Here is a 133806-nt window from a genome sequence, read left to right on the forward strand (position 1 = left end):
TGTTCCTGTTAACCCATATTAAAGTACTGCCATTCACTGTGTGCAGCCCCACTAATTCTGGTGATACAGAAGGAGCAGAAATTACTTCTGTGAGTAAAGCTGGAGTTGGGCACAAGAATTGCTTTTAGAGGAGGCTGAAGGTGTGTCTGATGCAGCTGCAGAGGGTCACAGTGCGGATCACAATGAGCTAATAGGAAGCTCTGTAGTTTCTCTTGGTCCACATGAGAAGTGTTTTTTTAGGAGTGTCCTCTCCAGAGCTGAGGAGCTGTGGAGGCAGAACGCTTAACTTGCATTTTGAGATAGAGCTACAGCTCTCCTGGGGTAGGGGTGGGAGCACTGCAATCAAGACTCCTGCCCTCAGCATGATAGGAGAGGTGGAGGGGAAATGATTTTCCAAGTCACTCCTAGGAGCTCTGTATTTCCATGTGAGAAAGGCAGGCTTGGCAGGTCATGCTGCCAGAACATGGGCTGGAATAGAAACCCCTCCTTAGCCTGTTTTGCAGACAGGAGGTACTAGGTGGCTGCAGGAGTTGCTTCGGGTATGACTTTTTCTGCTTTATAAACCAGTGTTCTGAGGCTGCATTTGTGTATCAGGACACTTCAGTGGAGCCCCACAGAAGCAGTTACAGTCCAGAGATGGAGCAGCACAAGAACCCAGCCAACACAGTGAGCAATACCCTGGTAAATGTGAGCATGAACGTCCTCTTGTTCACGGAGCTCACAGGAAAGGTTGGAAAGGTTGGGGAGGAGGTTTTACTGTCACGAATATACTCATGTAAAAACAGGACTGAGAGACTGAACAACTTACTGGGATCAAAGGAAATTATGGCAAAGTGGTGGTTTCCATGTCACCTGAGTCCCAGCCCAGCACCGTGGCCATGAGGCAGCAGTAGAAGAGAGCAAAGCTCTGCCACCTCCCTTCCGCTCCCTGAACGCTGCCAGAATCACGTCCTAAACCCCGAGGGGTGGCTGCAAGCCCCGGACAGTGTTTGTTGTGGGGTTGCTACTGGAGTCTGTGGTCTAAGGGAGTTTCTCAGGCATGTTGGTGAGTCATCTGATACAGGAGGAGCCTGAGACAGGAGCTCCACGTTGCCCCCTTGCCCAGCAGCCGATCCTGGCCAGTGGCTGCTATTTAAATCTACAGCAGAAGTGTCAATGTATCTGTGACATTTTTTTCAAGATGGCTGAGGAGACCAGGAGCTGACAAATGATTCTTCCACTTCTCTTGGCTAATTTTGGATTAGCTGCACTTACAAACAGGTGTGGACACATCCACAGGTCCCGAAATTCCTCAGTGTGTCTCTTTAGCGTTGCCAACACCCAAACCTGGGGAGGACAGAGCACTGAGCTCAGGTGTGTTGGTGTTCCATCCTTTGCACACCTATCATTGGGTGTGGTTTTAAATGCCACCTTGGCTGATCTTTAGAAGGAAGCACCTCTGCCCTTTGTTGCTGGTGTGAACTGTGGATTTTGCTTAGTTTTGGCCTGGTGCTTTATGTGGAGGTGCCAAATCTACCCTGGGTTTGACCCAGCAGGGAATTGTGATGGCCACAGCAACACAGCTCCCAGGAGAGCCTGTGGGAACAGAGGAAATGATCATTGATACAGCCTGTGTCGAGTTAGGGGGAAGCTTGGTATGGTGAAATGAATTTTACCATGATGAGGTATGTCCAGGAGCAGGGAATCTTCTGGTACAGACTCACAAGAGCCTGTTGCTCCCTATTTGCTGCCAGGAGAGAGGAGGCCAGCACCCACTGAGAGGTTGGATGCCCCATCAGATGAAGACTGAGAGGCTTTGCCCCAGGATGGAGCAGAACAGTGCTTAGGGACATTTAGCTGCTCCCTCAGCCCTCTGCTGAGGTGTGTGTGTGTGGAAGATGCCATATCTGCAGCACTTTCTGAGAGCCAGTTTATCTCTGAGGCACTTCCAAAGAAAATAACTTGATTTCCCCAGCTTTGTGCTGGCACAACTTCTGTGGAAAGGAAAATTAAAAACAAACAGAGCTCCTTTTCAGAGGGCTTGGTGCAGACCACAGCACTGTCCTATGCTGCTCACATGGCTGTCACTGCTGATAGGGACCAGGCAGCACTTACTGAATGGTTGCAATTTAACTTGGTTTTTTTGCCCCACTAACTCTCTGCTAGTCCTTTCAGTCCCTACCTACTTGAGGGAAGAGGCAGTCAGGCTTCTTGGATATCCCTGAACCTCATCTCAAATCACTGAGAAGAAACATCATTTCCTCAGGGCCAAGCAGTCTGATAATGTTTCATCTTTTATCATGATTCCCATGGACCCACTTTCTTCCCTATTTTTCAAGATTTTAATTTTAAGTCCCTATGGATCCACAGCACCTGCAGCCTCTGCAGGTTTGTGAGCCCTTTCTCATCAGGGTAGGAGATGGCATCTCTCCCCCAGCATCCTCGCTGGGCTCCTGGTGCTCTTCTGTCCCTCAGCACACAGCATGAATTCAGTCCCTGAGTGAATGTCACCAATGTAAATGGCAGGGAAATGATTTGTCAGTGGTTTTTCTAAAGAAATGTAATCTGCAAAATGAGACACTGTGAGGATGCTAATAGAGGGTTTATGCTCGACAGCACGTGGTGCTGAAGAATGGCTGTTAGTCTGACTTCCAGCAGTTTTACCTCAGCTGTACAGATGTGTTTGGTGTAAGGCAAAAAGTACAAAATACTTTGCAATCAACTCTATCCTCAAGTACAGATTTAAAGGTGAGGATGTCAACAAGAATTCAGAATTTTGGGGAGAATACAATGCCTTTGACTAGCTTGTTTTCTATTCTCCTTTACTGGGTATTGATTGAAGGAGTCTGAAGAAAAGCAGTGCCTTAAATCAACATGCTGTCAAGTAACAACACCATGAGAACAGAGCTCCTCAGAGCTGCTGCAGGCCTGAGCTGCCCTGGGAACTGTACAAGCCTAAGAAGTCAAAAGTATTGACCTGAATAAGAATGAGACCATTTTTGGCAGCTGAAATTTAATGTGGAGCCTGGATAAAAGACCTTCCAGTTCACTGGGCGTAAATGTGAATAACTTGCTGTTTCTTGGCTGAAATCACGGTGTTAAGAGCAGGCAGCAGCATTACACAGCACACTTTACAGTGCTGATTTCAATTTTGATACAGTCCCAGTGGGACTATAGAAAACTCTGCCCCATTATGTTTCAGAACAATGGGATCACTGCAAAAGAAAGACACCAAGGGTGAACGTGCCAAACTGATTGCTTTCCAACCTCAGCTTGAGCAAAAACATTCAGGAGCAAACATCCACAGAACTTGAGGTGGGCAGAACCAATATTCAGATCTGTGTGGTGTTACTTTTTTTTTGGCCTTTCTCTATGTTTGTAACCTAATTTTTGCAAGGATGACACATCACTTTCTGGTCTTCTGAAATGCCACATCTGCCAGAGCCCTGAGCTGCTGTGTGAGCACTGAGTATCTGCAGCACACTGGGGAGGTGTTGTGGGCTGGAATACTGATCCATCAGGTCCTGTCTGCAGTGACCATCAGGTCACTGCTGTGAAGGTAGAAATTGGCTTTTAATGATATTTGGATGAAGATGTGCATTTATACGCCAATCTCCATGGACTCTTTCTGTGCCCTGACTTCCAATAGCTGAAGAGTCACTAAATAGTAGCCTTGTGATTAAAAGTCAGATTCCTCTTCCTGTATCCATTTTCCAAGAAGTTAACAGGGAACAAACAGGACATTATAGGAAGATGTTCAAGAACTCTTTGTAATCTGTGAGTTAATCCAGTTGTTGCCACACTGTCACCTTGGGGTGAGTCACCAGGGGCAGTGGCCCCTGGGACAGGTACTTACAGTCTCTGACAGCAAGAGAGAAACCAATGGGAAAGATTTAAAAGCTTTCTGAGTACATGCCATCCTCACTGGACTATATCAGGAAGGTTATAAATGCTTTGGAGGGGTAAAGCACCAGGGAGGAAGAACTATTTAAACAGGGCAACATTGGCACAAGAACAAATGAGTGTAGACTGGCCATAAATAATCTTGGTGGAATATTCTTGGAAGAAGGTCTGTCTAGCCATCAGAGAGTATTCTTTCATTCAAGGACTGTGGGAAAGAAAATGTTGGTTGTGGTTTTTGCCTCCCCAAGATGAAGTTTACTAGGTTTATATGAACAATTACATGTCTGCAGTGCTGAGGACCCCTTCCTGAGCTGTGCTCCTATTTCAAAGGATAAAGGCAGATTTTTGCCAGTTAATTTTTGTGAAGAACCCCCTGTGCAGTTCCTTGAAAACTCAAGTGATAGTAATTCCAGCTTTGGACAAAGGTCTTTAGATTTCCAAAGACTTTTTGAGTCTATTCAGAAGAACTGAGAGCAGCAGCCAGAGAGTGATGTACAGCACATCTAGCAGAGCTCACTGGCACTGTTCTGCGCTTTGCTTTTCCAGTGCTAAAACCAGCAAGTCATTGGAAACTGGAATTTGCAAAGAAAACCATGTCAATAGATAATAAATTGTGGAGAGAAGGTAGTAAATCTATCATGTCTCATCTTTATAAACCAAATTATTAAATCCTCATCAGAGGGCAGCATGGGTGGTTAATGCTCAGAGCTTGTATGGCTCTTGGTTTTTTGAAATGTGAAATTTCATCCTGCAACAAGACACAACTCACAGGTGTGTCCGTGTACTCCTGATGTACTGGAATGACTCCAAGGAGGCACACAAGAAACAGCTGTCTCTGCTTGCTGTTCTCTTCTCCTCAGTGCTTGCAGTAGCTTCTTCCCTCAGCATCATCCAGGAGCTCCTTTCCTCACAGGAAAACCAAACTCAGCAGACACATCTCAGAAGTTCATTACTCTATCTCTAGGTCACCCTGTGCTTCACATCCTCCTAGTTCAGGTGCAGGGACATGTCCACATCTCCCTGTGGACTAGCCACTTTCTTTCCTGGCTCTTTGTAACCCACAATTAACTTCCAGGTTTTTGGCAGAGTAGTTGCTAAAGGTTCCCTCTGTGCCTTGCCCTGACTGCCCAGATAACAGTCCAAACATGGCTTGCACTTGTTTTTTCCTCAAAAGATTCCTTTGGACTTAGGCTAGAACAGGCCAGGACTTTGACAAAACTAGCCTTTCATGAGGAGAGGAAAAGTTTTCCACTTGCTGTAGCTGAACTTCTGTGCAGGAAAATGCTGTTTCCAACTAAACTTTCACTGTAGCTCTTTGATCCAGAGTGGAATTTCTGGACAAAATTAAAGTTCACGTGAGGCCAGTTCTTTTGTTTCCTTTCCTCAAGATGTTTGGCTCCTTTGAACCCTTTGTTGCTTCGTAGAGGCACAACTGTGCCTGTGGATCTCCCCCTCAGCTGCTTTTTCCCTTTCTTTGGCTGGCAGCTCTCACTCCTCTCATTGGGATGAGCTTCCCTTCATCTTAAATTTTCTTCATACTCTAATTCTTCTAATCTCAGCTTTAGGAAGTACCTGCTTTAAGACAGGGTGAACAAATGGTGTGGAACAGAGGATGTGGAAACTAAAAGGTCGTGAGGTGTCTCGGTTTGAAAGACAGGTGTCTGCCAAGGAAGGCAGGAGCCTCCCTTGAAATGAAAAATGCAACCCCCCTTCCCTCCGAATTATTGTAATTTTGAGATTAAGGGGCTTCCAGGCAAAGATATGGGAAATAGGAATAACAGTTCTTTGCTATTATATACCTGTAGGTGTATAACAAGGCAAACAAACAACAACAACTATGGCAGTAACAGCAATCAATCCCAAACCCAGTCCCAGCCTTCTCGGCTGTCAGGCCCTTTCCCCTCGGGTGCAGTTCCGCTCGCAGCCAGCAGGGGCGCTGGCGGCTCCCGGTGAGCAGGGCAGGTGCGATGGCTCCCCCGCGGCTGCAGGGGGCGCTCCGGAGCGAGCTCGGGGAGCACGCGGCTCTGGTGCCCTGGGATCCCGGGGAGGGATGGGACAAAGGAGCTTCACAAAGCCCTGGGCAGCCGATCCTGGTGTCCGGCCGGACCCTCGGGAACAGCAGGCTGGAACGGCAGGGGCAAGCACAAATCTCGGGTGGCAGACGAGATGTATCGAACTCCAGAGCTGCAGCGGGAACCCCGGGAGGTCTCGGCAGGCAGGGCGTGGCAGGGCTACAGAGCAGTGAAGGCTCGAAGCAGCAACAGGGGCAGGGCAGCCACAGCCCAGCTCCCAGCAGGGCAGGGAAAGGCGGGCTTGGGAATCCTGGGGTTTCTCCCTGAGGCACCCGAGCTGATGGTGAACAGGGCCCTCTTTTAGTAAGGTGGGGTGTTAGGGTCCTGGTGGAACAGCCTCTCCAGTGAGCAGGCTCCACTCACTGTAGAAGGAAGGCAGTCGAAAGCAGAAGCCCACAGCAGACGAAATCCCTCCACAACGATGGCAGCCTCTCTCTCTGTCCCAACACCGAGAACAACAGCCCACAAGCCCAGGTGAAAGAGAGTAGCCCACTGGACCCCTCGCTCTGTGGCCAGGTCTTTTGTTTCTCCCAAGCACCCAGCAACTTGTTGCCCCAGCAACATATATGGGAAAAATTCCTCAAGAGAAAAAAGGAAACAGAAGGGGAACTCCCAAAACCCCAACTTAGGTAAAATCATTGATTGCAGACTTCCACCCCAAATACCTCTCTGCTCCATCCTAAATAACTGAGGTTCAGTAGGTTTTCTTTCTCTTTATTTCAGTAACATATTTGAAATTCCTATTAAAGTTTATAATTTCTCTGAATGTACTCTAGCAGCATAACTATATCAATGTCACACAACTGTCTAAACAAATAATATCAGAAGTACACAAAGAATTGTAAACGGGCAGGTTTAAATTAATTTAAGCAGTCTCTGCTCCAGAGAACTGAACGTACAAGCCATTGCAAGCATTTAGGAAGGCTAATACATTGGAAGATATTTTGGTGTGCCTTTGCAATCAGATTTCTTCCCACAATGTAACCGATTTTACTTCAACTCCTGCCTCTTTGTATAATTTCTTGTAATGATAAATGACCCAGCCTTGGAGATGTTTATAGTTCTCAGTTCACTGAGGGTGGAACAGATGGCAGTGCTCACATCTTCCAGTTGTTCTGAAAATGCTGTTACTGCCCATGGGGATACATTGTCAGGAGGTGATCTGTGCTAATAAATATTTGTAGGAGCCCCTGAGATGGATTTTAACAAATTTTTGTAGCCAGGTTCCCTCTCCCTCTCTCCTTTTATTTTCTTGTTTCTTTTTAAAGTTTTTTTTCCAAACATGCTGAAAGAATAGACAAAAAAGCACTATATGAGCTATAAGCACACAAGGAAATGAGCCAGAAAGTGATAGGGTAAGTCTGAGTTATTAAAATCAGATCATACCCTGAAGGAGATTACAGCAAGATGAGCCAACATAAATATATGCTATTCTTCTGTCATATGTCTTTGTTACCCTGGGTGGCCTGCAGTCAACTAACGGGGCAAGAGGAGAGAAGTAGAATACATGAGTGTTACAGGATCCTAATCCAGCTGGTTGGAATTCAGTTCTTATTAACCAACTAATTTATATTCCTTCTCTGAACCAGAGGTTGATGTTAGTCTGCTGTAAATCTGGAGGAACAACTATAATTCTGTGTTCCACTGAATTCAAGTCCCACTGCTATCAGCCCCTTCTCCTCCTCTCTTGTTGAATGGTCCTAATCCCCTAAATAACAAATGGAGTCTTTCAGTGAAACAAGACTGCCTAGTGATAAGAAAAGCGATGCTAAATTAAATGCAAATCTTGCACAGCCAGTATATTTTATGGATTTTCAGACCTTGATCCCTGGATAACCTATAAAGGAAGGCTTACAAGGGTTTTGGAGGAAGACACACAATGCTGGAAGACATTAATATATTGGCCATGAGTACAGAGAGTGTTATCTCTTAAGATGTAGAGCCAAATTCTGGTTTTCATTAAACTGGTGAAAATACGGAAAACACTGCTTGCAGGGCCATCACTCAAGATTTGCTCTTGATGTAATAAGAAACAGAATTGGTTCAAACATTAAACTGTCAGCCCACACAGAGTTAAGCTCTATTGTCAGAGTTTAGGAAGTTGATTTTTGCTTGGGGCAAAAATAAGGGCTGAACATGAGCTCCTCTGTGTTAAAAACCCCAAAGACATTGCCTCTAATGTGACACCTTTTAGCATCCTGTGGGAAGCATGGCCCCAGGAAGTTTGCTACAGCACAGGAATAAACCAGGGATGCATCATCCTCTGCAAGGTTGTGTTCCAGCAGCAGCTCAGGGCCAGGCTCTGTGGAATGGCACCACTCACCTGGGGATGGCTGCCAGACCTTCTCTGGGAGGGACACTTTGCTTGTCCCAGGGCAGCTCAAATTCAGGAGGGACTTCTCAGTTCAGGGAATTTAAGAGTTTGATGCCAGAGAGCAGCCTGGGGTGAGCGTCCTGCAAGGGGGTTTGGATGCTGACACAAACCAGGGCTAAAAGGGAGCAAAGTCTGGCTTCCCAGAGGGGGGAAAATGCCCTGCAAATGGGGGCATTTTATCTCAGCTTGTAAGTGCTGTGTGGGATGGGGCTGGGAGCTGCAGCATGCAGGGCACTTGAAAGTACAGGAAATTACAGCTGCGATAAGAGGTGAACACTTCTTTTATCCTCTGTTGCAAATGCCCACATGTTGGCACCACAGTCTCCTGTTTGAATCCTGGCAGATCTGGGAAAAGCTGTTTTAATGAGCCCAGTGAAGGCTGGGAGTTTGGGGCCACAACAAGCCTCATGCACAAGGTGCAGCTCTGTTCTCCCAGGGAATTTTCCCTGCTGATTCCAGCACTGAGGGCAGGCTCTGGATAGCAGCAGGATAGTGGGCAAATGGAGGCTCTGCACTCATCCTGTGGCTGTAAAAATAAACAAACACATAGGGTTGGGGGAGAAGCCTCCAAAAACATCACTCCCTTGTTTTGCTTTGCCTATTGCAAATCTAAACACAATATTTTCTCATTCTTGGGCCCATATGAATTTCTGACAGTACAATTGGGGGCCGGAGCACATTGTCTGGAGGAGCTTACCAAGGAAATCGAGAGTTTGGTCAGCAATTGTAAATATCCTCCCCTAATCGAGTTTGTTTGTTCTGCAGCGCCCGCCGGCGTCATGCACTGTGGGACACCCTGGCACCAGGTTACTGGTGGGAAAGATCCGCTGCTCAGATAAGGATGGGAATAAACTCCACCCACAGAAATGCCACAGAAAAATCCCTGATTTATCCATTAATTGCTTTAGGGGGTGGTGAGTTTGAGTACAACAATGGGGTATTGACAATAATGTGCCTCGTTGGCAGGAAAAGGGCTTTCCCCTTGCTCTGAGGCTTTAATATGCTCGTTCTTGGAATTATGAAATGTTTGCAAATCCTGCCCTGGCTCAGGGATGCAGAATGAAAGACAAGTACCCAGCAAAGAAAGCAAATGTTGGAATGACTGTTTCCTGCTTGGAATGAAGCAAAAGGCTTTTCTTGCCATGAAATGCACCCAGCACCACAGGCTGGGAGTCTGTTTGTCATGGAGTCAGTCACCAGGGATTATTTAGGGGGTTTTAACATTCTTTTTGTGTCTTGCTTCTTATTTGTGATTCACAGTGCGGATAGCACCCTGGATACTCAGCATATGGAAAGAAATCAGTTTGTGGGAGAAGAATCGTTTTCAAAACCCAGACATTTTCTAAAAGATTGTACATAAAGAGTAGCAGAAACTGAGTTTCAGACAGCAAGGGCTGTGGGGAGAGTGGGTCTGGCTGCTCCCCCTTGGGGTGCCAAGGGAACGGAGAAACAGTTGGGAATACCTGAGACACAGTGGCTGCTGGGGCTCAAACAAAAACAAGTGCTAAAAAAATTGCCTGAGCCTCTTTTAAGTCTTTTGAGACATGTTCCTCAGTCACAGGGCTTTCACTCCATTCTGTGCTCACACACTGACAGAGGCTGGGAAATTGAGGTATGGTTCAAGATGACAAAGATCCCAAAGGATCAAAATCCTCAGCAATGGCCAGGTCTTGGGATATAAGTGATTGTGGGCCAGTTAGTGATGTGTTGCTGAAATCCAGGCTGAGTGCCCCTCCCTGGACATTCCCAGCAGCACCTCCCGCTTGTGCTGGCAACATGGGATTGCTTTGCCTGTGGGAGAAAAGGAGCTTTTTTCTGTGCTCTTTGTCTTCAGGTGCTTGTGAAAAATGTGGGTGCTGCAAGGCAGGGCATGCCAGGGGACACTGGCAGCCAGCAAGGAGCCACTTGGCCCCACACATGGCCAACCCATGGTAGCAAACCCCTCTGTGAAGGGTTTTCTTCCCAAAATCCTGTATCAACAGTGTCCACTCTAATGAATACATAAACAAATCAAACCCAGCTTCAGTGGAGTTACTAGGGAGGAACCAGATACGATGCACCACAAGAAATATCCCTGGGGCTCTTGGAGCTAATGCTGTGCCATCCCTTTGGGCCCATCTGGGTGCTCGTGCTTCCAGGGGAAGGATCTCAGGGCTTTGCATTAAGTCTGAAATGGCTTTTAAAGAGACTTTCTCTGTTTCACTGTCAAGCAGAAGACAAACTTTTCAGTGCTACAGAAGTTGCCCTTTGCATGCAGTGGGTATCAGGCTGAAGTTCAGTGCTAAGTCACACTGTTTCCACAACCAGGCCAAGAAAAAACTGTGCTCAAGAGATGTTTACATATTGGGAGCTTAATTTCAATATATGTTTCCTTGCTAATGAGTCAGAGTTTCAAGTCTGTTCCCTATTACATGGCATGAACCTAGAAAGCACACCAGATGCTGCTCTCCATTAAATCAGGTTATGCTGTGAAAGTGAAGTTGTTCCAAATGGGCCAAATTTATATAATTGAGAGCAAAATAGGGCCTGGCAGCTGAGCTGGCAGCAACTGGCTGCCAGGAGCAAGGAGACTGTGAGCAACTGGCTGGGTGTTTTACAACCAGCCTGGACCACTGGAAATGTTCTCCACCTGGTGCACAAGGGGACTGGAAGATGCTTCAGTCCTCAGGTTTATTTAAAGCCCTCGTGTGAGACTTTGGTATGATGTTATGTACATGCGCTTGATCCCAAAACAGGGATGGGAACCTATGGAAGTGGAGTTGCAGAAGGTCCTGTAGCCATTGCCATGGGTAGGACTGGCTGGTGGGTTTGCTGTGCCATTGAGCACTGGGAGCTCAGAGAGCAAACATGGAGATACCTGAGCTCTCAAAACCTGCAGCATCCACAGGGTGGGCAGAGATGCAGGACAGAGCCTGCTCTACTCCCTGTAGCACTGGTGGGACTCTCTCACAAACAGCAGGAAATAGATGCTGATGTAGATCTGATACCGTGGTGCTGTGCTGAGAGCAGATAGCTGAGGGCTGGGGGAGAAGAGGCTGGGCACGTTGTGTATCCACGGTTCCAAAGACAGGGCTCTATTGTTCTGTGCTGTGCAGAGGCTGTTCCCTGGAGGATATCCTGTCTGGACGACCCAGTGCCAGTGTGCTCTATGGCTGTGGAGGGGCTGGATGGTCAGCATGCAAAGAATTCAGTAATGCCTTGTAAAAGCAGTGATTGATCTGCAGGGCTGCAGTGAGTGAGCAATGTCTGAGATTTTGCCCCTCTTACTGGGTTTTTATCAGTGTGCCCATTATCCCTCTCATTGGGACATCCCTACAGGCTGCCAGGCACTCATGGTGCCAGTGTCAGTGTTTATCCCCACTGTCTCCTGTGGGGAATGCAGCCACAGAGGGAAGCACCCAGCTGCAGCAGCATGAGGAACCCCAGCCCAGGGTCTCCCTGTGTTCTGGTGCAATTTGGAAAATGCTCTGGGAAGAGCTGTTTATTCCAATGGACTGACTTGTGAATACCCTAGCTCTGACTTACCTAGTCTGCCTTGCTGGATATGAAAACAACCGAGAACATTTAATCTGTCATTTCAGCTAAATAACACACCCAGTTGTTTTGGACATGGAATTCACTGAAGACAGGAGGGCTTTGCTTCTGCTGGCTGCTTCCAACAGTGGTTTCAAGGATGTGCTCTGCTGTGAGCCAACACTGCCCTCAGAGAGAGCAGCTGGTGAGACTCTGGGCAATTTGAGCTCCTTGCTCATCCTCTAACTCATCCCTTTGATTCTGGTGCTGCCATTTGCACCAGCAGAGCTGTGCATGAAAGGATCTGGGTGTTCCCAGTTTGGAGGGGATGGTTGGGAGGGGATGGGACAGGAACAGGCCCTTGTGGAGTAGCAGCAACCAGTGTCTTCCCATCAGCTCTTTGTAAACACAGACAAAAGTTTCTCATGCATCTTTTTCCAGTGAAAAGTACAGATTTGCAGACATCAGGATGTTTTCTGAGCCCATGTTGTGTTTTGCTGAAGCTTTTGTTTAGATTTTTAGGTTTTCCTCTAAAAATAACTTCAATGTCCTCTTCTAACATTCTCAAAATTAGGGTGGTGCCCCATCTTAGAACAGAGGTGGAAATAGTTTCAGCATTTCCTCCAAATGAGAAATAAACTAAAAAAAAAGGAAAAATTGAGACCTCAAAAATGTGAAAAAAAAAATCGGATTTTTGAGCTATGCTTTCAGTCAATCAAAAATAAAATTTCAATCTTGCCTTCTCAAGTGGAGGTGCTGAAACTGCCAGGATGGAGCTGCTGTGGCTGTTGGTCCCAGCAATGCCTCTGGGATGGGGAGGAGAGGGATGAGCCCTCCCATTTGCAGTTTAAGCCTCATCTTATGAGTCAGGTCATCAGGACAGGGCACAGTCCATCACTCCATCCCAACTGGCAGCTGTAGAGCTGCAGCCTGCAGGGATTTAGCTTGGACAAAGGGCAGCAATTTATCTGCCTTTCCTCACCTTCCCAGGTCAGTTGTCATTAAACCCAAGTGACCTGAGCCTGCTCTGTGAGCTGGACTCTGGTTCCTGAGCACCGCCAGGGCAGTTGGAGAGGATCTGTTGTATTTACAGTTATAAATCACAGCCCAGAGCTGAGCTGCCCCACCAGAACTTTCCCTGTGGCTCCTTCCCTCTCCCATCCAGAAAAACAGATGGTCACGGTCCTCCCCTGCGCCTGCAGAGCAGCCTCACAAATTACACAGGGGTGTGAGTGGGGAAGTCAGGCTTGTTCAGCTTTTATGAGAATCATCAAGAATTCAGCTTAGACTTTCCACAGAAGGGGAAAAAAATCTGTTATTTGCTGCAGTTTGGCAAAAGTGAGAGGGGAATGGGCACACAGGCCAGAGCTGTGATCCTCCCCTGGGGCTGCAGCAGCAAGGATGTTGCTCCCACAGTAGTTTTAAAAGAAATGGCTTGTTTCAACACTTCATTTGGCTTCAAGTTCCTTTGGAATTGGCTTCTCTGGCTTTTAATGCGCTGAGAAGACTTGAGGTCTTCTTCACCCAGGCTTGATATTCACCAGAAACTCAGCTCTTATTTGTTATAAGCGTCCGTGAACAAACTAAAGACATGAATGAGGCAAGAATTTAAGTTCCCTGCTGGGGAGTTTGATGGTGCAGAGCTGGAGGTGCCACAGGGGACACAGTGCTTGGGATGGGCTGCTGCTATGGTCTGAGGAGCAAGGGGACATGTGGAGCTCACCTCCTTCCACCTGGCATGGACAGGGTACCACAGGTCTCAGGACTGTGATGAGGTTGCTGCAAGTGCTGACTCATTTGGCAGCTGGACACAGCCCATGAGTCACCGTGAGTCACATCCGCTGCATCTTGGGGTGCATCACTGCTCGTGGAGTCTTTGATGTGAGCTATGATTCCTTGGAAACAGCTTCCCCTAATTAAATCAAAGGAAAAGCATCACTGCACTTCAGAGCCTCAGTTAGCAGGAAAAGCAGACTCCAAGCGTAAGAACATCAATGCATTTCTGGAGGGACACAGCGAGCTCCACTTCATGAAACCAGACCTTTCCAAAGGTGTGGGAAGGTGACAGGAGAAAAGGTGAGTGTGGGAAGTGACAGGAGAAAACCAATCCCAAAAATTACCTCAGTATAGCTTAGAGATGACCAGAGAGGAGCAGCCAAGCTCAGCTTCTTCTTATGCAGCAGCTCCTCAGGGCAGGACTGCCACAGCCAGAGGTGTGATCAGGGAGGGTAACCTGGGACCTGTGCTGTGTCCCAGGGGCCATGGAAGGCATTCATCAAAATGCCAGGGCTTCCAATTGGCAGACAAGTAAATATGCTAATTCACTAATTCAGCACTTAAGCACATACTTGAAGCTAGACAGCTTTTTAAGTGCCTTTATGAGTGGGAGCCAAGACAATGAGGGAACACAGTAGATCAGATCATTCTTCCCTGGCCTAAAATCAGCAGTGACTTCAGCACATCCAAGACAACAGCCATCTTCAAATTCCTGCTCTTCCTTCTCCTCCCATGTGAGCCCGGGAGCCAGAGCCACCAAATTCGCTGCACTTGTCACTTCCATGCTGGTGCTGGTGGCACCTTCCTGCCAGCCTGACCCTGTCACCCTACTTTTATCCATGCTATTGAATGAATGCATTCATGAATACAAAAAGGAGGGAGTGCCACATCTCAGTGAGAAGATGAAAAGAACATTTTCCTTTTGGATATTTAATTAGCAATTATTAATTTCATTAAGAAGATCCTGCACTTCTTCTCTCTCAGGCTCTTGACTCGGTGATTTTTTGTTTTGGGTGATGGTTTATTTTGCACAGCAGCTGCTCGGAAGCAGCAAAGCTGTAAACTCTGCCATAAATCCAGACTGTCAGTCCATGGTGTCCAGTTGTGAAAACGGGAAAAAAACCCAATTCATATGCTGTCTGCTTCATTGGCTCCACTTTCCTTCACTTGAGACAATTTCCTTTTGCAGTTGAGTGAAACCTTCCAGGGAGATGGTTGCTGCAAAAGGAGCTGTGCATTAACTGAGATCAGCTCAGATCCTGACACTTTGTGTATTACAGGGTATTGCTTTTAGTACCTTTTTAATCAGGGAGGAAAAGTACATTTTACTGGGAAAGGCTAATTGGTCTCTAAAAAACGCACAGCAGGTGATAGTGAATTATCTCCTCCAGCCCATGTGTCAGACCATGCCACAGCTGATTTCTAAAGAGGAGTTTCTTAGGGATGGAGGTCTTGATAAGGGATTTTCTTCAGAAAGGGAATCGAGAATTCCCTTTTAGCTTCTTGTCCTTAGGTCATGTGTTGATTTTGCACGGCCTGGTTTTTGGTAGTGGGAGGCCACAGAGGAGGCTTCTGTGAGAAGCTGCTGGAAGTTTCCACCATGTCCAGCAGAGCCAATCTCTGATGGCTCTGAAAGATAGGCATGATGCTGGCCAAACCTGGGCCAGTGAGAGAGGTTGGTAACACCTCTGTGATGACATGTTCAAGAAGAAAATCAAAACAAAGTGGGCACAGTTTTTTTCCTAGCCAGAGAAGAGGAGGAGGTGAGAACATGTGAGGGAAAACACCATGGTGACACCAAGGTCAGTGAAGAAGGAGGGGGAGGAGGTGCTCCAGGCGCCGGAGCCGAGATTCCTCTGCGGGCCGTGGTGAGACCATGGTGGAGCAGCTGTGCCCCTGCAGCCCCTGGGGATCCCCGGGGGATACAGAGATCCACCCACAGCCCTGGGGATCCCTGGGGGATGCAGAGATCCACCCGCAGCCCCTGGGGATCCAGGGGGGATGCAGAGATCTACCCGCAGCCCCTGGGGATCCACAGGGATGCAGAGATCCACCCGCAGCCCCTGGGGATCCCCGGGGGATGCAGAGATCCACCCACAGCCCTGGGGATCCAGGGGGATGCAGAGATCCACCCGCAGCCCCTGGGGATCCAGGGGGGATGCAGAGATCTACCCGCAGCCCCTGGGGATCCACAGGGATGCAGAGATCCACCCGCAGCCCCTGGGGATCCCCGGCGGATGCAGAGATCCACCCACAGCCCCTGGGGATCCAGGGGGATGCAGAGATCCACCCGCAGCCCCTGGGGATCCCCGGGGGATGCAGAGATCCACCCGCAGCCCCTGGGGATCCAGGGGGATGCAGAGATCCACCCACAGCCCCTGGGGATCCCCGGGGGATGCAGAGATCCACTCACAGCCCTGGGGATCCCCGGGGGATGCAGAGATCCACCCACAGCCCTGGGGATCCAGGGGGGATGCAGAGATCCACCCACAGCCCCTGGGGATCCCCGGGGGATGCAGAGATCCACCCACAGCCCCTGGGGATCGCCGGGGGATGCAGAGATCCACCCGCAGCCCTGGGGATCCCCGAGGGATGCAGAGATCCACCCGCAGCCCTGGGGATCCCCGGGGGATGCAGAGATCCACCCGCAGCCCTGGGGATCCATGGGATGCAGAGATCCACCCGCAGCCCTGGGGATCCCCGGGGGATGCAGAGATCCACCCACAGCCCTGGGGATCCAGGGGGGATGCAGAGATCCACCCGCAGCCCTGGGGATCCCCGGGGGATGCAGAGATCCACCCACAGCCCTGGGGATCCCTGGGGGATGCAGAGATCCACCCGCAGCCCCTGAGGATCCCCGGGGGATGCAGAGATCCACCTGCAGCCCTGGGGATCCCCGGGGGATGCAGAGATCCACCCGCAGCCCTGGGGATCCACAGGGATGCAGAGATCCACCCGCAGCCCTGGGGATCCCCGAGGGATGCAGAGATCCACCCGCAGCCCTGGGGATCCCCGGGGGATGCAGAGATCCACCCGCAGCCCTGGGGATCCACAGGGATGCAGAGATCCACCCGCAGCCCTGGGGATCCCCGGGGGATGCAGAGATCCACTCACAGCCCTGGGGATCCATGGGATGCAGAGATCCACCCACAGCCCTGGGGATCCCTGGGGGATGCAGAGATCCACCCGCAGCCCTGGGGATCCATGGGATGCAGAGATCCACCCGCAGCCCTGGGGATCCCCGGGGGATGCAGAGATCCACCCGCAGCCCTGGGGATCCCCGGGGATGCAGAGATCCACCCGCAGCCCCTGGGGATCCATGGGATGCAGAGATCCACCCGCAGCCCTGGGGATCCCTGGGGATGCAGAGATCCACCCGCAGCCCTGGGGATCCATGGGGATGCAGAGATCCACCCGCAGCCCCTGGGGATCCATGGGATGCAGAGATCCACCCGCAGCCCTGGGGATCCATGGGATGCAGAGATCCACCCGCAGCCCCTGGGGATCCCTGGGGATGCAGAGATCCACCCGCAGCCCCTGGGGATCCATGGGATGCAGAGATCCACCCGCAGCCCCTGGGGAGGTGCCCGTGCCGGAGCGGGTGGATGCCTGCAGGAGGCCGGGATCCAGGGGCAGCCCCGGAGCAGAGAGGGCCCTGCTCCCCGGCTGGAGCAGCCTGGCCTTGGAGCCCTGCACCCTGTGGCAGACAGACCCCGGGGCAGCAGTTTCGGGGGGCTGTGCCCGTGGGAGGGGCTCAGGCTGCAGCAGGGGCGCTCTGGCTGCTGCTCCTGAGAGCGGCCCCGCGGCGGGGAAGTTCAGGAGAGCTCTCCCGTGGGAGGGACCCCACGGCCTCACAGGGGAAGATTCCTCTCCCAGAGCAGCGAAGGAAATCTCGGGGATGGACTGAGCAAACCCCCGTGCCCCGTCTCCCTGCGCTGTCGGTGGGAAGGAGGGAGGGGCTGGGGGAAAAGGTGTTTTTGAGGGGTTATTTTATTTCTCATTATCTTCCTCTGATTCTGTTAGCACTAAATTCACTTTGTACCTCTAAGCTGAACCTGTTTTGCCCTTGGAGTGTTTTCTCCCGGTCCTTATCTCAACTCATGAAGCCTTTGTTAATTTTTTCTCTCCTCTGCCCAGCTGTGGCAGGGGAGGGCAAGTGAGTGACTTTCGTGGGTGCCTGGCATTTGTCCAGTGTCAAACCACGACAAATCCATACACAGCAAGTACTGACAAGATGCATCAGTCCTGGTGGTGCTGGTGGAAAAGTCATGTGTAGGCAGGCAGGAGGTAGGAAAGCCTGGACAGTTCAGGGTCCAGGCATCTTCCAAGCATGGTTGTAACCCTCAGGGGTGGACTGGAATGTGGGGCTGAAAGTGGGGTTGAAGAAGTGTCTCTAAAAAGCCGCTTGCCCCGTGTCAGCTTTGGTGTGTGCTCCCAAGAGCCCAGACAGTCTTTTGCCACCCCCGTTGCAACAGATGAGCAAACAAAAAAACCCACAACATAAAGTGTTTGGTGAGCAAGAGAAGTAGAACAATTCATTTCCAGTAAGTAAAGGAAAATAAAATTAAATGGGCTTAAGGAGAAAAACAACCCTCCACATGCTTCTTCCAGAGAGACAGAGACGTCGTAGGACACTGTGGCATGTGAGTCCTGCCAGAGCTGCTGTGGGTTGTGTGGCTGTCTCCTGGCTGGCTGTAAAAGTCACTTCCAATATGTCTGTCTGTGAGGATGGGTATATTAAAGCAGGGAAGACAGCCTCGTCCCATTCTCAGCCCTGATTCAAATGAAAATGATGTTATTTCCTACTCTGCTGGAATCCCTCTCATTGCCACTGGTAAAATACTCTTAACTGTTGGTGCTCAGGCTGTATCTTGTGTGTGAATCTGGGAACTCAGAGGAGCCCCTCCATCTACCTTGGGGCTGAGAGGGGCCCTACCTGCTTTTTTTATCAGATTGCAATTACATGAACATCCTGATGGCTGGATTTAGGAATTCCTGCTAATAAAAGTGTTGTGATGTTAATGGGCTGGTGACTGGGAGATGGGACCTGATTTACTGTATATTTCCCACTTCTTTTTGCATGTTCTGGGAAAACAACCCCAGGCTGGTGGTGCTGTGGGGCAGTCACTGCTGACATGGGCAGTGCTGCAGGGATATCATGTTTTGTCCTGTGTCCCTTGAAGGGGAGGGCTCATCCTTCATGAGCATCTCTTCATCCTCTGGCCACGCCAGGCAGGAGGAAGATTTCCTTTGCAATGAGATGGTCTGAGAAGCAGATGTGACTTTCAAGAACATAATCAACACCTGAGACTCAACCTACACATGGATATGGTTTGGGATTACAGCAAGGTCTGTGCTTGAGGCAGGGCAGCTGGACTGGATTTTGTCCTGGGTTCAGGAGAACCCTGGACCCACTTTGATTAAATCCGCTGAACCTTGTTGCAGGATCAATGTCAAAGGGGAACACGAGCAGGTCTGAGGTTGCCATGCTAACAGCCACTGTCATCTGCTCAGGGACAAATGTTTGGCCACAGAATATATAATTTTTATGTGTGTGCATGGAATTACTGAAAACAAACCATTCATTTTTCTTTTTTAACATTTCCAAATGTTTTTGCTGCCTAATCTGCTGCAAAGTGCTGGTGCTGCAAGTTTGATCTCTCCTGGGTTAAAAGGAATGAGGGCCTTGCACAGGCTTTCGTACTCTCCTTCACTCAGTTTTTGGTTGTTGAGTTCAGCATTTTTGGTGTATGCGTTTTAAAGGGTGATTCACTCATTTTTGCTCAGGGCAAGCTCAGTTTCAGCCAGGAGCAGGCCAAGGAGGATATGAGTTTGGTTTTGCAAAACCTCTTCTGTGACTTGTAATTTGCTAATCCAAACCCAGAACTAAAGGGTGGCTGGGGTCCAGCTTCCAGTTTATCTAAAATGATTGAAAAACAAAGCTGAGGTTTGGGAATGTGGATTTTCTTTTAACCCCTTCTTGCTCCAGCATTTTATCTTCTCTTTGCAAAAAGAATGAGCAGGAGACTTTCTAAATGAGCATCAAACACCAAAAAACTTTTGATGGCATCTTTTTGATGACATGCCCGTTTCCTGATGACTTATTCCAGCTGGCTTCACTCTTGCAGAGCTCAGGGAGATTTAGCTTCTGAGGGGTCTCAGCCTAGAGCAGATTTGCATCCAGAGCAACACAGGGTTGCTGGGTCTGTGGTGCTGGTACTGCTTTTTCTAGCCCAAGGAAGAGCCTGGGCTGTCTCAGGGGACAGGAGGGAGCACTGCTAATCCAAGCCCTGCAGCCTCTCCCCAGCCCAGCCCAGCCCAGCCCTGCCCCTGATAAACACAGGATGTAATTGGGCAAAGGCACATTGTCCTGTTTTATGCCTGGGAAACAAGGCTGAGAGGCAGGAACAGAGTGCCCAAGGGGACAAGGCAGAGCCAAATCCCCAATTCAGGCTTTCTGGCTCTTTTTTTGGTCTCAGAGCCGCAGTTTGGAGGGGTTGGAAGGGAAGACTGTGATTTCATCCCTGTCCATTGGTAGGGGAGCAGCACTGTATCCTTCACACTCCCACACAGGCGGCAAAGCACAATATTATCCTTCTGGCTGTTTTCCCCTTCTCTCCTGGGCACACTCCTGCTGAGCAGAGCCCTCCGTGAGCCCGTCCCTGTGGTGGGGAGCAGCTCAAACAAAAGGGTTCGTGTCAGAGGGTTTTATTTCAACTTCAGCATTTCAGCTTTCTGAGAGCCTCCCAAACACAGAGCTGCAGTGTCTGCGAGGGAGCAGGAATTGAACATCTGGTAAAGGTTAGGGTCAAACGTATAAATGGGGGAAGCACAGAACATTTCATTAAAATACCCAATCTGTGACGTCAATTAAACTGATCAAGCCCTTCTGCCTTGCAGTTAGGGAACCATTAACTTTATCCAGTGGAGAGTGTTTATATGGAAAATATGAGGCCAGGAAGTCTCTCCTGATTGTGATATTGAGGCTATCAAAGGAGCTCGCTCTCCCTTTTTTATTTTTAATCTCTACATGTTGCTTTTCCACCCTGTTACGGTAAGAGCAGCCTCTTGCCTGGCCCCTGTGGAGTGACATTCACCATCTCCTCACCAGCCAAGCTGCTGTTGTTGCCTTCAGCTTCTCCTGGGCTTAGATGTCACAGGAGCCTGTGGAGCCACTCTCCGTTGTCCCGTTTTGCACAGAGCTGTGCGAAGCAGCTTCCTACCACACGTGAACAGCTTGGCCACTGTCCAAAGTACACTTGGAAGTATTAAGATTAGGTTTAGGAGTGTAATAAAAAAATAGCTTCCATGGGAACAAAATTTCTGTTCTAGCAGTTGTTTAAAATGCAGTACACTATGTCTGCATGGGCATAAAATGTCAGGGATCGATGTATGACACCCCAATGTGCTCACACGACACTTGGAGTTGTGGGGTTTGTGGTATAAAATGAAAGAGGTGTGATTTTTTTTTCCAGTAATTCTGGTTCATTCAAAGCCTGTTCAGTTCCTGTCAGGCAAGTGGAAATCTTGATTTCTGTGCTCCAGGAATGAAAAGCAGCTGCCATTGAATTACTTCATGACAGTGTCTGGTTCTTGGAAATCTGACCAAGTAAAACTGGCAGCATTTGTTATGTGCCCAGGGAAACCTGCCCCTCTCAGCTCCTAAACATTGCCCTGCAGCCCTGCTGTGCTGTGGATTGGGCTGTCCTGGTACCCTGCAGCCAGGCTGGGATTTAACCCTCACAGGGACTGAGTTCAGTCACCCATCCAATTCATGGCTGTGGTAGGAACTGAGCTTCTCTGTTCTGGATCCATCCATTTGAGTTTTTGATCTTCTTTTAGCCAGTCTCTTATGTCCTCCTTGTTTCTTCTGATGGCTGCCAATCAGGAAGGAGATTTTATCCCTTGTCTTAAATCCTGGGTATTTATTTCCATTGCTGAAGTCTGTTCCTGAAATTCTCTTTCCTTACAGAGATAGTCAGATCTCACCCACCTCACACACCTTGGCAGTGCTAGCAATGGGTCTAGTCAGCCTTGGATTTCTTGCAGAAAAGCCTCCAAATCAAACTCTTCCTCATTGGAGAAGGGGTCTCCCTGCAAGTGTTTTGTTTTTTTTTTTTCTTTCCTCTTTTTAAGCTTGAAAGAGCTTTTGTATAACTTCTGAGCAAGCCCTTTGCTTTCTCTGACCTGATCTCAGGAAAACCAGCTGGGAAAACACAAGGGCTGTAAAAGCTGCAAAACAGCAAAAGTATGGACAAAGCCATGAGAAAAAAATGGGTTTCTTGCCATGCAGCTGGGTGGTCCACTTGGAGCCTGGGGATTGCACTGAGTCTTGTGAAACATAACACACCTCTGAGCACAAATATCTTCTCTGCAGGATCAGGTACCTAATTTACCTCCTGTTACACCTCAAGATTTTTCTAAAGCCATATGGTGCTGCTTTAAAACTCTGCCCTTTGTGAAGATGAAAGACAAATACTGGAGGATGGATACCAGTGTCCACCTGAGCCATGACAATTGGTGTCTTCTTAGGAAATTTGAGCGCTGGATCTGAAAAACACACTTTGGTGTGAATCCAGCCCAAAAGGATGGCTTTGTTCTGTCAATCCCTGATGGCAGCACCTGTGAACATAGCCATGGAAGACTCAGGGATGCAACACCCTTTAAATCCTTGCACTTCCAGACACACTCACACAAGTGAGCCATTCCTTCCTCCCTGAGGAACTGTCTGTGTCTGCGGTGGAGTTTCTTGTACACACCTTTGTGCTCCAGGGCCAGGGAGTCAGGACTGCTGTTAGGCCTGGAATAACACACATGGGTCACTCTAGACCTCTGTGTGTCTTCCTTGAAACATCATCAAGGGCAGATGGGAAGCTCCTCTCCCATCACTGCAGCATGAATATCCGCTTGACAGGGCAAGACACAAACCTCATTTTCAAAAACAAGAATGTGAAGTTCTTGAGGTTGTGATCTGGGATGGGTCAGCCAATGTGCTGTTTAAAAAGCATTACGGTATTCAAAATTAAATCATTTTTCTCCTTTGAATCACAGCAGTCAACTGAAGTGCTTCCAGACCAGAGCCAACTGTTTGTAATTGGATATTTAATTTGTTTTATGTAGTTTAGCACTGAGTCTCCATGTTGTCTGAGAAAGAAAAACCAAAATAAATTTTAAAATCTTTCAAAGTCAAAAGGATTTGCCAAGCCTGAGAATATTATTTTGTACTCTAATTAGCTGATTTGTCAGAATAAGAATGAAAACAACTCATGGCTGCACTCGGTTTATTGGGGTGCTGCCCAAAGCAGGACAGTGCTGATGCTGGGCTTCACACTGGTGACTGTCAGGAGGCTCAGCCATCACTGCCCAGATGTAGCCCTCCTGTGAACTGAAGTGTGGGCAGTGAAGAGGAGGTTGGCATGGCCCAGTCTCATATGACAGAAAGCTTTCCTTTTTTTGTGGGTTGCAGCTGCTGGGCTGCTGGAAAATGTCACTGGCTCACAGCCAGAGATGGCACAGTGCTGACAGTCTGACCAGAACACCTCTGTCCCAAGGGATTATCAATCATCTGAGCATAACTGTGACCAAGGACTGCTGAACATTTGACAAAAGACAGGTTTGTTATATTAAACTGAAAATATATGTCCCTGGACAGTGAGGCACTCAGCCCAAGAGCATAAATTCTTGTATCACCCTCCCTCTTCACAGGGTGACACAAATGGTGGATTAAAGCTTAAACTTCTAAAATTTTCTCTTTGGCCACTTTTGCTGCATGAAGGTTGCTGAGCAACTTCTAAAAGTGTTGGAACTGTTCTCAGAATATCATGTATTTGTGTCAATTTTGCTTCTGATTTGTCTCCAATGAATGACCCAAGGTACAGTTAAATGCTTACCAGATAGGTAATTACTTACCTGAAAGCATATGAAGTAATTTTATTCCCATGTGCATCAAGTTGGACATCTGCTTGGAGACTGGCAAACCAGGACCTCAGCAATCACGTGGAGACAGGAAACCTGTGGTTTTTCAGTAAATCGTTTAAAACTCTAAGCAGTGCCTGCTTTCATAACAGAACTGTATTTTGGCAAGAGTTCACACAGATCTGCAGAGCATCTTAGGGGTTTTGGCCAGCTGGGCTTAGCTCAGTTCACCTTGTGCTTGTGAACATTTTCATGGGCACCTTCACACCATCCTGCCTTCCCCTTCAGCTCCGGGATTTTTGGATACACTGGACTTGAGTTCAGCTGAGATTTTGCTCAGAGGGGTTGAAATACATGGAATGCATTGACAAGAATAGAGAGAAACCAGAATGCTGAGACAAGTAATAACGAGATGTCTAATGAATGACATCAAAACTTGACTGAAGCTAAGCCTGCAGTGATACACACAGAGCCAGCAGACAGATGGGAACCACAGAGGAAGCCAAGAGGCAACAATGAAGAGATGATAAGACAGTGGCCAGGAAAGAACAATGCAAAAATGATTTAGACTAAGTTTGCATCAGAAAACTCTGTCTGGTGCCAGGAGAGAAACCTGAGGAACACGGCAGGACTGACTGCAGTGCAACTGCTGGGTCTAGACAAGAGGGAGAGCCCAAGTGTCAGAAGGAGGAGATCAGAGGCCTAAATGTCTCAGCAGCAGGGGAACATAGTTCCTTCCTTGTCAGAGAGGAAAAGCTCCCAGGAAAGCCCCTTGCTGCAGACTGGAGTCCTGCTGCTGTCTGAGGGAATACAAAGCAACCAGCAGGTGTGGAAGAAGCAGAGACAAAACAAAAAATCCTGGTGGTAAACAGAGTGGAAGTGGGTGAGGCAGGATTCAGTTTGGAGTGACATCAATTATTTATGACTGTTTGTACCCCATATCTTATATCTCAAAAGGAAGGCAGAGGCTTGGTCCTCAGGGGCCGGTTATCCACACCCGAGAGCGGCAGGGCTTCCGTGACAGGGACCACGTCCCTGGGATGGAGCTGGAGCCAGGATGACCCTGTGCAGGGACAGGGACGGCAGCTCGGGGTGCTGGGATGGGGACAGTCTGCTGTCACATCCAACCTTTCCCTGTGGGCAAATGAACCAACTCTCAGAAATGCGTGTTGCTGTGAAGGAGGGAGAACAGAGGTGACAGTGAGGATTAGGTTTGAGCTTAGTGGGGATGGAGCAGTTCAAGGAGTCCATGTCCATTCAACAAAACACTTTGGGATGTGCCCACTTTGGCATCAAACAAGTCCTACTGCCTTCACTGAGGGTTAGGTATAAGCTTTTTCTGTTTTTCTGAATTAAGCCAATGCTGTAAAAACTTTGTGAACTTGAAATCAGGGAGAGCAAAGCCAGTCTTGCTCTATTTTTCGTATTTGTTCTGAGGGGCTTGTTGGCAAAATTGTGCTCTGTACTCTTACAAAAGAAATCTGGGACAGAATTATTTGAATAGAGAGCTATAAGTGATAAAAATCTGTTTACACCACAACATCTCCAGCCAAATGATTGACGTATATATTTCTGTCCTTCCATTGATGTAACTTTTCAATTTCCTGTTGATGTCTAAGCTTGATTTATTTTTCCATTTATTTGGGTTTTACAAAGAGCACTAAAGAGCTTGGCACTTGGGGCTCTTTTTTTTTTCAGTTCAACTCTCTTAGTCCTCGATCCCTTCATTGTTTCTGCAAACAATGAAAAAGAGAGATGGAAAGAACAGCTGTGAACAGCTGGTTTGCTCACCAGGTGTCTGACTGGTATTCAAGTATCCTCTTTTGAGGGAGGCCTGTATTCCCTGAAAACAAAACAAAAAAATTAATTCAGAGTTCACTTTATTTGCTGCCTTCACACATGATGTGACACAGATTTGCAGATCTGAAAGAAGCCTGAAAAAGCAAAACAAACAAGAAAATCTGCTCCAGGAAATCTCAGGGTTTTTTCTCTCTGGTTGCACCCCAGATGAATCAAGCAAAGAACTCTGCAGGGCCTCTTTAGGCAGTTCCTGCCAAGTTAATTTTAGAGACTCCTTTCTCTTCTCATCATCTAACTCCCCTCTGCCTCCCTCACCCAACATCATATTCAAAGCAGTGGTCAGGAGCCATGCCTGGAGACCTTTGGTTTTGAGGAAATGACTCCTATGATTTATTCTGCCAGCAAACCTGCTCACTTGGGCAAAGACCCACTACCCATTCCCAGCTCACAGAAGTCCTCTGGTTCCTAGAAAAGCAGCTACATGTTGCCAGTCATCCCAAGGTAGCAGAGTCTTGAATGCAAATCAAGAAAAAGCAGACTGAATTCAGGAGCAAAACTGATTTATTGTCCACAGATTGGTAACACGATCACAGCAGCACTCCAACATGCCCCAGGAATAGTGATGTAGTCCTGACATCCTGCCCCATGGAGGTTTATTCAAGGCAAACAGAGAGAGACAAACACACACATATCACCCTGAGGGAGGACACACAGATTTACTGGCAAACAGAACCAGGAACTGTTCAGCAGCTCTGTCTGCAATGGCAGAAATTGGTGAGCAGTACTGCCCAAAACAGGAGTCTTCAGTTCTCCTCTTGCTCCTGGGTACAGCAGCTTCTCCTGGATGTCTGTAGCCCCTGACTTTTTGGGAGGGTGCCAGCACCTATTTTCCTCTTACAGGCCACAGCTGTGTTGGTGGGGAGGTCACCAAACCCAGCAACACCCCCGGATCTGGGCACACCAAGTGCTTCTTGCTACCACACCAGCTGAGCCAGACCAGAAAAATCTTCATTTACTAGGAATGAGGAGAGAAAGAGTCTAACTCTTAATCTTCACAAGCAATAAAACAAGAAGCTGTAGTCTTGCTTTGTGATTTCTCAGATTAAATGCTTTGCTACCTACAATAATAATTTGATTTCTGGCAGTGACAATTAGTTCATAGCCCCCATTCAGCTAAACACACACACCTGAGCAGAACACTGTGTGCACCTAAACCCATCCCAGCTCAGCAAAGTACTGTCAGCATGGACTTCAGGGCCAGGGAAAGAAGGGAAGTGAATCCTTAAAGTTATTTGTGCAGCACCAAGCCAGAGCAATAGAAAGGATAGGATAGTTTATATGGAGCAATTGTGAATTTGATAGAAAACTCAGATCGGGTAAGCAAAAGGAGTTTCACTGAATTTGGTGCAAGTATACCTACATCACTAATTTTATGTCTGCATCATCTTGATTAGCTCTTGAGTTATGGGGCAGAAGACAAACCAGGTGAGCAGCCGAGGTACAGCAAAACTGAAACCCACTTTGAGTCAGCTTTACCCATTCCAGGACACCTGCATTCAATATCAAGAATTTAATGTTTTTTCCTCCTGTTTTTAAGTTATTTCACCATTAATAATGAGAAAGAATTCACAATTTCATGGACAAGGACAAGCAGACTGACTAAATATCTCACAGCACATTAAAATAGATTTGCCACAGTTTGGGGTAATTGAGCTTTCATTGGAAAGTTACTTAGAGATGAAAAATAAGGATATTTCCTTCTTCCAGGTATTAATCTTCTATTGCTTTTCACCCTGCAGAGTAGCACTGACTAAAGTTCACCCATGATCTGTTGATATCAGCCCCATACTGTTGATAAAGTTATAAGGATTTATCTGACATGAAGATTCAGATCACTGTTCTGAATCAAGTAATGAGTTTTATCTTTCACATCAAATCTGGCTTTCTGGTTAACAAAAAAAAAAGTCAGTTAAATGTTAAGCTATTTTATATGAGCATTCAACATCATTTCAGTTACATCCTACTGGAGATCATGGAAAGGATTCCTGCCTGCCTGTCACACCTTGTGACCCTACTGGTGTGGGTCAAACCTCTAATCCATCCTAAGTCATGCAGCATCCTAGACTCATGCACACTCTCCAAATTAAAATTGTTTTTTATTTGCCTGCAAAGTCTCTATCCAGAGCAAAAATGTCATGGCCCAAAATCAGCTCCTTTAGGGGTTTGCTCCTTGTAGTATCAAACAGAGCCAGTTCTGGTGGCAGCAGAGCCCTCCAGAAGGGAGCTGGGATAGAAGCAAACACCAGCACCCCATTCGGCTTGATACATCTCAGCTGGGCAGGAGTTTGAGGGACACATCTCACCTGGAGCCTGAGACAAAGAAAAAGCAATCAGGGAAATAGCTGATCAGTGTCTGCCACCTCATGGCAACTGCTTTAATTTTCTTGAGGACCAGATCCTCTCCAGCTGAGACTTTTCTAGTAAGCTGATGTGTGATAAAGGAAATTGGATATAAGTTCCTATGTTTCCCTGCTGAGTATTAGGGATTATAGGTGGGAAGTGTTTTCATGGATGTGGTAGCAATGGTGTCTGGAGCTTTTGGGGAGAGGAGTAGAGATCTGCAGGCAAGGTTTGTGAGCTTAATCTGATAAGACCTTAGTCTTTGTTTTGAGCTTCTTTTATTCAGGATACGGTTAACCTCGAGTGCCAGCTGTCTCTCTCACCTCTGTAGGACTCTTCATAGTCTCAGAGTCAGACACTTCCCTGACTGATGTGTGTGTGGGGTTGGGGTTCCAGGAGGGCACCGAGTACAAGTAACCAATCAAACCCATTCTGTATCCTAAGAGCTGCTTTCTATTTTACCTTTTAATTTTCCTCTTGAATTTCTATTCCTTTATCAAAAGCAGCATTTTCACAGCTATTTTCTGCTGCTGTAGAGACGAAACTCAGAACAAATGCACCTGTAAAGCAGGAAAGCGTTTAACCGCTGTGGTAACACTTTCCGAGAGCGAGCATCGTGCGAGCCATGAGCAGCGACCGCGGGAACTCCTGCCGCTCCCTCCGGGTGCTGGCAAAGGCTTGACACCATTGACCAGAAGAGGTTAAAAAGCAGAGGTTTCCTTTTTGACAGGCGCTGCTGGATCTCGCAGCGGGGTCAGCCCGCGGCTCCCCGGTGCCGCCTGCCGGGCCCGGCTCCCTCCGGGATGCTCCATAAGGAAAGCAATAGCTCCTACGTGTGGCCGGCCGGGATCAGACCTGGGAAACGCTATGGTAGCTTAAAAAACACGAGCTGGAAGAGGCCTGCAGGGAAAAACACCAAACCCAGACGTAAGTCAACGCTGTCACCTTGTACGTTTTGGGTTCTGTGAGTTCAGGTCTCTGGTGCTGCCGGCTTCTGTCTGTGCCTCACCTCCCGTTATTTTTTGTGGTGCTGGTGAATTCCAGCTCCCGCTCACCAAAGTTCTCAGATTTATTACATTGTTCTTGCACTTAGGAAATACATAGGCAATAGGAGACCAGGCGGAGTAGGGGAAGGGGTCAGGCCCTTCCATACCCTGGCAGAACTCGTGCTAAGGGAAGGCACGACCTCAAAAGCCGTAAGCTACGTACACACTCGTGTATGGCCCCTCTCAAACACCATGCACTGTTCAAACAGGCATTTGGGCACCCCAGAGGGGCTCCGTGGCTGTGGTTCTGCCCTTGCTGTCTGCACATGAGCGTGTAACACATGTGCTTTCCCTGGATTTGCTCTGGGCACTTGGTTTGGACTGTAGGTACTGGAGTAACTGTGGCTCCTGATCATACCAGGTTTCTCCCTGTGGTCCCAAAATATCTGCAATTTCCTTCTTAAATTATGACTTGTATGAGGAAGGCAATGGTCTGAGGCAGTTGCCTGCAACTTCTAAGTGTTCGCCTTCCCTGCCCTGGGCAGCAGGGACATGGCAGGATAAGGTGTTATGCTGGTGTTGTCCTTTCTGACACCCCATCTCAGCCCGTTCCCTCTCCTGTTGGAATATGCTGGTATTGCTGTGGTCCCTATTCCCCTCTTTCTCACTGCAGCTGCATTGAAATGATTTATTTCTGTGGAGCTGTTTTTAGAGATGGCACCATGGTTAAGCCAATCAGGCCTGGCAGCGATGGCTGTCCCTCGGTTCAGCTCCAAGGTGCAGCCGGCTGGAATGGGGTCAACCATGCCAGCGCTTCCCACAGCACACGAGGCTCTGCTGACACCTCAGGATTCAGCTGGGGAGCACCAGGAAGGGAAATGATCTTGGCTTCCATGTGTCTGAGTCCAGTAGAGCCTGAATATTTTGCTCTGTGCATCTGTCTGATGCCTCATTTGCTGGGTCACCCTTCAGAGCTGCTGCCTTGGGTCTGCCAGACAGTAAGGTGCTGTGAGCAGCCCTAACCTGCTCTGAAGGAGGTGGCACAGCAGGGACTTCGTGTGAACTCCTTTATGGGGTGAGACAATGTAGTTTCTTGCAGACTGATTTCTTTGGCAACTGCCTTCAATTCCTTTGCAGCTTGTGCTGTTGCTGCTCTCAAAACAGACCTTTTATAGTTCCCTCCTACCAGAACCCTTTTTTTTAAATCTTTTTAATTCATTCTGATTGTAGGGAGGTTCTTTGCTGTTTCACTAACATCTGAACTTTTATACTGAGAAATTCACTGTGCAATGTCTTCAAGCAAAAATACAGAAAATACCTAGTTCTCTGTTACATCTTTTTCCCTTGTCTCTCATCCCAGCTGAGCTGGGTATTTGCAGAAGAAAAGGTGCATTCTGTCCAGAAGTGTCTATAAACTGAGGTGGACAAAATAAGAGGAAAAAACTGAAGGAAGGACTGACTGCACCAATGGCAGGTGCTGGCCTTGGGTCTCCAGCCAGGGGCTCTTGCCCTTAGAAGGCTTTTTGTCAAACATTAAACAATGTTTTACAAACATTACTTTTGTATACTGGAAAAAATAAATAAATAAGGTGGTGCAGCTGCACCTTTGAGATTTTATAGGGAGGTTTTGTGCAACCCACCATCCCTGCAGCCTGGCACAGCTGGTGACAGAGCTGGTCTGGCCTTTGAAGCAACTGTAGCACAGATGATTTTTGGAGATCCAAGGAAAATGTGTCCTCCAGGTGCTGTCTCACCAGTCACTGCAGAGCCTGCTTGAGGCAGTGCTTTGCCCTGACCATCTCTTGCCTCTGGTTGCCTGGGGAAGCACGCACACAATATCCTGAGCTTTTTCCCAATCCTACAAAGCTCCCAACACTCTGTGTCTTGGGAAATGTGTTCCTGCTCCCTGCAGAGCCAGGGCAGCTCTCAGTACTCCATCAGTGCATGTGCAAACAGGAATTTGAGCGACTTTTCTATAGAAAAGGGTGCAGGCACAAACAGCCTGAGGAGGGTGAGATGCCAAAGGCTGGTGAGGGATGGTTGGTGATGGAGTTGAGGTCGCAGGATGGGTAGGAGGGAGCAGTGTTGGGCAGGGGAGGACTCCAGGACACTGATCCTGGGAGCAGGGCCAGCTTGTTGGAGTGAGGCTCCTCTATAAAAAGCTCCAGTGTGTGTTCCTGTAGTGCTCTTTCTCCTGCAACAGGGCTTCTGGCAGATGGGATTAGGCCCTGGCAATCCTTGGGCACAGGTGAACATCTGTGATTTGCCCTGGACATGGGCTGGGAGGAAGAAATAAATGGTATTGCAGCAAAACCCCTTCCAGGACTTCAGTTTTCAGCACACTGACTTGGACTAAGGCTGCTGGGAGCTGCTCAGGCTGAAGGACAGGAATCCTGGTATACAAGTGTGAGATTTTGCTGCAAACTAGGCCCTGGGAGGAGGGTTCTTGAAAGTATAATCTATTTTCACCCTTAAGAGAATGTTTTGAGATACTGTGGAGATGTAAAAACAATGAGTCTTTTTTCTCTCCAGGAGACCATGTCTGCAGCAACACGGGAGGTGCTGTGGCAATGTAGTACCAGATTTTACATTTTGAAAAGTCCCTCTAAAAGCTGGCATGATGCCTATCTAAATTAAACACTTTATGGCATGTATCTCCCTGCTGCAATGTTAGACTAATCTGAAACAAAGCTATTCATGTGGAGGACCTTGGAGGAGACAATTCAGGTTTGGAAATCCCATAAACTATTTTTTTTTTTCTTAGCACAGTGCTAAGTTCAGAACCAAGGCTGCCATTTTAGGAGCAGTTTAAAAGACTTAATGTAAAATCCCATCTCTGTCTCAGCATGGAAACTATATAATATTTATTACTCTGGTATTGATCTTTTGTAGCACAACATGATTGAAATTTAAGGCCATGAACCCTATTGCCCTTCCAATGTGCTGGTGCTTCTGAGAATTTTGGAGGGATTTCCAAAAGACTTTCAGTTTCCCAACAAGCACTGAAACTAAATCCCAGCTCCCATCACCCCATTGCTTTGGAAGGGAAGTGCATAATTAAGAGCTTGTCTTGAAAAAAGAATCTCAGCCTCATCTAAACCACATTTAACGGCCAAATGCTGTGCTTCAGACAGAGCACGTGGTGTGTGACAGGCACAGAAGAGCAGGGACACACAAATGTGCATTCCAGGTGCCGTGGGGCTCCCTCCTGCTGCCGAATGTGCCACTGGCAGTGCCAGCCTTAGGATTACTCCTGACACAAACTTCTCCTCAGCTAAAGAGCTGTGAGGGCAGCTGGTGGGTGGGGGACGCAGCTGATGTTGACCTTAAAACGAGTGGCATGTGTTGAGGTCGAGGTGGCAGGATGCCCCCATGACATATTTCTTACAGCTTAGACGCGCCAGATCGGATTCCTGCTGACACGTAAAGCCCTTTTCCGCAGCTCTGGCAGTGCTAAGAGCTGGGACAGCCTAATCTCTTCCTAAGAGCCTCCTGTGCTGTAACCAAAACCCTGGGGTTTTGCATGGAGAGGTGAGCATGCTGATGTAGGGTCTGTGGTGCTCCTTGGCACCATCCCCTGCGCTTTGTGTCTGCCTCCCTGGTGTCCTGGACACCTCTGTCTTCAAGCAACCGGGGTGCTCTCTCTCCAAGCACTGTGTGGGTGACACGTGGCAGCTCTGTGTGTCCCTACTCTCTCATCAGCTTCAGAGACATAGGTCTGGAAGGTGCAAAAGGCACTTGAAGAGTGTGTGCTCAGGAGCCTGGCCCTGCTGCCAGGCAGGACACAGCAAACGTCACCCTCTTTTCAGCAAACAGAGGCTCCACTCAGGAAAAAGAAATTAGCAGTGCCCAGGCTACAGAAGCGCTGCAGTTTTGTTGTACCTTCTCACACGTGGGAGACTCAAATAAGACAGAGCAGCCTGTGGGAAGCAGGATCCTACAGAGGAATTTGTGCAAGGACTTGCTGGGCAGTGTGTGACAGCAGTGTGATGTGTCCTTGTAATCCTGATAGGGACCTGGGTAATAAACATCCTTAATTCACTTTAAAACACTTCTATAGCACTGGCCCAGGGCAGAAGGGTCTTAACCAAAATCAGGATCAGGGTTGTGAGATTTTGAGAAAAGTTACCTTGCAAATTACTTTCTAATTATTTCTGTATTCGTTTACTAATTACACAGCTCAGGTTTTTTCAGCCCACGAGTCCAAATCCACCTGAGGAAGGGAGGCTCTGCAAAATGCCCTTAGAGAAAACCCAGTTTGGTACCTGCCCACCAAGGAAAGAGATGGTCCCTGGGCAAGGGGGATGTTTTCCTGTCAATATAGCAATCAAATTTAGCTTCTGCCACTGTAGGCAATGCGGCATTAAAAGAAAGAGCTTAAGTTATTAAACTGAGCTGCTTTAATCGTCCCGTTCGGGGAAATCCATTGCTACAGGAGACCTGGGGATTAGTGTATTTTTACCACAAAGCCAATACATCTATTCTGATCAGTTAGCACTTGCTCATTCGTGCATATGAAACTTCATTCTCTGGGTTTGCACTCACTAGTATGGGACCAAATGGAGTTTTACTTGGAGATTGACCCTGTTACCTTGAATCTCATCATTCTGGTAGCTAGCTATGTTATTTTGCTTCTGGTTTTCCTGATCTCCTGCGTGCTCTATGACTGCAGAGGGAAGGATCCCAGCAAGGAATATGCTCCTGAGGTCCCTGCAGACACCCAGCCCCCGATCCGGCTGGTGGTGATGCAGCAGAGCTCTCCTGGCACTCGCTGGGCAAAGGGGCTCATCTCTGCCTACGAGAACCCTGCTGATCTGCCTGGGAAAAGGACTACAGTTGTGTGAGGGACCCTGTCTGGAGCTCCAGTTCCTGCCTCTGCTATGTTTACTTCCCGTTTGCAGAAGGATAATGTGATCCCCAGGTAAGTGTAGATGCCGATTTATTTGATGTGGTGCCATCGTTCAGGGGGTCATTTGATGTTGAGCTGTGCTCTGCATTGATATGAGCTCGCAGTTCTGCCTGCCAGCCATAAAGAGACTAATTTCCATTTCTGCTGCTGCCTCGCAGCCCACTGGCAGCCGGCAGCAGTGACGCTGTTCTCCACTCAGGCACTGATGAGGGGCCTTGGTTTAATCTCGAGTTGTGCCTGGTGCAGTTATTTTGTCAGGGACACAGTGTTGTCCAGGGCATCCTACCCCAATGGGCTGAGCTATGCTGCCCCACAGCCTTGGCACATCTTCCTCAGTCATGCAAATGACCTTGGGAGGCTGTTCCCACCTCCCCAGGGAGAAAAGAAACACTAAAGATTTTCAAAGGATAGATAGTGCCTTTCAGATAGAAGCCAGCTGCTGCTCCCATCAGAATTTAATACTTTCCATGTTGTCTGCGAGCTCCCCTGAGGGCAGTGCCAAGCCTGTCTTGGCACTTATCTTCTGTAGGTAGAATGCAAGCTCTGCTCTTATGGGGCAGAGCACCCCTTTCCCTGCACAGATCCCCTGACAGGATACAATATGCTTCCTGGGAAAGCTGGGTACAATGCCTCCTGCCCAAGGGAAAGCAGGAACTGAGGTGATTTTGCCAGTAATGTGAAACATGTGAGTCACCACCATCCACTAGAACAGGAATTTCTGACCCCACGTCCTGGATTTCAGCGTCCATCTCCACGTGTCTGACCCTGCCTCTCACCCTGAGCCTTCCTTCAGCTGTATCATGTTCCTGCTGGGCCACAGGAAGGCTGTTATTGTATCTCCAGTAAATTTAATGCTATCTGCATCAGGTCCTGCTGTTCCCATAATTTCAGAACTATAAAGCTATAGGCCTTTTTGGTTAACAAGTTTCTTCTGCATCTTGCTGGTTTTCTTCCTCTGAGTGCTCAATGGGATGTTTAACACCAGGTTATTTTGTCTCTCTAAATAGTGCTCAAGTTCCTATATGTGATATTATTTAAGTTGCATTTTAGCTGGTTATTAAGGGAAAATTAGCACTGGACCCAGACTGTTGCAGGTGCCTGTCCCATAGGCTATTTTACATCATGGTCATGTGAAGTTCCACAGAGTCCTACAGTAAGCTTTAGTAAATACTGTGAGATTTATTACCTGTGTCAGGATGACTCATTGGATGCAGTGGTCCTAATGCCTTCAGGACAGGCATTTTAAATACTTCCAGAAATAAACTGCAGTGAATTCAAACCACAGTTGAACAAAGCTGTTGGCTGGATTGCATGGTTTGTACTCCAGCTGGGTAGGAACAGTCTGCCTGTGCTACAGCCCCAGATGTGCTGGTTTATGAATCAGCCACAGAGCATCCTGGCACTGGCAAAGAAATCTTGAGAGTAACTTTTTATTTAACTGTATTTTAAGAAAAGGAGCCAAAATGGTTAGTGGTTTTTCTTTTGGTTTGTAAACTCTTGTGGGTGAACCCAGGGGTTTTTTTCCGAGCTATCCTTTGCACCCTGGGAGTTATGGATATGCCTGGTTTGGGAAGGAAGCCTGAATTGGAAGGAAGGTTCCTGATGGGTGGGTGCCGGAGTAAAACCTTTGATGTTATGAAACTGGTAAATCAGAAGTTGGCACCATGATCCTCTTCCATGTATCATGCTGAAATAACTATGTTGAATGTCTTCTTTTGGTTATTTAACACTGAAAAAGTGCAGTTAGTTGTAGCTGCTCTGGCAAAATGTAGCAGTGACTGAGCTGCTCATATGTTATGGCTGCTGTCACTCACTCAGGCTGGGTTATCTCTCCTTGGTCTCTCCCATCTGTGTTCTCTTCAGCCTGTAAGGTCTTTAAAGTTTTTTGTGTGTTCATGTATCATTTAATATCCTAGGAGCCTTCTTGGTGGTACGGGATCCCTGGCATTAAAGAACAGGAATAATAACCTTTGTTAATAAGGCCTTGGGGGGGGACTAAAAAGAGCTCAAAAATATCACAAAGAGCATGGCACAGCTTGTGTCACACTAAATGACACAGTGCCAGCAGAGAAGCTGTGGTTCTTTGCTGAAGGTCATGCAAATAATGTAATGACACCATGTCACGTCACCATATCATTGCCACTGTGTTTGTTTCTGTATGTAAAACAGACTTGCAAGGCTGTGTTAATAAATACTTTTAGATAGCTGAAATTCTCCAGATACGTAGTTTTGTGTGCATGAACCACAGATCCCTGGCTCCTTGAAGGTCAATGGCAAAGCTGCTGATTTTGGCAGGGTAAGTTTTCTTGCTTAAGCTTTAGAAGTTGTGCCTGGGGAGGCTGCAGGCACAGGAGCAGTTTCCCCTGTTCACTCATGAAGAAGTTTATCAGCTGTGATAGTTGGTGGACTCTGCTCCAAAATGTGGAGGTAAAAGCAGCAAATGATACTTTCCTTCTGATAGCGGGAAGGTAAATGGAGGTTAAATCCTTTCTGGAAAATGAGAAACTGAAGTGCATGGGGACTTTTCGTTCCCAAGAGGAATTAAATGGCTTTCTCAGTTTTGTCTGTACTAAACTAGTATTGGAATATTGTTTATACTAGACCAGGTTTGGTCTGGTATATTATTGGAGAGAGCCCTTGAGTATGTACTGAGAATTCCAAGTAATCAAGTACCTGTGAGTGAAATGACTGCTTTGGGGAGGTCTCTGCTGCCGCAACTTACCTAATGGCTGTGTCAAGATTAATGCATGCAAATGGGCTTTTATCAGGCCAGGCTTGCCAGAAATCAGCCTTGAAGCTGTGTTCCTTTGAGTGCTTGCAGTCCTCTGCCACCCCATTTGCATCGTTGTGAGAAAACAGGGAAGAATACTCCCACAGCAGCTTTGTTGTTTCCATAAGCTGTGTGTAAGATGTGAATCCCTTGCTGGATTCATACGGTACAAAACATCCTGAACCAGGCTTTGTTGCTCTCTATCCCAAACTGAACCATGCAGAGGAGCTCCACAGAGACTGAGCTATCCCTTTGGGACACCTGCAGCATCTCCCAAGCTCCATCCCACATGGGGAAGCACCAGGATGTGGCTGTGGGGATCCATGGATTCCAGGGAAAGAACTGTCATGCAGCTCTTTGCACATCCTCTGAATGTGACTCTTCCATCCCTGTTCAGTCGAGGATGGGTTTGTGTAATCCTACCTGTGCCTATGGAGACATGGGCTTTGCCCAGAGGATTAGGCAGGATTTTCAGGCCAGGATATCCAGCACAGAAATACTGTCCTGCAGCAGGTGCCCTTTGAAAATGAGTGAGATGTGGGTAAAATTGTATTATCGTTTATCCAGAAACAATATGAGTTAAAGGACATTGGATGGACTGACAGAGATTTAGGAAATATGCTCTGTTCCCAGTTCTGCCCTTGGCTTACAGGGCATCCTTGGACAGCTCCTGTCCCCTCTGTGCTTTGCTCCACGTGTCTCTGGTTAATTTTCTCTGCTCTTCTGCTCCCTGCACTGAGATTTCTCTCTTATTCATTTATGCCATTCACAAGGGGGTTATTATTACAAAACTGGCACATAGGGGCTGCACTTGAATTTCAGTCCATAGACTAACCCCAGTAGGATCAAAGAGAACAAAATAAAATATTCTCCTGCAAACAACGCCTGGAGCAGGTGGATAAGAGAAGTCGATGAACAAGCCACAATAAATCTGGGCAAAGCCTGGGTACAGCCTTGCAACACCTGCTTTGGGTGAGCTGTGGTCACCATGGAACTCTGGGGTGCTGGGAGGATTTATTGCTGTTCTGCAGGAAGCAGGAATTCAGTCTGCACTGGCTCGCTTACAGTTGGCTTAGTGCCCTTTTAAAGTCACAAATTACTGCTTCTGTAAAGGCTTTATTAAAGAGTTTTACAGAAACAACAGGAAAAAAGATTTCTAGATTTCTCCAATATTAATTCAAGTCAAGCATGTCATTAAATTCACTGAAAATCCATCTTTCATGTGAGGCTGTTCCACTGTAAACATACTGTCTAAGCCTTCAGATTTCTTTTTCAAATCCCTAATAAGCCACTACATATGAGTAGAGGATTAGTCCAGACAGACTAACCAATATTTGCCAGGGAGAATTCCTTCCCCATGCAGTGATTGTTTTGAATTTGAAAAGGGGTTAATCTTGTCTCATTTTTTTTATCAGCACATTATTTCATCCTCTGATGAGGATGTGCCGAGTATAGAAGCACAGTGACATGTCCAAGTCAAAACCCTTGGCTGTAAGAAGAACTTAATGATTTTTGCTGCCTAGAACTGTATCAGCTTGAGTTATCAGTCATTCAGCTTGTGTGATGTTGGTGCTTTGGCAGGAATGCCAAGAAGTAAGAATTGGTATTGGGAGTTTAGTTGGAAATAATTCTTCCAGCCATGAGCCAATGCTGCTTTGGGGAGCCCTACAGCCCATTTGTCGTCTTTTAGACAGATCAAACCCCACAAGCCCAAGTCTCTTGAGCTACCTGTGTACCTTTTATATGGCAAAGCACTGGCCTGGGTCTCCTGGCCCTGCTCCAGCCCAAATGACTTTGTGGCTCTCCCAGGTGCTTGACTCCCTGTGTGGGATCTGTTCTGGCAGGTGGGCTCCAGGGGTTGAAACTGAATCCATGTGTCCTGCTGGGGTCCCTGAGTGGCTCCTGGATGAAATGACAGCTGGAGCCTCAGCAAGGATATGCATGTGGGGAGGATGGGGGGCATGGGGGTACGTGTGCTGGAGTCTCCTGGTGACTGCTGCCCAGGAGGAAAGCAGGTGGACTCCCCAGGCAGCTGTCAGGGCTCTGAGGTGAAGGTCTGGCTCTTCATGCTTGAGTGATTGAAGCTAAATTAATTGTTTATAAATAAACTGCTCTGACATCCACAGCAGAAAGCTATCTGACTTAACAAGAGAAAATCATAGCAGAATGATAAAAAACAGGAAATTGGAACAGCTGCCTTCTCAAGCTTCTGTTCTGCTCCTGCTTTAGTTTCCTTACTTCCTCCTCCTCATGTATGCTGGTTTCCTTGGAGACACAGCTCCTTGGTTTTCCTGTCTAACACTGACATTGTTTGACATTAATGTTTCAAAGAGGCATTTCCACCCTAATGTGACAAATCAGGAGCAGTTTTTGGAGGCAGATCCTTGTCACAAGGCATCCAAATCCAGCATCTGATGGTTCAGCCCCGGCTGTGGATGGGTCAGTCTCATCCCAGATCTGCAGCAGATGCTCTGTGTGGGCAATGAAGTTGTGCCCTAGTTTCTCCATCTGTTAATGTCAGTAATAATTGTTACACAAGTAGGGTGTAGGGTTGATTTAATTAGTATTTATGAAGGAACATGAGATCCTTTCACGGGTGGTGCTATGGAGAAATTGTTAATGATGAATGATTGTATATTTGTGTCTCTTCCTGAATGCCTAGAAGACTTGGACATATTGTTTAAGCACTCTCATTTTGCACTCCTTCAGTACTGAAGCTGATTGCACCCATGGTATAGCTCTTTACTACTCTAAAAATACCCTGAATTTAACTGCTATTGACTTCTGTATGAGCAAGGAATATAGGCTTAGCATCCACCTTTATTTGTAAAAATTATATTGCCTAAATAATCAATATGTTATCACTTCATTAGGTAATATTTTTCATGTTCTATTTTTATCTCAGCCACTTCTTTCATGTAAAATAAATGTACAAATTCAGGCCAATTTTAGGGCTAAACCTTTCAAGAAAGAGGAGGGGAGGCAGGGATTGGGCATATCCACCTTTGCCTTTTTCAAATGACAAACCCTCTGAAATTCTGAGGGATTAATGGGAGTTGCCTTAAGTTTATTGCTGGAAACTGGACACACATAAAAGGAACATAGTGAGCATAAAAGGTGTATTGAAAAAATCCATGAGTAGCAGCAGATGATTAAATGTCTGCAGGTGCCCTGTCCACTGGGTACAGCCACTGCACCTCATACCCTTCCCAACAACACCCACAAAAAGACAATACTTGATGGAGGCATATTAGCAGTGCTTATTACAGGTGATTTCTTTCCCATTCTCTGCATTTCTCCTTTCTCAGGAGCAAATTAAGCACAGATTTGACATAAGTCATGCACTTATTTCCTCAAAAAGAGGAAACCTACTTGTTTTCCTTCCAAAAGAAGAGCAGACAGCAGCAGCCTGGGCTTGCTGGAGGACAAACACTCCACCTGTCCTGAGCTTGAAGGACATGTCCCTTAGTGAGACAGAATCTACCCAGATTTCAGCTGTCCCCTGCGGGGAGCAGTGCAGGGCTGTGGTTTGCTCTCTGCAGGGCTCACTGCAACGCTTCCTTTAAAAGATTTCTCATCAGCCACCAGCAGCTCTGCAATTTCCAGCCCTCCAGGCAAAGCAGGCAGGTCACCAGGGCAGGGAAGGTGTTATGAGCCCAGGGACACTGGAGGGAAAGAAAAGCTTTTTACTGAGATGGGAATGGTATTTTATCACTTTTCAGGGTGTTAGTTTTAGACCAGGTTTACACTGGAACCAGAGTGGTTTGATAATGGGTGGGTGTTTTTATTTCTAGCAAAAATTCTGATGCTGACATGATTACACCAGCAAAAAGTAATTTGACAATAAGCCTTATTTTCCTTGCTGAAGTGATGTGTACTAACTTGGCAGATAATCTCATTAATTAATTGAAGCTTTATTTACAGTTGATGGAGAGAGACAGCTTGTTAGGGACACGCCATCCAGTCTTTTCTAGTGCAGACAAGGCTCTGTAAAGCTGCATTTTTATTTATATACATATGCTGAATCGAAAATTGGAGCATTGCTTGTAAAGCCAAGTGTTCTATCCCTGGAGAAATGAATAGAAGGCAAATCTTTGGCATCAGGAGGCTCTGTGTTTGTTTTGGGAAGGAGAGCTGGCAGGGATCCCGATGCTAACTCTGAACATCTGAGGAAAAGGCTGCTGGAAAGAATTATGTTGTGACGCAGACAGAGGAAAGCCAGGAAATTTGAAGCCAGGACAGAGACTCCTACCTTAACTCATTCTGGCATGGAAAGAATCATTATGAAGTATTAACACCCCATCCTTGGGATGCGTATTTACAAAACGTGCTGGTGTTTGAGTTCCCTAGGAGGAGGGAGGTTTTCACCAATTCTTGGTGGTAGAGATTAGAGAACTGCTGGGACAGGTGGGAGTGTTAAGCCATGGCTGGAGGAGAAGATAGGGCTCATCATTGCCACATCGTGTGTTTTTGTAACTGCCTTGGCAGGGTTATTTGGCCTGGGAGGGGACATGCTGCTCCCCCATTATTGCCTCTGGAGAGCTGAAGGGACAAAGGACCCTTTTTTTTTTATTCCCCTCCAACCAACTCTGTATGCCATCAGATCCCGAGGCTCCCTTCCTCTTGTGAATTTGTCTTCTCGGTATTACAAAAGTCCATCTGTTTGTTGGGGTGACAGTTAAACTGCCATTGGGAGAGTGTGAGATATTATCATGGGCTGGTAATGGGAAACTGGTTTGCAGATGGACTTGCTGCTCTTCCCCTTTTGCAAAAAGAAAATGCTTTGCCTTCTTCAGCTGCTGAAGGTGAATGTGTGGTTTTATTTCATTGTCTGTTTGCTCTTCATGTGCAGTGAAAGAGAGGATGCCTCAACCTGGGGTGGAGCTCCCAGAGGAGAGGGCAGTCATGTTTGAGGCAAGAAGGCAAAGAAAGGTCCGCTCACCAGCAGGGAGGTGGGTGAATGGTGCTGTTAAAACTTCCCCAAGGGTGGCCAAAGCCTGGCCCACAGGGCAGAACTTCAAAGCACGGTCATACTGTAGGGCCGCCTTTTCCTGTTTCATTTAACAGCTGCTAGGGAGGAGATGACCATGTTTTCTATGTGCCCTCTCTGCTGGGAAGCATTCAGGGTGATCTGGAGTCATAGATGTTACAGAAGCTGGATCATTTCCTTTTTTGTTTTTTCAGCAGAAGAAGCCAAGGCATACTTATTGGATGAAATGGATGAAGGCACAAGGCTTAAGCCCAGGCTGTGCTCTCATCACACGAGGGTGAAGCACCTCTCTTTGTTTCTACATATAGCAAAATCTTGCCCTTACCTGGACTGGAGCAGGTCCAGCCTTTTGCTATGAGTTCTTTCCAGGCAGGTGTGCAGCAGCACTCACCTGCCTGCAGTGCGCAGGGCACCCTTGGATGTCCAGGTACTTCCCATCCTGTGCAGACAGCTGGAAGTGAAGGCCAGGTCTCAGCAGCCACCTGCCCATCCTCAGAGGCCAGTTCCCCCAGGATGAGCACCAGGACCTGGCTGGATGGCAGGAATGTGTGTCCTGAGCGGGACCAGGCGGGATGTGTGTTACCAGTGTGTAACAGTGCTGTGAGTGTGGGCAGCTCCTGTCACTGCATCTTGTCAGTGCAGAGCTTGAGAGCATCCTCTTGGAACAGAAGCATCTTGCCACTCTCATTGGATTGAAGTACCACCCTGCCAGATTAGCTCTGCTCCTGCAAGGCACCAACTTTTCTGTCCTAGCAGATAAACCTCTGCTGGCCAGATCACGGCATCGCACACTCACAGTATAACCTGCCAGCAGGCACCAAGGGCTCAGATCAGCTCTGAGTTCAAAGGGGCACTTTGGGCTTAGCACTCACAGTGAGCCTGATCATCACTTCAGCCTGGGAGATGGGGAGCACAAGTGCCCCAGATGACCAGAGCAGGGCAAGTCTGCAGAGAGAGAACTGGGTTTGTAGGTGCAGCCCTCGCTGCTGGCACAGCACAGGCTCCTCTTGCATGTGGTGCAGTCAGAAAATGCTTTAATGTTTGGATTTTAAAAAATGAAACCACCATAATGCATGTCTCCTAATAAAAGATAATACAGAATGCAATAATTAACCAACCCTATCAGCCTCTCTGGTTGTTAGCCCCATATTAATGTATAATGCATGCATATAGCTCCACACGCTGAGACCTGTCTTTGTGCACATAATTATGGGTTCTTGCATAAAGACTGCAGGTGCTTCTATTTTAACCCTGTATTACAGTGCCTTAAATTCAGTACAGAAGTCACCCCAGCTCGATTCTCATTCTTCACCTCATCTTGAGTCACCCCTTTTCTCCAGAAGCTCAAGGGACAGGGCAGATTATTTGACATTGACAAGCAAGTGCTGTCCTAAGCATCACCTTTCCAAAAAGCACATTCTGGGATACAGGTACAGCACATGCCATGCACTTGCTGTCTGCCCACAAACCATTGGTCTTTCCGTGCTCCAGTTTTTGGATTTGCAGGGCCCAGATTCTGTTGCTCAGGAGTGGGGTGTGACCCTGGACCAGGTCTGAAGCCCATGTGCTGTGCTCTGTTCTCCCTGTCCCTGCTGCAGGCAGGAGGTTACTCAAGGTAATTCAACAGGATTTCAGTGGAAATACCCAGGGGTGACACGAGTGCAACTGCAATGCAGGAGAGGGGCCCAAATTTGCATGGGTACAACCACGATTTCCATTTGGCTGCCACACTTCAGAGCCTCTGTCAAGCCACAGTTTGGCTGCTGGATGTATTGCCCCAGCTTTCTGCTATCCCTCCCTGCTTTCAGATCCAGCTCTCTTACTGTTGGTTTTCATACTCATTTTGTCACTCTTTGTACAATGTGACCACTAATTGGTGCAGCTAATTAACTGTTAAAAGACAGTGTCTTGGTCTTCAGATCCAACCCATGGATCTGGAAGGCTTTCCTGAGAGACAAAGGCAGTTACAGCTCTGAACACCCTAAACTCATGTCATTAGAGCTGCACCTGGGAGATTCAGCTCCTCACTTTGTTTTCCCTTTGAGGGCCTCGAGCAATGTTTTTTTCTTAGTCAGAAGTTGGATGCCTTGTAGTGGACAGATGGCATTTTTCAAGTGAAGGTGGGATGAATAAAAGCAAATATTTGTTTCAATTTGAACAAAAGTAATTTGTCTAATCAGACTGTCTTCCTCTGGCGTCTATCCATGGAAATACAAACCACAAAGTAGCAAGCAACAGCTCTGGATTTTACACTGGAGTCCCTCCCTGAGAAACTGAGTGTCCTGTTCAGTACAGATCTTACTGGGTTCCCAGGGCTTCCTTTCTTTGAGGTTTGGTGCAACAGCAAAAACTGCTGCTTTGTTTCTTTTGAAGATGTTATGAACATTCTCTGAGTAACTCTGCATCTTCAGAACTGGGGTTCTATGAATGTACCCCCACAAAACCTCCTGTGCAGAGGGAATGTGTAACACCACTGATACAGCAGCTCTGGCTGCTGTGTGCCCAGCCAGGGCCAGCTGCTGGTAACCAGACCCTTGTTTTTGTCAGCCCAGGATCCCATTTCAGGCAGACCTGTACACAAGCTATAAATCATCAGGTCTTTTCTTTCACTTCCTTTTGCATATAAGGTAATGGCAGTCCTACTTTCCTTTGACAGTGCAGTAATTTATAATTTGACGGTGGTTTAATGAAAGTCCTGCTGATCTTCTCCCTGGAATTTAGAATAGACATTACAAAGAAGTCCTTCCATGACCTTTCCCTGATGGCCACTCCTGGAAATTAGAGTGTCTTCATTTTAATGAGCTCAGAGGATTGGGGAGTTGCAAGAAAAGAAAAATCGACTTCAAAAATACCTAACCTCCTCTTGTGAATATGTCAGGACATGTTTTTAGATGCAGAGCTCTTACCTGAACAGGCTTGTTCTCTCCTCATTCTGTGGCTTTTCCAGCTGAGCTCTTTCTTGGCTCCAGCCTGTGCTTTATGATGCAAGGCCGTGTTGACTTTGCATGAGGTTTGTTGCAACATATGGAGCAGATTTGTGAATCAGCCCAGCCTTTGCTCCCCTCTCTGTCACTTCTGCAGTCCAGTCTAGGTGGCAAACCAAGTGTGACCTGCCTCTGTGTGTGTATATAAATACATACAAACACACACAGAGAATATAAGAACAATTCTATTCTTATAGAATATATAATGATATAAGATGCAATATAAAAACATCTCTGCAAGGCTTGCAGGAGCTGTGTCTAACCTACAGGGCCAGCCTAGAAGTGAAGTGGAAGAAAATGAAGTAAATAGAAATGACTGAGAATGGAATGAGATCAGGAGATGCTGGGTTTTGGGCTCTCCTCTGCTGGATTCCCTCCCTGTGGGTCCCCTTCTTGGCCATATGGGTCTGAACTGTGCTCAGTGCAGGTTTGAAATTTGGGTGATGTGGAGACAGAGCCCAGCAGCTGCAGTGTTCACCCTGGATGGGACAGGACTTCTGCCTCAGAGCCAGAGTGATGCTGCTCTAGGAGTGATGGTACCCACAGTTGCAGGAGTTTGTAAATAAAAATAAAATATTTGTCAGAAGTTGATAAAACTCAGCTGGATTTTTTTTATTTTTACCAAAAAGCTTCAAAACTGGCCAGGCATCTTGTTATCTTTCAGGGTATTGAAAAATTTCCTTATTTTACCTTTTTTTTTGGGTGAGATGATTTCTTCAGGAACTAATTTTATGGGGTCAAACAGACTTCAAGCCCAAGCTCATGGCTATGGAATTGCTCCTCTTTTCCCAATCTGAGTGCCTCATTAGAAATTCAGCCTGCTTTCACAGCCAAAGGAGAGGGTTGGGTACCTCCTGAGGAAATTCAGATCTCAGGTGGATTTTGTTCCCTCTGAGGTGACAAGACACTCCATTTGAGTTCAGTGAGAAAAACACAGGTTGGGTCTCTACTGTGCATTTTGGGTTTCTGGTCCTGGAGGTGGTGTAAGCACAGCTGTGGAAGATCCTCTACAGCTCCATACCTTAGAACAAGTTTTCTGTGTGAAAAATTAGAATTTGTATAGGTTTGAAAGCTGTATAAATAATAGTGGTTTTTAGTACTACACCAGTGCTATCTTGCATGCATATTTATTTAGTAGTAAGACCAAAAGCTTGGAAGAGAACTGTGTTTGCAAAGGGCGGTGATGGCAAAGGTTTCCTTCTCGTGTCCATGTGCAGCACATAGTGGAAGCAAATATATAATGGAAAATATGTAGGAAAGCTAATTTATTCTATCAGTGTCAAGTACCCACACAAACCAGTATGGCTCTATATTTATATTTGCAGAGTTTATTAGCACAAAATAAAAAATAAACCATAGTGAACATAAAATAAACCACACTGGAATATGGGATGAGTGTCACCAAGGCTGTCCTTGCTGCTGCTTCAGTGCATTTATCCAACACTAGTGCTGAGCACTCCCAAACCAGCACTGAACAGTTTGGCTTCGAGGTGAGTCAAGGAGGAAAAGACAGGGGTTGTTGGTTGTGAAATCGGGGTAAAATCCGGAGCAGCAATACGTAAACATGGGCATGGTTATGTGAAGGATGAATATGCAAATACTAAATACCCTCAGGCCTTAAATCACGAGAGTCTTGCAGTGATGCTGCCCCGGGCCAGGATTGCTCTGCAGGGCAGGGCCTGCCGTCAGCCAAGGGCTTCTTTGATTAAGGATGCCTTTAGCCTACATGGGTTTTAACCCATTTTTAATAACAAAAAAGATTAGTTCCACTTCCTCACCTGCAGGACAACAGAAGACAGAAGCAGAAGACTTCTTCAATGCTGCCTCAAGTCCCAGTGTAAGAAAAGTGTTTGCAATTTCCTTGATCCCATTAAGAAGTGTTTGCTATAGCTGATGGTTTCTCACTGTGGCCTCTCTAGGGAGCTGGGTGGTATTTTTCCAAGTGGAATGGTTGGTGGATACCAGCTTTGCCGCTACAAAAATGAGGAAAACAGCTGTAGTTTTTGCAGTCAGGTAAATACTGAGCCTGAGCACAGTCATGCTTGAGTAGGGACCTGGTGCTGTGTTCACCTGGCTGTGGCACAGTACAAATTAGACATGACTCGTCTCCCCAGGGATTTTACAGCTATGGAGCTGAGGCACATTAATTATCCTGCTGTCAAAACAAACCTTTCTTCTGCGCTGAGGACAAAGCCGCTGCTCAGAGCTGGACTCAGAGCTGGAATAACAGGGGCTGTGTGAGGTCAGGGTGGAGGTGAGCTGGCAGAGCTCCCCAGGCAGGCATGCAGAGTGGCTGCCCACATTCCCATGGGCTTAGCTCAGGCTGTGGCCCCTGCTAGCATACCCATTTTTGATAACAAATACAAGCAGCTTTGCCACCTCCTCTGTGTGGTTGTCGACAGAAGGATGGGCATTGTCCCATTCCCCTCCAAGCTGGGAACGGTGCAGAAATTTCCAGCTGGAGTAGATACATCTTCATGATGCAGTTCTCCATCCCTCCTCCAGCAAACCCGTGCTGTAGTGGGTAAATTGAGACCAAAGCAGAGACTCTGAGCTGCTTGGCTTGGGTTTTCACATTTCAGGGTAAAAAGCAGGATTTGGAATGTAAAGCTGTGCAGCTAACCAGCTGAAATAAAGGTCCAGAGAGCAGCCCTGGCTGCACTGGAGTCACAGCTCCCAAGAGAGGCTGAGGATCTGCCCTCCAAGCCAGGCAGAATAGCTGGGTCATTCTTGCCATGCCATGTTCAATGTGGAGGGCAGGACTGCTTTTGGAGGCAGCCCCATTCATCACCCACAGCAAAATCTAATGAACAGCCAACCTTTTTTGGCAGCTTTTTATTACAGGGAGGGCAGAGGGTTTATGTGAACTGGATTTGTGAAGGCAGTTGTACAAATATTTGTTCTCTGCTCCTTAGCAGCAAAGGGATGAGTACAAACAACATCCCCATTTAAGGTCCCACTCACTTGTTACAAAAGATTGATCCAATTTTGGTTGTGTTATGGGCCTCCAGCTTGGTTTGCAGGTTGTGTAAGGTGTAGCTCAGCCCCACTCCATAGCCTGGGACAGAGGCAAAGTCACGACAGAGCAATGCTGCAAGGATAGAAATCCTCCTGCACAGGGGATTTGGCCAGTAAAGTGGCTGTAAAAAGCACACCTTTGGGATCTCCAGTCACTGCTACAATTCCATCTATACCTCAAGTTATCTCAAGCATCCATCTGCTCCCTGGGAAGGCAGGATCAAGCCACAAGCATCCAGGTGATTATTTACTCAGTGAGCCAGTTCCCTCCTGCAGGCACTGCATCAGGTGATTTGTTCTAACTGTAGGAAAGAAAATTCTAAAGACAAAAAAGTTCACAGGGAAGTTTTAGCATGTGGATTCAGTGCACAGGTTAGATTAGGGCCGCTCTGTAAATGACCCAGGATCAGATCAGATTATCAAGACTGCAGTGTGTAAGACCTCTCCCTTCCACCTTGGATTAAACCCTATGCCACATATTGAAAAATGAAATATCGAATAGCTGCTCCCAAAGTGAACATAGTCCATTCAGTTTTGTGATTTTTCCCACAGGAAAATACTGCTTGATTATGGCATTAAATAGTGTGCAATATTAGACAGATACAGAGAGGCTAAGACAGAATTGACTTGAATTTTGGTGCTCCTTAAGGTCTTTGATTTTGCAACTTCAGTACTACTCTTTTATAGGTGGAGAGATTTTGTGCTTTAAAGTGTTTATGTTTAAACCCCTCCTCATGCAGTGGAGAACAGGTCTCTGCTGTGACCATAGAAAAACTGTGAGAAAAAGAGCAGTTTGAGCAAACTACCTTGGATGATTCCTAAACCATTTAGCCTTGATTCCCTTTAGTGATCTCATACTGCACTTTTATCATCACTGTAATTTGATATTAATGTTTTTTAAATGAAGTGCAAGAACATTTCTGGCAGTTGTTTTTGGTAGGTTCCCCATCAACGTTCACTTAACTGGAGACAGAAAGAGTCAAGCACACATTTAATTATGGAGATGTTTGCATGACAGTATAAAATCTCAATTGATAAAGAAACATTTTTAATATGAATAATCAGCAGACTTAAAAGTCTTGGTCATCTTTAAATAGCAATATATTGATGACTAAAAGCAACACTAATGTGTAGTGCACTATACAGCCTGTAAGTATTTTAACAACCATTTATTTTAACCTTCCATGTTGCAGGAATGCAAGTAGGGGTCTTCCCTCAGTTTGTGTGGGATTAATGTCACCATCCAAAAGTTGGGCCTCTGCCTCCCAAAACTCCAGAACAAAAGGGAAGAGATTAACTCCTCTAGAGTATCACCTCTCCTCTGCTAAGGGGCATCTTTCCTCCAAGGATGCATTCTCCTTTTTGTTGCTAAGGGCACCAAGGAGCTTTTAAATCGTTAATGTTAGTGCAAATGTACCCAGCACAGCTCTACTGCCAAAATATGGGATTTTGGACTTCCACAGAAAAAGTGAAAATGCCTTCATAAATTTTGGATAGAGACTTTTGTCATTTTGACTAAACCTCCACAGAGGTTTTTCCAGTGCCAGGTTGCTAATAGCTTTGGGGTTGTTTTCTAGCATTTAAGTAAAATGCTATTACAAGACTCCTGTGAAGTTCCAAAGAATTGGAGGCAGTTCAGAAACCACCATTCCTATTTATATCAGACGTGAGGCTGTTTGAAATGAGCCTTGGGCAGTTGGTAGGAGCAGGACAGGGCACAGCTGCCCAGTGGGGTCAGCCAAGGGCAGATGTCTCCATGGTGGTTTGTTTGGGACACGAACAGCACTGTGCCCTCTCCATTCCCACTCTCACACCAGGGTTGTATCTTGCCCTGTAATTTATAAAATTGATCCTGCTAAAACCAAACAGAAAGGAGAAGAGTGGTGTGACCTCAGGAAGAGCAGTCTGAGCACAGCACAGGAATTCCTGGGCCTTGATCCACTGCCAGCGCCGTGGCCCCAACACTGGGGAAGCTGCCGAGGAAGCAGAGTTTGAAAGCATAGCCTTCCTCCAAGGCTCTGGGTTCTGTTCCCAAAAGTGTGGCCTTGCAATTTAGCACCCACAAGGTACACAGGTAAGAAGGTTGTAATGCCCAGCGCAGCAGGACCAGGTTAGGCCCTGGTGAGGATTCCTGCTCCCTTCTGTGGGTAACCAGAAGCAGCTCAGAAGTGACAGCCCCAGGGAAGGACCAGTTTCTGGAAAGACACGATCTGTGCCCACAAACATCTCTATTTCAGCTCTTCATCAGTGGCATTGTCTGTTTATTTCTTGATTTTGTTCAACCAGCCTCTCCTTATAAATATTGCTACTGAGCCTCAAGACCCAGGAATCTGAAGGACAGGAATTTGCTGTCTGAGGATCCAATCTTAAAAACAGGTTGAGGGACTCCTGTGCCCCTCTGGATTGTTGTTCACTCACTATCCAACTGGCTCCTAAAAATTTCCCAAGTATTAGGGGTTTTTTTCCCCTTTAGTCCTTCCAGCAATGATGTGATGGGTCAGAGTCTCATTTATGTGAGTCCAATCCCTCAGTTATATCACTGGAATGCTGTAGACTTTCATCTACTACAGCAGAAAGAGAAGTCAGGTCAGAGTCTGTCTGAAAACTTATCCCTTCCATTGAAGATAACACAGTTTATAACTCTAACTCAAGGACAGACAGAATTAAATGGATGAGGGATGTAAGGCCTCACAAAGGTTGCCAATAGCAGTAACACTTGTTTTGCAATCACTCTGTTTGGAGCAGAGCAGACAAATTTGCACTGGAATCAAACTTCTTGATATCTCTGTCTCTTGCAAGTCCTCTGACCTCTCAGCAACTTGGCCTGGTCATCAGCGACTGAATGATATATCCCAAGAGTTTCCTGTTGTTCAGAAGGGATGTGGTGAAACTCCCTTTACTCTTTAGAACGCCATAACCAAGAAACAGAACATTTGGACTTTTGTCCTTGAATCACAGAAGTTACTTCTGCAGAAACACTGCAAAAACAGTCTCTAAACTTATCAGGGGAATTGCAAGTTAGACAATCACTCAGATCCTCTTGTCCCTGGCAGACACTCTACTCCTTCTTCCCAAGGCTAACAAGCATTATTCAGATTGAGAGATATAGTAGGGAAAGTGTGTCTGATGTTTGTTGGGCTCTATTAAAGAACACATTCATTTTGCTTCTGAGTTATATTTGTGAACATTTGTGAGCAATAGAGAAAAATGGATTCATATTTTAAGTCTGTTTACAAAATCTACAAGACCTGAGACAATGCTATACATTGGAGTACAGATGTTTTCTCCCTTTCCAAATGTATTTAGGAAACCTAAAATAAATAAAACTAAGAGGCTGTCAGCTAGCTGGCAGGAAGGGCAGGGTGAGTTCATGGGCTCTGTGCAGCCCCTGCCAGTGAGGCCAAGCTCCTGTGCAGACGATGCTTTATGACCTGCACAGGGCAGTCAGGCACCTCCTCAGTTTCACTGACTTACGCTCACCTTGATCTTTCTCTCCTATATTTGTTTGGGGTTTTTTTTAACTATTGAGAAAATTAAGTACCATTTTAAGCTAAGTGAGAGACTATCCAACCAGAGTAAAATTTCAACCATTTAACAACTGACAATAAATCAGTTTTTCTTTTGCTAAATATGTTTAAAATCTCTAAGCAGTCCAAATGGGATGTAGGAATCATTTCCTCTCAGATGACAAATGACAGGCTAAATTCCACCCACTCTGTTCACTTTGGCCTGACCTAGGGCTGATAGGAAACAATGAACGTCTTTCCGTTAACTTAAATGGATTTTGTGTCAGCCCCATTAAGTAACAGCTTATTTCCCTTCATTGATTGTGATGTCAAAGATGAGGAATTAAGAGTGATTATGGATGGCAGACACGTTTGCAGAGCAAAACCCAGTGATGGGGAGAAGAAAGGAGGGGAAAAGATTTTGTGTGTCAGTTATAAACATCAATTAAAGATGGTCCACTGTGGACAGGGATTCAAACACAGAACTGCTTCATTCTGGCTTTGGTATAAGGGAGAACATTCTTCATTTACTTCTGAAAAGGGAAGAATTTGGGGATATATTAAAATATTGGGTCCAAAGAGAAATAATTTAGTTCTGCATGGGTAACACATTGCTAAAGAGATCTTCAAAAACCTCCACTTTTGAGTGCTAAAATCCAACATCTGAGAGAGGGCAACAATGGTCTTTTTTTTTTCCCCAAGGGTGGGGTACAGCTTTTCTTTGCAGGCCACAATAATGAGACAGCTGGAGGATAGGGTGAGAGACCTCATCTCTTAGGATCTAATGACACTGAAAATATATACTGTTATAACACAGTAGAGTAATTCTTTATTCTCTGTTGTAGACTTCCTAAAGGGAGGATACAACACAGATCTTCATGACTCTTATCCCTTTGGTTTAAGAAAGTGAGCTGTGATTTTTCAGGTGTTCTCCAGTCTGAAGCTGAAGGCAATGGCAGCTGCTTAGCTCCTGAGTCAGGTTGTCCTGATTTGGCCTTTCATATAAAATTCTCTTTATGAGTGAATTTTACCTTTAATAACTCCTCTTTGCCTGTCAGCCAAAACTCCATACTGATTTCTGCTAGAGGAACTGATAGATGTTCCAAGGGCTATGGGCCACCATCATTTTTATGGTACAATTACTAAACGCCAAACCCTTCTGACATTTTTTACTTCTAAAAGAGCCTTGAAATCTGGCACCTTTATGACTAAAGCTTCCTAAAGGAAGCACAACAGAATCAATATCTGAAAGCAGGATACTTCTGCATTTTTGAAGTAAAAGTTCTCTGCAGTCATTAACAGACTTGATTCATCTGATGACTCAGAATTTGTGCAGCTGGTCCAAGGCCATTTCAGAGACTGAAAAGTGCTGCTTTTCTCTCCTTCTCTAAAGAAGTGATCTTTTCTCAGTTACTTGAAGCACCTCCTGCCCTCGTGTCAGCTTCTTCATTTAAGAAGGTGGTTATATTCAGAACAAGCAACAGCAAGGAATTTGATTGAAAAGATAAATTAATATAAAATTTGACCTTCATTGGTTTTCCCAATACGCATTTTGAAATCTTTGAAATGTCCTTTTGTTTACTGGAAATGCAGTAATGGCAGGACTATTGTGATACACAGGCCACATGACTGTGAAATAATGTTTCTCCATGATTTTACTGTAATTAAACTTCATGAGTCACATAGATAATCATATTACAATTTCATGTTTGTCTCATGTTTTCAGGAGCTTCATGCTTACTGATTTGAAGTTCCTGAATCAGATACATCCTCTTTACATTTTGGTTCAAGTTTTTTAAACAATCAGAGCTTACATTTTCTATGACACATTTAGATTCTATTTTCATTAGAAAATTCCAGTCTCACGCCAGATTTTAAATGTTAATAATTCAACCATTGCTTTTGAAGGGGTTCAATGGCTCAATTCACTGATGATTTAAATAGTCAATTTTCAATCATCACTGTCTTCTGGGAGTTCATAGCTGTGCTATTCCTTTCCCATTAATTGCTGTCATAGTAAAGATTCCTATCGACTGGAAGTATTTCGATGTTATTCCCCATGGTAAATGTTTATTATCCTCACAAACTCTTGTGGGTTTGTGGGACATGAAAAATACACTTTCCTCAGAAATAGTGACAAAAGAGAAACCTGCAGCAGAATTTGACGTTTCACTATCCAGACTAATGTAATCTAATAGAAGGCCCATCCCTCTAAAATCCCTTGTTTCACTTGCAGGAAGTCTTTCTATGATGTGAGTAGCAATGCTGTAATCCCATTTAAGGTTTAGTGCTGGCAGAAAGACCTGGGACATCAAGTAAATGTTTATGTTTCAACATTTCTACTGTAAGTGGCTGTCTATGCCAAGGAGCCAGCCCTTTTAAGATACCTGTGTCACCCTGGAAAAGTTGTCCAAGCCAGAACTAATTCCATTAGTGTTTGGAAAGCTATTTATAAGCCTGCCTTCATTGGGATGACCTTATTAATTAGATTGGGGGAAGACTGAGGGACAGAAACATGCTCATTTCACAAGACCATTGACATGCATTTCAGTAAGTGATGATTCTCCTTCACACTATGCTCAAAAAGACTGTCAAATAAAGCAGAAATCTGGGTCAGTTTGCAGCAAGAAAAAAAAAAGCTATATCCATGCTGTCTGCAGGGCCCAAAGCATAACTTTTTACAGGATACTTCTGCTGCCACATGTCCTTGAACATGCTAACAAAGCCCAAACCCTTTGTTCTCTAAATCCAAGAAAAGAGCTTTACCACTAAATCTTCTAAATCAAACCTTAATGAAATCACCACCTTCCTCCATTATTGTGCACACCCTTAAGACAGGAAGGCTAAATCCACATACTCTGTTTCTTATGAAGTCAAAAGAAAGCAGAAGGGTACTCTTCTCCCCCTTATTTACCCCACATGCTTGATTTTCTCTCCGGTGTAGACTGGGAGTGGAGAGGAGTTTCACCTGCCAAACTTGTTTCCTGTGCCTCACTAAGGCCTGTGCTGCTCTGCTCCCTCCCCACTGCATTTAATTGGCTCCCTGAGCTGTGGTGTTTTGCTCTGCTGCCTCTGAAGCCAGCCCATCACCACTGCCAGCTCCAAAAAGTGAGTACCTAGGAGCATGAGCAGTGTCTTATCACTAATACATCCGTTTTGGCAACTGTGGAGCTGCTTCTCTGTTATCTCTTTAACAAATCAGGGGACTGGTTATTGTGCAGGCTTATAATAAGAACTCATCTGTGCCAAGCAGCCAAAAGAAATTCAGCTTTTGTGCAAGATGTTTACTTTTATCAATGTAACCTCCTGACAGAATCTCATTCACTGCTGGCATCCCAAGTGGCAATTAAATTTTTCATCTTGGGTGGGGAAAAGGAAGCTTTCAGCAAATCCTGCCTATTCATGGATTTTTGCAACCCAAGACAATTTTGCAATGCAGAGAAAACTACAGACCCCACTTCTGTGTCCCTCTTTGCATAATCCTATATGGGTATTTAATGTCTCATTCAGAAACTACATATATCTTTGTGTGACAATTTAATGCTCATCAATAGTCCAGGAGTACGAACTCCTCCACCTCTAGACAAGTAGACAGTGCTTGTGAAGGGCTGGCAGGAGACTGGGTAAAATTTGGCTTAAAAATAATAAGGGCAAACCACACAGCTCATGTACTCCTGACTGTCAAGAATTGTAATTAGTAACAGATTTGCTATGCAAACACCTATGAGGTACCAAATGGGTGTCTGTTGGGTATCAGACTGGGATTGCCTGGTTCATTTTGGAAACCCATTTTACAAATACCTTACAGAACTAACATCTCTTTGCCGCATGAAAAAATAATAGGTTAAATGTCTTATTAATCAGTCCTTGGCTGTTCATGTTCAGTACACTGCTGCTTCCAAGCACACTACATGACTGTGCCCCACAGCAGGGATGCTTCTTTCACCCTTCTTGTAACCCTGGCTCATTTATTGAAATACATTTCTGGGTGAGTGCACAATGACATATTTCTAGTCTTAAGAATGTTTTTAATCAAAACTACTTCAGGTATTTGAAGGTTCTGATTTTTCTTACTTTGTATATAAGAGTAATCAAACTAACAGGGTTTTTGCTTCCTTAATCTTGTATGATGAATGCCAGTTTTTAGGATTTAGACTTAATGGTTCCTTGGTCCATAATAAGGGGTTTCTTTTACTGTGTTTTTTTTAAGGCACTCTGATTCATTCAATCATCAAAAGCAATTACAGAGATGAGTTCGACAAGAGTCATTGGTACTAAAAATGTTATTGGTCAGGACTGCTCTAACAATACCTGTGCTGAGTAATTTAGTGCTCTCCTTAATAGACACAGACTTCTAGTAAAAAAATCTTCCAGTTTCCTCACTACTGTTGTGATGGTTAGGGTCTTCTTAACCTAGTTCCACTCAGTCAAGCTTCATTATATAAATGTTCTTATTTTCATTCAAAGTAAACCAGTTTGAACAGTGATTTTTTTTTTTACTGTATCTTGAATCTACATATCTTTGATGCTCCAGCAACAGGAAGTTGCACTGGTTTGAGATCTATGTCCACAGAACAAAGGTGGAACAACAGGCTTTGAGAACTGTGTGGAGAAAAACTCTGTGACACATTTGTGAGTAGAGTCTATATCAAATGTCCAAGGCAGCAGGGAAGGAAATGAAAATGGCAGTGGCTTGGGAGAAGGCCAAAGAAAGAGTCAGAGAAGGGCAGAGGGAATGAGAGGAGATGGAGACAAGATGCAACACCTCTGTGTGCACCTTTGAAAGTATCAGCACACTCATTTTACAGGAGTCAGTCCAGCTTTTTGCCAGAACCACAAAGCAGCCAGCCTTCCAGTCATGGTGTCCACATCACATGTTCCTGAACATTTCTACAACCTGAAAGTGCAAATTACTGGGTGAGTTGCAGAGGAATGCAAGGATGGGTGTGTGGTACTGAGCAGGAAGGCAGCTGCATCACCACAAGCCCTACCTCAAAATAAAGCCAGGATATTGGGATACTGCTGGCACTTCAGCTGTTGAAATACAGCTGTGTGCAAGTCTAGGCTCTTCTACAGTGTCCTCAAACTTTGCTCCTTTTGGATTAACAGATAACATAGGCAATATGAAACTATATTACCAGTGACACTGGTTAAATCGGATGGCAGATTGTACCAACATATTAACAGTGACATCTCACTGAGATTAATGGGAATATTTATCAGGGAACTAGCTTGGCTGTGCATTTCAGGAGCTCTCCTTTCCACCACCAAGCTCCACCCTCCTCTTTCAGAACAGCTGAGCAGCTAACCGTCTGCAGAAGTCTTCTGGCCCAGCTTCAGCTATCCTAGCAGCAAGCAAGCCCCTGCTGGAAAACAAAATCTGCAATTTGTATCAGAAGAGCTTATTCTTTATTAGAACTACAGAAACTGAGGGGCAAGTCTTGCCACAGCAGTTTACAAAACTGTTACCACCTAATCCTTTGCTCACTGCTGGCACAGGGGAAGAGTTGGTAAATGGTACTGAGAGCCATGAACAGTCAGATTGAGCCTGACATGCAGCCATGCCATGATGCTCACACTTCCCTGTGCTGCCTGTGCTGGAGGTGGTTGCCTGGCAGAGGTGACACGTTTAGCTTGGGAGATGACTTACAAACCATGGCACAGCTGCCAACAGATACTATCTGTCTCAGTCTACCATGAAAGATGTTGACCCTGGGTATGGGCTATTTGTCTAAACCCGTGGTTTGCTTTGGTGTGCCTCTACTAATCGCTTTTGTTGAGGGCTAGAACACTTCAAAATCTCACTGTAGCAAGATATTAGAAGAACAGCATGAATAAAACATAATATTATCCTAATTCATGCCTTGATTTGTGCTATACAAGGCAACACTACGTTCACCTTACAGAAATATGCTTGACACGGTCCCTTCATTTAGTGAAATAGCCTTTGCTTGGCAAAGCTTGGTTTGAGTAGGTAAGACCAGAGCATAGAGACGGGGGAACTCTGCCAGCCAGGTTATCACAAGCAGTCTGGCCACTGTGACCTCGATCTGGAGCGGAGTTAATGATCCCATGTGCAGCTTTACGTGACAGCAAAGCCACGGCGTTCTGCTCTGCTCTCCTGTGCCACGCCGGCACGGACCCCATGGGCGGGTGGGTGAAGTCACCCGGATCAGTCTGTGCCGAATCCCTTGTGGAAAGGCTCCTACAGCTCCCAGACCGGGAAGAAGAGGCGTGTTGCCACTGCCAAGCCCTCCTCTCCGATGAACGAGCTGAGACAATGGCAATTGAACCCCTGTTCCCAACAGCCCCCCGGCGCTGCTCCATCCCCCTGCGAGGCTGCGGGACGAACTGCAACCAGGCCCTGGGCACGGCCAGCCCCGGCATCGCCGCGGCCGCTGCCACTGCCACTGCTTCCCCGGTATCCCGGCTCAGCCGGGCCGGCCTCGGGACCCAGGCCGCGGCTCCCGCTCCCATCCCCGCGCTGCCCCTCAGCCCCATTCCCTGTTCCCATCCCGGCGCTGCCCCCCAGCCCCATTCCCTGTTCCCATCCCGGCGCTGCCCCCCCAGCCCCATTCCCTGTTCCCATCGCGGCGCTGGCCCCCAGCCCCATTCCCTGTTCCCATCCCGGCGCTGCCCCTCAGCCCCAATCCCTGTTCCCATCCCGGCGCTGGCCCCCAGCCCCATTCCCTGTTCCCATCGCGGCGCTGGCCCCCAGCCCCATTCCCTGTTCCCATCCCGGCGCTGCCCCTCAGCCCCAATCCCTGTTCCCATCCCGGCGCTGGCCCCCAGCCCCATTCCCTGTTCCCATCCCGGCGCTGCCCCTCAGCCTCAATCCCTGTTCCCATCCCGGCGCTGGCCCCCAGCCCCATTCCCTGTTCCCATCGCGGCGCTGGCCCCCAGCCCCATTCCCTGTTCCCATCCCGGCGCTGCCCCCCAGCCCCAATCCCTGTTCCCATCCCGGCGCTGCCCCCCAGCCCCATTCCCTGTTCCCATCCCGGCGCTGGCCCCCAGCCCCATCTCCCGCTCCCCCGGCCGCGCTCCCCGGTGCCATCGCGGCGCTGCCGCCCGGCCCCTCTCGCAGGCGGTGATGCCGCGGAGCCCGCGCCGGGCCGGCTCCTCCCGCTCTCGGCGGCGGGGCCGGGCCGCGGCGGGGCCGGGCCGCGGTGGGCGGGCCGGGGCGGGGGCTGCGCGGAGCCAGGGCCGGTTAAAGCGGCCGCCGCCCGCCCGGCTCCGCGCTCAGCCCGCCCGGCGCTCGCCGTCCTGCGCGCCGCGGCCGCTCGCTCGCCAATGCGGGCCCGGAGCCCAGCCCGAGCCGCCCCCGGAGCCGCCCGCAGCCCCCCGGCCCGACCCCCCGCCCCGGACCCATGCGGCGGCTCCGGGAGCGGTTCCGGAGGTAAGCTTGCCGCGTCCCCCGGCGGGAATGGCATCCCCCTTCCTGCCCGAGCTGCTCCCCGCGGGATGGGACCCCTGGGCGGGGTGAGGGATGGGTGGGGGAGCCGAGGTTTTCTCGCTGCTGCTGGGCGGTGAGGGCAGCGGGGTCCCAAGGGGTGCGAGTGGGGGGAGGGGGGTGGTGAGGAGGGTCTGCGTGGCTTTTGTTTGTGTATTTGTTTATTCATCGCCGCCGTTAAATGGGTGAAGGTTCGCGCATCCGGCCGTGTGTCGCAGCCGCGCATCGCAGCGCTCCCGCGGGGCCCGACCTGTGGCTCCTGGGCCGGGCTGGGTCAGCACCCGCCGGCTCCGTGTGCCCCCGCGGGGCGATGGAGCTCCTTGTTCTGCTGCCTCCGACGGCGCATTGAATATCGTGGAATCACAGAATGGTCTGGGTTGGAAGCGCCCTAAAGCTTGTCTCATTCCACTCCCTGCCATGGGCAGGGACACCTTGCACTATCTCAGGTTTCTCCAAGCCTTGTCCAACCTGGCCTTGGACCCTTCCAGGGATGAGGCAGCCACAGCTTCTCAGTGACAGGGCCTCTGCACCCTTACAGGGAAGAATTTCTTCCTAGTATCCAATGCAAATCTATGCTTTTTCAACTTAAAAATCAACCCTCCTTCAGCTTAAGATGCTGCTCGTGTTCATGGGGGGGGGTTGATTGGCTAACTGCAGTCGTGATTTTGGATAAATATCTGTGGGTTTTTGGTTCTTCACTGCCCAAAATCCGGATGCCAGGCCGATAACTGTTGATGGACAGCCCGTCCCTGGGTAAGGCCAGTTTCACCGTGGCTTCCCTGACCTGCCGTAGGGCTGCCCTGCTCTCCTTTCATCAACTTGCTCAAAAAACTAAAATCTAAGTATTAAAAGGGAAATAAAACTGAAACAGAAAAGTATGAATGCAGTCAGACATGGTTTCTGTGCTAGCTCACACCTCGGTTGGCTGGTCCCTTGCCTCTTTGCAGCACCTGGGGTGACTTGTGATTGCTGCCCACTCTTTGCTTGAATTGCTGCCTTTTGTACTTGCCAGAAGGCTGGGGAGGTCAGTGGGATGCACAGACACTTTTTTCCATGACCCAATCTATGTATGATACCAGAGTTGTTTGTGGATTCTCAGAGTATTGCAGGTTTCCTTTTATCTTTAGTATCGTGCTGTAAGTACATGAACCTTCACACAGCGTGTGATTTCACTGATATTTCCAAATAAGGGAACTGCTTCTGTGCTGATCTGAATTATTTCTGTGCCTCAGATGCTCAGTGATAGTAAAGATTATGTGAACAGTTACAAACCACAGCTAGATACTGTCAAATCCAGGAAGGAGGGTGGCTAGTGCAGAGGAATATGGATCTATTTTATTTGAATGAATTTGTAAAGAGGAAATATCAGCCAATTTGGTTAAAGCAAGCAAGCTTTCTAGAAATACTTTAGTTTCTCTTCAAAATCTAATCTAAATGGTCGTCAGGAAAATGTAGTGCAAATCTGTTTTGACCTGCTTGTAATTTTTTTTTTGTTTTTCCTCTCGAAAACAAAGAGTCTAGATAACATCCTAGATACTGAAGCATATATTTAGATAATGAAGCAATTTTTAACTCCATTTGATGTATGCTACTGCCAGTTTTGTGGAGTTACACCCACCTTGTTGCAGTTTCTCATACACTGTTATTTGTGGTTTATTAGGTCTAAATGGCTTCTCCTGCTGCTGGAAAGTGCAAAGAAAGAAAGACACAAGAAGGGGGAATGTGCTTTTAAGCTGGTAAAAGGAAGTATGAAGTCTTTTGAGCTGAATAAAGGAAATATACTTCCTGAAAAGACTAAAAAAAAATCCAGATCTTTGTGGCCATTATCAGTGCTTGCTGTTTTTACTGACATTTTGCTTCATGCTTAAAACAATAATTCATTCAGCAGATGGAAACCATCAATAAGGCAAGATTTTATTTCCCTTTTGCAGTTCAGGGTCTAAGCTTGCTGTGATGTCAGACACATGCCATACAGATATGTGCAATAGATTTGGGATTTTGTAATTTATTTTTCTAAGCTGGCTTTGCATGCAAAGACAAAGCATTAAGAACTCTTGGATTTTCCTTCTGCTTTGTCTCCCAAATACTGACTTCTCTTAATTCTGAAGTCTCCGGGAAACATACAGCATCTGCTCCTTGGAAATGAATAGGAGCTTGAGATTAGAGTCTGTCACAAAGGATGGATCAGTCTGTATGCTAAGTATTTAAAATATTTGAAGTATTTCAAGATGAAAGATCAAGTAGTGTGAAGGGAGGGGTATGAGTTTCTTCCCTCTTATTTTAAATTGTCATATGTCTCTCTCAATATCTCTTTTCTGCTTCTATTGGGAATGTGTTCATCAAAAGTTGTTTGCTTGCTGTGAAACTCTGAATCTTGGACTTCCTTGAGCAGATCCTGAGCATTGAGAATTTAAATTGTGAAAAGGAACTCACAGCTCAGTTCAGTGCAAAAGGATTCTGCTCCCCTGGCTGGCTGCAAGCAGTTCTTAGTCTCTTAATTTCAGAATTTTCATATTCTGGTATTGAGGGCATTAATATTTTATCTTAGATATCTTGGATTGTCAGTATCTTAAATGGAGAAGTATTTTTGCATCCTTGTGATATCCTCTGATTAAATGACTCTGGTTTCACCAGATCTGCTATTAAAGAATGCATTAGAGATTTGCTAGAGAATCAAGAGGCTTCAATTAAAGACATTTCCTGTAAACAGTAGTCCAGTTCAGTGGGACTTTGTCAGACTGTCCTGCATTTGATAATAACCTTAATGGCTGTGTTACAGAGAGCCTTTGTTTAGGAGTAAACAGCATCTGAATGTTCTTTATTGAGCTTCCACATTTAGGAAGGTGAGATGATAATTCCCACAATTATCTTTTCCAGAAGAGGCAAACATGACCTGTAGATAGGAGGAAGAACAGTGTCCCTCTGTTGCAGTATTCATGAGGCAGGAAACAAGAAGCATCCATTGTTGGTGATGGCATGGGGTTTATTTGTTTATTTATTTATCTTTAAGAAAGAGCAAAGCTGGTTTTGCTTCTAGAATGTAAGTCTGCAAGCACATTCTTTTGCCTTTGTGTTGCAGTGTCATACGTGTCTATAACTGCAGGAGTATATGACTGACTTAAACAGTATGTGTCAAAATAATTTTCCTGGTTTTGATGAGCACGTCAATAATATCACAGAGCAGCTATTTTCAAAATTCACATCTGTTTCTTAAGACATTAAACCTGAACTGTCAAGCTGGAAATGAAACCAGCTCGAGAGAAGCACTGGCTGGAATTATTGCCCTTCCAACCATCTCGTTAGTGATCCTCCCTCTGAAGTTGTTCCTGATAACGTTTATAAATAGTTAATTATCAAAAGGCACAGGGGAATAACTGAAAGTTTGCTTTACTAAGAGCACTGCCTGTGAATAGTGCAGAGCAAATGTTCTCCAGCATTTGGCATCAGGGTCTGCAGCCTGTTGCAGGTGATCCCTTCCAGAAAAGAGAGGTGCAGATTCATCAAATGTACAGCAAAGTTGTTGCTGGGACGTTGTGAGACCCATTTCTGCAAGGCAGAGGTAAAGCTGAACTCTTTCCCTCCTGCCAAAACACACTGGTGGTGTTGGTGTTATTGGTATAAACATGGATGTGAAGGGGATGGGTGAGGTGTTGCTAATGCTGGAGTTCTGCTGGAGCTGTGGTGCTTTGAATCGTTCCTGTGCTGCCACAAACAAAACAGGGAAAAAAACCCAACTCAGTATGTAGGTAACAGAGCAAGGATAGATTTGTTACATTGTGTTCTGTTCTGTGGATAATAACTGTCTTTAAATTAGTGAGAGGAAGAGGTCCTATTTCTAAAGTGTTTGTTCATAATTCTAAAATCTAACATTACCCCTAGATCCAATGTGATTGCTTTAGAAAGATGCCGTGTATTTTCTACTAAAAAAAAAAAAAAAAAGGAAAAAAAAAATTAAAAGTAGTCTAATGTTGGATAATAGAAGATCCCATTGGGAGGCCTCAATTATTTATAGATTTTTATACAATAATAGTATCTTATATAGAAATTTGGAACAGGAATTATAAAGCTACTACAGAGTGTAAGCTTATTCCTTTTGGTTCTTCAGGTTTGAGTTTGTTTAATTTTTTTTTTTTTATTTTTTACTTCTTGTGAGACTTCCAAGGTACCACCACAGAGAAATGTAATGATATTCTAGATGTGATAAGTGCAGAGTTTCCCATGACTTTGAATTTATGGAGTTGGACAAAGGCAGTCCAAGCCTGGCCACTCGCTGAGCCAACAGATGCTTTTATTTTTAAACATTTTCCTAACTTGGAAGCAGAACTGAGCAAACTGAATGTTCCATCTTAAGAGGATGCAGAGATGGTGTTCAGCAGCTGTTGAAGACCTACAAGCCCTGGGGGGAAAAAAAAAAATCCAAATATGCTGTGAGCCTTTGTGATGACAGTGTCATTGTCCTCTTGGAGAGGAGAGCAAGGTGCCATTTGTCGCTGACAAAAGAATTCCTATTTTTAACCATATATTAACTCCTTCAGGGTTATTAATTTGCTAACAACCATTTATGCTCCATGTCTGTGAATTAAATCCACATTTTTCTTAGCCTTTGTATTAGAAACAATTGAAACTGTTTCTTGAAATTGCCACAGTTTGGGGAGGGGTCATGACACTGTGTTATTTTCCCAATGCTGCTACATTTTCATGTATCAGTTTAGAAAAAAAATGGTTTAAAAGTCACATAATAAATCAGACAAGAAAACCATGTGAAATATCCCAGAAATCTGGAACTGTTTATGCCAACCGTAAGATTTGGGTTGGATTTTTTTAGTTGTTTGTTTGTTTTTCCCTGGTTTGAGGTCTGCCAATATTTTATGGATGTCATAAAAATAGGACTCGTTTTGACTTAAACCATGGGGGACATGGGGAAGGACCAAAGTTTGTCTAACAAGCTTTTTGTATAAATCTAGGTAACAAAGCTGCTCTCAGTTCTGAGCATACAGACATGTTCTGTATTGCTTGTGAAGCTGTTCCTGGCTTCTTGGATACCTGACTAATTGTCAGGGCATTGTTTTAGAATAGTCTGGAGTAAACTGGAATTATTGGTGAAAGATAATCACTTTTATAGGACTGTCAGCAGTGCTGGGATAACAGACTGGAGCTGGAGAAGTTCACAGTTTTCCTCTGACTGTTGCATATAGGTGTGTGCTGTCTTTCACAGCTGTTACTATACAGATTTAAATTGCTGAGTTTCACAGAAACAACTCAAATGTTTGGGTTTTTTAATATACTTAAATGAAACATTTGCATTGGCAAGTTCTTCCAAAACTTTCTCAGGTTTCATCATATTCTGTTTGGCTTGCATGGACTGTGTTTCATGTGATTGATGGTTGTTAGAATGTTTGAAAATTCTTAGAGAAAAAGGTGGAATATCTATGGCAAACCTCTTGAAATGCTTCCTCTTTGGAATTGACCATTAGAGTCTCCTTTCATCATCCCTGTGTAGTTTGGATCTTGGTAAAAAATACAAGATTGGAAAAAATGAGCCACTTCAGGCTCCAAACACAAATATTGCTTGCTATAAGAGTCAAAAAGTCAGTGTTCACCTGTTCCAAGCTGGAATATTGCTGCAATTTTAAGAACTTCTGAAAAGAAGAGTAACCCATGACAGCTATGATGAACTCCATATTTCAAGAGTAATTTGAATTCTTGCTATGCATTTAAATAGGAAATAGTTCATTCTTCATCTGACCAAACCATCAGAAAAGGGGGAGTCTGACTGCTCTGTGTGAAGTCTTGGTTAAAGATAACCATCCCCTGCACCAGGCAGTCACAGGAATTTATTTAACATGTGCTTCTGGTAAGAGGCTTTACTTGGGAGGACTTGCAATTTAAATCACAGTTACTTTGAACATGTCTGTGCTTATAATTCTTAACACTACTAGGTTGGAGGTATTCCTTCATTTCCTTCATGACACTCAGAGAGATGTTTTAGTAAGTTTCCTAAAAGTACTTCTTAATTATTCAACAGGTTCATGAACCACCCAGCTCCAGCCAACAGCCGCTACAAACCCACTTGCTATGAACATGCTGCTAACTGTTACACACATGCAGTAAGTACACTGCTGGCTTCTTTTCCTTTTTTTTTTTTTTTACCAGATGTTTCAGTAATTTTTTGTGGGTTTGGATTGCTAAATGCTTACCTTTGCCTCACTTTGTTCATATCTACAATCTCTCTGGTTTTGTGCATATAAGCTTTAGCTATAACATTCCAGAAAAATAGATGTTTGGTAATGTTCTGAATCTCTTGGAGCTCCAGATACTTCATAAGATTCCTTTTCACCAATGTTACAGGTCATTAACTTGATATTTTCCCTCTGTTCCAGTCAAAGGATGACTGCAGTAAAGGGGGTATAGGCCACTGCTAGTTAGCCTGCAAGGTGGATTTCCCAAATCTGTGCTGACATAATATTGTGCAAATTGTATACTGGAACTACAAGAAAGATTTATCCATGTGAGAAATGGGAAGGCTTCATCTGACTGTCTGTGGGTATGAGCTACAGGAGCTGGAGTGGTTTAATTCTAATACTTACTGACTCTTCAAGAAATCTGCTATTTTGCAAGAGGCCCCGATGATGCTGACAGCCCTGTTGAAATTCCAAGTCTGCCCTTATTTTCGTAATGTAACGACTTATTCTAGATTTGCCTATGTGGTATTCACATAAAGAATAACAAAAGCAGTCCTCTTTGATTTGTTTTTTTCTTTTAGTAATTAGGAAGTTTAATTTGTTGTCTGGCACTTTGAAGAGGACTTAAAAATGTGGTTTTTTGCTTTTTAAGATAGCATTTGCCCTTTTATAAAAACAGCTTGTGCTTCTCCTCAATCTCTCAACTCCAAACATCTGAAGTATGTTTGACTATGTCCTCAGTCTCTTATCTCCAGTGTGTCTGAGTGAGCTGCAGATATGAAAGCTCAAAGCACTGCCCAGGATTCTTCAGTTCTAGAAGGAGCTCTGTTCTTAAGGATCCCTTGTGTGTAGTTCATAAATAACCAACAGACAGCTCCATGGTGCTAGTAAAAACAGAATCACCTTGGTTTTGCATTTAGAAAAGTTGACTGAAGCTTCTGTGTTCTTAAGCCAAAGGTCTCATGTACAGCATTATGTAAATATATGCTTATTTGCCTAGGGAATGAAGCAACATTCTGTTAGTTAGCACAAATATGTCGTTTATCTCATAATCCTTGTGCAAATCTTGTTTGCTCTGGCCAAAAAGTTAGATTTCAAAATATCTGGCAGAAGTTGGTGTGCTCATTAGCAATTTCAGCTTTCACCTAGTTGAAAAACAGGCATGTTTTACTCCTGCCTGTCAGCAGGAGGTGACAGCCAAGATGGATCAGTGTTTTCTGGTAGGCTGCAGTTTGTGGTGGAGCTGTCTAATTACTTTCTGAGTAATTACTTTTGAGCAGTCAAACTACCTGCTAAAACCTACCATGAACTGTTAAAATAAATATGCAATAACTTTTGATCAATATTTAAAGTCCTGAAATGGGAGTCTAGGCTAGGAAAGCACAGGAAAAGATGGGGGGGATGTTTTCATCTCCTTTGTGTTGCAGACTTACTAAATGTGAGATGGTCGAATGCCTGAGTCTTTGCTGCTAGATTACAGTGCCAGTTTTCAATTAGACATTGATGATTCTACAGAACAGAGTTCAACAATGGTTCTCCAATATATTTTTATTCCAAACTTTTATTTGTAATTCAGGAAGCAGTCAACTTCTACTTTGAGTGTGGCTGTACTTCTCAGTAGGTATCCCATCTGGTTTTGGACTTAAAAATACACAGGAATCAGTTTAGGCAGCTGCTTAATAAAAAACAAATAAGCAACAAAAAAACAAGGATAAAGGAGGGTATAGAATCCCCGGCACAACTTTTTGGTACAATACTTAGAAGGTAACTTTGTGTGGCATAGTAAGGTATCTTCAAATTTCTAACTTGTAAGGCTATTTTAAATGTCTTGCTTTTTTGGGGGGGGGTTTTTTGTGTTTTTTTTTTGTTTTTTTTTTGTTTTTTTTTTTTTTTTTTTTTTTTTTGTTTGTTTGTTTTTTGTTTGGTTGGTTTTTTTGTTTTTTTTTTGTTTTTTTTTTTTTTTGGTTTTTTTGTTTTTTTTTGTTTTAAATGAAGCACTGACTTGTGTTCAGACACTGTGAGAGAGGAATGGCAGCAAAGTAGTTGAAAACAGACAGAAAAAACTTTTCTCTGTGTTTAGAGGAACAGGAAGGAAACTGTGCATGAGAAATGCAAGGGTTGTAAGAATTGGAGGGAAAGATGGCTCTTTTATCATGAAGCTTTCTAGTGTATGTAAGGTTTATCAGACAAAAGATAGACCCTGCTGTGTTAAAACCTCAGAATTTAGATATGGCTTGCTTTATACTGCTCTAAATGTTTCTTCCAACTGCCTTAAGAGGAGTAACTATTCCTGAAATGAATTATAGTCTGTATTCCAGGCTAGGTTTTTGAAGTGCATGGAAAAACAGAAGGAGTATAAATATTTTAAAAATGAGACTTGGAGCATTTAGAAGGCCATTTGAGCATGGAAGAAGGGGTCATCAGAATTTCAGAAGGGCTCTGCTGATGAAAATGTCTGACAGTGGGAATAGAGCAGTTTCTCTGCTCTCTGTGTGTTGCACAGCCCAAGTTGCTTGTGGGCCTCCCACTCCATGTTACTGGTCTCCTAAAATTAGGGGAAAATTGAAAAGTAGGGAGAGATGGTGACAGGAGTGCACTCCTGGAGCAGGCAGCTGGAGATGGGCACAGCCCTTCCTGGTTCCCTCTAGGTGTCACATTTTTGGCAGGGGGTGGTGTTTGGCAGCTTTACTGATCTTTCTGTTGCCTTCCTTTCCAAAAAGGAAGTGCGTGGACCATCTTTGTGCCCTTGGTGTTTCCCTCCCAGTGAGAGGCTCGTGAGACTGCAGCAGTAACACCACGCTCTGCTGCAGTGGCTCGTGCATCAAAGGGCATTGTTGCTGCCTGCATGATGTGCAAGGAAAATAACTTCATTTTCCATCAATGTTATATACAAAAGCAAAACTTCCAACACATTTTTAAAGCTCTCTGTGGCAAAGATTGTCTAGAGAATTATGGAAAGAATACAAGTAAAATACAGACCAGTGGAACAGTACCCTAAGCAACCCCAGACAGGTGGAAGGTACTAGATATTTTGCTGTAAGTTGGTAACCAGAGAGTGTAATTTCCCTGAAGTGACCCTGATCAGGTTCACAGCTTATTGTGTCAGCCTCCTTCCTTGAGCCTTAAGGCTCTTTGCTCATTGTGACAGCAGAGTTTGTGGTAGTTGGTTTCCCAAAATACATCACACGGGGGGTTGTGCTGAAATCTGTTCTGAAAGATTCCCATCTATAGCTGTAAATAAACATATTTTAGTCCTTTATCTTCCTCCTCATTGCAAAGAGCTTTTCACTTAATTCTCTCATTTTGTTCTGGCATTTCTCTAGAAAGCTTAGGAAACTGTTGCCTTCTCTCTTGTTCTGCAGATCTCTCTTCCAGCCCCACTTCTGATGCAGCCAGGATTAATCAAGGTGCTAAAATTAGTAAATTGGCACATCACAGTTCTGGGTTTGCTCACAGTACATTAAGTTACTGGGTTTTATGATACTCACTTGGAAGACTTGCACTCCATGATGAAAGAAGCAAAGATTTTGTGACTTGTAGCTGGAGTTTTTTTCAAGGAATATTGGCAACTAAGAAATGCTTTGTCATGCTGTAAAATGACACAGCACAATCCCACTCATTCTGTTAGTTCTGATTCCCTTACTGCTTTTTTGGTAAATTTGCCTCCTTGTAAAGGGCTGATTGATGGCTTTTCCATTCTGAAAACTGGAGATTAAAATGCAATTCTTGTGTGATTTTTTTCAAATGAACATGGGGAAATCTGTCTTTTTTAGTAAACTAAAATTTTGTATTTCTTTTGTAAGATGGGTAAAGCCCATTGTACCATATGTTACCTGTTATGGCATCTAAAGAACTTTTATCCAGTTGGCTGGAACAGCAGGGTATAATTTCTGGATTTTGTATTTCATCTAGCTATTTTTGGCCAAAAAAAGGAGTAATAAAACATCTCTTGTTTTGTCGGACTGTTCCCATGGTGCCTGTCAGGCACAGAGGGGAAAGTGTTTCCAAAAAGAACACTTAGACAAAACAATCAGTCCTTCTCATGGAATACAGTGCTGTTGCCTGTGAGAGGTAGAATTGTTCTTTAAAGCCAGGACAAGGCAAAAAAGGGATTAAGGTCTTCATTCATGTGCTGTACTCTTGATTCTGAAGGTGCAAAGAGAGACGTGATAAGAGAATTGCATCTTTGTTTCAACTGTAGTACTTTATACACAATAATTACTGGAAAAAGTGGTTGACACTGAACTTTGTGTTGGTCCATTTGAGCATCCCATGTCACACCTAACTTAGCTTGTGAAATATTTGTTTGAGGAGATTAGTAAAAAGCTGGTGTGTCTGTGTAAGAAAGGCAGGTTATTCTGTGTAATATCTAACTCTTGTTTCCAAAGAGGGCTCCTTTCTTATAAAATGGTCTCTGTCAGAGGCCCTGAGCAGCTCATGCCTGGGCTGTTATAGAGAATTAGTAGGATTTTGGTATTTTACCTGGTATTTATGAGTACTTAATCTCTCTGAAACCTTTTAGTTCTCTGTCAAGTTTAGTCAAAACTGAAATTTGCACTGAAAATGGGGAAGGAAACTGAGGAATGTGAATACGGTGGGACTGCACGGCTTAGGGCCATGGCTACAGCACCATTTCTGGAGCTGAGTATCCTGTCCCCTGCAAAAACTGATGAAACAGCTGTCACATCTCATCAGTTCCTGGCTGTCCCAGGGGCTTCAGCCACACTTCATTCACACTGTGTGTCATGTGTGGAAAACAGGAGTGACTGATCTCCTGAGGAGTGACACATTTCAACCTTCCTTGAATTTGGGGACTATCCAGGATGTGTGCATGGAAACTTAGGGTTGGTGATAAATGAGAAGCCAGGCTGGCAGACTATTTCTGGCCTTAAAGTGCACGATGTCAACTTCCATCGTTTCATTACAAACCCAGGAAGTGTTTTCACCTCTAGTCCCAATGCTGCATCAATGCCATACTTTTCATTTCCACGGCTCTGCAGCTTTTGGAATATGCTAAATTTTGCAAAACATTAGGAAATTTAATGGTAATGAAGCTACAACTGATGTGCTTCAGAGCCAGAAGGAAAAGCCACTTGTTTTTTGTTGTTATTCTCTGGCTCAACCAGCTTCTTCTCAGATCCATTCAGTTCGCTCTGCATCCTGTGCACGGAGCAGAACCTCGATTTCCTCTGGTCTGTAATTAGATAAAGGACAGACAGGTCAGGCTAGACTAGAACTTTGCAGTCTGAGCTATCAAACCTGTAATGCAAAGTGGCCAGATTTGTTTAAATATTGCTTGTTCCTGGCTTTATTGTTTAACATATGAGACTTGGGTTAAATTACCAAGAATTTAACCTAAGAAGCTCATTTGCAATTCAAGGGAACAAATTAACATCTTAAGACATGCTGTAGGGCCTGGAAGGGAATTTGTGCAGTGTTTGTAACTTAGAAGGCTGACAAAGATTGGCCTTGATAGTGGAAGGAGATCGGTAGAAATGTCTGAGTTAGTGAGCTCTCTTCTTTAAATACTTGTTGGGCATAGGGTGTTTTTTAGGGGTTTTAGGGTTGTTTTGTCCTTCCCCCCCATTTTCTTTCTGCCTTTTCCTGAAGGAGATAGAGGTACATCGTGTATATTATTCTGGAAGGGAGTGTAGTTTTAAATGTATGTGAAGCCTGCAGCCACTTCTTAGATGCTTCATGCAAGCGTGGTAATTCCATCATGATGTTTGAAGAAGGCCTGTTTTGGAAGAAATGAATTAAATGTGTGTCTTGGGGTGATGTCCAAACCGACACAATATGCTTGAGAGGGAGGTGGGAAGGAAAACAGAGCTGGATACACTGCATTAGAAGAATATCTTTGTGCATTAAAAATCTATTCATGGGAGAAGTTTGTGGCTAATTTATTTATGATAGCTTAAACCCAAGTTCTGCAAAACTATTGCTTAATTCTTGCAACAGGACTTTGCTAAATGCTTAGTTTTTTCATTTGGGATTCAAGTTTCTTTTGGTCTGTCCTGTGCTCTATGTCTATGCACAAGAGGTGGCTTAAATCCAAACCTAGAGTAAGATCAACATAGTTATAAAACATGAGGCAGAATGTGAAAATAAAATCACTGCTAATACTTATAAAATTAGACAAAAGAGTTTGCTGTCATGGCTAGAGGAGTCAGTAACCTTCCCTGGCACCATGGGGGGAGAAATTTAGAAAAACCAGATCTAAACTATGCCTGAGACATTGTTGAATTTTTGGTGCTGGTGTGTCAACTTAAAATTAAATAGCTAAACTTTCTCTGGCGGGGGCCAAGCTCTCTCTGCCTGCTGGTGCTGCTCTGTGGGTGGCACCAGGGCAAAGACCTGACAATGGCCTTTTGTTTTCCCAGTTCCTCATTGTTCCTGCCATCGTGGGCAGTGCCCTCCTCCATCGGCTCTCTGATGACCGATGGGAGAAGATAACAGCATGGATGTACGGGGTGGGGCTCTGTGCCCTCTTCATCGTCTCCACCGTGTTCCACATCGTTTCCTGGAAAAAGAGTCACTTAAGGTAGCAGTAGAAAATGCTTCACTTTCTTGTGATGTTTCCCCATTGTGTTTCTCAGTCAAAAACAATTTTACAGGAGGTTGGAGTGGTACTTTCTACTGAATCACCCTTGAATTTTTTTGGAAGTAATAGTGAGCCAAGCTCACGTACCAGTGAATTAGAATGTCTGCTGTTTCATAGGCCCTAGTGGCTCTTAATCCAAAAGCAGAATGGGAAAAACATAATGTAAGTGGTTGATGGATAACAGCCCATTGCAGAAATGAAGACTCTCTGGGACTATGGCATGCTCAAATGCTTTGAGGAACACAGCTTTTGCCAAGAGAATACAGTGCCCAGCCAATGAGCAGGAAACCTCCTTGGGAGCAAATAGCAAAACTGATGTGATTTATTTTTTATTTTATATTTTTGGTCCCATGTAAGACCCTAAAATAATTCTGGGCCACAAATTGGGTTTAGCCAGTGGTCACTAAATAGTAACAGTGTCTGAATTAGGTAGAGTTGATGTGACAGGGATGGAAGGTGGGGTGGAGAAGGGGAGAGGACTGGAGAAGTGTTCAGCTCTTATGTGTCTCAGCTCCTCCACATGGTTTTAAGAGGGATGGAGCTGATGATGTTTTCCCCAAAGTGATTCCAAAGCAGGTCAGGAAAATGAGATGATGCAAAATTCTTTCCAAAATATGTCATGGTGACCCGTTCTGTCTCAATCTCCCTAGGACAATGGAGCATTGCTTTCACATGTGTGACAGAATGATGATCTACGTCTTCATTGCAGCATCCTATGCACCATGGTAAGAACAGCTGCAGAATCCAAGCTTTTCCAAAGTAAACAGTTTGTCACTGCAGTTTTCCAAAATCTGTAGATGCCTTCTTGGATGCAATTGACCACATTCTGTGTTGTGTCAGACATTGCAATGTCCTCTCCTGGGCCTTGCTGAACAGAAAGTGATGCTAGAAAACATCAGAAAGCAGTTTATTTACATTCCACATACCTCAGTTCATGCTTTCCACCCATCAATGCAAACACCTTCTGCTTCTCTGTGGCTAGAATGTCCCAGTGTTTGTTCCCCCATCATTCTGTAGTTAAGCCTCAGAGTAATTATTTGTTTTTATCAGTCCCTACTGCTTTTGTGTCAGTGTGGTCCATTCAAGCATCACTTCTGTCTCTTGGAATCTTTGTGCCACCAGGTTAAATCTCCGTGAGCTGGGACCTCTGGCATCTCACATGCGATGGTTTATCTGGCTGATGGCTGCTGGAGGAACCCTTTATGTATTTCTCTACCATGAAAAGTAAGAATTATTCTTTGCATTTAACTTTAGACTGAAAATTATCCTCAGGGAACAAGACCAAACTTTCTTTGTTTTGGAGATGAGCTACCAAGGTTCTCATCAAGTAAGAAAGTTTAAGTTATCTCAGAGTTTTATTCTCACTGGTACTTACTGCAAATGAAGGCATCCAGGCAGTATTTAGAGAAGGTACTGCCTGCAACTCTACAATGCAGAAATCAACACAAGTTTTAATTTTGTCATAGAACACTGGTTATCTATCTGCATGAAAAGCTTTATGACTAATGACCCCATACCAACACATAATTTAAAATACTCTTTTTTACTATTGAAGGAAATGTTCATCCTTTTGTACACCTCCTTAAATGACTCAAATCGTTCCTTTTTAGGTATAAGATCGTTGAACTCTTTTTCTATTTAGCGATGGGATTTTCTCCTGCTCTGGTAGTGACATCCATGGTAAGGAATGTGACTATTAACAGTGCAAACAAACAAAACTGCCTTTTATAACCAGCTTCAATTCCAGTGCAACTCTTTCTTCTGCAGAGATGTTCATTTTAGTACACTGTAATCGTAAATGTTCTCTGCAGAACAACCAAATACAACCAGTTATAGTTTGGATTTATGTTTACAATTCAGTGAAATGCTGCCTTGTTCTGTTCAATCTGGGCTGCATTGTGTAGATACAGAGAGCTTGGGTTTCTTGGTGCATCTGAAAAGCATTCTACTCCAAACTTATTTATAGTTACACATTTTAAATAATGTTGATTAACCCTCTCTGCTGCTAATATAAACCTGACACATTTTCAAGTTAATGCCTTAACTGGCTGTATCAAACTCTTGCTGGGAGTTTCACACAGCTGGGAGGAGCTGCATTAAACTCACACTTTCACAGAGTAATGTGGGGGTTTTGTCTCTGCTCTGCTGATGAAGCAAACCATCAAACTTGTTTTAGTTCTTGAGTTATCCCAGTATAACTTCTCTAGTGCTATGGGGACATTGTGAAATGCACAATAATGTGTTTATATACTAAGTGTAATATAAATACACTGCATTTCTCACTTGTTCATCTGTCCCACCCAGGATTTTCTGAGCTGTCACAGCCAGCTCCCTTTGCCTGGGGGAGAAGAGCACTTTGTATTTTGTCCATAAATGCACTTTGCCCCCTTTACACCCCTCCCCTGACCTGTCCTTGTTCCCGGCAGAGCAACACCGAAGGACTGCAGGAGGTGGCCTGGGGAGGTTTGATCTATTGCCTGGGCGTGGTGTTCTTCAAGAGTGACGGAGTGATCCCCTTTGCCCACGCCATCTGGCACGTCTTTGTGGCCACAGCGGCTGCTGTCCATTACTATGCCATTTGGAAGTACCTTTACAGAAGTCCTGCAGACATCTTTCGTCACTCATGAGATTATGTATATCTCTATACATCTATATCTATAGATATATAGATATATAAAAAAGTAATCGGCACTTGGCCTCTGTAACAGTATTATTTGACTTAAGGAATTTGGGGGAATTGGAAAAATTGCACAGCAAAACTGCACTGACTTTGGTAGTTCTGTGAACACAATTACTGTGAACTGATGTTTGTGTCCTGCCATTGCTCATCACATGGCAAGTGCTGTAAATAACCAAGATACTGTACTGCAGTAACCAAGAGTCCATTCCACGTTAGCAGAACTGGCTACCTGATGTTTACAAACAAATTTTGTATCCTAGTTTAATTTTACAATTTTTAACTACGTGAATTTTTCTAAATTAGGGATTCAAATGGTGAAGTCAGTGCAATAGTGGAAATGTAATTCTCTTGACCTGAAATTGGTTTCTATCACCTTTCCACGAGTCATTTCTTAAACATGAATCAGAGACAACTAATCTACTTTTACCACCCATTATCTTGGTATAATGTGACTTTTATAGAAATTTTTTGTGTTTTTTGTAAACTTTAAAAGTACATTTATTGAAGACACACAACTGTCATCTATGCAGCTACTCATGTTGCAAAATCTTGCAAGAAATGGTTACATTCCACACCCTGTCCTGACGAGCAAACATCGTACCTCTCCCAAAGGTTGTGTTGGAGGTGTAATTGTAATAACCACTTTTACAAACTAAAACCTGAATGTGATTCTGCTGAGTTCTAACATGGCAGCATTCTGCTCATTTGCAGTACCATGAACCAGACCTTAGGTTGGCTTTATTTGTGGTGAAGAGCTGTAAAAGGAATAGCTGAGGTGATTTTTCTCCTCCAGGTTTCCAGTTGTACCCGTGCTGCCCAGGGTGAGGGCTTGTGTGAGGAATACCCCCCATCCAAGCCAGGGTCACTCATTTCCCCAGACCATGTACACACATGTGACAGTGAGGCTTGGGTTTCCAAAGGGACTTAAACTGACTGGTCCTGCCAGTTTTTGGTGGGGTGGTTCTGCTGGGAAATCCTGGTGGGAGCAGCAGGCAAGCATTGCTGAGCACCTGGAGCTCAGGGTTCTTCACAAGCACAGCCTGGCAGGGTGCAGAGCTTGGAGAACTTGACAGGGTGTCACTTGTCATCCTGGGACTTCACACAGAGTCCAACTGGTCTGTGTTGCTGTCTGTCTGTACAGGAAATCCAGCTGTGGTAGCAAGTCATGACTGTAGAACATGTACTTTAATGACCAGTGTAGAAGAGTCATTGTAATCCTGTCTGTCCAATAATTGTATCCTGTCCCACTATGTAATGAATGTCTTATATTAAGATTGACTTTATCCTTTTTCTAATTTACTCAGTTTTTCATGTCAGTATTTAAGAACAAAACCAAAATGTGTTGCCTTTTTCAGATTTTGTTCTGGATATTGCCTGTCTACAAACAAAAAATAGCAAGATAGGGATGTTTTAAAGGTCCTGTTTCACTCAGATTTGCCAGAGGGTTGCAAGTTTTAGAATATTTACATTTGTATAGGGAATTTACCAGAGGAAAAAACTTTCAATTCAAGACATTGAAGAATTGCTGTGTGGTGGTAGCAGGTGATCAAAGAAGTGGCAGCACCACAGCAAACTCATGAACTGCCCCAAAAGAGAGCAAAGGGAACAGCTGGGCAGGTGATTCTGCTACCACAGTCTTGCACATGTGGATGCCTCAGTTTTTTAACATTGTGTCTATTTTAATATTTTCCACCTTTTGTGGGTCCATATATTTTGTTGAAATGCAGTACTGTTAAAACCACTAAAATACCTTTAAAGGTTTTCTGTAGTCAAAAGTGAAACTATTGCTTGAATATATTTGTTTTAATTTTAAGTTAATTTTTCATGGCATTTGCTTTTTGGAGTGTTTGAAATGGTTTTTAAAAAATTTCAATTCGCCAAAAATATTTTGAATTACTGTATTCTAGTCAATATGATATTGAATGTACTAGACTAACAATAAACATTTGGTGCAATTTGGAAACTCTTGTATTCTTTGTGGTGGTTTTTTTCCCCTCCATCACCTGGGCAGGGCCATCAGGGAGCGACGCTGTGGCTACTCCTGACAAAAGGAGCCCGAGTTGAAGCTGAGGACCCTCATGCCTGCTTAGCCAATGCTTTAAAAATAGTAGGAAAGACTGCAATCCAAATCATTCAGCTGGAAAAAAAATATATTTGTCTAAATTTTGGTCTGTTTAGAACTTGCTTTTCTCTTTTTGCTGTTCTGGATCAATTTTCTTATACTATTATATATCGGGATTTTTTCCTCAGCTTAGAACATTGAAAAATACATAATTTTGCTCCTATCCCTACAGGAGTATCATTCTATAAAATACAGACAAGCTGAAATAAAAATGTGTTTGTCTGAAAAAGAAGCATATCAATTAGTCTTTTCTTTTTTCCGTTCCATCTAATTACAGCTCTTGAGGCTGATTCCTCTCAGCAGTAAGGATAGTGCTTTTTCCAGTAATGTTTGCTGCAGTACAGAGATGGGATTTCTTGGTCTTCCTGAGGCAAATGTTTTTAAAAGCATTTGCTTCTGTATTTTCTATGCCTCTAGGTTTTAGAAGTGCAATAAGTAGGCTGAGTGTAAATGAAGCAGTGATAGCAAATATTTCAGTTTTACAGATGGAACTTTCCAGAAGATGTCTGGGCTGCTGCAGGTAGTTTGAATATTGGATATACTCTTAGGTCATGTTTTTATAACACATGTGCATCAAAAAGTAATTCTATTAAATGAAGGGCTTCATTTAAGGATCTATCTTAGAGTGCTCGTTTGAATTGTATTTGTTTAAATTAAACAGCAAGTAATGCACAGACAGTATTCATTTTTCTTCCTGTTAACAAAAAAAGGTCTAAAAGCAGGCTGCTGTTCCAATCCTATGCTCCACATTCCTCTCAATTATTTGTGATTATGGTAAGAAATTGTGTTGCCATCTCCCAGTTCTAGGTAAGGAAGTCCTTTCCAAGAGGCTTGAGTGGCCTTGTGGGTCCCTTCCAACTCAGGATATTCTATAAAATGCACATTCTTGGGGCTGGAATGAGCAAGCTAAAGAGAAGATACTAACATTTTTCATAGTTCTTTTTTTCTTGCTTAAATACCCTCCTGCTCAGAACCTCTACACAATTCTTTACTTGGGTCTGGTGTGTTTAGCCATGAGATGTCCCTGAAGGCCAAGCCTATCATGGTCACATCATGTGCTTGACTGAATCTTTTCTCTGTGCTTTGCTATTTTTAAAAAGTGCAGGATGTTGGGCTTGGCTGCTGATTGCTTTCACCCATCAATAGGTGCCATAAGGTTAAAGCTAAAAATAGTTGACAAAAGAGTGACGGGGATGGCACAGCAGAGCTGGCCCCAGGGTGTGGGTGCTTTCTGCCTTCCCTTTCTCAGCCCTTGGACCACTGTGCTCCAACAGCCAGAGGCTGCTCCTCCATCCTGCTGTGTTTCAGTCATCATTTGTCTGAATAAAAACACCAACCACTGTGACAGGGAAGGGAATGGACATAAGATACCTGAGATGTTCTCTAGTGGCAATTTGGAAGTGTTGGGATGCCTTTAATTTGGCATTCCCAGCACTGCTCAAGTGGCACAAGCAGCAGTGCTGTGGTAACAGTGTCCCTGGGGCTGAACACCCCCAGGCTGCTCAGCCTCGGGGTTGGTGTGAGCTTTGCAGCCTGCCTGGAGAATTCAGCAGGGAGCACCTGTCCCAGGTGCCAGCTGAACACACAGACAAATTCCACTCACCAGTCCAAACCCCAAGGGAAAGCAGGCCTCTCTTGATAAAGGAGTTTTCAGATTCTTGTTTGGGTAGTGTTTGGTGGATGGTGTTCTGTTATTGAGCTGGGGGTCTGTCACCGGATTGTTTCCACCCCAGGCATCCTCCTCCTGTCTGTGGTGAGCAGTGAGGGTGGCAGGGCTAGTTCCCTTGGCAGAACCAGGGTGCTTGCTCCTAAGGATAAGCTGAGGAACCAAAATCCTGTTGCTAAAGGCTGGCAGAGAGGCCAGTTTTATAACAGAAGTTACATCATTGGCTAATGAAGCTCATGTGCTCTCAGAGGGATCTGTTCAGATGCCTCTGTTGCTTAGCAGCCCCAGCCCTGCTGGCATGGATTTGAGTGCCCAAATCCTTTAGGTGGCTTTGCAAATCTCCCTTAAATTTTCACAGAGAGGTGAAAAGCTGTTGGTAGAAGACTGACTGAATGACTGGCTTTAGCTCCAGCAGGCACCTCCTCACTGTCTGGTGGGTGCTGGTGGCTTCCAGGAATGGTGCAGAGGTGTGACCAGATCTAGCTCCTGTGACACAGCCAGCCAGCAACTGAGCCATTCTCCAACAGGACATTCAGAGCAGCCCACAGGATGTTTGGATGGAGAGCTGTAGTTATTCTGGATGTTGAAACACTGAAACCCAACCCACACCACCTACTGAACATGGGGAACCTGTGGCACTTTTGGCTTCAACCAGCGAGGATTTAGTAGCATCTTAATGCTGAAGGATTGAACATTGTTGCTGTGGGAACTTAACTGTCTTCTGATCAAAACCCATGAACATGGGAAGCTCAGGATTGGTCTAGGAGGGGAATATGGATTTTATTTTTTTAATATATGTCTTAATATATGAATATGTTTGAACGGAAATGGCTTTTGTCTTGAAGCTGATGGTGGTGCTGAGCAGCTTAATCAGCCTTCTGCTAAAACACTGAAAATAAAGATTGAAGGGACTGTGAGATATTTTTAGCCCCTCCTCTGCCTGCAGGCCTGTCAGTCCTGACAGAATTGTTCAAAAAAGCCTCTAATAATGGGGATTTCACAGTCCTCCCAGGCCGTTTATTTCAATATTTCACCTTCTGCCCTCTTGATTTTTACTTTTTTTCCTGCTGCCCAAGCACAGTTTTCTTTGCTGTACTTTAAGCCTGTTACTCCTTGTCCTGTCTGCAGCAGCTCAGACAAGAGCCCTTCCAGGCAGTTTTTCTGTAGCTGGAGACTGTCACTTCTTCCCTTGCTTTCTTCTCCCCCAGATTTAAACAAACTCAGTCCCTTCAATCTTGCTTCCCTTCCACCTTGACAGAGCCAGCAGGGTGTTCCAGACTCCAGACAGTTTTCCGAGCTGATGTTGTGACACAGGGACATGAGAAATTAGTGACAGTGTGGAAGGAGGGAGAGGTGGAAGCAGGAGCTGTAATCCTGTGTTTCAGGAAAAGGACATCAAGCGAGAAAATTAACTCTACCCCAAAACCAGCACACACAGCATTCCAGGAAGGCAGCTTTTCCTTCTTCTTAGAACTCTTTGTTCTGGTTATTGGTTTGTTTTATTGTTGATGCATGATTGGCTTTTTTTTTTTTTTTTTTGGATGATGGTGGGTTTTCTTGTTTGTTTGGTGGGTTTGGGGTTTTTTTAAACTAATTATCTTTTTCTTTACTTTCTGGACTTTTAAAAATTACTGTTACTTTTTAGTATTTTAATGCAATCTCCCACCTGTCTCCAGGCTGCTTTTGCTTCACAGCAGCATCTTCAGGACAAGTCCCTTCTATCCCAGCTGGGATGTGCTGTGCACCTCACCAGATACACATTTGTTTCCCTCCAGCCCCAAAGCACTCCACAGACAGTAAAGAACATTGTCCTGACCTGCTGGGGACTTTTCCTCATTGAACCTTCTCCTCTCCAGCAGCATCCTTTGACTCAGCCCTGGGGGGCTTTGCCTTTGTGATTCCATTTTGCTGCTGATTCCTCCAGCCCCATCCAACAGGGCAGGGCAGGGGGGAAAGGGCAGGGGAAGGCCCGAGGGGCTGCAAAACTGGGGCAGGGAAATAGGTTCCTTCCCTTCGTGGACTCTCCTGCTCACGCCATGCTTCCTCCAGGGCCACTGGGACCTCGGTACTGGGCAACCAGTTCATCTGCAAGGTGGGGCTGGGGCTCAGGCTGTGTCTTTTCCCAGGGGGGATGTTTCTGTCTGGAGGCTGCAGAGGTGGAGAGGGAAAAGAAATACATATTAGAGGAATTAGGTTGCCGGCCCAAAGTCCTGGTTACAATAAATCCCATCTGGCTGGTTTCATCCATCCCAGGTGAAACCTGGCTGTTGGGTGCTGTCTGCAGGTGGGGCTAATTCTCACATTTCAGTTAAAATTGGGTCTGCGAATGTGAAAAATGATTGAGCATCATTCTTTTAAGTCCCAGTGTGTTTCACACTTCCAGACAGGAGCACCTTGGGCTCCCCGGCACTTGCAGCCCCCCGATGTCTCACCCGGGGCTGGGCAGAGCCGTGGCACTGGTGGGGTGACACTGCCTTGGTCCCCTGACCACCGGTGACTTGGATCTTCACGGGGTGTCACCTGCAGCGGCTGCACCAAGGCAGAAGCACCCGAGGGAGGATAAAGGGGATATTAAAGAGGAAAAGCTGGCGGTGTTTCGGAGCAGATCCCAGCGCTCGGGAGCCACTCATGGCTCTTGCGTGACCTCTTGTGTCAGCTGAGAAAGGCTCTCGGCATTCCCACCCCGCAGCTCTTCCACTTCCCCACCCACATTTGCGTTTAGGGAATGATTACATGTTAAAAAAAACCCAAAACAATACGCTGCGGAAACGCACCGGTCATAGTCACAGTGACAAATCCTATTTATTCCGCTTAAATGCAATATTAAGGATTCGTTTTTTCGTCGTCCAGACTTGGCCGTGGGTACGGCTGTGTCTTTCTTTTGCTCCGGAATAATTTTTTTTTTTTTAAGCAGCTGGGCAAGAGTGATAGAGGATTTAAAGCATCTCAAAGATTCTTAAATTCTCACAGTTTTCATGAAAATTGGGACTTGGGTAAAAGAAGTTAAAAAGGAACAGCAAACCCAGCCCTAAGGCGACCTCGGATGCTCCAGCGCTGCCGGAGCCGGGGCTGTGTCCACCCGAGGAAACACCTCGGGACCGGACTTTTCCAGTCTTTTTTTATTATTATTTTTAAATCACGGATTTTCTGGGATCGTTTCATCCATGAATGACCTCAGGAATGTTAAATCCACCAAATTTATCCTAAAGTCAAAGCAGGTGGATTAACAGACGAGCGCTAGGACCCCAAAGTGGCAAACGCCATGTAAAGCTACTCCAAAATGTGCTCTTGGCTCCCATAAAGATGTGTTTGGGGTGTCTCCTGGCTTGCAGTGGAGAGAAGATGGTTTATTTTAAATAGTTACCTATTAGTTATGCTACTAACTGCGCTATCTTAATAAAGGTTCTTAAATTTTCTCTGCACATGTAAACGTGTTCTACTAAATACCTCATCATATGTGAAAATCCTGTCACACAGTGCATATAAAAAAGAAAACATCTCCAAATGCATGTTTTATGTATTATCTGTTCTATACTTTATATATATATATATATATATATATATATATATAAAATAATCAAAAGGCTGTGAAAAGCAGACCCAGAGGCAGTCAAGGAGGGTTTGTGTGTTTCTGCACTATAACAAATACATTTTGTACATAATAAATAACATATATAGTAAATATAATCTTTGTAGCCATAAAACGTGTATACAAAAAGCTCTGAATCCACATTAATGAAGAAAAATGCTGTTGAGTTGGCAGTGTGAAATGCAATTATTAAATGTCTCTAGTTGTGGGCATGTAAAGATAAATGTGCAGAAACATCTAGACAGGGGTGATGTGTGTATTAGAAGAAACACATGTTGTGTCCCATATAACATTTATTAATATTCATAATAATAAAATATATTTTATATATTTTTGAAAAAAAATACAAAAGATATAAATTTAGCCTTTAAAAATAAAATTAAAATATAAATTTTTAACCTTTAAACCATGCTGTTTTATACATGTGTCTCTGCATAAAAATATATCCATTTTTCTTAAACCTATTTTTCTGTCCTGTGTACATGGAAACCTCTGTGAAAGAAACCCGTGTGTGCACAGAGGCAGGGAGCACGAGAGCCACAGGGAGTATTTCTGGGTTATTAAACCACATTTTTGGTGCACAATATATACTATATATATTTATACTCAGATCTTTACATGTCAGTGATGACAATTTTTAGATGCATCTTCATATAAAAATACTAGAAACCTTATTAATTCTGTTCCATATGCTATATGGAAATAAAATTATTCAATTTCTGTCTGACTAGACAATGAGAGGGAGTGTGCATGTGTGTGTGCATGTACATACATGTGTCTGTGCATTACAGAATGTGTAGTAAAAACAGACCCTTATAGCAATAAAATACATAATTAAAAATATAAAAATATTAATCTAGATTATTAAATTCTGCTAAGTATGCTGTATGAAAATATAATTGAATTTATATCAGTGTATACAACAGTATATGACACTACATATATATATACACAAATCTATGTTTAGTGTATATATACATATATAGCTATATATATATATATATATATATAAAACCCACACACTCTCTCTCTCTCTGTGTATATATATACATATATACACACACAGTTTACAGACACCCAGAGCTATATAGGCACACAGGTGAGTGTGGAAATGTACTTATATATGGGTATATTAAGACAACTCTTGTGCATAATTCAGGGCATGTATCATAAAGGCACCTTTCTAACAGTAAAATATTTTTCATGTGTATTAAAAATGTTTATTCAAGTAGTAAATTCTGGTAGGCTATATGAAATACAGTTATTAAACTAGTAAATATATAAAACATATAGAGCAAGCTACAAGGATGTGTGTGCCCACACTGTGTTTGTGTATTACAGCAATCATAGTTTGTGCATAACATATATGGCAAAACCAGACCTTTATAACAATAAAATATTTATGTATTTTAAAAAAAGAGATTTTAAAAAAGGTTTATTAATAAAATAAGTGCTGTTAAATACGCTCTATGAAAGCATAATTAGCCAAGGTATAGCTCTACGGATGCACAGAGATGTATGTGCTTGTGCAGATGCACGTGTGTGTGGTTATTAGACCAAATACAATTTCTTTCTCATTAAAAACCTTTGTATTAATAAGGTTATTTATATATTTATAACAGTGTATAAAAATGGGAAGCTAAAAGCAAATATGATAAATATGGTATATGAAAATGCAATTTTAATTTATATATTTATATACACACATATCTTTAATATGTGTATTAAAATATATGAATTTATATTATGGTTATGTATTTAAAACTAATGAAAGCATGCACACACAAAAGGAAGATTGAGTCAATGTGTTATTAAAACATACATTTTGTGAATAATATATACTATATATATTAAAATGCAGACTTTTATAGATACGTGTGCCTATGTATCATGCTCTGTACCCAGTGAGATATATAGGTACACATGTACACATTTAATAACTTGTATACAGGAAGAGTTAGTGCTGAGTTACAGTTTTTCTCTCCCAGGCTGTATCTATTTACATAAACTAGATAAAAGCCTGTAGTATGTATTATCTGTCATGTGGTCTATATAAAATATTAGCTATAAGGGAGAGTAAAATTAATGAGTTATGTTCTATACTACAATAAAAAGTACTCTTTGATATGTAGCATTTTTATGAATTTACTGTATGAATTTACAGTGAATACATTATCACATCTCATGATATATAAAGTCTATAATGTATACATGTAAATGATGCTTCCACTGTACCACTTTATTACTTACATATATATAATTTTAAAAAATAAAATATTTTTGTTAAAATAGTAAATAGCACTAATTATAGTATAATTTGAATTATTTAATCTCATGTAAATGCACATTTGCTGTGGTTATACCCAACCCTGGTGGCAGCTGGGAGGGTTGGGGGACATTTGCCCACCCCCCAAATTAGTTGGGATCCATCCCCTGGTGGGACAGACCAGAGGACGGGGGAGAAAAATTCCCTCCTGAAAGCCCCATGCCCTGATTCACTAAAACAAGCACACAGCTGAGAGAAGAAAAATTTAAAAGTTTATTAAACATTAAGAATAACAGACAAAAAAAAAGATTTGGGCTGAACAGCATACAGGATGCAAACCATTTCTTGTCATACAGAGAATTTGATCTATTTGTTAAACTTGTATTTAATGCTGCCTTGTGGTGTTGCCAGAAATACGATGGTTGATCACATGTAAGTTTCAATATAATTCTTTTTTCTTCACATAAAAAAGTCAACAAAATAAAAATAAACTGCACATCTCTATTGTAAAATTACATGCAAAAATAATTTTAAAGCAATAATTGGGGGTATTACAAACCCACAGAGGCAAGATATTCAAATGGGAGGGGTCTGAGCCGATCCCATCCCTGGTGCTCGCTCCAGCTCCTTCCCTGCATTCTGAATTTCTTGCTTTTGTGGATTCAAGTCAGAACTTATTTCCATGGTGCTTGGTTTAGTGACTTCAGCACCACTCAAAACAGAAAAAGAAATACCCCCCTGCCTCCTCTGCCACAGGCTTTCCCATGGAGAGCCCCAAGGTGCTCAGATGCACAAATCCATCTCCAGTCTCACTGATTTGTAGAGGGCATTCTTTTGTAAAAAGAAAAAATCCACTTCTAAGTTTCAGCAAAAAACGAAAGAGAAGACAAGCATTTTACCAATGCTTATAGTGTAATAGAGGTCAGTGAATTATTTAGATAAGCTATTAATTATTCTGCAAATATATATTTCTCTATTTTTATAAAATTACAATTTTTTATACCTACAAGCTCCTTCATGAGCAACAAAGCCATCAGAGGTGTGATGAGCCCAGCTGAGCTGTCCTTGGGAACTGAAAATGAGCTGAACTTCCATTTATTTATTTTCACTGTTATTTCAGGGAGACAACCCGGATAGCAAACCTGGGGATTTTCCAAGTTTTAAGCCCACATATTTTGCCCTTTTTTTTCCTGTTTTTTTTTTTTTTTTCCAGGTGAGCTTTTCAGAGAAGCCAGAGTACCTAAGTCCCACAGTAAGCAGGGAGTGCCTAAGTCCCACAGGCTCCTCAGAAAGTCCTCACCCCAAAACGAGAAGCTGCAGCCTGTGGCATTCCCAGTCCCAGGATGGGACGAGGAGGCACCAGAGCAGCTCTGGGACTGCTGGGCGAGGTAGAGCCTGGAAACCTCTGTGCTCCTCTGTGGCCATGCCTCAATAAACCTGTGATATCCAGTCTACAACCAGTTCCCACCCCTTCCCTGCCCCAAGAAACAGAAGAATTCTTTCTTTTTTTTTTTTTTTTTTTTTTTTTTTTTTTTCCAAGCTGCCGTTTGCATGTTATGTGAAGTTTTGTGGTCACAACCCACCCCAGCAGTGGCACCACTGACCTCCCGCTGCTCTTGGGTCACCCCAAAGATCCCCCTCGTGGGGGAATCCCCCCTGGTGGGGGCGATTAGAGACTGCTGCGATTCGCTGCGCTGCTGTTAAAGGTGTGTCCAGAGCGGCCGAACGCTGCCAGGCTCCGCGCACAGCGAGAACCGGGGCTGCTCCCAAGCGGCTGCAGCAGAGACCCCGATGTGCCACACCCTCCTGTCCCTGCAGTGCCTTCTGCTGACCTTTAGGGAATAGCTCACTGCACTTTGCCTTCTGCTGACCTTTAGGGAATAGCTCACTGCACTTTAAACCTTGCTGTAGCACATGGAAACTCGATTTGCTGAACAAATGGTCCACAGGCAAGTGCTGCACGTTATGGAACACCAACAAACCAGGTATGTTTGTGGAAAAATACTGGAGAAATGCCATCCATGCAGGGGTGTTTTTAATGCTGACCAAAATGCTGAGTTCTCTGCAGCCATCTCCTGAAGCATGAGTAATGACTTAATGGAATGAACAACCTTTTTATTTGAAAATAATGTCAGAACACTTATACAACTGTGAGCAAGACATGTAGCACCGTATTTTCCTCACATGTTACTAACTGTATGCAGTACACACAGCTGTGTACAGGATCTGAGCTGTTTATAAAAAAAAAAATCAGCTGGAAACAGATTCTAGCAGCAGCAGCAGATTGGAAATGACTATGAGTGGTTTTGTGTTATATATTATTTTTCTGCCATTACAAAATATTGTATTGTCCAATCAATAGTTGACTAAAATCCATGTTGTGCTTTGTCCCTGTTAACCAGTTTCTTTATGTGATTTGATGGAAAATAATAAAATATCTCTTTTTCAGTAATATGGAACACCCTGGAAAACCATATTACTTCCATAAAAATTTAATTTAAAGCACAGAACATGCCGGTGTGCCAGGCTTAAAATATTAAGAATTTAAAAAAAAAGAGAAGAAAACAACAACCAGCAAACCCCTAATCATTTCCTTTCTATACAATAATGGAGAATATATATCTTTGCTATATATTTTAAACATGGAATAGCTTTTCCTTTTTGCTATATATATGTCTTTCAAAATACATTGTCAGTATTTGTACTTGAAAAATACTGTACAAAACGAACATAATTATTCTGTATAAACTTTATACATTTTATAGTATCTATCCTTTTGGTCTAGAGTAAACACTTTGATTGATTGGATTAACCACAGTATACGACAACACCATCCCCTTCTGAAATACACCAGTGTCTCTTACATTCATTTTTCAGAAGTCCACTTTATATTAGAACATACATGTTCAAAAGCAGAGAGTTTAAAACAATAAAGTTCAGAACCATCAGTTCATGTCACACTCAAAACAACAATCACTAGGAAAAAATGGGCTTTGCAAACCAGTGACTTCTTCTAACTGAATAAAAGTGATTTTTTAAAACAGCAAGGTATAATCCACAGAAAATATATTACAAAACATGGGGAAAAACCAACTGAATTTACGTATTTATTCAACTTTTAATCACAAAATGGAGTAACTAACTGAAAACAGAAAAGCCCCTTTGATTTTGACATCAGATCTGATTAGACACTATTTAATTTTGTTCTCCTTTTCAACTAATGATCCTGCTCCTTACACATGCGCTCCCCCACGGCAGGGACACGGTCAGCATGCTCATGGGAACATGTCTGGGACTTTTTAGAACTCCTTGTTAAAGACATTGAGACTCCTTTTGGGTAGGGAACCATCCCACGTCCACTGGGAACATCCGGGCAGCATGCACGCAGGATTATTGCTTCAGGTACAGGCAGTGCAAGGTACACACTCTGTGCTCTACCAACAACTCCTACCTACCTACCTGGGGTCCGTGGAGAGAAAAGGAACCTTAGTAGCTACAGAGAAGCCATTATGGGATCTATCATGAGTATAGCTAAACTCAGTCTAACAGCACTTTTAAATCTGAAGACAATTATCACCAAAACTTAAAAATACAACGAAAGCGATCTATAAATTAATAGTTCTGCAGTGTAGTACTAAATTATTATTTGTGCACTTTATTAGCATGTTAACTTTTCTGATTAGACAGACTTAAAACCATAGCTTGTTACTCTCAAAAAACCTGAAATCTACTTTTTTTTTTCTTTTTTCTTTTTTTTTTTTTCCTTTTTTTTTGTAATTTATGCTGGGATCTTTCCAAGTAAATCAGAAAGATGGAACTGATTACAAGAACATAAAACCCCTACTCTGAAGCAGCACTGAAGGAAAAAAAAAAAAGATAATAAAAAGCTTACTATGGTGGTTCTCAACAGTCCAGGTAAAAATGTGGCACCCTTTGAAGAGGGCTGATAAAAATGGGAAGTGCTGAGATGTGCACACACACCCACACCCACGCACGTGCACACCCATGGACACAGACCTGGGCACACACGTGTGCACACACACACACACGCAGGGACACGTACACGCAAACAAAAAGGAAAAAAAACAACAAAAAAACCAACATTAAGTCAGTTTTGTTTCTGCTTCTGGTAAAGTGCTGAAGACAGAAAGGTTGGTTTGGGTGTGGTGCTATCAAACAGGAAACACATTGTCCATCTAGTCAAATGCCAACCCGCGACAAAGGAAAAAAAAAGAAAAAAAAAGAAGAAAAAAGAAAAAAGCCCAAAACACCCCACTTCCCCCGCCTCAGATTTACAGGGGGCCGTGCCGAGCTTCGTACTTGGCCAGGACGTTCTTGCACTTGCCCAGCTCTTTCCGCAGGTCGGCCACCTCCTGGCGCAGGGCTGAGTTCTCCTTCTCCAGGAAGGAGGCACGGATGGCGATCTGGTTCTCCTTCAGCCGCCGCGCGTCCCGCGAGCGCTTCGCTGCCATGTTGTTCTTTCTGCGCCTGGCCCAATATTTGTCGTCCTGCTCGTGAGACACAGAGAGAGGCGAACAAAGGCGTTAGGTTTTGGTAAATCCAGGGCTGCGCACCGGGAGCTGCTCCCAGGAGCCGCCTCCAGACGGCGGGTGGCTCCAGTGTCACCCCATGGCACGGCGGCACTGGAGTTACAGCTTTGCATGGCACGATCCGCCCTGGCAGCGCAGATGCCCTCACATGTTTCTGTCAAAATGTTTACACTAACTCCCTCATCCTCCTGACAGGGAATTCCTCCAAGGAAAAGTGAAGCAATGTTCCGGAGGTACAATCCATCTCCCATCTAGGCTGACCTAGTTAGCACATCCTCCTTTGCGTGCCATGACTCACCCTGCACAGTGGCTGGAGCAGCACTAATTACCTCTGGCCCTGCTCAGCACTGCCAGCCAACACCTGGTTTACCCTCTGTGTTGCTATCACCCATTTCACCTACTGTTCTGCTCTTTCTTAATGTTCAAAGCACTCTACAGAGCCCCAAAATGTTCCTGTCTGCATTACTAAGTCACTGCAAGAGGATTCCTTGGCACAGCGATGATGGCTGCTCTGGGACCAACCACAGGGATTAATGCAATAGGCTTTGACTGTGGAAAAAAAAGCATTGGTCAGAAATAGGTCCACTACCCCCTGAGATTCCATAAGCTAACACATTCCCAAAGAGTTATCCCTGAAGACTTGCCTCTAGATCACCTTACTGCATTGGTTTATCAAAGACTTGAAGTAACTACTGAATTTCACCTGATTTTTTCACTCTTCCAATGAAGTGGCCTTCAGCAAAACGGCAGCTTTGATGTTGCTTTGTAACTGAATTAAGTTCTAGAACTTTGGAACAACTCAGGAAATACAAAGTGGGCAGAATCTCTCGTGAAAAGTGAAATTCTGTCCCCTGTGGAGTAAGAGTGATGCAGCCACTCAACCCTCAAACTGCCTGGCCAAGTCACAGAGCTCAAATTTCCTCTTTCTTCATCTTAACATGCTTCCATTTCCCTGTGCAGCTCCCAAGGACTAGCACAGGGCAGGAGACCCAGCTGCTCCTATGCTGCACTGAGCAAACACCCACCACTCCTGGGTCCTTCAGCCTGGCTGAATCCTGCTGCTCTGCACTTTCTGCTGCTGCACAAGGCAAATCAGGAGCCAAACAACTTTGGCAGGAGGGCTCTTGAACTGCCTTCTACCAGTTCAGCTCAACAGAGTGGGCAGGAATGATGATCTGGAGCCAGCATTATCTCTAAATGGCTCTTCACCTGTACTTAGATGCGACCCTGCAAAATCCTCCAAAAAAACAAGCGTGCAGCAAAAAGCTATGACCCAAATCTTGTTTATAATTTCCCATCTCATTCCACTCCATAAAAATCAGCTTTAAGCAATTTATTAGTGTGCCACCTAGGCTTCATCCCTCTTTATTTTAACAAATTGCTATGGCAAATCCCTTAATCCAGGCCTGAAAGAGGTAAGGCTGGCATTTCCAAATCACATGCAGCCCAGAGACGATTGACTGGTCTAATCTGCTTACCCTCCCCCAGAACCCAGAGGCTGCTCCACATGCCAGGGCAGGAGCAGCACTTGGGTCAAGTGTTCTGCAATGAGTCAAGGGCAAGCGATGAGACGATCCCCAGGGAATGAGAGACCCTGAACTCCTGCTTCACTCCTGTGCTGCACTGCTGGGTTCAACCTCTGGCCAACAGGACCTTTGCTAAAAGCCTGCTTTGATGAATAAGGGTACCTGGGAGACATGACAAAGGGAGAAATGGCACCGAGGAGCAAACTCCAGCCATTCCTGTAGCAAACACCTCTCCCTTGGGCACTGCAGCCCAACAGGGCATCACAGGCAGTAAAACTTGCCCAGGCAAGCAGTAAGGTGCAGGCAAACCTTTGCGAAGGACAGCAACCTGAACACTACTGGAATTGTGATTTCTGTGCTTTTAACTTGTACCACAGCATGCTTAGGGATAAAAATAGCTTCTTTCTCTAATGCTATCAATCTGGTGCAAACACATGGTATCTAGGCTCCCTGCACGTGCAGCCAGGGATTCCCACTGACTCCAACAGGCTCTCAGGCTGTGTCTTGGGGGCAGTAGCAACAGCAGAATGCAATTCTGCCCTGACTGCCTCTGATAAAAGAGATCCTCTCTTGGAAAGCACATACCAGGAAAACAACTGTGCAAGTAATGTTCAGAGTGTTTGATAACCTGGATCAGTTGATCAATTTTCCTGCTATCTTCATGCACTTTGCTCTTCCCTTCTCAGAAGCAGTGAGTGGCACAGACTCTTTCTTTTAAAATATCGATGTAGTATTGTACTTTACATATTGTATTAAAACACTTCTCAGCAGAAAAAATCTGTTTTCTTCTGTTTTCCTATCACTTGTCTAGATACTTTCACCTGGATTATTGAATATATATTAGTGAAATACAGTTTTTACTATAGCGTTCTCATTCATTATTAAACACAGAGCTACAGGAACTTCCAAACAAGACACAATATACTTCAGTCTGTCATCATGAGGGTCCTCCATTCTCCTTGAAGGATTCACAGCCTGTGCTGAATAGACAGAGGATGAAGAAAAAGGAAACATGAATAGACAGGGGATGAAGAAAAAGGAAACATGATCAGGCTGTTTCATAAGTGGGAAGTATGGGACAAAGCAAGCTTGTCCAAGGTCAAACAGGAAGTTTCTGGCATACAAAGGAAATGAATATGGAGCTCATGAATTTCAACTGTTGCATAACTAATAAGGGACATCCTTCCTTCAGTCTCATTCAGAACCCTGAACAGTTTTATTCTATGGCAAAGTCAGATTTACATTGAAAGATTTACCTTACATGACAAAACACATTAATGCTCCAAAGCTGTTCCTCAGTGAGGAACCAGAGACCCTGTAGGAATCACCTCGTCACCCGTTCCAAATTACCTTCAGGTCATCTGGGATGAAGACTTTGCGAGCTTTCTTAATCATGGGCTGGGGTTTCAGCTCTTCTTCTGAGAACTTGCGCTTGCGAGGATCAAACATTTCCTGGCCAGGAATGCTGGACAGAGCAAGATCTGCAGGGTCAGGTTCATAGCCAACAGGAACTTGGATAGTCTCAGGATCAATAGGGCTCGGTGTGTTCCGGTTTGCTGGCAAGATCTGACCTACAGAAATACAGGGCAAATACAGCTGGGTTAGAAAAAGTATGTTAATTGTATCAAAAGACATGGATTTTAGAAGACCTCTACATACTTTACAAGTAGTAATTCTTTCAGCTTTCCCTTCAGATTTGGTATCTACTCTTGCTAAATATTAGATTGTCCATTCTGCAAGGCGTATATTCTGATCCAGACATGCTCATGGCCTTTATATTCAGAATCTGTTCCTAATTCTGGTTGCTAATGTTGGATTCCCATGTAACATCACTGACTCCAACATTGAGTTGCACTGACTGTAGGCAGAAGATACATTGCTCCAACCTGTGCCACTTCATTAGGATCCCATCCTCAGGAACAGATCATAAGTACTGTCATTTAGTTCAGGTTTATCAGCACACTGTAACCCCTCACAGTTATACATTCGAGGGTATGTTTATTTTACAATCAAACAATGTACTGTACTTGCCATGGATAGCATCTCATGGAAGTGTACTTTCAGCTGTGTTGAAGTACTCCAAGGAGACTGCTATTTATTCTCTATGAAATCCTACCAGGGATATTCTAAAAGACAGTGAAGGAAACCAGCAACATGAAAGGCTACGACGATTCCTTAAAGATGCTCTGCAGAAATGAAGAAGATACTTATCAATGCTGCATTTCTCTTTTATGGTATATAAAATCTAATAAAAAGGAGCATATCCCCAGAAAATGAGTGATATCACTCCCATTTTTATTTTTTTTGATTTTAGATACAGCCTTCAAGATCCTACAGCACCAATTCAGGCACCATTCCCACTAAAAATCCAATTTAAAATCTCAACCAAAGGTTCCAAAAATAGGATCCTGAAGTCAGCTGCCTAAACATGGACTATCCCCGGGGGCAGAATTTTCAGAAGTTTTCACATGCCTCAGAAGTAGAAGCCTCACAGACTTCAGAGGGAGGACTTCTGATTGAAGCAGATATTCTTTTATAATTTTGGCTATTTGCTAATTCAACCTTAGCGATCTGATGGCTTTCATGATAACTACAAAAACATCCTGTGGCTGCGTAATATTTCCTTACTTGTGCCCACATCTGCAATATTTAGGGTGTAAAACAGTAAACATTTTATGTCGTTTCTAATTCCAGGCCAGCATTAACAATGCAGGTTTTATTTTAATAATATGGGAACCACACGGAAAATGCGCTGGGGGAATTGCACTGTGCAGGGCTTCCTAAGGGAGAGCTTTTGTACCTCCTATTTTAGAGCTGATAAAATCAGCTTCCAGGAAAGGCTGGTGAGGGCCGGGGAGAGGAGAAAAGGAGGATCAAAGTTATCAAAATATAGATGTGGCTGCAGGAGAGGGAGCGAGAGGAAAGGATGCTGCTGCACGCATTGTGCCACTGCGGAGCGCTGCCGCCCCTGGCTCGGGACGCGCTGCTGGAAACGTGGCGCTTCCCGCTGTCCCCCGTTAATCCAGCCGGGAACTGGCGGTGCCAGCGGCTTCTCCCCGCTCTCGGGGCTAGGAGCGTGGCGTTTCCAGCTGTCCCCCGTTAATCCAGCCGGGAGCGGCGGCGGCGGCGGCATTTCCCCTGCCTGCCGCGGGGGGTGGGAGCGCGTTCCCAGCGCGGCGCTCCGGGATAACCGGGACAGCCGGGGGGAGGCTCGGCCCGCACGGCTGCGGGTTCTCACAAGCCTCGGCCCTCCTGGAGACGGCGGCGTGCGGGTCTGAGTCACCTCCCTGCCCCGGTGGCACCTCCGGACAAGGGACGCGCACCCCGCGCACCCCGGCAGCCCGGCCGTCCGTGGGGGCTGATCCACCGCTGATGGACGGATGGGCCCCCACGACCTCGTTTAAAGGACGAAACACAGGAAAAGCTCCTTGGGTGAGTGCCTGTTCCGGAGCAGCCAGGTATTCCTTACTGCAAATACACATATGTATGCACCTACAAATGGTGCACATTCTGTAGTACAGATAAAAATTAAGCAAGACACGAGCTCTGAGTACTTTTATAGTATTTCTGGTGAGCCTGCAGGGTGTTTCTGAAAGTCAAATGGATTGTGAAATCTGGTCCAGCTTTCTAATGGCCCCACGTGAGAGAGCCTGTATTTAAATATTGCTGAAGTTCTTGATACACAGTATCAGTTTGCACATTATCATTTATCTGTAATGTGCCATATTACACAATTGCATGACCTCTGTAGTCACTGGCCTCAAGAAATTTTACAATATCACTCTGAAAAAAGGGCAAAAATGCTCCTTTTAAACATGGGAAATCGAGGCATCGCATCTTAGCAATGCAACAGCAAAATAAAGAGTGATGCACCTCCACAGCCATCTGGGACAAGACATGGCAGTCAAGGTCCTGCCTTGCTCCCTCCATGCACACGTTTCCTCTCCCCTGCTCTAGGAAGTTCTCACAACTACAGACCTGGCCCTTCAGTAAACACAAGATGTTCCAGTGCCAGTGAGAAGCTCGTTCAAGGGAAATGCTGTTCACTAAAGCCTGAACAAACCATGTGTCTCAACGCCATCACTAGGAGCCCCAAGAGTAGATATCCTACACCCACATGGCACACACACCTCTGCCAGTCTCTGTTCTGTCATGCTCCTGCAAATGATCAGCAACTCCATCAAGACCAACAGAGTTAACAAGGGTATCTCAAGCCCCAGGCAGAAAAACCAGTAATGCTTGGTCCAGCATTTTATGCTGGGCAACTCCTGGCGCCCAGGATCTTTTTATTTATTCTATCAAGTTTTGCCAATAGTGCAAGCCAGGAACCTGTCTTTGTTAGTTTGCTGGCCAGTGGCCATGACATCTCTGTGGTGCTGGAACTTGTCGTAATCCAAGATGACAGCGTGGGCTGCGCTGGCCTTGGCTCTGCTGTCACTGCAGGAGTGCAGAGCGTGGCCTCGTGTTACATCGCTCCCCGGGCTCCTCTCCCCGGGTGTGCATGGCACTTTCGCTCTGCATCCTCCTGCCAAATTTGTTCGGGGTGTTATTTTTATGCACTAAATTCCTTGCAATCAGAGGTAGGTCAAATAAGCACAGCAATCTGAATGTCATGTGCCCAGCAGCCAACTAATCCTTGCATCACCAAGCTTCCCAGCTGTCACAACAGCCACAGAAAGGGCTGCTCAGAGGCTCTGATGCACACGCAATCAGCCAAGGAGGAAGCCTACTCTGCAAGGTAAGGCCCCTCAGTGCCCAGCATCGGGAGCCAGATGCCTTTGCCAGGCTCTGCATCATTTAAACACTGTGCTCACAATGGCAGCCAAATTTTCACAACAGTGAAGTGGCTGGACTGTTTAATGTGCTTAAGCTTTGTTCTCAATGGGGGCTGCTGACTGCCAAGTGTTTTGGAAAGAACTTAGCCCCTCTATTTAAGTTGCTGAAATGAGAACTCTTGAGCATTAAGCTCTTTTGGAAATCCAGCTGCAGAGCTCCACGGTGGTGGTGGTGGTGGAAGCAAGCCGGGAGCAATTGTTAATGGAAACTTCCCCTCATACCACCCTAGTGATGTGTCTCAACCATGGCCTGGAGAGACCACAACTATGTCAACACTGGCCTTTTGTCTGGAGCCTTTCCCACTTGTAGAGCTGCACTCAAGCAAGAAGGAGTATGCCAGGACAGACACAGCTCCAGGTGTCTCCTGGCAAAGGGACCAGCAGGTTTTGACAACCCCAGCAGTTCTGCTGCCCTAACATCTTGCCTTTGCTAATGCTTTTGGTGTTGCTATGGCAGACATTAGCATGGTGGAAAATTTTCCAGAAAGAAAGTTAGCTGTTCTAATCCTTTCAGTTGTCGTCCTCCTCCTTCTCCTCCTGGCAGAGACTGCCAGTGAGGAAGTCCAATGTAATGGTAATATTTTCAGTGTGGTTCCTTTTTCAGAGAGAAATGGACTGAGGCCATTCACTTGTGTCATCTAGGTCACCAAATGGCTGGTAAAAAAAAATAGCAGCTTTTAATTGCCTGCAATAATTGAAATTCACAATTCAAAAGTATAGCAGCATTTTTGTATACCTACAAAACCCAAACGCTGATCTGGTATCATGGGGAGTTCAATCACCATATCCTGACTCTTAATTTCCCCTTTTTGAAACATCCCACCTACCAGCTGTGCCCAGGAGAGTGAAGACGGAAATAACCTCTTCAGCTGCACCACTGCTTGGCAGACTTCTTATCTGTACTGTGAGAGATCCCTGGTAAATTATGTGGAATGCAATTCTGAATCATTCAACTCCCATAGAACTGTGTCTGATTTTCAGAAAATCTCCCTTCTCACAGCCCTTCTACACTCTTCATCAGCTCAACAGCCAGCTGGAGAACAGCGACAAGAGGAAGAAAAGGGAGTGAAAATGTTCTAATCAAAATATTTTTCCCTATTTTTTACACACATTGGAGGGAAATAAAAGAGGAGTTTCTTACTCAATTTATTAGCAGCCCAGAGATAAAATATGTTTGCTAATCATTTTTCTTTATACAAACTGAAGGTACTCTGTGTGTGTCAGTCAGGCTCTGCAGTGCAGTGGTTAAACTGACAGATAATCCTCACCCAGAGCTGCTCCAGAGCTCTCCCTGTATGTTTTCCAAGCTGTCTATCCCCTTGGCAGCTGGCCAGCTATTTGGGATAGTTCCCTTGCTCTAAATCACAGCCTGTCCTGGACTAATCTGTCATCTATCTCTGCATTAACTGCTTCAGCCTCCAGGAGAAGTTCTCTCACTGCAGAACACACGGCAAGAGCACAGGGATTGAGACAGGCAAAAATCCCCATAGGGTAGCAAAGTAAAAGGGGTATTCTGGAGGTCAAGGTTTATCTACGGACAGCATCTTGTCACTTCCTCACAATATTCTAAGCAACCTTTTATCTATCCTATCTTATTCTATGTAATTTCCCTGCTATTAAGACTGTAGTGTCTTCCAGAAATGAAACTATTTAGGTGGACAGGACTAAAGCCATACACTGGGATCCTCCTGCCCTCAACTGGAAGGACAAACCCAACCACTCTCTGCCTTGGGGTGAAGAAGATGCTTCACCTCTGGGTGTGTTTATGCAAGCAGTTGTTATAGGAGCTTTTTCTCCCCAGGCAACAGGAGATCTGTGTATCTTGACCACGGCTCCAACCCGGCAGAGACATTCCTCTACTCCTTACCTTACACAAACTTGATTCTGCTGAACATGGGGTGACTGCAAACACTCACCGCAGAAAGAAGGATCTCAACCCAATGCAACCACCACATAATTCGCTGCTTTTAACACACACTAAAAGACTGGCACACTAAAGTGTTTCTAAAATCTGTACTTTTTAAAGATATCAGCATTGTTTACAAACCTTGTGCACTTAATTATGAAAGAATTGTCATTTCCCCTCTCAGCATTGCGTGCCTCCTGCTCCAGGCCTCTACAGTATTATTTCAGGCAGGACTGGTAGTCTTATTAATATAATCTGACACTTCCCGTTAGAGGATGCTGTCTTCAGTTCCTTCGGCCTTTGCCAGATTTCAACCATTCTGTTTGTATTTCTTGTGTGCCAGCTGTGTTTCTGCCAAAATGGTTCTACAGTTTCCCGAAAAAGGTTCCGCAAAAAATACTTTGTTTTGAACCTGTTAAAAATTTCTGGCAAACTTTTCAATGCAGTGTGCTAGTGGCCTGTGCACTGGAAGAGATGGCAGCTCCTGGGTCAGTGTTACTTCAGAGAATCACAGAATAGTTTAGATTGGAAAAGCCCTCTAAGATCATCGAATCCAAGCATTAACCCAGCACTGCCAACTCCACCATGAAACCATGTCTTCAGTGCAACATCTGCATGTTTCTTAAAAACCTCCAGAGCTGTGATGCAACCACTTCCCTGGGCAGCGTGCTCCAACTGTGGACAAGCTGGAGGAGGAAAGGACAATTTCATTAAGTGATTAGGACTCAAATCTGAGAAGGTGGTAAGGAGGTGAGGAAGGCGAGGATGACAGAGACTGGCAGCCAAAGATGAGAGGGAGAGAGCCTGGAAGGGGAAGGCTGTTCCAGCAAAGGTTGTGATGAATGCATTAGGTTGAAGAGCACTGTCAAAGGCAACAGGGCAGGAGAGTGCCTGTGCTGATGGTACAAACACAGCTCCAGATTCCCAAGTGCCACAGATTCTCTTCAACAAACAATACAGTGGCAAAGCTCCCTGTCCTCCTTCAGCTCCTTACTGTGAGGGTAAGTTATCATCCTCTACTCAGTCCCAGCAGCAGGACAGTGCAGTGTGCAGTCAGGTCCATTTCTACTCATTTCCAATGTGCCTGTTGTAAGAGTGGCACATGAGAAAGCCTAGCTTTTCAATTTGTTTTTAAAATTAAATGCAAGAGCTGTGTAAGAAGCACAGTCATGGTTGCAACAACCTTCAAAGTTCCAATACCATACTATCTTACTCGGATTCTTTCCTCCTTAAGGAGACACTTGTTTCACCCATGTTGATTTATCCAAATAATATTTGCCATAAATTATTCCAACCCCCTGTAGAGAAACAGTTTCAGGAGTTCCATCCAGCACTGACAACAACTGTATCTGTATGCTTCAGAAACAAGACTCCCATCAAAGAAGGGGCAACACTTCTCTTTGCAGATGAAGAAGTACAGATATTTTAAATCAAAACACCATTCTCTCAGGCTAGCAAATGTTGTATGCATTGGCTGCATTTCAAATTCTCTCATGGGCTTCTGCAGGTGTGGGACACAGGTGAGAGCCACCCAAGGTGTCACACTGGGCTTCTCACAGAAAGGGAAGCAAACACATGGTGTGACACGTCCACAAAATCAAATTAATTGTTCAGAATTCTGCTGAAACTTTATGCAAAGTCCAGTCTCTCCAGACAAAATCCTTCGGTCCTTCCTGCCAGATTTTCTCTTCTCCTCCTGCTGTTCCCTGCATCCTCTCACATCTGCAGTAAATGAGGTCAAGATCCAAGATCCTACAGACAACCACTTCCTTCCTGAAACGGCCCTGATTCAGCCCAGAGCTGGTCTGAGCTCCACAGGCAAAATGGGAAAAGGGGAAAGAGAGCATAAAAAATGTAATTAAAGCCTGCATTTCCAAGGGACAGGGTTTGCTATCGGAGGCTGCACACATGGCCTTCGATTGTGTCTGGGTTTGAGACAAATTAGGAGGAAACGTCTGAGATGAACGTATCCTCTAATAGAAGGCAGGTTTCAGCAGCCCCTCCCCTATCCAGGTTCAGAAAGAATTTTCTTGGAAAAAAGTGAAAAAAAAGCTGTTTATTTAACAAGCAGGGTGCACACAGGCATGAGAGGAAAAAAAACAATAATGTCAGATAATAAACCTTCTTCTTGTGGAGAAAACCTGGTAGATTCAGAGTCCTTTCTGTAGGTGTGGCTCTGCTCTCTCTGGAGCTGGGATGCAGCGTGGGCCCCTCCAGGCTGTGGTGTGAGACCTCCCGGTGATGGTGTTCCAGACCAGAGCAAAGCTGAACAGTTCAGGAGAAGAAAAAAAAGCCAGCCAGTCCCAGGAAAAGTTTCTTGCCTCAGCTAGCAGGCTAGCTAAAAAGCAAAGAATTTAAACTCTGTGTCTCTCTCCTGAGAAACAGAGCTGAGAGCTGGCTAAAAGCAGGACGGTGCTCCCTCGGCTCTGCAGCGGTGAGAGCGTGGGGAGTGTGTGAGTCCTTGAACACAAACTGCTCTGAAGAATTCACTCGGCTCCCCGCCCCCCCCCCCCCCCCCCCGCTTTCTCTCAGACCCAGCTTAAAGACACAGAATTCATGTCTGGCATAGAGCAGGCGATAGGGGATACAGCATCAGGAAGTCACCCCAAGACAGGTTGTGTATTTGTAGATCTTTGAGGGCTTCACTTGCAGCTCCTGCCTGTGGTTAACTTGAAGTGAATGGAATACCCTTTGCCTGCTGGCCCAGTAACGTTCTGCCCTTCAAAAGCAATAAACAAATAGGAGGCACCAGCAGGTAAAATCTTTCACTACATCTCCTGGACTTAAGACTCATCTCATACTCTGAAAGCCCTTCCTTGACTTTAGCCTGTGTGAAGGCAGCACTTGTGAGCTCAATGAGGCCTCATCGCTGAAAACAACCAGGAAATCCAATTTTTATTCCCTTCCAAACAACCCGTGCAAGATGCCTGAGAGTAGTTGTTCCTGCTCTGAACAATCCCCTTGCAGAAGGGCTACATGGAGGAACAGAGGGTTTGATTCTGCGACACTGAACAGGGATTTAAAAATTCTTGAAAAGCATGAAATCCACAGCATTCCTAAATGCCTTTCTGATTTTTCTGTAGGATGCTGATCAGCCAAGATGGAATTCAGTGGGGACGGGGTCTGAAGAAGAGCTGCAGGGAAGAACGTTCACACTGGTATTTAATTTTAATTTACACTTGGCTTAGAAGCATGTTTCAGTTCAAGATGCTTATATTCTCTGGTACACTGGAGCTTCTTGACATCCTTTGGCATATTTTCATTACCTGGCAATTCACATATAGCAAGATTCCTCAGAAAGTACAGTAATTCTTTTCTTAAAGGGAAGGTTCCAGAGAAGCATCAAAATTAATCTGCTCTGAAGGAAACAAAAACATCCACTTTCCTTTCCTTGGACAATTATGTACCAAGCTTTAATAAACCAGTAGATTTTAGAGAGAGCCCCTGATTTAGGTAACAGCCTCATATAGCACAGAGTCACAGAATCATTGAGGTTGGAAAAGGCCCCCAAGATCATTGAGTCCAAGCTGTGCCCAATCCCCACCTCATCACCAGCTCAAAGCACTGAGTGCCACATCCAGGCCTTCCTTGGACACCTCCAGGGATGGGGACTCCAAACCTCCCTGGGCAGCCCCTTCCAATGCTAAACCCCCTTTCACTGAAAAAATTCTTCTGGCATCCAACATGAGCCTCCCCTGGTGCAGCCTGAGGCTGTTTCTTCTTGCCCTGTCCCTTGTTCCCTGGGAGACCTCACCTTGCTACAACCTCACCACCCATAAATGTGCCCTCATGTGGAATTCTGCTCAAAACAAAGACAACACTTGTCCTCAAGATGTGTCTGTGCCACTGCCAATGTGCTTTTCAACGCTCCAGACCAAGTCAGTCCCTCTCCCATTGTTCTGTTTATTTGTCTATCTAGGACAGCACGCTCTCAGTAAACAGGTCTTGCAAAGAGCCCTCCTGTAATCCTGACAGCATATGCCACCCATGACTCATGGATCTATTACCCAGTTCTGGTACCCAAGCCCTGCTGGCCTGGGTGTGTTATCAAAACACAGTCAAGGGAGATTTCAACTGGCATGGAAGAGCCACGTGAAACAGGTCCATTTCCTCTGCCTCCCAATCAGCAGCTAATGGGGAGTGAGAGACAGACAACAGATGCTATCAGCAGCACTGGAATACATCCCTGAAGGAAAAGAGGTCACTGGGCAGAGTTACAGGAACTTGCAAATCTCTTCTCTTTCGATCTGCTCTGTGCACACAAATCTGAACTATCTGTTGCAGTCGCTTTTTACTCTTTTTCCCTTTTTTCCAATTTTTTCCATTTTATGTTTCACTAAAATGAAGCACACTTTTTATGTGACAATTTACAGATGGTGATTTGTATAAAATAATCACGTTTTAAGAATTAGAGCTGCCAGAATGGGAACACATTGTTCCTATAACCTAAGTAAGGCTGAGTACATTTTATTTTCTCTCTGCCCTCAATTAGGATCCTCTAATATGTTTTGGAAAAAAAACTCCAAACAAACAGCAAAACCCAAAAAAATATACTCAGGTTGTTACAGCCCAATAACTGCAGAGGTCTAACTTGCTTTGATATACTAGCTTTGTTCCCAAGGAGCACACATAAAGCGTGTGTGGTTGTAGCTTTTTCTCTATTGATGCATTTATCTCCATTTATAAACCATACAGATGCATCAGGCCAGGGTAGCTTGAAAAAGGGGGCCAGAGGAAGGAAGGGAACACGTCACCACTTCGGGAAAATTCCAAGAGAAAAGGCTGTTGAATATGGACGTTACCCCTGTGTCTGTAACTACTTCTTTACAGCTACTGCATAAAACAGGTTTTGGTGGCATGTCAGACACAAGCAAAATCAGGTAACTTCAAAAAGCAAGCCAAATTAAAAGATACTACAGCACTGAACACTGGGCACTGGTAAATTCACTTCTAAATGTGAGGGAGTCACTGAGTAGCAGAAAATGGCAAGAAACTGCTTTGCTGAGGAGCCTCCAAACCCAAACTAATGCCTCCAGAGACTTCTGTGGCTCACAACAGCACTCACATGGACCAGACAGAGCAACATGTACCAAAACCTTCAGATTTATCTTTTAAAAACAGAGGCAGTGAAAAAGGCTGGTGATGGAATATCTCTTGAAGAAATCCTGGAATTCCAGTATTTATATTCCTTCTTGTGACCTCCTCTGCAAACTGCCCACAGCCCTGAACTAGGCCTCTGAACACACTACTATGCACGTTCTCAATGCAATAGGCATGCTGAATCTGTGAAGATAGTGAATGATGTCAAAAATGAAATTAAAATGCCCCAAGACACAGAAATCAAACCTCCCTCCATTTATTGAGCAGTGCATTTACTGTGATGCCTTCAGGAGGCATGTCAGCAAAAGGGATCAGAAAAAGTTGACTCCATATGAGACTGCCCTTTCTTCTAAACACTCTTCCCCCAATCCACAAGTAATAAAGATTTTTAAAGATTTACTCTTGTTATCACACACAGCATGGCTCTCCACTGCCAATTAATGACAAAAATCATTATTAAGTCAATAATTTTTAAAATATCAATATATTGAAAATAATATATTTTAATGTAACCTTGAGGCCAATATGCACTGGCAAATCATTGATCAATTCACTGCATATAGGAGCTTTTAAACATGGGAGTTGGCATTTTATAAATGCAGAGGTATGGAGCACCACTATTCTGGGTTTATTTGGGAGGGGGGAAAGTGCCCTTATCCCTGAGACTTTCTGTGTCTAAACCACTTAACAATTCATATTAAACACAGCAGGGCTTTACAAGCTGAGTCCCACAGAAGTGAACTGACTGCTTGACTTTACACTGGTGGTCATCCCATTCTCTGTAGAGACAGCACAGGCCTTATGTAGTATTCTGTTGTCCGGGGCTTTTGAGAGGATTTGGGGAGAGGACAGGACAGGACAAAATCCTTCGTCCCCCTCTTATTCCCAGGTCACCTGCAGAATTCCCACCGTGTGCCCCTGCTCAGCACAGGATGGGATCTGCAGGAGTTGGCCATGTGGAAAAAGGTGATTGTTCTGTGCCCACATGGAAGGAGAAGCACTGGAGAGCTCGAAAGCACTGCAGGCTGAGGGCAGCAGCAATTCATAGGCTTGGAAAATTATGTGGGCTTTACCTTTTACACTCCTGTTAACTCTGATTTTCATGAAGTAGGTGGTGTTGCTACAGCAACTGTCGTATCACATCATTTCTGCTGTCTCTATCACAGGGATCATCTTATTTTATCTTAAACTCAGATATGCAGCTTTTTTTCATCTATTCTAAAGCCCTCTGTATTTTGGATATGAAAAAATTATACAAAATAGAGCTGTGTCATATAAATGGTATTTCTTAAAAATGTAGCAAAGCTTACAGAACATTTTTATTTGTTCTCCTTTTACAAACGCAGAAAGAATAAAGAAAATGGCACTGGCTGATTTATGATATTCCAGATTTTCAGAAATAAATTAAGAGCTAGTCTCACGATAAAGATGTTTCATGCCACTTTTAATGTGTTCTCTCTACAGAAGCTAAGCCTGTGTTCCTGTGCACATCAGCAGAAGTAACTCATCTATTCACAGGTGAAAACATTTTGCTTCCTCATGCCCAGGCTATTTATGCACCTGCATTCCACACAACTCACACCCAGCTCAGATGCTCTTGCCCACCCACAACACAACCCCAGCCCTCACCTGCTGCCTTATCTGCAGCCTGGAAGAAGCACCTACTGAAGCAGAAGTCCCAACCCACCCTTACCTGGTTCAGAGGGTTTGTCCAAGCTGCCAGGGATGAGGTGGTCACCCAGTTTTGCAGCTGCCTTGCTCAGTAACCCCAGAATTCGGCTCTACCTCTTTGGCCTCCATTTTGCTGCCTGGAGAAGGTCTTTGTGGGTTCAGTGCACAAGCAAAACTCAGTAAAATCCTGATGATGGAAAGGTTCTGTTCAATTTTTGTTATTAACAAGCATTCCAATGCGTGCACTCACAAATCTTCCTTTTAAAAATATAAAAAGCCATGTTGAACAGTAGTAAATATTCAGTTACACCCTTGGGCTACTCAGGAAATGTACGAAAAGCCCTACCTACAGAAAAAGGTTATTTCACAGACCACTCAGCCAGCACAGCTAAGACATCCAGATCAAGCTCTGCCACAACCTAAGCTGATGAGTATTTTGATCTGCTTCTTCCTGAGCATTTCCAGCCACTTCCAAAACAATCAGTGCAGTCACCAAATTACACTTCAGTGCTCCAGCCAGGTCCTGGGCAGATGGAAATCTACCAGTGTGGATCCAACCTGTGGGCAAGGACTGTATCTCATGCACCTGGTTAATGGACATGTACAGAATTAAGATATCAAATGGCCCTTCAGTTCCTTCAATTGCTTTGCAAACTTCATTTCAGTGCCCCCAGTACCTGACAGTTTTTCTTTAGCTAATTTCCCAGAAAACTGAGTTTTGTGCAGTCCTGCTGTGCATATCTGCCCGGCCCCCTCCCAAAAGCTTGGGAAATTGTTGGCCAATTTCCAACCAATTTGGCAGCAAGGCATCCACATGTGCTACCAACAAGCTTTGTGAAAACAACGTAAATGAAAGAAGCTCTTCCCTCCCTGGCTGCAGGAGCCGTGTAACACATCAGAGAACCCACAGGGTCGTGCTGCTCATGGAGCCAATTCCTTGGGCAGGAGGTAGGAAGGAAAAAAAATATTCACCAAGTCACTGCTTGTTAATGGCAGTCAGGAAAGCCAATTAATCCTCTTGTTCTCTACTGGAATTGAGAATATCTCTTCACTTTATCCTACCCACTCATTTACTATTTTCAGTAATCATGATCAAAATGATTTGTTTTACAACTACACTGTCATTTGACAATCCCTCTGAATTCCAAGCAGACACATCTGGTATTGATAGCCAGCAAGAAGTCATGCACATGGGCTGTCTTAAAAATCAATGTAGAAGACAGTCAGATGTGGACAACCCAGCTGTCTGCTATCATCTGAGCATTTATTTATTCTTATAATATATACTGAAAACCAGAACTCTACTAGAAAGAGCTTATTTTATATTATCCCCAGCACTTATTATGCAAGCAATTTAAGTCTTCCAACCAAGACACAGTGGAGGGTTTGGGAATCAACAAATTTGCTCTGGCAGCGATGAAACATTCATTATTGGCTTTGAAGTAGGGAGGGGTTTGGTTGGAGGGGGGAATCTCTTTTATTTTCTTAAGATTTGTTAAAATGCGGACAAAAAGCTGGTGGAGGGACACTAGATAGGACTCAGTGAAGAATCAGAATGCTGTAGATTTATGCTGGAAGCTGCCTATCTGTCCCACCTGAGGGCTGAAATCCTGGTGTGATTTTACTGTGCAAGGTCAGAGATCCCCTCTGCCCCTCTCGCTGACTCTCCCTGCTGCTGTTGCCGTGTTACACACCCTCAAGTACTCAGGCTTGGGGAAGAACGAGTTAAACTTTGCAAAGAAAAAAACACAAGCAAGAGAAACACCTTTCCTCTTTCTGCTTAACTGGATAATTGGTGAGCAGGAACCTGCTTGATGAGTTTCAGCAGCTCCTCGAGATCAGTCAGGGCTGTTTCTGAGAGCAGCTCAAGCTGCCAACTGGATAAACACCAACAGGGTGCCCCTTGCTAAGGCTTTTGATAACTAAAAATTTCCAGAAGGCAATGAAGCAGTTTGTATGCCAAAGATCCATCCAAACCCAGTAAGAGCAGGGAGCTGAAAAGGGAGAGTATTTTATAGATGTTATATACATAAAGCTGTCTTACAGTCAGAATAAATAGATGATTTTAAAAGAAAAGTCTAAATAATTTTTATTGCAGTGGAGAGAGTGCAACAGTAAAATTCAAATGAATGAATTAACAGGTTCTGTCCTAAGAATTTAAGGGGCCAAGAAAATTCTAGTCCTGCTCTGTACAATCCTCTGGGCTTATTACTTGATACCATTTATCTATAATGCAAAGATTTTATTCAAGTACTTAGTGCTTTTGAGTCCAGCTGGCTGAAATAAAAGTACACAAAGATTGATTTTCACATAAGGATTATCCTGTCCTACCTGTATCAGATGTGTGTGCAAGCACCTGAGTTAAAAAAGGCAAAACCAAACAGAACCAAACCCTGGTAAAACCTTGCTGTAATTTCAAACCTGTCCCAGCTGTACAATCACCAAAGCAGCCCCTATGGCAATCACTGTCCATATTATCATCTTCATTTCTATTTATTCACATCAGTGTTTCAATTAACTCAACACTACAACGGGCAAATAGGCATTTAGATATGCTGGGCTTTAAGATCAAGACCCAAAGCTCTCCCTTGCTGAAGCTCTTGCTGAAGCAGTTGACTCCAGATGAGAGCCTGGGCTTTCTCCCAGGTTCCCTCCTCTCTGAGGATGCAGGAAAGATTAAGAGGAAGCAAAAACATATTTATATCCTAAACAACAACATAAAGATTTGGGGAAAAGTATTTCAGCTTTGCCAGTGTTGATCTGTTCAGACACAGCTCAAAGATATTGATAAAGTAAACAAAACCCCACAACTCAAGGCTCAATACCATCCATCTAAACCAAACCAAACAAACCCCTCCACACACACTGGAAGTGCAATGTCCCTTTGGAAGATGACAGGAACTGTCCATCAGATGTTGCCCCTTGCCCTCATGTTTTGTACCCCTTCCCCAAGCATGATGTCTTTTTGTACTGCTTTTTCATACAAGGGTGACCTTGGAGATGTTGGGGTTTCAAACCCAGAGCCAACTTTCCAAAACATGCTGCATTTTGAAAAGCCCATTTTTGTTTCACAGAGAAATAAAGGAGTTTGCATCATAAAGCCTTTATCCCCCCCAAACTCAAAGCCTCCCATACAGTTAAAAATCAAATCCAGCTTTATTTTCCTGCATGAGTCAGGCTGCATGCAAACAGCTTCTGAGGACGGCAACTTGGGGTGGAGAACTGAAGGAAGAAATCCAGAGAAAAGAAATTCTTCTAACAGCACACTCCTATTTCCACAAGGCATTTGCGAATATTTTCATTTTAAAGCTAGAGGAAAGCCACCCCCTTCCACCCCAAAAGAAGTTTTAAATATTATAAAGACACACAAGGACACACTTTATTATTTTAACAATTACTGCTATTTTCAGGGCTCCAGCACAGTTACTTCCTTCCATAATTGGACTTCAATCAAACCCTAGTGAAGCTTTTGATCTTGGAAAGAGTAACAACACAGCTCTGTTATCAGCACAGAGGGGGCAAAGAGTAGGACATCCAGCATTTTTCAGTAAAGGAAAGTTAATTGCTTTGACTTATATTTATCAAAGGTCACAGCTACAAGTTCTGAGTGCACACACATAACGGTGTACACTGAGAAATCTCGTACAGACTGGACAAAGTGTTGGGATTATACTATCTGTGTGCATTAAAAAAAAAAAGAAAGAAAAAAAAGAAGAAAATGCAGCAAAACAATGCTAGATTACTATCCAAATATACCCCAGTGGATGTCCTGCCAAAGAGCAAATATGTGGCTGTAAGCTCCAAACTGAAATAAAAGCTTGGCCAGCAGCCCAGAGCTTCACTGTATTTTGCTCAGCCAACCATAATCTGGCAGAACAGAGTGAACACATTTGCAGCCACGTGATGGAGAAGCCTGTCGGGCCAAGCTGATTTCCTTGTGTTGGTTAAATGTGATCTTCAGACTGTACACACCAGCAGCTTGGGAAAACGTGAGAAAGTGGGAATCAACCAGCCACGGGCTGGAAACTGAAGGGCAGCAGAAAAAATTACTTGAGGAGTTTGCTTAAAGGTTTGGGTTGCCAGTGGTGGATTTTAATGAGGTGTTAACTGGGCTCCCAGGGCTGAGCACCCGGCGTTCACCTGGGTCTCCACTAGAATTACACATCACCAGCTCCTGCAAGGATGCAGATCCTGAGAGAACCCGGTTTGGAAAAGGCACTGGAAATTCGTCGTTGGATAGGAGTGAGAGCTACTCATCAGTGTTTCAAAAATGCGAAATGCTGAGTGATTTTGAAGTCCACACTGAGGAGACTCAGAGGTGCTCAGGCCTTCCAGGATGTGGCCCAGGATGGATGATGCACATCCCCCAGGGTTCAGACTGCAGGCACCCCGTGAACAGCCACTGCTGAACACAGAGAAACATCTATGAAGTGAGATAGAACCTGGCCAAAGGATTCAACCTGAAAAACATGAGGGATAACACCTGCCCCCATGTCAGGTATTATATTTTGATAGTAGTGATAATAATGTTTTTAAATAACTGACTTAGGAAGAGACAAACAGCATCCCTGGCCAGCATCAGAGCTGCACATGATCCCTGAGAGCAGGTTACACGTGGATGCAGAAAGAAAAGCCCCTAAACACAAGACCTCAGAAGTACATCCCTGCTGCAGATAAGAGCAACTTGGCTGAAGCAGTCACCAGAGTACATAAGAAAAGTGAGATTTGTTTATTTTCTAACAGGAATAAATTGATAAACCAGACACGTGCAGCACCTGGTGAAATCAGAGACGCACACGAGTTGACAATTACACCTCCAGCTCTTTCCTTCTCCTTGGCTAATGACTCCTTTTCACGTGTTCAGAACAGCTTTCAGACAGAGACTACCACAATTTTCAACAATGACATCAACCGTGTCGCACTGAGAAAATTGAGCAGATAAGAGACACTGGAAAAGTGTTTCTTAAACCTGGTGATGAGCATGGTCCAACTGAAAGAACAGCCTTTCTGAGGGCAGCCACGTGATTATGGATGCATCAACATCAGGCCTTGGAGCATGGACAATCCATGCCCTGATTTTTTAAGTGCCAAGGCACCAACAGGCAAGGTGTTTCAAGCAGACACCCAAACCACAGCTGTCCAACGTGTTACTCAAGGCTTGTGGTTTAACCTCCTCAGAAGGCAGATATGCAGGTTAACTTTAAATATGCTGCACTCTTCCCTAATTCTCTCATGTAAGTATAGAGTTCAGTGATGCAGGTGTTCACAAGGTCAGCTTCCTGCTCCATTTTACTCAGTTGGTGTTGCTCTCAAAAAATGTTCTACCGCTCCAGAAACACCTTCAGCTGGTGAGCAAGCGCTGTGGCTTTTTGCCTTTTTGAGGTGGTAGAGTAAGACACAGTAACAACACATGGCTGAGGAGCATGACAGAATCTAGATATGCGATTTATTAACCTGCTCTTATTTACGCTCTTCTTTTCCAAGAAAAACAACCTTCACTACAGGGAGGGACAGAACTCCTCAGTTTTCAGTGTACAGCTCTTGATACAGAGGCCAGGCCCTTAGACAGCTGGTGACAAAGGCCATGCTGTGGTCAGTCCCTCAAAACCAACCTGCTTGGGTAGCTCAGGTCCCTGGGAAAGTCTGGAAAACCAGAGTAGGAGTTAAACAACAGTGCCCAAGGTATTTGTAGTTTCACTTCCCAAAGTCTTCACACTCTTTATTAATCAGAGCAGTGATCACCCAGCTGGACAGGGCTGTGATTCTGGCCACCTTTCTTTAGTACTCCACCCTCACTCAGCAATAAGCAGAAAGAATTGGGCTGTTTCACAGGGCAAGCCCAGTGTATAAAAAGGATATCCCAAACCAAATTATCTCAGGATGAATGGAGCACCAAAAACAAAACAAAAACAAAAACCAAAACCCATTGAGCAAACATACACTCCTGTGAAAATTTTACTTTGACATTGATATGCTGCTGTGGTATACTTCAAACAACAGTGAGCTCAGCACTTGCAGTTATTTCAGATCTGTATCTGCTTTTTCACTCTTCGAAAGCTAAGGTGAAGGCAATGTTTTAGACACATTAGAAAAAAAAAGGCAGACAGAAAAAATTGCAGCATTTCCCAATAAACCTTCTCCAACTTAATCCTGAGGAAGCAGGAAGAGACTCTTGAGTGTCTTTTCAAGCAGTTTTTTTCTTTTTTAGAGACATTTCATATTGCATATGCCACAGCCAGACCAAACAGGTTCTTGGACCTCACCTAAGTGTTATCTTATCAGAAACGGTACTAAAATGTTTTCATGCTGTGCTGGAAACAAAATGTAGGGACATAAAGAGGTTCTCTCAGGTTTGTAAATGCCCTACAAGAATGTGTTGGGGAGAGGGAGCAGGGGAGTCTACCCAGCAGCACTGTATTACACCAAGAGCAGGTTGTGTCACTACAGCTCTGTCCCGACACACCCATATTTTACAGCACACAATGTACTGTACAATCCACAATGCCAAGAAACTCAACATATCTAATCTGGCAGAAAAACAAAGTAATATCAGGTTAATCCAATTCTTAAATTGCACAACTTTGAAAAGCCAATAGGAAAACAAATCTTCCCCCTCATTTGTGCTCCCCCATCCCTCCTCCCAGCACGCATACCCTGCCACAACCCGCTTTTCCTCTTTCCTTCCTCCCTCAACATTTTTAGCCCACTCTCACTCTCCCCTGTTCCCCTCTGACTCCTGACCTCGCTGCAGCCCAGACCCCGGTGGCAGGGTGGAAAATGTCCCAGATTAGAGCAAGCCAGCTCCGTGTGCAGGGCAGGACGAGCAGTGGGATGCACAAGGTCACTTGAACACCCGCCTGCATGTGACGCTGCAATAACTGTGATAAGAGCCACAAATCTCAAGTTAGATCACTGCAAGGTAGCTTCAAACCAGGCAGCAGAGCTAGGGTGACTCTGCTGCAAAAGAAGAAAAGGATACAGCAAGGATGCATAAAAGTTGAGGAAATTTTTCAGTAAATTAACTGTGCTTGGCTTTGGAGAGGACCAAGACCATTCCACTGCGTGGAATAAAAACTTTCAAGATCTTGCTTACAAACCTTACAGCTAATTTTCTAAATTCTCTTTTTAAATGAAACCCCAGAGTCTCATCTAATCACAGAACCTGAGAAGCTGAGGAGTTCCAAGGAAGAAGAATGGTGGAAAAAGTTTGACTCCCCTCCCTCCAACACACACTAAACCAATTAAATTTGGTTTCTTGCAGATTCTTTTCTCAAAGTGAATTGGCATCTCATGGTGTCTAAAAGGGTGTCAGCTTTTCTAGAAGCATTTCACACACATCAGGCATTTTAAAGGTCTAACGTACATTTTCTGATGTAGAAAATGCACATTTGCATTACTCTTCCTGCTCAGCAACACATTCCCATCCTATATCCACTCATACATCCACTCATTTATTTTCAGAAAATTTTAGGACTGTAATTAATTCTTCAAAATCACAACTTTCTTGCTACATTTGGTTAAAATCAGCCAATATAATCAAAAACGAGCAAGCAGGAACAGGCAAGAGGCCATACACCTGGCATGACCAGATTTGGTTTGTTTTCATAGAAAAACTGGAACAAAAAAATACCCCGATGCTCATCTCTCAGAGCAAGCAAGAGCTGCAGGAGTTACGTGCCCAGAAGGGGCAGTGCCCCACCGAGGGGCCGCAGCTGCAGGGGCTGCAGATGCCACAACATCTGTATTTCCACTATGCAGTACAAAGAGAGGCAGTGGTTGAGGGCTGATTGCTGCAGGGACCTTCAAATTCAGTTTAACCCTCTCTGTTTTGATGAGGAACAGAATTTGGGTTTGAGTGCTTAGTTCCTACTTACTAAGCAGTACTAAGCCAAGAACACAGCTGGTTTTTTTAAGCAGACATCTTGCTGGAATAAGACTCATTTTGAAATGTTGCAATGGTGAGTTTGTAAAAATGACTGAATTGTTTTAAGTCATCTCCTCTGCTTCAGTGCAAGCCTTGAGCCTATGTTTTATGTTCTGCAGTGCTTTATGTTCTTGTGCAATGTGCTCTTCTACAAGAAGGTTTAGTGCTGTTATTTCAATAATCTTGCTGTCCTAAAAATATTGATTGCTCCGTTAAATGCATTTCTGCAGTATTTTGTGCTTTGAAGTTTCACATTATTGTGCCTTAATTTCTTTCCAAATGCAATTTACAGTTTCCTTCCTCTCCACATTTAATTTCTGTTGGTGTGCTTTCACCTGTCCCATGATTGCTGAGTGACCAGGTCACCTCAAAAACACCAATGTCCACATAGACATTAAGTAAGCAGGGAGGCCTTCCAAGTGTTTTAAATAAAACTTAAGATCCAATCACTGCCACACAAATTAATTGATCTTTCTGCGGACAGAGAACCCTGTTCATTCATTTGTTTATTAAATTCAGGAGAACCAACCAGTTCTGTAATGAATTACTTAATCTTTGACCTATTGTCCATAGCCATGTTCCAGAACAAAGAATTTACAGCAAGCTGAGCTCCCTCAGGCTAATTGGAAAAGAATGCTTTTTTTTTAAACCATTCTCCATCTTCAAGAAATCTTTGCCAAACTCTGTATTTTTGCCTCTCTGCTTATACACCTACATATTTAAGGATGACATTTGGTGACAGGTGAGTTATTGCTCCAGTTCACTGTAGCTTCTGCTCGTAGGAATCACAACTGTGGTTCCTGCTTTGTGTAGTAATCTACATTTGTGTTCCAGCTAACAAGAAGCTGAGTTTTCTAGAACCTTAATGCAATTTGGAGTTTTTTATTTCCTCCTACAACAGCCATACACCAAAACAAAGAGCTCCAAGATGCTCAGTGCCTGTTTTCATTAAATTGCAAGTAATATGAACAAGAGAATAATGCCAGTGGGATGAAGAGCTAGAGCTGTTTCTCAAAGTTGAGCAGAGAACCCTGAAGCAAGAGCTTGCCACATCAGAGGAGCTAAGCAATGGTGTTGGAGGGTGCACAACAAAAATCTGGGCCAAATTTAGCCCTGGCATAACTTAGTTGAGAGAACAGGACAGGAGAAGCAGAACTGTACCACAGCTTTAAGCGTGTCAGAAATGTGAGAAGCTGAACAATATTTTGCATTTGTTTAAAACTTGATGGATAGCACCTCAGTCATGCAAAGCTGAAGTGCTGTGAAGAGCACCAGAATAAAAGAAAAAAAAAAAGAAAAGAAATTAAATGTTGCAACACATGCTGCCTTACCCACCTGTGTTAGCTCTCCACACTGCAGCTCTCAAGCTCTCAGGACAAAATTCAGCTTTTTGATAGAGAGCTTCTTTATCACCATTTGTTCGTTTAAAAAAAAAGATTATACAAGCTACAAAAAACCTGTTTGTCATACATTCATTTTGACACAGTTGTGGATTTTACACTCATTTTCAACACCAAGTGATTATGTATAACTTAGTCCATTAAGTGGAATAGATTCGAGGTTTAAGTAAATGCTTTTTTTCAGAGCTTTCATTATCTGCTTAAGGTAGAAGAGATCAACCCACAGCTTTTCTTGAAATAACTTTGCTGAAATATTTTTTTCTGATCGCCAGTCTTCAGTGAAATTCAGACAAAATATTGAAAATATATTTTATTTGTTATGAAAGGAAGACTTTACTAAAGAAAAAAAAAAAAAGGAAACCTATGCTCACGCTTTGTGTGATGTAAACTGAACAGCTCCACAGTGTTCTGCCAGGCAACCAAACTTCTGATTTCATAACGCACTAAAGTCCTAATGGTGACCTGATGGTGACTAAGTCCTTTCATCCTGTAAAAACTCCACTGGCCACTGAGAGCTGCTAACCCCCTTAAAAAAAAAATTCCAGAAAGATGAATGACAAGAGAGTGAATGGTGACATTTTGCTGCTCCACCTGGGAGGTGACGGAGAGCAGTCAACAAGCTGCCTACCTGCTGAGCAATACAGAAATCAGGGAGACCACATGAGGAGCAAAGTACTTATTGCTGAGATTAATTGGCAGAATCTGGCCACTGCAGCTTCCACAATTGCCAATTTGCTCTCATAAAAATATGTAGAGATTGAACAATTTAATGTAGCTTCATCTAATCAGATAATATCAGTGTCTTTGTATACATCTCCTGATGAGGTCTTCTCTCTTCACTATAATGTATTGTTTTATGAAAGACTTCAGGGTGTACTCGCTCCTTAAATCAAATCACTGCACTGAGAACCATTCAATCACTCTGCAATGCACTTTGAGATGGGAAGCAAAGCTCTGAAAAATACATTGTACTTTTCTAAGTAACTGTAACAAGCTTGACACTCAAGACATCCTTGAAATATCTTTAAGAGGACAAAAAAAACCCCAACCAAATCCTAGGTGTTCCCTGTATGTGCCCTCTTCCTAAGTCTGGACAGCCCTTCCTTGCACAAGGAGCTCTCCCTGTATGGAATGCACTACGAGACCTGGAGAGTCGGGCCAGGGATATTTAAAAATACAGCCCAACACCCGAGATTATTGCATGCTGTTTACTGTTTGAACTCTGAACTAACTTCAAGTTCTTTCACACAGTCAAGCAATTATTTAACCAATAATCAACATTTAACTGTGAATATTAAAATTAGCTCTCTTGAAGGAGACACAGTGTTCTTGCTTCCAGCCTTAACAAGCCTGTGCGTTCAGCACTTTTTTCCCCCCGTTATCATGTGACAGGCTATTTTTAATATTTGCCTGAATATATTTTGCATCTCCCTTTGATCCAGAAAGCAGTTTTGCGAGGCTTGCCCGCAGAGTGCACTTCCTTGGCAGCAGCAGTGCAGGGCGCAGCTTTTCCATCTCAGTGCAATTTGGGCCCTTGCTGGCAGTGGCAGGAGCGGAGCTGGGCTGAGCTTGGCTGCACAGGGCAGGGACACGTGCCTGGAGCACATGGTCCTGCAGGCACCCGGAGCCTCACGTGAGGCTCAATGTGAAGAGCAGCTCCTGGTACCAGCCTTGGGATGGTGGAGCTGGTCATTCCCATCGTCACGTGGGAGACCAAAGGTCAGGAAATTCCCAGCTCCCTCCTGGGTGCTGCAGGTAGAGAGCCCTTGGCCTCTGAGAGAGAAGGGGCTCGTGCAACACCCAGGGACTGCTTGTAAACAATGATTAAAGCTTAGGAGAGGATTCCACACACAAGCTGGCAGCTGGGAATGCTGCCCTTCACTCTGCCAAGCTGTGCTGGAGGAGGAGGAGGTCACGTTAAGAAATGCAGGGGAAGGAAGGCTGCAATACAGGGAGTGCTGCACACACACCCTTTGGGGGCTGCCCCGGCACCAAGCCATCCCGGGATGAGGCTGCATGGAACAAGAACAAGCCTCTCCCAGCTGGCTACCATGCCTATCACAAACAAGAGCTCCAAAAAACACTGAAACCCACCCAATGGTAGCTGGTGTCAGTCACTGCAGCTCAGTGCCTGTGTAAGAAGCCAAAGGTAATGGATACTGCACTCTAGATGGAATATCTGGACTAATCAAATAAACCGCAGCATTTCATAAAAATCTTTGTGTTCTTTGGGGGGGGTGGGAGGTGTAAGTGTGCTCCACATGGAAATAATTCTCAGCTTTTTGATTAATGCGCCTCTAATTTTACTTTTTTTTTAGGGAAGACTTGCAGATATTGCACACAGGTATATTTCTGCAGTGGATTACAAAGCTTGTTTTTCTTTTTTCTTCTTTCCTTAAATAAACTTTGGCAAGTAGTTAGTCTAAGGCACCCAGCCATGCAGGCAACACAGACAGAAAACCACCACCAGAGAACACAAGGAAGGAGGGAGTTCTCTCAGAGCCCCCAACAGCCCTGTCCTCCTTTGGAGCAAGGCAGAAACAACACCTGGTTATCACTGTGCCAGAAGCATCCCTGTGACACAGCTCCACATCCAAGGCTTTGGTGGCAAACGGAAAATTCCCATCTGAACCACAAAATCCCAAAAACCTTCTAGTTCGGATTCTCCATCAGGTCTAGCTGATGATTCTTGAATTCACACCTTTCAAACCATTTACAGTACCCTGCCCAAATCATTTCCATCAGGGATGCACAGGGAAAAGAGCCAGGTAAAAAGCAACAACCAACTAGTTACCTACAAAGCATGTACCCTCCCTTTACATACAAACAGCTAAAAATTACTCCAGATTTCCTAAAGGACTCTGCATTTAAATGGAGATTGACATTCCACCAAAAGACTACATGAGGTGTGCAACAGATGAAGAACCACAAAAGTGTGTTTGCAGTAATGGGTTACTTTAAAAGCTTCAAAAAAATCTGAAAACCTTTTTCTGAGGAGACCACAGATTTCAACCAACCTACTGGCATCCAATACAAAGACAAAACAGAAGTTTTAAATGCATCTACACATGACAATGAACGTTGGTCTGCAATGCTAAAATAAATCAAAATACTATTTTTTATTAACAAAATCAGCACTGTGAAAGATAAATACATGGTTTCACTCTTGCAAGTCATTACCCTGTGTCCCTCATCAAAACAAAACCCTGAACAGAAATATATGAGAAGTAGGTGCTTGCTTTGTTCTTTGCAGATGATAAACTGGTGAGCCTGAACATCTTTTCATTGACCAGACAATCTGAGCTGGAAATACAGAATTAAGTTATATTCATACAGAACCTTTTTGTTGCCATTATGTTTTTAGCAAGGGGAAAGAAAATCAGTGAGGATTTTGGTAATGTCACGTTCACAGTCAGGGTCAGCACAGTTTTGCTGAGCCTGATGACACTCAGGGAATGCCAGTGCAGATCTCCTGATCTCTTCCAGACATGGCACAAAACACGTTTGGGCAACACCACTCACTCCCACAGACAGATAAGGCTTGTGCTGGAACACATGCACAAAATTAAATCTCCTCATGCTGCTCTCCCACGGACCATCCCCGGGGCTGAGGGGTGTGGGGCACCACATCCCTAAGTCACAGAGTCACAGCTGGGGCTCCACGTGCAGGGGGAATGTCCCCCACCCCGGACAGGCACAGCCAGGGTGGGAGTTGTGACCACCTGCACGTGAGCCCTGCTGCCAAACTTGCACAGCCATTTAAAGACGAACAGGAGCAGCACAGGACTGGACCCTTCCTCCAGCCCCATGCGCTCAAACAGGCTCCCATTGCAAGGCAAAATTCAGAAAACACACCAATGAAATACTTTTAGAATTACTATCACCTAAAACATTCAGTTTTCCTGAAAGTAGTAAGATCACATTAATTTGTACTGAAATTGTAAACTTCCTACTACTTGTTCTTTGCTTTATTACAGTAACACAAATCACAACACTATGCATACTGGAATGATAGCTCACACCAATTAAAAAGCTTTCTTTATGTGACAATAAAAAAATCTATTTTAAATGTCTTAAGATATATTAACCAACAGGCTCCACTACAATGATTTTAACATTTACCTCCGTTTTCCAAAGCAGCACATTTGCCTTGGCACTTCTATGACAACTCTTAAATGCTCATTTTTACTTTTACTAAATTTTAGAAAAATATATACTGTTATATTCTCAAACTTGCTCAAACACTAAACTGTGAGATGGTCTCCTCTTCAGTACTGACTATCAAAGAAATATTTTCACATGACAGCACGTAAAAATTTCAACGACCTTATGATAAACCAGACTACTGTTAATTAAGTCACAGTTCCCATCTGTAATGGGGGACAAGAATATATTATTTAAGAAGTGAAATGAGCTCCCTTTAAAAAAAAAAAATCAAAAAACACATTTAACAAAAAAATTCTATTCTTGTTAAGGCAAGATGGTGTTGGGAAAAATACCTGCAAATTTAGATGTTTTATCCTACCTCAAGAGACATAACATCCTTTACAACAGTAAAAAAGTGCACAGTGAGATAAGTTTGTAACCCTGAGCTGCAAAGGGCTCAGGAAAAACTGAAAAAAAAATCGATGAGTTGAAAAGTCACACAGACAGCTGATTACAAATAAATTCTGACAGGTGATCATTAAAAGCCTGGCTCACTACCAGGCTCCTCTGAAAAAAAAAAAGAGGCTGCGGACAGATTATCTGCTTTTAATTTTATGTGTGCACAGGTGACAGAAAATGGTGCAGCACATATGCACTATTTTTAAAGCTGGCTCAGAAAAAGCAAGGGGTCATGTTCTGCTCTTGCCTACTCCAAATATATTTTAACTTTGGACACCCTTATAAGTTATCAGTTAACCATGAAAAGCCTTGAAACTGAAACACAAAGCAAAGTCAAATCCACACAAAGTAAAATTAAGTAAATGAAATCCATGACTAAACACACACTTCTGATGGGGGGGCGAAGGAGTCTGTTGGTGGGTTTGGGGAGCTTTGGGGGATGTTTTATTTCTTTTTAACGAGACAGGAATGTTGCAGACTTGTAAGACATTTCTATTTCATCCTGCTCCACAACTTTTGCCCCTCTATTTATTTATTTTGCCTCCTTATCAGATGATTCTGACAATGACTTCACACGCTGAGCATGGCAAATGATCAAGCAGAAGGGAGAGGAGTGGTTTCCTGCTGCCAAGAGCACACTTTGCTCTAGCACACCTCATGTGAGCAGAAGAGCACAATAAATAAGTCACTCTCTGTATTTTTTTTTAAGGAATAAGGCAAAGCTCCATGTTTCCCAAACTTCAATGTTGACGCTTTTCCACTGCCCATGATCTCAGCCATGCTGATGTCAAGCCAGAGCAGTTACTCTGGATTCAGACTGGTGTCTCTAAAGGGATGATCTCAAGTGCTAATAAACTAATAGAAGACTTCCATAGACATCAGATGGGCTGGAATTGCACATTACAACCAGGCCTTGGACTCCATGGTGTTTTCTTAAGCTTAAGGTGACTGCAGATGCAAGTTATAAACTCAGGTCAGAGTTACACTCAGTTTATGCCAATTTAAACACGATTATAATGTTGTTCCAAAACTCAGATCCCGTGGCAAATTTTACTTTGCTCAGTAGAGAGTAAGATTATGGCCAAAATTTCAAGTAAGAAGCATTAACCTTTAACTCCAGAGTAACTGCCCACTCCTGTGTTCTCACATCAAATATTGGCTGAAGGAATATTCTCTTTCACAGTCCTTTTCCCTTCTCATTTAACACTGTGGCATCTATGCCATTCTGTCTGTGGTCTTTTTACTTGCTAACAGCTAAGATTACTAACTAAGATAGCCAAGTCTCCTTGGAATTCCCAGAGCTTTCCTTAGATAATTTAAACCAAAATCGTGGTGGAGCAGGTTAGCAATAACTGGAGCTACTGTTTTTATTTGCTGGAGTGTGAGTGACAGCAATCCTCTGGGCTCTAAGCTGCCTGTCAGCTGCACAGGGAGAAGCAGTGATTTACAGTGGGGAGGAGGGGCTCACGCCAAATTCCAGAGGGAAGTTCTAAGGGCTGATTTACCTGGTCTGACTGGGCTCTGCATGCAGTTCTGCGACACCATGCCTGGATGGACTGAAGTAGAAGCCCTGCTGCTGAGGTCCATGACAGAAGGTGATGCTGAGGTAGCTTGCTGGAGACCTGACTGGTGTGGGCTAGGCTCATGCTGGTTTGGGCTGGGTGGAATGCCATTTTCTGAGAGGAATTCTTCCAGGTCCATGTATTCCAACTGGAAAGTGTCTCCATCGTACGGCAGTGTCTTGTCCCATAATGTTGGACCCAAGAAAGCTGACTGAGGGACTGTGGTACTGGTGCTGTCATCATCTAACTTCTTCTCTTTGTCTTTTTCTTTACCGAATGCTTAAACAAAAACACATAACAAACATGTAAGAGCTCAGTAATTAAAACACTAGCTACTACTATTTCCATTATTTCTGCTGTACTCTCAGGTGTAAGAAAGGAATATTCCCTTCAAAAAAGTAACTCCTTTGACTCACTGTACTTGGAAGAGAATTGAGGGGTCATGTCACTGAGCACCTTTGCTGGATCCAACCACATTTTTGAGATTGCGGTCTGTTTTGAGTTAACAATTCCACTCCATGCACAGCTTTGAATGTCAGCTTCAATAAGTAATCAACAGACTTAAAAGTGAACATTCAATTATTCCAGCAAACTGAAAGCTATTCAAATATTCTGTTGAAAAGGAACAGTCTTAGCCTAAAATCCCTGAGATCTGTTAACCTGTCATTCTTCTAAATTAAGGTCCCGATCCTGCTAGTCCTTGCACAAGCAAAGTAGTCCTCAAATTCCACACTTCTAAACGATACTAACATACAGTGGCAAAGGCTGACAGCATACGGCTTTGATGTGCACAAGAAGCAACAAAATATTCAAATGTAGACGCAAAGAAAAAGTTAAACGGAGGCTTCCTCATTTCTACAGCCTCCAGTGATTTCAGTGCACGTTTTATAAGGGAAACGCCTGATTTCTCTGCAAGATCTGCAAGAATCTGAACTCATAAAGCTTCCTGTCAGCTACCAAGCCTTTGCAGCATTTTATTTTTAACCTCATACAACAGCCCCGGTGAAATCCTGCGAGTCGCTTGGCAGTGGAACTCGGAAAAACGAGGAGACAGGAACTGCCCGACCTTCCCTTGGTTTCTGCTTTTCGTGCGCGCTGGATCCGTTCGCCATACCCGGTGCGCGTATTCCCGGGCTCCCGCCGCTTCCCGGGGAAACCGCAACTTTCTCCCATTGAACCGGGGGACGCGGTCTGTTGTGGGGCTGGGATGGGGATGAGGATCCCGGCCCCCTTTACCCGTGGCACGGAGCGCCCTTGGCGTCCATTCCCCAGGACCGGCGATGGGAACACCGAGCGCGTCCCGTTACATCGGGCCGGGGCGGCCGCCGCTCCCCGCAGAGCGCCCCGAGCGAGCCGTCCCGGGGCTCCATCGCCGGGGGAGAACCCGGGGGGGTGGGAGGGGGGGGCGGCGGAGGTAAGGGAAAAGGGGAAAACGATGCCGCGGACCCCAAGTGACGGCGGGACCGGGGCACGCTGCGAGGGGTCCCGGGGAAGCCTCACCGTCTTCGTGAGCGAGCGGCAGCTTGAGCGGGTTTTCCAGCAGGGACTTCAGCACGCCGTAGGTGGGCGGCAGGAACGGGGGATTCAGCGGGAGCGGCCGCGACATGGTCGGTGGGGGCTGCCAGCGGCGGCAGGGAGGGGGCCCGGGCGGGCAGCTGCGCGGCGAGCGGTTCCTTCTCCCTTGCTGTGGCCGCTGTCGCGGCGCGGGTGAGCCGGGCGCGGAGCCGGGCGCGGAGCCGGGCCAAGCGCCGGTGGCGAGGGGCGCTGGGGCCGCGGGACAGGGCGCGGACCGGGCGCGGGTCGGGCCCCTCCGCCGCGCAGCTGCTCCGCCGCCGCCGCTCCCGCCGCCCGCTCTGCGCCGCTCTGCGCCCGCCCGCCCCGCGCCCACGTGCAGCCGCCGCCGCCGCTGACGTCACGCCCGGTAACGGCCCCGCCATTGGCGCGACGGCCACGCCCCTCCCCGGGAACGGCCACGCCCCCCCCGTGCGCCCCGCCCCGGCACGCGCGCGGCCGGTACTGGGGGGGAACCCCGGGACACCCCCCCGAGCCCCCCCGCGGGCCCGGAGCGTCTCCCCGGTAACCGGGAGGAATGCGTTAATGAGATGTTAATGAGCCTGAACGTTTGACCCCGCTCGGGGCGTTCGAGTGTGGCGGTTCCCCCGGGGCAGCGGGACCCGGCGCTGGCGCGGTGTGAGGGGTCCCGGCTGCGGGGGGTCCCACCCGTGTCTAAGGGAACAGGCTGTAGGGTACGCGAGCGTTTCCCACGGAGCTCCCTCTGCCTCTCTGCCGGGTGTCACCCCACGGTGACAGCGCTGTCACCACCACGAGTGGGGTTCGTTCTCACCATCTCACAGAACCCTTCGGGCTGGAAGGGACCTCTGGAGATCACCCAGTCCAACTCCCCTGCCCAGGCAGGGTCACCCGGAGCAGGTGGCACAGGAACGTGTCCAGGTGGGTTTGGAACGTCTCCAGAGAGGGAGACTCCACAGCCTCCCTGGGCAGCTGTTCCAGGGCTCTGCCACCCTCCATGGAAAGAAGTTTCACATTGAGGTGGAACTTCTTGTGTTTTAGTTTATGGCCATTTTTCTTTGTCCTGTCACTTGGGCACCACCAAAAAGAGTCTGGACCCATCCTCCTAGAACCTGCCTTGGAGATATTTATATGCATTGATGAGATCCCCTCTCAGTCTTCTTCAGACCAAACAGGCCCAGCTCTCTTCAGACTCTCCTCATAAGAGATACTCCAGACCCCAAATCATCTTCGTGGCCTCTGCTGGACCCTCTCCAGCAGCTCCTTGTCTCTCTTGTCCTGAGCAGCCCAGAATGGGACCCAGCACTCCAGATGTGCCTCATCAGGGTCGAGTAGAGGGTTAGGGTCACTCTCTTCCCAATGTAGCCCAGGATCCCACTGCCCTCCTGGCCCCCAGGGCACACTGCCAGCTCATGGTCAACTTGTCATCCGCTAAGACTCAGGCCCCGTTTTTGCTTCAATGAGACTTTCCTCCCCACTCACTGAGATCCTTGTTCAAGCACAGTGGACTTTCCACCTGCTCAGGCCTTCAGCCCATGCAGGCTGTGCAAGAAATGCATTCTTCCAGGAGTAACTTCACCCTTCACACCTGTACCTCCCTTCTTCTCATCTGGGTTTTCTTTTGGATTGCATTTTGCAAAGCTTTACCATCTGTGTTTAGTTGTGACTCTTTCTTCAAAAGTCAGCTTTTAACCATCAACAGATATAAATAATCATAAATATTTACTCGACGCAAATAAAGATAAATTATGTGCATAAACTGCCCAATATTTAGAATTAAAAGCTGCCTGAGGAGCAGTCATGTTCTCCCTTTATGTATCTACTGTATCTATTACGTGTGTGACCAGGAACAGGACCAGGAACAGCTGGAGCTGTGTCAGGGGAGGGTTAGGTTGGATATCAGGAGAAGGTTCTTCCCCAGAGGGTGGGGGGGCACTGAAGAGGCTGCCCAGGGAATGGGCACGGCCCCAAGGCTGTCAGAGCTCCAGGAGTGTTTGGACACCACTCTCAGGCACAGGGTGGGATTGTTGGGGTGTCTGTGCAGAGCCAGGGGTTGGACTCAGTGATCCTTGTAGTCTCTTCCAACTCAGGATATTCTATAATTCTATGATCTATTATTAGGTGCACTGACCAGTGTCTTGTTAAATTATCTGCCTAAAGCAAGCAACTGATGAATGTCCAAAGTACATTCAAATCAATAAAACTGCACTGGCACAACCTAAAACACAAAGACTAGGGATTGTGACCATCAGGCCCTGCAGAACCAGAGACAAGTGACAGGAACAGACTCAGGGCATGGCTGAGCAGGGCTTGGGAGAACCTTGGGATGCCATAGATGCCACATGGTTCACGACTGGAGCAGGGGTGTGATAGCAGCAGCACAGGAGTTTTTAAGTGTCACCTAAGCAAGGAAAAAAGCCGTGGATTATTAAATGACTGTACACGTACCAACGTTGCCTCAGACGGCCAAATTGCTGGTTAGTGGAAACCTTTAATTACAGAGATACAGATGAGTGACACAAAGATTAGGGTGATTGCCAATCCATATGCAGATGTGGTACAGAATGTTTCTTCTATGCTGCATAAAGAAAAATAGATATATTTAGGAGATATGAGAAGCAGCAAAGAAGAGTAAATAGAACAGAAGATGTAAAAGTAATGGGGACACTGGGAAACACCAGTAACAAGATTAGTTTCGGGTGGAATATCAACTTGAGCACAACTACTTGTGTTTTTACCATTATTGACCCAACTCGACAGAAAGAAACAGCATTTTCAACACCACAGAATGGCAGGAAAGCTGCACTGCTTCACTGCTTAGCACTGAATGAAGTAAATTATGGGTAGGTCAGTGCAAGCGTGGAACAAAAGGAAGCCTCTCTGTGTGTAGTTACAGACCCTGCATTCCCAACACGCAGGACATGGGAATTTCCTAGATGAGAAAGCCAAAATAACTTCCCAATTTATAGACCAGCCAGCAAAGCTGAGCAGAGTACCTAAGCAGGGTGCTGGAGCTGTTGTTTTCCGTCTCACACAACAGGAGCAGTAATTTAACTCCAGGCATGCTACACAGGCAGGTTTACTCCCAAATAGCCTAAATTCGAGGCTCTCAGGATATCCTGTTGTTGTCTGTACCTACAAATTACTGATTTTTACTTGCTACATTTTTCCAAAGGTGGCCCCCAATTTCTTTGTGCTGTTTTGACCACTGGCTGACCCCACACGGTGCACTCCAGGTAAAGCCAACCAAGACAAAACAGAGCTAATGATACACTACCTGAGTTTCTCCATTTTCCAATTGCAATACAATTTTTTGGCATGTGTTCTTAGCTTAGCATTCACCCATAAAATGTTTATTTTATGGCTTATGAAGGACTATGCAGCTGCTTAGTTTTTGTATTGAAAATACCTTGATGGGTGCCTTATTAAAAAAAAAAAAAATTCTCAACTCATGTTTATATTTCTGCTAATGGTTGTTTCCATCACTGGGATCAGTTATGTGGCCTAAAAGTCCAATTCTTTTCAAACCAAGTACCCAGTGGTTAATAGAGTACTAAGATTTTTTTTTTTTTTTTAGTGTGATTATTTTCTTTAGCAAAGACAATTTGCAAGGCGATTTTAAAGTCGAAAAACCTTTATACTGTTCAGGGGTCCTTTTACCAAGGTGCACTGAGGACATGGTGACCACTGCCCAGGGCCATTCCACCTGGGCAGGTGTTGGCTCAGGGGGGTCCTCGAGCACCCACGGACACCGATGGCTGCCGTGATCGGGGGATGCTCAGCCGGAGCCCCACAGGCAGGGGCCGGTCTGGACCGCAGCGGGTCCCGAGCACCGCGGGGCGGCCACCGGGGGGACCGGGCACCCCGACACCTGCAGAGCGCTGGCCGCGGTGCCGGAGGCTCGGCGGAGGAGGCACCGGCGGGTCCGTGAGGGGAGGACACGGAGAGGGACAGGGAGAGGGACACGGAGAGGGACACGGAGAGGGACGCGGACCCCCCCCGGCCCCCTCACGGTGCCCCCGGGCCCCGCCCGTCGGTCACGCGGCGCGGGGGGCAGCGCGCGCGGGGCCGTCACGTGAGCGCGCGCGCGCGGCCCGTGACCTACTTTGGGCCAATGGCGAGGCCCGCGGGTGGGCGCGTGCACAGCGCCCTCAGCGCCCCCAGCGCCGCCCTCGCCGCAGCGAAGCGGGGCTTTCCTGGTGGGAAAAGGGCTGCCCTGCCTAAATGGGGGGTGTCCTGCTGGCAGCGGTCCCGCGGAGGGATGGGGGTGTCCAGGCTGGGGGGGTTGCCCTGTCGTGGGCTGCTGTCCTGCCGTGCGATGCGTTCCCGCCGCCGAGGCGAGCGGCGGCTCGGGCACCGATCCCCTCACCGCCCCCCGTGCCCCCCCATCTCCCGCCCGCCGCCCTGTCCCATGTCCCCGTGTCTGGCCCCGGGGGGACCGTGCGGGACGCGCCCTCGCTGGGGCAGGAGCTCCCCCGGGCCCTCGGGAGCTCCGAAGCCACTGCCGCCCGCAGCCGCTCCCGCTGGGGCTGCGCACAGAGCGCTGCGGGTCAGAGACCTGGCTCGGGTCGTGACCTCCCACCACGGCGACCGGGGGTTACGCCTTTGGGCAACTCTCGGCCCGGCCTGCACTCGGTCCTGCCCTTAGGTCTGAATCTGTTCGTGCCTCTTCGCTGAAAACTCAATAAAGCTCCCCCCCGCCCGTTCCAAGTTATTTTAAATGCGTTTAAAAAGGAGGGACTGCAGGCTTTAGGTAAAAACCTCCAGCACGGTTCATGAGATGCATTTTCTCCACTGTTTTGCAGCAGTTCCCGTTCTCCTACCCATTGCCTTGGCATAGCCTGTAATGCAAATTGGGAATTCTGTTCTGAAATATCTCATGGAAACATGACTGCAGGGTTTTTTCCTCATACAGAAAGCTGGAGTGAAAGTGGTTTTTTTAGGGATCCGACTGACTAGTATGTTCCAAGGGACCTACTTGTATTTTCTCCATAAACATGGATAAAAGTGGGGCAGGAAGACGATGCAGTAATCATGGCTCAGCAGAAATATGGTTACTGATAGATGGAGAGACACCCACTCCCATGCTGGGAGACAGGTATTGTACAGTCAGCTTGTGATCTAGAACTCTGTGTGTATTTAAATATAGACTGGTCTGAAGAATTCAGGCTTTTCTTTCTCAGGGTTAAATGGGAGCCAGTACTGTATGTGCAGTGTGAGAAATCTCTCAAACCTGAGCAAAGATTCTGGTCAGGTATCTGTATGGTCACAGCTGAACTGGTACTGTCACTTCATTCCACTGTTAAATATGTTCTGTCTGGAAAAAAGAGTTGCAAAAGTAGGCGGGCAGAGAACAAGCTGCAAGATGGAGAGGATAAATAATGCAGAACAAGTGTTCGGGTCAAGGCACAGGACGGACTGAAAAAGCAAATGGTTTACAGTACCTTAAATACCCACTGGTTCATCCACTGAGTGGATCTCCACCTCCCTTTGGGAGCCAAAACAATGGATGAAAGGATTGAGTGAGATGCACAAAAACAAAACAAAACAAAACAAAACAAGACAAAACAAACCCAAAACAACAAAACAAATAAGCAGAGGAGAGAATTTGAAGAGGCTCATGATTCAGCCTTTGTTTTAGTTCTGATTCGTCCCAAAGCAGTGCAAGGTTCCCAGGCTGACCTTGCAGGGCAGTGCATTTCCAGCTATGTGACTCAGAACGCGGAGGGCCATGAAAATCTGCATGAGAACACTCAGATACCCACACCCAACTGAGCTGAAAAGCAGCAGCTTTTGAAGAGAAGATCGAGAGACACCGAGGAGCAATGCCTGCCCCCCACTTCCCTTGCCTCCACAGAGGTTCTGGCCAGAGCCCTCGCTTGGCTTTCCAAGTGAAAGCCGCTACCCACAGCACTGAATTACTGAAAAATGGATGTTTATTGTCCCCGTGGGGTGCAGCCGAACGAGCTGCTGTGGCTCCTCACAAGACTAAGAATGCCTGTTGAATGAACCATGAGCTGCCCCTGCCTTTTTTTTTTTTTTTCTTTTTCTTTTTTTTTTTTTTAAGTTTAATTGAATGTGGGAGAGACAGGTTTGGAACTGCTTTTGGGTGATGGCAGAGGAACTTCTCTTAAGTAATCTGGAGTGGTTCCAAAAGGCATTCCAGTTCGCAGAAAAATAGGTATTACTAGTCATTGCTTATATGCTGTGAGTTGAAAGATTAATAATTTTCTCTGCCAAAGTTTACAGGCAGCCTTTACCATGACACGGTAGATCAAATACATGTTCTTGCCTGGGCAGCTGACCTGATTTGAACTCAGTAAGTGTGGCTCTCACTGATGACTACAGTTTTGGAACAAATACTCTGCTCTGCTTTTTAAAGCAACCTTCCCCTTGTAGAGCATTAACCAGGCTCTCAAGGCCATTTCCAGGCACCTTGTGCCTTTGGTGCCTTGGCAAATTATTTAGACCCAGTAGGTGTAAGCAGCCAGATGACAGAACTGGATTGAGACGAGAGATAAGGGAGTAGCTGGCCCGTTTTGCAGTCAGACTTTCCCCTAAATAAGGACAACTCCCAGCTGGTGCCAATGGGAAAAACAACTTGATCCTTCCATTTATTCCTCTGTACTCCATTCCTCTTCCTTTTTCACTCTTGGCTTGCATGCTGCAAAAAGACAGTTTAGAAATAGCTGTTCTTACATGCTCAGGCTGTTTGATTTTGGAATTTGGCATTGGTTTTACTGGAGACAGAAGAGCACCCACGAGCACAGAATAAAACAGCCCATCCCCGGGCAGAGCTGCAGCAGAAGGGAAGAGTGAAAGGTGCAGGAGCTGAGCATCATCCCCTCCTTAATCAGAGTTTCTATTGAAGTCAATGACCTAGATTTCTCTGACTTCAAATGGCTGCTTTCAGAGAGCTTGCTGGAGGCACGGTGCTGGGGAAGGTCAGGCAGAATTTAGCCTGAAGAATTCTGCATGCATAGGCTTATCAGCTCGGGATCTGTACAGCTTGATACTGCAAACCCGTGCTCTCCAACGAGCTCTCTCAAAGTCACTGAAGTGACTGCTGCCCTGGGCTTCAGGCTTGCTAGGCTGCCCTAAGCTTGGGATTTCTTTCTGTGATCAGTTCTGTGACATCCACCTTGCTCCCAGGTTTCCTACTTAAAAAAAACAAAATGCAGAAAGCACAGATCAGTTTTTAATCCCACGGGTTTAAATTATTAAGGACCCAGAAATGTGATAAACCTTTCTTATCTTTGGCAGGAAAGCCTGACCTTCTGTTGGAGACTGGGAAAATTCCTACAGACAAAAATCAGGGTTCTAAACATAAAGGCATTAAAGTCATGCTATGTCTCCTTATGAAAGAATTATTTTAACAGCAGCAAGTAATGCAGAAATCCACATTACTAGCTGTATGCAGTTTGTCCTGCAGGTTTAGGTTCATTAAATCTTGTTGATGAGACTGGGGGGTTCTTTTCCCCCTCTTTTTTAATGCACTCTCAGTTTCATGCAGTACCTGAGCAGATTCCTGACACTGCTGCCAGCCCACAGTGCCCTTCCTGGGTACCCCAGGTACCCCCAGCCAGGGCATTCTGCTAAATTACCACCTCTCTTATTAGCATTATAGATTTTTAAAAAATGTATATTCCAACCCAGAATCAGCTTTATTTATAGAGAGCATCCCAAAGCAGAGTTTCAGTGGCATGGCTAGGTGTTTATGAGAAGGAAAAGGAGGTAATTTCCCATAATCATATATGCTTTGTCTTACCAGTGTGCAGGGTAACGCAAGACAGAGTAGCTGCACACTGGGGACTGTGCTCCGAGGGACAGGGACAGATCAGAGCCCTCCTGCCTCTCCTCTGCTGGAGTGAGCAGCTCTGCAGAGTCCTGGTGGCTCCTCTGCAAGCCCAGGCTCATTGCTTGTGTCTCCTGCGAGGACAGATGTGCACAGAGACAACGTACACTGAAAGAGACACCTCATGTTTGCCATTTCAAGCAGCGCTCAGCTTTGTAAAGTTTTTCTGCATTAAAGTGAAATGTTGAAGTTAATTGAGATGAATACAATGATAGCTGGCAGCTGTATCATAACAACCCCTCAACATACACAGGCACAAGGAAGCAGAGCAGCCCTGCTATTGTTTGTTGCTTTATTCTGCCTTTGACTTTTTTTTTTTTTTTAATGCTATGATTTCTTTTAAAGTTATCTTCTCTGATCTGCAGCAATGTGGGTGCATAATTGACTGTATTTGGACTAAAGATATTCTTGTCTGTGTGTTTTCCTGGTCAGGCATTTAGACTACAAGCTGTATGGAAAGCATCAGGCAGAAAGTTATACAGAAAACATCAGACAGAACTGGTTTAATATTAAACCAACTTTGTAATATTTTTATTCCCATTAATTTTTAAAGCCTTTAAAAAACTCCCTTATTTAATTGGCTTGCAGAGTAAATTGGTTTTGAAGGCTTACAACTGGCATTTTCATAACAAGTTTCTTGGGTTTGGGGTTTTTTCTTTGTTTTTTTTTTAACTGCCAAAGGGCATAAACATATAATTTTCTATAGCCACCTGACAGCATCCTTGCAGGGAAATAAAGATGTCCTTCTCCTGTATTTTTTCTAAAATGACTTTGACCTGGAGAATACATTATGTTGATTGGCATGAGAAAGAAGGCTGTGATCTTATTTTTACTGTTTGTTATAGCGGCTTCAAACTTATCAAAGAAAGAAATAGAGATTTTTTAGATGGCTGCTTGCCAACAGCACTAATCAGAATTTTAATGAGATTTTTCAAGGCCTAAATTAGGTCTAATTAACAATATATAAAGCTAATGTATAATGCCATAGAGGGATGTAGCCTACTGCATATAGAATGGGTTCTGATCTCTTTAAAAATAGAAAGGTTGAACAAAATGCACATTTTTATGCAGGTTTACATATCTGCAGCTCTCTGGTATTTTTACTGTTATGCCTTAATTAACAAATTGCCTTTGGAAAACGTGGCCCTCAACATCATAATAACTTTGGCATCCCTCCAGGGGAATAATGCAGGTTCTCATGGCTGAACCCCCTGTGTGGTTTCCACTGACTGACACAGACTCCTGGGTCCTACAGTGCTCCCTTTGCCATCCTCCTGTCTACATTTGGCCCACGTGTTCCCATTGTTTGTGAGAGAGAACTGGCCTGGGACTCCCATTTCCCAACCAGCACTAAAGGCAGGGTTATATTTAGTCCACACACACTGTTTTTCTCCAACAATTTAAGACAGAAAATGATTAACAACTCCAAAACGTCATCCTCAAAGCACAGCCTTCTTTCTGCCCCCAAAGGGTATTTTTGTGCAAGGACAGATGAACGAAAAGGATTTTTCTCTATACAGGAGTTTGTAGTTATTTATGATACCACAATTCAGTTCTTTCCTTGTCTGTCTGAGCTGTTACATATAAACTAAAAAAAAAAAAAAAATCTTGAATCCCAGTTGTTCATATGAAGCTTAGTGCAATTAAACACCTCAAAGTAGGGAATTGCTGCTTCTGCCTAAGTAAACATTTTTATTCACATACTCAGACCATTAACTGGGAACCGTCTTGCAAAGCCTCTTTCCAAATTTCATGTTTAGTAAACAAATCTCATTTCTTTATGCCAGATAAATCAATACCTCTTCTGATTCATTTAACTCATGAAAGATGACCAGCAGCAGTAACAATGGGGGCAAAGAGCCCACTGAAACAGGCCAGAACGGAATGAATATAAACACCAAAATAAACTCTGCCCCTCTCACAAACTTGGGGTCATCACTTCTGTGCTGTTGGGCTGAAGTGTTCAGAACACTTGAGTGGGACTTTAAGTGCTGCTCCAGAACAGGTTCATCTGCAAAGCTGTAACCAGAGCTTACACTAATTAATAGAATCTGTAGTTAATGAGGCAGTCTGTCAACTGACCATAAATGTTGAACCAACATCAGACAGACTCCAAGGAAGCTTAAATAGCCATTTCAGATGTGTATTTCTTGAAGTGTTTAAATAAATATATCCACATCAAGTTTAAGGAAAGAGCCAAACCACAGGGCAGAGGGAGCCAGAATCATTTTGCATCTATTACAACACTCAGGATAATGTTTGGGTTGATTTATAGGGAAAATATTTGGTTTTCAGCTGGAATTTTGGTAACTCAGAACAGATGTTCGCAATGTTGGAATACTGTCTGCCCATGCAGCTCTGTAAAATCAAGTGCTGTTACACATTTAAACTCATCTAGAAAAAAATTAATAGACTGTGAAATTGCTAATCTTACAAAAGGTACATATTAATGGGATTCCAATTTGATGATCTTTCCATTTTATCAGAATCTCAAGCCATACAATAACACCTGTGAAAAATTACCAGAGTTCTCAAGGCATCAAGAGCAGAGAGTTAATCTGGTTTGTGACCCTGAATGGAGAGGGAGTGCTTGTCTATCATTTTTTTCAAAGTGTTTTTCAAATTGTTGAACCAAATCAGCTTTCTTACTTTTTTCCCACCTTCCCTGAGCCAGGGGATATTTAAACATGTGGAGAGAAGAAGGTTCTTGTAATGAGAGAGTTATTTGTGCCTCCTAAAATCATTAAGAATTCGGTAAAATATTTTTTTAGGGTCCTATTTCTATCTCTTAAAGACCTCTGACTGCAGAGCAGCCGTGAACGCAGCTCCCTTTCCCCGCCGATTCCCTCACATCCATCACCACTCAGCCGGAGGAGGAGCGGGAGGGCGACTCCACCCTCGTTTCCGTGGCCGAGGGAGCAGCGTGTCCTGAAACCCACGGAGGGCTTTGCATTCGCGCCGGGGGCACGGGGCTGCCCAGCTCCGAAGCAAATGGCACTTCTCTCAGTTTGGAGAGGCTGCCTTCTTTCCTTTTTCCCTTCCCCCCTTTTTGACTAGGCAGGCAAGTTGCAGTCTCCACACGCGCAAACATCCAAAACTATTTGCTGATGCGAATTCCAGGCTGCCAGCAGAGCTCTGCCTGATGTCTTTACGACGGCTGCGATTCCTTCTAGGAACTTTCAGATGGTCTAGTGCCGTGTTCTTCCTTCCCAGGAGAGATCCAAATGAGGTGGCGTGTAGCTGTTTAATAGCTATCCCATTTGCAGCCACCTTTTCCTCCTGTGCCGTCGCTCTGTTCTTAGTAGCCGATGGCACTGCCCGTGTCAGTGGCTTGTTCCTGAGTGAAGCAAACATTTTGAATTACTGGCTGAGCTCTTGCAGTTGTACCCAGCCATGTTCCCTCCCTGCTCTGGTGCCCTCATGGCATGGCATGACCCCTCCTTCAGCCCGGGATGTGCTGCCGCTGCCGGGGTGCGATGTCCCTGAGTGCCACCAGCTGGGACAAGAGGAGGCAGAGCAGAGGGACTGTGGGGTCTCTCCTGTTCCACACCAGTATCTCATCCTGAGGGATGCACTGGTAACGCCGGGAGACGTGGAGTCTCAAGTTTGTTGTGCAAACGCAGTACAAATGCAGGTTTTACTCAAGTGTGCTCCTTGCAGGCAAGTTCGTATTTATAGTGGTGCCATGAGTCACCTCCTCAGGTACCATGGATACAGAGTCCCATCCGCTGGCTCCATTCAGCACAATCAGCCTCTCACAATACTCCGCATTTGTGCTTGTACAACTCGGGGATTGTTCTTCTCTTTGGGCAACTCCTTCCTCTTTGTCCTGGAGCCATCGGGCAGAGCAATGCCTCCATGGCCAAGAATCTTCCATGCAACAGAAACAAAACGTCATTTGCTGCAGACTTTTAGACCAGATTTTCGGAACATTTCTCTGCTACTTTGCTCAGACATCCAGCATCATTACTTTATCTTGATCATTGTCTAACTGACTTGTCTACTATTCTGTTATGTAAATTCTTTCCTGGAAAACCTGTCCTTTCTTCGAGAAGCTCATATTGTCTTATTATTTTTATTTTCTTGAGCAGGAAATAAAAAAATTAGAAACCATTTTTTTTACTACTGTTTTTGAAGAATAAAATTTTCTTATAATTTAAACCTTTACACTTGATCTGGAGCCTTCACTTATTGAGACAGTTCAGTGCAGGGGTGGAAGCACCAGGCTGGTGACCTCAGCTCTCTGGCCCCTGCCACCACTTGCTGCATAACCTTGGACAAGTCACTGAGTTTTCATCAGTGTTGTCTCTCTCTCTTTTTGTCCCTGTTTCCTGTAGGATCAGGTAGGGGGATCTTAAGAGGGTAACACCTGTATGCCAGGTGAGTATTTGCCAGAGTTAACTGTGTGATTTCTTATATCTGTAAGGTAACAAGGTCTGTTATGACACCGACAGGTTGCAAACCTCTTATACACAGCAGCCAGGTACTTGTTTCCAGTAAGAAGTCTTACAGCAGTACATTAGATTTCGCTGAACATCACAGTAACGTCCTCTTGTCTCTCAAGCTCTGTCACTGAGCTGCTCAGAGGCTGCTCGGCAGTGTCTGCTCAGTAACAGCGTCAGCATCGACCTCAGTTACTGCAGATTTCTGCACAAACCCTCTCACAATTGCTCCTCATAGGAAAACCGAGCTGCTTAGATCCTGGCTGGATTTGGGGGGTTTGATCCTGACAGGTGCTGGTGGTTGTTGAGAGCTGAGCCACCCTCAGCCCCTCGGAGCAGGTGATGAATACGGCTGCTGCGGGTCCAGCTGGGACAGGGAGACTGTGAGATGCTCTCCTGCAAGAAAACACCTTGATTGCTCTGTGTTGTGAGTAGGTGAGACTGATTTACTTAAGAGTTGCACTGAGGTCCTTTGGAAGTCATTCAAAGGCTTTATTATGCTAAGATTAGTAGCTCTTGAGTAATCTCTACTAGAACAATTCACTCTCACTGTTGAAACTTCGCAGCTGCTACAGCTCCCTGCCATAGAGACTGGGTTTGAATTCAAAGAAATCTGTGGAAATGTCATATTTCTAGCAAAAGGGTCAGAAGAGGGTCCGTGGTGGTCCATACAACTGGCTTTTCTGGAAAGAGAACACTGGCTTAATTATAAACACAGGATTTGCTGTCATCTGAGTGTGCTTGTAAATTTGAATAAGAAGTAAAACATGCATGAGTTCATGGGAGAGTATCCTGTAACTAACACACACTGCAGATGCAGACATAAAATGCTGTGGTTTTGCTTTGTTTAGAGAACAAACTTTTCAGCAGAGACCCCTTTGTGATACAGCAGCAGCTCCAACAGCACTGATGGAAGTTTGAAATCAACTAAAAAAACCCTTAGGCTTTCCAGTTTTATAATAGTTAACAGGAGATGTGATTTCATTTAAATATTTTTAACACTTCCCCTCAAAATTACAAAAATCAGACTGATTTTTATTCCAGGTTGCAGGTGCTCCAGGCAGAGGACTTTGCCTACAAGAATTGAGCACCCTGGCAGCCTGTCCCTGGCTATCCCTGCTCACAGAGTGAGGCTGTGACAGAGAATGGCAGGAGCTATTCTGAGCTCAGAAGTCCTCCTTAATGTCACTTTCCTTTCATTCAGGCATGGCTTTCTTTTTTCTGTTCCACTAGCTGCTATTCCCTTTTACAAAGAAAGATCTCAGCTGGGTTTTCTGTAGCAGAACTTGCTCTGCTCGAGCACTGTGTGCCAGCAGTCCCCCGGGTTTTAGGTGCTGTTTTACAGCTGTTCAAGTGGCTCTGTAAAGACCAGAGGGACAGCCTGGCACCGGGCAAATCCATCAAAATATTGTGTTTTTCAAGAGCAGTAAAATCTCATTCCAGCTCTGG

General features: G+C 45.0%; 3 protein-coding genes and 4 long non-coding RNA genes across 11 annotated transcripts; 4 read left to right on the plus strand and 3 right to left on the minus strand.

Annotated features, from left to right (window-relative positions):
- Positions 1-25907: 25907 nt before the first annotated feature.
- On the minus strand, positions 25908-27584 carry LOC138120281 (uncharacterized). The gene is made up of 3 exons (XR_011155806.1): positions 27497-27584; positions 26753-26882; positions 25908-26347 (listed from the first exon to the last, which is right to left on the minus strand). It is a non-coding gene; the product is annotated as an uncharacterized lncRNA (long non-coding RNA).
- A 272-nt stretch (positions 27585-27856) lies between these two features.
- LOC138120264 (uncharacterized) lies at positions 27857-30321 on the plus strand. Its single transcript, XR_011155797.1, has 3 exons — positions 27857-27961; positions 28463-28659; positions 29949-30321. It is a non-coding gene; the product is annotated as an uncharacterized lncRNA (long non-coding RNA).
- A 2127-nt stretch (positions 30322-32448) lies between these two features.
- SMIM36 (small integral membrane protein 36) lies at positions 32449-41418 on the plus strand. 4 transcript variants are annotated; one of them, XM_069032771.1, is made up of 2 exons: positions 32449-33639; positions 41250-41418. In XM_069032771.1, exon 1 carries the CDS (start codon positions 33233-33235, stop codon positions 33560-33562), a length of 330 nt encoding a protein of 109 aa, XP_068888872.1. In that variant the 5' UTR covers positions 32449-33232; the 3' UTR covers positions 33563-33639; positions 41250-41418. The 4 variants fall into 4 exon arrangements, with proteins under 4 accessions (XP_068888872.1, XP_068888873.1, XP_068888870.1 ...); XM_069032772.1 differs by lacking the exon at positions 41250-41418 and adding an exon at positions 36621-36672; XM_069032769.1 differs by lacking the exon at positions 41250-41418 and adding an exon at positions 34335-35799.
- A 16716-nt stretch (positions 41419-58134) lies between these two features.
- MMD (monocyte to macrophage differentiation associated) lies at positions 58135-75771 on the plus strand. The gene is made up of 7 exons (XM_069032290.1): positions 58135-58291; positions 64371-64452; positions 70908-71068; positions 71779-71853; positions 72251-72352; positions 72739-72808; positions 73555-75771. Exons 1-7 carry the CDS (start codon positions 58263-58265, stop codon positions 73753-73755), a joined length of 720 nt encoding a protein of 239 aa, XP_068888391.1. The 5' UTR covers positions 58135-58262; the 3' UTR covers positions 73756-75771.
- A 7930-nt stretch (positions 75772-83701) lies between these two features.
- Positions 83702-120375, minus strand: HLF (HLF transcription factor, PAR bZIP family member). The gene is made up of 4 exons (XM_069032862.1): positions 120031-120375; positions 118474-118809; positions 90878-91098; positions 83702-87959 (listed from the first exon to the last, which is right to left on the minus strand). The coding sequence occupies exons 1-4, from the start codon at positions 120134-120136 to the stop codon at positions 87744-87746; spliced, it is 879 nt and encodes a 292-aa protein (XP_068888963.1). The 5' UTR covers positions 120137-120375; the 3' UTR covers positions 83702-87743.
- Positions 94200-103101, plus strand: LOC138120310 (uncharacterized). 2 transcript variants are annotated; one of them, XR_011155823.1, is made up of 4 exons: positions 94200-94265; positions 99352-99426; positions 102833-102886; positions 103016-103101. It is a non-coding gene; the product is annotated as an uncharacterized lncRNA (long non-coding RNA). The 2 variants fall into 2 exon arrangements; XR_011155822.1 differs by having other exon boundaries at positions 102833-103063.
- LOC138120311 (uncharacterized) lies at positions 98306-103131 on the minus strand. Its single transcript, XR_011155824.1, has 2 exons — positions 103062-103131; positions 98306-98533 (listed from the first exon to the last, which is right to left on the minus strand). It is a non-coding gene; the product is annotated as an uncharacterized lncRNA (long non-coding RNA).
- Positions 120376-133806: the final 13431 nt, after the last annotated feature.

This window comes from Aphelocoma coerulescens, chromosome 18, assembly GCF_041296385.1.
Source record: "Aphelocoma coerulescens isolate FSJ_1873_10779 chromosome 18, UR_Acoe_1.0, whole genome shotgun sequence".
NCBI lineage: Eukaryota > Metazoa > Chordata > Aves > Passeriformes > Corvidae > Aphelocoma > Aphelocoma coerulescens.

What these genes read in the sequence shown, in the direction of transcription:
- SMIM36 (XM_069032771.1), top strand. Translation starts at nt 33,233, where the DNA reads ATGAAACTTCATTCTCTGGGTTTGCACTCACTAGTATGGGACCAAATG.
- MMD (XM_069032290.1), top strand. Translation starts at nt 58,263, where the DNA reads ATGCGGCGGCTCCGGGAGCGGTTCCGGAG. An exon ending in CTCCGGGAGCGGTTCCGGAG is followed by an intron (nt 58,292 to 64,370) that starts GTAAGCTTGCCG and finishes ATTATTCAACAG; the next exon opens with GTTCATGAACCACCCAGCTC. An exon ending in TGGAAAAAGAGTCACTTAAG is followed by an intron (nt 71,069 to 71,778) that starts GTAGCAGTAGAA and finishes CAATCTCCCTAG; the next exon opens with GACAATGGAGCATTGCTTTC.
- HLF (XM_069032862.1), bottom strand. Translation starts at nt 120,136, where the DNA reads ATGTCGCGGCCGCTCCCGCTGAATCCCCCGTTCCTGCCGCCCACCTAC. An exon ending in GCAGAGCCCAGTCAGACCAG is followed by an intron (nt 91,099 to 118,473) that starts GTAAATCAGCCC and finishes GTATTTCTGTAG; the next exon opens with GTCAGATCTTGCCAGCAAAC. An exon ending in TCATCCCAGATGACCTGAAG is followed by an intron (nt 87,960 to 90,877) that starts GTAATTTGGAAC and finishes TCTCACGAGCAG; the next exon opens with GACGACAAATATTGGGCCAG.